Below are 128,167 nucleotides of genomic sequence, written 5' to 3'. Positions count from 1 at the left end.
AACGGAGGCGCCGGAATCAAGCGTGGAGCTGCTCCGCTTCGTGGAGGACGATGAGGATGGCGAGGACATCAGCTCAATGGAATCCCCTTCGAACGGCAGGACAATGGAGGCCAGGAAAATGGGCGACCAGGTGCGTCTGCTGACCAAACAGCTCAGCGCCCTGATGCTGCGTCGCCGCGAGGATTACGAGATGCTGGAGCACAATCTGCGCAAATCCCTGCGGCTCACCACCAATGCGGCCAGCGTGGATGACGACATGCGCAGCGAACTGAGCCAACTGAGGTAAGCGGAATGGGACGCCAAAGGCTAAACACCACTTCTGCCCTAAATCGAATTTGAATTTTTAATTTGTGCGGAGTTCCCTACCATTGGCCAATGTCTCGCTGCCAATTTGTGGGTCTCGCAACTTGGCACAAACTTTCCCACAATCACGTGGAACTTGTCTTCAAACTTTGGCCAACGAATTGATGGCCCTCTAAAGCGGCAACAGTTTCTAACAGGCAGAAAAATACCAAATTAATTGCTCAGCAGTTGGAGGTTTTATTTTTACCAAGAATTTGTTTACACTTAAAAAATAGGTTAATCATTTTCTTTTTATCAGATATATTTTAATTTAAAATATAAAAATAAATTTCGATTTATTATTAAAACATTTATTTATCTCTCTTAAACAAAAAGTTTTTGTTTCTTATTATTGTGAAATTTGGAATGCCTTATGTAAACAAAAAAATACAAGCTTCCTCTTAAATTATTTAAAGGATAAAAATTGAATGTGTTATTAATTTAATATTGCAGACATAAAACCAATTCGATAGATTTATTATTCGAATATTGTTTTAATAATTGCCTTTCAACTATGTAAGAAACTAAATTTTTAAGAAGCGGAACAAGAAGTAGACCTCTTTGCTCCTTGCAAAAGCTGCGTTATCTTTGCTTCTACTATATTCTCGTGGAAGCTTACTATTATTTACGACCCATTGTTCAGTTTTTCTCTCTATTTTCCTAATCCTCCAAGTTCTCAAGTCGAGGTCAGCGCAATGAGGAAAAGAATTCCTATGCGGAACATGATTGTGTCCAACTAATTCAGACAAATATTATATGTGAGGGGGAATCCAGGCAGAAGCAGGATAAGACATCTAATCAGAGCAAAGACACGAGCCAGAAGCCCAGCCCAAGTTTGCGTAGTATTCGTGATTTGTTTTGTTGTCATGGGCTGACTAATAATGATTGTCTCATCGAGCAGAACGCACACATATATCAGTTTCGCCAACTCAAACATCTCTGTGGCAGCGTAAAAAATACGTAAAAATGGCACACTCTTAATTTACTGAACAAATAGCTAAGGTTAGACCGTTGTTGTTGCTGTCGTGGACATCGTAAACTTTGTCAGTGACACCGTAAATAATTCAGCACACGCTCATGTTTATGTACTATACAAACATATCCATATGAGTGTGTTTTGCAGAAAGGACATGTGTGTAGAAGGAAGTCCCAAGGCAAACGCCAGTCAAACGTCATGTCAGTTGTGGTTTATGTGATCCACTATCGCCGCCCACCCAAAAACCGACCACTATACCTTCCATCAACTAGCACGCCCCCTTCCCCGCCCACCTGGATCAGCTTTAGCCCCAGCTGGATAACATCATTATCTGATTGAAACCATGAGTCCACAAACTTTTCGTGCGGTTCGTGTTGTCCAAGTCCATTCTGTTGATTTGAGTATATTTGATAACATTCTCGGTCGAAACTTATTCCGCTGCATCCAATTTGTTAATTAAAATCGTCAAAATCCGATTTGGATTCGGATTTGGATGCGGATGCGGATGTGGATGCCATCAGACGTCATCAAATCAGGCCCGATAAAGTTCGGCATTTGCAGTGTTCATGTTGCGTTTTCAATTTGCTCGCATGTCATTGACAGCATTTTCAATTTTCACTTGAATGACAGCCAGTTTTTTGTTGGAAAAGACTGTGCAGCAGCCAAGCGAAAAATTGCCAGGCGTAGAGGGGATATTCAGTTGGTTTGGCATTACAAAAGTTGCCAACGAGCAGGGCTAGAATTTGTTTTTTGGGATAAAAGATAGAAATGCAGGTTTTTCAGGAACAGTACCAGCAAAAACCTTATTTTATTTTAGTTAACATAGAAAATATTTAGTGATACATGTTTGCCTTGGGCAACAATGTTGGGTCAGTAAACGCTTTTAATACTCCAACTGTAACCCGACCTCACCCCGTTTTAATTAAATATTTAAGTAATTATACCGAAAAAGGGAAACCAAATAAATCCATAACTTTTCATAGTCTGTCTGGCCTGGGCCACAAAAACTTTTGCAAGCAATAAAATTAACAAAAACCGCCCACGCACAATGCAACAATTTGAAATATTACGTATACGCAGGCAAATATAAAAACCTATGGGAATGTAATGTATGTGTGTATGAATGAGACCAAGACAACTTTTCTTTGGCTTAGTTTATTTTTGTGTAGCTGCCGGTTGGGTTTTTCCTTATGAAAATTTCATGTAGCTGTGCTCTTTTGACAGTGAAAAATAAAACAACAACGGCAGCTGCGGCTGCCTCTGCTGCCTCCGAAAACAAAACTTTTTACCTACGCTCCGAATATGTTCAGCTTCTTGTGCTCCGACTGCTGGTGGCTCCGCTTCCGTTTCCGCTTCCTTCCAACTGACTACTTTAATTGTCTGAAATGCCACAAAAATGCGTTTCGTTTGGTTTCGTTGGGTTTCGTTCTACTTATTTTTTGTTAGCTGACAACTGCCACAAGTGCTACAACATTTTCATTTTCAACATTTAAACTACGTTTTTTGCCAGCACTTGTTGTTTGCGGTCTGGGCCTCTCTTGATTTTTATTTTGCGTGTTTTCCGTAAAGTTGTCATCCTTATTTTTTTTTTTGTTTGTTATTTTCTGTTTGTATGACTTCTATGATTTTTGTTTGCTGACAATGTTGGTGGCTGATAAAATTATAACGTGGAGCTTAATTTAAATGGTTCGTGAAAATTTAGCGGTATTGTGGCGATGCTAGCACATGATTGAGTGCAGGTCGAAATCCCATTAGTGGACCGCACGCCGGCCGCGTTGGCAATTAAGTTAGCCGACAGTCTGAAATTGCCAATTTAAATTAGATTTCCTCCCGATCAGAGTATAGCAATTAAAGCGTTACGTTTGGTTTGTTTTGCCTCTCCCCAGTTAATTAACGATTTTATTAAATTTTTAATTCCCAGAGAGGAGGTTGCCCAGCTGCGTTCCTCGCAGAGCGGCAACAAGGAGCGTCTGACCGTCGAATGGCTACAGCAGACGATTTCCGAGATCCGCAAACAACTGGTGGATCTGCAGAGGACCGCCGGCAACGTGGCCAGGGATGTACAGCAGCGCAGCTCCACCTTCGAGGACCTGGCCACCATCCGCAGTGACTACCAGCAGCTGAAGCTCGAGCTGGCCGCCCAGCGCGAACGGCAGCAGCAGACGGAGGTCTATGTCCAGGAGCTCCGTGAGGAGATGCTCCAGCAGGAGCAGGACTTCCAGCACGCCCTCGTCAAGCAGCAGAAAAGGAATCGCAAGGACGGCAGCTCGGCCAGCGTTGAGGAGGAGAGCGGCAGCCAGGAAGCCAGCCAGGAGGTGAGTACCCGCTTTATGCTAATCATCAGATAAGCACGCGAGGGTTAAGGTAGAAGGACTCTGCACTGGCTAAAAATATATGCTTATTTTGACTTAAAATCAATAATTTGTTCCCTCTTTAAAAGTTATCATTTTGTGATGTTATTAAATGCATTTTTTAAATCTTAAATCTTTAAAAAACATAAAATCTTTAACTTGATTGATCAGAAAAGTTTGTTATAGGACTAAGCTTGGGAATAATTATATAGCTAAAATATTTTAAAATTAACTTAATTAATATGATAGCTAAGGGAGACCATTGTCTTGAAGTTAGGCAAAGTATTTGACTTTGATAAGACTTTTGAAAGCAATAACGATAACGAACACAATGTATTATAGCTAGGAATATAAATGGTTATGTTTTTCTCCGTGTGTCCTTTTTATGACCCCCGAAAGAAAGCCGCCGCTTTGTTTTGTTTTCGCTTTAAGTGCGTCCCATAAACCGACCGCCAACCTGGTGGGGCATTATCTGGTCGTTTTATGCCTTACTTTTATACGGCGGGTAAATGGGTCCCTGCCCAGGTGAGGAGCGGTAAAAGTTGAGGGCGGTAAGCGGCACGATGTGCTAACGAGTGGGCCCGACGTCGCCGTCCGCCTTTTGCCTCGCCGTTTTAATGGCCTGCCACACATACGTTGGCCAAATTACTCATACGCACCGCAGGACGTTGTCGTATTTAATATTTAATGGCAAAGCCGGCTCGCCCGTGGCAGCTACTTAGGCCCACGTTCAATGCCTTAATGTCCGGGGCCCCCGCCGAATCATAAAGAGCTTGCTGCAAATGATGAAGCCATGATCGGTGGCATCCTTTCGTCAGAATCCTGGCACACTTAGTAGGGCTCTCATGTCAGGCATACAGTGAAGGATGGGGAAATACGTCAGAGTGAAGGAGTTCTAGAAATCTGAAGCTGAATCTGACGCTGAAGGATTCGGACGTCGGTGCTCCAGCCCTCATGAGCTCGCACATCGTGTGCGATGGGGTGGAAGGACTCGACACCCTTACGCTTTCTTAATTATAATTAATGTCAATAAAGGGCTTGCAGCAGAAGCAGCAGCAGCAGGAGCAGCAGCATCAACATCAACTTCAGCAACAATGGCAGGGAAACTTGGAGCAATAACAAAGGCAGCTGCCAACAGGTAAAGCCACAGCGATGGCGATGGCGTTGGAAAGGCAGCCAGGTAACAAGCTCCAGGTTGCTTCATTAAAAGGATTATGCGCCAGTCCGCTCCAATATGAGAATGCGGTAACACCGTTCGACCATCAACGAAATATGTCAGTGGGGCCCTTTTTGCCCCATCAAACTGGTTTGGCTGCCACCTGTTTTCATCTGGTTGCTGTTGTTTTCTGGCTCCTAGTTGCCGTTCCTGTGGCTGCTCCTCAAGCGTTATTCACTCAGTGCGCTCCACTTTGAAGTTTGGCTTAAGCGAAATTTGCTTGCTTAGAGGAATACAATTTTGTTTTTGCCAGCGAAATTCACTTGGTTTGTTCAAAAATTGTATATGCTGTGTGTTCGCCCACAAAGCAGAGAATTTTCAACGAGCTAAAGCAATTACTTGACAGTCTCAAAGGGCGAAATAGAAATTTAAGAAAAATATAAACGAAATGCAAGAGGTTGAAAGGCAAAATTACGACTATATGATATCCATTGGTAAATATTTGAAATGAATTTATGAAACTCTTTCATGAGCCAGTTAACTTTTCATACTACTGAATATGTTTTTGTTCTATGTTCCTCCCCTATGTTTCTGATTAATATCCTTTTCAACATGAGCTATTTCAATTAATTCTGATGGCCATTGTCTCTATTCCATTGAGATCGATTTACCACGGTTAACCTCTAATTCAGACAGGTTCGATATACCCTTGAGACTCCTTAAGTACAAGGAGGGGATTAAGTGTTCAGCCAGGCAGCTTAAGCGGCTTTCGCCGGACCTCGAAGCACACGCATCACATGCTGTACATATATTCTCTCATCCCCAATGTGTCTGTCTGTGTTTATATATCATTAATGGGCAGGCCGTTGCCAAATATAAAGCGAAATTGCTGAAAATTGCAAAACAAAAAGCAGGAAATCACCTTTTAATCGCCCAGAGTCAAGGGAGGGGGGCGTTTCAGGGAAGGGGATTCACTGGCCAGCTGCTTTGGGAACTGGCTTAGGTTCACTTGATGGACAGACGGAGGGCCGTAGCTGCCTTTTGTCTCTTGTCCCTTGTGTTGCCAAGTTTTTGGCAGCCAACAGCAGGAGTTGGAGTTGTGGCAGTGGAGATGGAGATGGAGATGGAGCTCCGGCAGATGCTCTCAAGTGCTCCGATAATCAGTTCCCCTGCCATACGCCTCACTTCCCTGAACGTCAAACTCACGATGCTTCAGCACAATTTGATCCTTTTCATTATACTTCTTGTTTTTTCTCCTTGCCGGTTTGTTTCTCACCAAAAAAAACGCTGAGTAGGGGGCGCTTTTTGACCAACAAAACCAGTTCTTGAACTTTCTCATCACACAAAACCAAAAGCAATTTTTGAAAATTGTTATTATAGAAGCGCAGGAAAGCAGAAATTAGGTTAAATTAGAACAAAGAGCAAAAAGCAGATAACAAAGGCAAAGGATCAAGAGATGGGGGCCAGATGGCAAAGGTGAAACCAGCTCAAGGAGAACCAGCAACAAAATAAATAAAAATACAAACAATAAAATTGCACAGGTGGCTGCCACGAAAGAAGGGAATTTACAAAAAATAGACAAGAATTTCCGTTGTGTGTGTACGTGTGGCTGGTTAAATTTAATCAACTTTCCTTTATTTGATTAGTCAAGAAAAATGTACAAAGCCAAAGCTGTAAAGTTATGCAAAACCCCGAAAAACCTTTGGGGTTTTAGATAGAAACCAGAGACAGAGAATTCTGGGAAATGGCTGCCAAAAATATTAAACGCAAATAAATAAAAAAAAATGCTACATATACAAGTAGAACCCACGTTTTAAAGGTTACCATAGTGAAGTTGGATTAGATATAAACATTTATTTCGTATGAATTACCACAGAACTTGAACATCACATCTACATAATTTAATAAGCCCCGATAAGTTAAACAGCATAAGCTTAATTTAATGGTTAGAAGTCAAACCTGAGGACATATATTTATTGCTTTGCTCAGAGGTGATAACAATGAAACCCGTAAACATCTGCCGGTGACAGGGGAAAAGCCAAATATAATTTGCCAACTCTAATTGCAAACTTTCTGCAGACTGATGCCTCCGATATAAAGCCATGCATACATATGTGTTCACGCATTCTGTAACAAATTGCTTTGATGAAAGCTGTCACTTGCAACAGTTGTTGTTGGGCCAGATACTCGGCCCGAAAGAGGGAAAAAGCACAAATGTTTATCATTGGTTATTGATGCTAGAATATGTGAGAAGGGGCATACGGTATTGTTCATATGAGAGACTGGCTGTTAAATTAGCAAGGCAAACAAATGCCAGGCACACAACGGCAGTCGAGAGCAAAAGAAATGGAGACGGGCAGGAGCCCCAAGGCTGCCTGACACGGAGAATCCGGTTTCGGTTCTTCTTTGTACTGGTATATCTGCTTTCGTACTCCGACCTACCAACTTCCTCACCATTTTTACCTTATTTATGTTGATATTTGTTTTAGCCTTTGTTTCATGTTACAAACCATCTCTCTACTGGCGCTTCTGTTGCCAGCAATTTGTTTGATTGTTCAAGTGGAGCTGGTTGTTATTGTTACGCATTTGTATCGGTGAAATTCACTTATGTTTTTGATATTTATTTCAGTAGGCGAGATATTTTTATTGAAACATTTGTGAGGTACTCAGATTTCAGGCTTTTCATGCATATTCAACTGAATATTTGTGGGAAAAAATGTTAGTTTCAAATTATGCACACGTCTGCCAGTTTTCGACCAGGGATCAGGTTTACGTTAAAGTTGACTTTGAGGCTGTGCCATTTCCGATGAGGTCGTCCTGGCAACGAGCGTTTCTGGCCCCCAAAATGCGCATTAACTTAATGGCATTTTGCGGCGCCCTACGACTCTTGCAACCCACCAGATCCCTTTCCCTTTTCCCTTTCCTATCTGCCAGTTAGCGTAACTTTTTCAAGCATCGCACAAAAGTCCTATTAAATTTTTACGACAATTCGCCGTGGAGCAGCACTAACAAGAGCAGATTTTTGCTCTTTTTCTATACTCGATGTACCATGCAGCATCCACAGCTACATTCCCAACCCCAACCCCATCTCCATCCCCTTTGGAATCGCTGTCACGCTAATAGCAAATCCTTGTTAGCTTTTACTTAAGTACAGCATGTAAAATTTTCACTTTTAATCCTTGAACCAACCCGGACAGCCCAGGAAATTAATTAGTTCCCCCTGTTTCATGCGCCACCGACGTTGCGATCCTTTTGTTTATGACTTCACACGAAAAACACTTGAAATATTTATGCATCAATTTCGATTTCAATTAACGCGGCCATTGGTCACTGCACACAGAAAAATTAATTTGTTTCAAGCGGGAAATTTGAGCCGCATAAATCACATTTAATTATATTGTTGATGGGCAAAATTTATATGCCAGCGTTGGCACCTTTCTTCCACTTTTGATATATATATATATATATCTATACCAAACACGTTTGCTCGAATATATATTGAGGATTTCTCCGTTTTGATGGCCACTTTCCCGTCTCGGCCAGAGTTCATATAAAACGCGAACGTGTCGTATTAGCCGCGTTCGTGACCTTTCACATAAAACAACGCCAAGGCTTGGAGTCCAACCACCCAACCGCCCAACCACCCACTGAACCACCGCCGAAACGTGCGTGAAGGCAAAGCAAACAAAAGAAACGTTGGAAAAGCGGTGGAAAAGCGGAAAAGCAGTGGCTGCGGCACCAATGAAAACATTTTCACAACGGACCAAAGTGTTCGATGCCGATGAGGCACAAACGCAACTTGGGCATAAATATTCATGAATATTTTCCACATTTTTGTTGCTCTTTTGTTAGCTTTTTTCCCAAGAATAATTGAATTCAAAGGGGGGAAATGTCCAAAAATTTGGGAAAATATGATTTGTTAGTGAGTCTTTAGAAGTAAGTCAAACAGCGAATTTAGGAATTTTCAAAAATATTGAAATTTTTTGAATCCTTTAAAAAAGAACAGTTAAATAAAATATTTATATTAGAAAGAAACTTTTACTTTTTTAGTTATTTACTGAAAAATGTACAATTTTTAAGGTTGACTAAATTGGGTCATAGGAAAAAGAAAGTCAACGACAACACACACAAAAGAAGTATTAAAAGCAGAAACGTATTTGTTTTTATTTTTATTTTGTTATCCTCTTTTTGCAGGATATATTTCATAATTCCTTTTCCCATTCACTCATTGCATTCATTAGCAGGACACTTTCTGCCGTCTTTTGTCCCTGGCAGCATCCTTTATTAGTCAATTACACGGGACATTTCTATGACTGATGGCCACGAACGCAAATGAAAGGAAACCCTGGGGCGGCAAATACATATATAGTATATATAGAACAGTTCCTCCAGCGTTGGGCATATTCATTCATGGCGCCGGCTGAATGTGACCCAAATGGCACTACCTTGGTTTACAGCTGCTCGCTGCTGTCACTCAGCAAAATTATTTCTATGCATATTGTATGTATGTGGAAATTTATGCAGCTTTTACCACCGAGACTTAGGAAGGGCGTGGGCGTGGGCGTGGCGGGAGTGGGCGTTGACGGTTGGAGGATGCAAATCCAACCCAAGCCAGCGGCATCAGCAGCTCCGGGGATTTACACGCTTTTGGGCAAAGCTGCAGCTTGAGCTGGCGGCGAAGCTGCAGCTGACACTATTGTGGCACGCTCTGTCTGCTTGGTTATGAAATGCATTTATAATAAATGGATCTAGCATTCAATTCCCTGCACACATAATCCCAGTCCGCCCAGCGACAAAAGAATCGTAGCTAGCTTACGAGCTTTTGCCTAGCATTATCCATATCATGGGTTTTTATGGCGCAAAGAGAAATTAAAGTATTAATATTACTTTACCAGCTTTGACGTAAAATAAATGTATTACAAAATTTGTTTGAGTACCTCTCACCCACATAATTTATGACCTAAATTTAATAACATAATAATAATAATATAATATAACAAATTATTTTTTTTTAAGCCAACTGGACTAGAACCCACCGCCGATCACAAGCGTCGCCATTGTCGTTTCCAGAGCGAACAGATCCATCAGTTGCAAATGGCCCAGCGCAACCTGCGCCGGCAGGTGAACGGATTGAGGTTCCACCACATTGACGAGCGGGTACGCAGCATCGAGGTGGAGCAGCACCGCATCGCCAACGCCAACTTCAACCTGAGCAGCCAGATCGCCTCGCTGGACAAGTTACACACCTCGATGCTGGAGCTCCTAGAAGACGTGCAGAGTCTGCAGACCAAAATGGACAAGAGCATACCCGAGCTGCGGCACGAGATCTCCAAGCTGGAGTTTGCCAATGCCCAGATCACCTCCGAGCAGAGTCTGATAAGGGAGGAGGGCACCAATGCGGCACGATCCTTGCAGGCCATGGCTGTGAGCGTGAGTGTCCTGCAGGAGGAGCGCGAGGGAATGCGAAAGCTGACTGCCAACGTGGATCAGCTGAGGACTAACGTCGATCGCCTGCAGTCACTGGTCAACGATGAGCTGAAGAATAAGGTGAGATATTTAGATATACTTAAGCTGGTTGTAAACGGCGCTGCGGCTATAATATGTTACAATTTGGTTTAGTCCTTGAGAAAGGACTAATAAAAATGGAATAGTAAACATAAATATCAGACTATTGAATTTAAAACTGTATATTAAATATTAAAATTACATTTGAAATCATAATGTTAAATACAATTAATATTAAATTACAACTCATAAAACTTCTGAATATGTGTCTATCTATTAATATACTTTTATATTACTTAATGATTCAAAAACTTTTTTAAACTTAATTTTGTTTAACCTTTAAAAACAGAAAATTATCTCTATTTTCTCCCTCTTGAAAACTTACATTTTGTACATGAATTTATATTTTATTGCCCTGAGCTTAAGTTCTTTAAACACTACCCCCTGGCTAACACAGATCTCCATTTGATTCCTGCCTCTCCTGCAGCTCTCCCACCTGAACAAGCCCCACAAGCGACCGCATCACCAGAATCTGCAACAGCAGTCGCCGCAGGTGGACGCCCCCAGCGACTCCGTCCTGGCCGAGACCCTGGTCAGCGAACTGGAGAACGTGGAGACGCAGTACGAGGCCATCATCAACAAGCTGCCGCACGACTGCGGCGAGGTGCACACCCAGGCGGACGGACTGCATCTGATTGCGCCCGCCGGCCAGCGGCATCCGCTGATGACGCATTGCACCGCCGACGGCTGGACGACGGTGCAGCGTCGCTTCGACGGCAGCGCCGATTTCAATCGCTCGTGGGCGGACTACGCCAAGGGATTCGGAACGCCGGGCGGTGAATTCTGGATTGGCAACGAGCAGCTGCACCATCTGACACTGGACAACTGCAGCCGGCTGCTGGTGCAGATGCAGGACATCTACGACAACATTTGGGTGGCCGAATACAAGCGATTCTACATCTCGTCGCGGAACGATGGCTATCGGTTGCACATCGCCGAGTACTCGGGCAATGCGTCCGATGCCTTGAACTACCAACAGGGAATGCAATTCTCGGCCATCGATGACGATCGGGACATCTCACAGACGCACTGTGCTGCTAACTATGAGGGTGGCTGGTGGTTCTCTCATTGCCAGCACGCCAATCTCAATGGGCGCTACAATCTGGGCCTGACTTGGTTCGATGCCGCTCGCAATGAATGGATAGCGGTCAAGTCAAGCCGGATGCTGGTTAAGCGCCTGCCCGCTGTCGAGTGTCTGGCGTCCGGTTCAGCTGCTGGTGATGTTGCGCCGTTGAGCAGTGCAAAAATAACAGCAACAACAACAACAGCAACTGCAACTGCAAAAGCAACAGCTACGGCAACAACAGCAACGCCAATAGCAGCAGCGCCGGCGGCGATAGCCAATGATAACAGTGTGGTACAGTTTGTGTCCGCCGGGCAGGCGTAAGTGAGCTGTTCCCGTTAAAAAAAGAAAAGGGAAATACCGCTACAGTGAACCACCATAGCCATGCCTACTATAGTTGGGAGTCCACTGTTTGTCTGTGGGAAGTGGAACTGGGATCATAGATCTTAGATAAGTGTAAAAAAAGAGATGGCAACCGCCACACCCCCACAACCATTGTAAATACTCAGCAGATCAGACCTAAGTTGTAGCATTAATCTTTCGAATGGAGCTTACTCTGGCCTTAGAGTACCTTAGGCGTATGCGTAATTTAGTTGGCAACAACCAGGCCCGTTCTACCCGTATAAATATTCAATTCTTTGGTCTTTCAAGAAGATCTCATAGAGGCTTAAGTTTCGCGGTAGCTCAAACTAAAGCGACAGAGAGAGCATATCACATAAGGAAATGCAGATTTAATGTCTAGGCATAATCGCCACCCCTTCCCCGCCCCCAATCTTAAAACTAAAACTAATCTAGTTGTAATATGTAAGAGGCCTAAACTCGCTTAGGCTCATCTCAGACAAATAATAAATATACAGACAGATGCGGGGAGAAGAGAACTTCTAGCGTAAGGTCACCATATCAGTCATATGAAGTATACATCTACTAGTTATAGCGTTGGTAAATGTACTTGTAATTGTTGTACCATACGATAGTGTCTACGCATTCGTTTTCCTGCTTACTAAACGTCTGCTTCAGTCCAAAACGAAACCCATTCCCCATTCCCGAATCCCCAAACCGATGGAGTCGCATGCCAAAGAGATCAAGTCAGAAATAGATACAGATAATATGCAAGTTTTTACGAAACAAGAAACTGAAAACTATTTTCTGCAGTTTTGCATATACCAAAAATAAACAAACAAACAAACAAACAAAATGAAGTGAGCGAAGGACTAAAACCATAAGAGCTAAATAAATGCATTTAGCACATAAGTTACGAACTATATTATGTATACATTAATTTTATGTCCTCTAAGTTAAGCAATTCAAAGAAATGAAAAACCAGAAAGCTTGGCCCTTAGACCGGCGTATTTTACAATAAATGGATTGATGTGAAAAGAAAAACCCCAAGGAATAAGTCAATCTTTTAATGGCTTTTAAAGCGAGGGAAGAGACAAGTAATACGCACTTAATTAACTACATATAAGTGCCAAGCAAAAACTTAATCAAGACGATTTAAAATCCCCCTGGCAACCCCAAAAAAGTGTGCACGGGTTTATCCCACTCGAGCATAGAGGTGCATGTACAGATAGCCGGAGGAAAATGGGGATATATTTCAATTGAAGGATGTTCGCACCCGAAGTGAAGATGGAATAGTTTTCCCTCTTTTTCGTTTATTTTTTTGGCCCGAGGCCATTTATCAGCACGTGAAAAGTTGCCAACTGCCAGGCAAGAACTTTAATAATGCAAAACTCAAACATTTTTCATCATCTCGTTATATTGAGACCTCTTAGAGGGGGCGTGGCTGCTGCGGCAGTGGGAGTGGGCGTGGCCCTCCCTCCTTGACACGATGATCTCCTTATTTATGCATTTATTTTGTTGACATTCTGCAGTCAAAACTTGCTGAGCTGCAAATGGATAACCGACTCTCTCGGCGACTTGGACTGCGTTCGAAAGTTCAAAGTGCCGGGCCGAAAAATACAAAATCGGAGCAGGATGAGAAATGCATGGCAATTTTTTTATGCAAATGCGCCAGAGAGCACACAAATTGACATCGAATCGAGAGCGTTCGGATGGCCCGCATTGAAATGTAAAACTTGTGACATTTATTTTTAGATATTTATACAACAAACAGGATTTATCCATTCGTCCCTCCACGCAGAAAAATAATTTTGGCATTATATGATAATCTTATACTTTTGAATTTACAATACAATTTAAAATTATCTTTAAAACATGTATTTTCAAGTATAACACCGTTTTCCAATTATTCCAAGTTGAGTTAAAAAAAAATAGAATTTCAAAAGGGCTACATCCTTAAGGTATACATAGAACGAAAACAACAAACTTTGTTTTCATTAGATATGTATTTAGGTGCATTAAAACTTTATATTCCGATAAGTGCTTTCTTTTGGTCCAAGCTTTTACTTTTTTCTGAGGCCAAAAGTGGCTTTTAAATTCATTCCGAGATCCCACTTGGGGTCGGTCAGCCAGTCGGCAAGTCAACAGGAGTTTCTGCACCATTTAACCTGAGAGCGTCTTGCGAATGAAATCAAATTTGGTGTGAAGCCAAAGCGAATTGTTGTCCCACCAAAAAAAAAGGAACAAACGAGGGCCAAAGAAATGAAAATTGCGTACAAAAAGGAAGCTGTTGGCTCACCTCCAAAGTAAATAAATGTTGAAATGGAACGCATTTAAAATGGAAATCATTTATGGTCGACCGAACAGCCGGCCATCCATTCTCCCTTCACCCTCCGTCCATTTGCATTTCCGGCAATTAACAAAGGACTCGGGTAAGGACAATGCATCCTCGAACTGCAAGCCGAGTGAACTCAACAACGAGTTGATGTATATACCGCTCTAGGGGATTTGCAATTTTAAATTTACAAGATTTTTTTTTAATGCAATTTTATGGTCCATTTTTCTGATTTCCTCTTTTTCTGTTTTCTTTTTCGTTGCAATTTATATGAAATGTGCAACATGGCGGATGAGCAATTAAAATACCAACCAGCGCTTACGTATAATTATGATAATTAATTTGATGCTTTGTAATCGACTAAAGCCAGCTCAAACTATAACATATATATGTAAAAATATATTTTACTCCATTTTATTTTATGTCTGACACACATCTGAGCGATTTAATTAAAAGGCATAATGCCTTAAGCTTGCGGGCTCAGACATGGGTGGCCTCAAAAAAAGTTACAATAAATTTTTACGACTCTAATGCGGAGCCAAAGTGACACACAAGCCCTCTGGCAGAGGGGGCGCAACCTGAAAGGGGGCGTGGCACTGTGTTTGGGGGTCAGGACCCATATGTTGCAGGGGCATGATGAACGGGGCAAAGAGCAAACGCCTGTTAGCTTTCGGTTTTAATCAGCTCCGAGCGCGTAGTTTTCTTCGTCTTCTTGCGACTGAGCCAGATAATGGGCTACATATAAATACATACACGCGTATGTCCCCGCAGAAAGGGGACATATATACATATATATGCTAATTTTAATTAGCTTAAAATTTACATATGCCACGCACACTATTCTGCCAGCTCCCTTGCTATTTTTTGAGGCCAGACACTACCCACGAAAATGCCAGAAATTGGATAGACATTTTTAAAACACCCCCCTGGGGAGGCTGCTAATTCAATAGTTAACTGAAGCAAAAAGTTGGCTAATAGATTTATTTAATTAAATGGGATTGCGTTTAACAGAGACTCCAAAATTGAAACTACGGCTTGGGATGTTTTGTTCCTTTAATCTGATATATTTAGATTGAAAACATTTTATTTTATTTTACAATTGGAATGTCAGTTAAAATCTCTTTCAGACAAAATTTATTGAAATTTATGTGCACATCATATGTTGATTTAGTTAGTGTTTGTTTAGCAGGCGAATAATATAGTTGCATATGTTTATCAACTGTCATCTACAGCTATGTGTATTAATATCATATAAAGCCATTTATAAAATTGCTTAATCAACTTCTGCATTTCACTTAATATATATTAGATCAGTATCTTAATTGGTTTTTAAAACATTGAGACTGATGCATTTCTGTGTAGCTTATTGCTTACACTTTTTTTTTGTCAAAACAGAAAAACTAAGTTAAGCCCACACATCAACCTGTTCGCATATTCACAAACCCTTTGTATCCTCTTTATTCTCGTCTCGTCTGGCTAAACAAAATGGAAAAGCAATCACGCCTTTGTCCTATGACTCGAAAGTCTGAAGAGATCCTTTTCCATACAGCCTATTTGCTGCTGTTTGCTCCCTTTTGAGGACCTTTGCTTTTTCGAGGGTAAACGCTGCTAGTGCCTGAGGTGAAGGAGCTGAAGAAGACTGAATAAAAGTCAGCCGAAAGTCTTATTGTTTTCTGGTTTTTATCTAGGGGCTTGCTGCTTCAGTTCTGTCACTGCTTCGCCTGCGACGTTGGCGATTATTGTTGCAAAGTTAGTTGACAACTTGCCTGCTCGTCTTGGCAATTGCACCAGCTCCCAACCACCACCCACCCACCACCACAAGGCCATGCAGATGATGGGCCACCGAGCGTAATAAGGCCGACGCCAGTGAAAGACGAAGTCTAGTGAAAATAAACAGTCGGACAGCCAACTTGGGCATAGTTGAGCATCTCGGCATCACGGCATCTCAGTTTTGCAGTTTCCCAGTTTCCCAGTTCATAGTTTGCTTGTTGTCTCCCCATTTTTGTAGCTCCTCCACTCCGGCTCTATATTATTATTATGTCTTGGCCCGCACTGCCTGAAGTTTGCCATTCTATAACGACTTTGAATTTTTAATAATACCCCGCTGGAGTTGAACAATTTTGCCATCTTTCGGTTGAAGCGGCTTAGCTTTGTTACGAGCTTAATGCATTTCTTGGTCCTCGGAAATTGAATATCCGTTAAGATATATTAACAATTTTTGCCCCCAGATTGCTGGGCGATACGCTACGATACGGATGCGGAATGAAAAGAGCTATGCTTTTTGCATTAAAATTGAAAACGAAACGGAACCAAAACACCCACAGATATCTGCTGGGAGCAGGAGCTGAAGCTGGAGCAAGAGCAGTCATCATCAGGGCCATAATGAGCAAGTCAATAGCCTGGCCAGTAACGGGGAAACGGAAAACGGGAAAACGGGGAAAGATCTGAGGAAAGTGGGAAAAATTCAGGCAATCGATGATGGAGCAAGGAAAATGCCGGCAGCCAGCAGTCATGCAGCGACGTGCGATAAAAAGCAGATTGCAATTTGTTTTACTGATTTCCATGCTTTTGGCTTTATTTGCACGACGGAAACTTTCATTAACATCAAACAGAAACTGAAATTGAAATTGAAGAAGCAGTAATGGCAACGGCAATTCCAAAAGAGAGCCACGGGGGAAAGGCACAGGCGAAAGCCACTTAAATCATGGCAAGAATAAGATCTACAGCATGCCTAAGTGGCAACATCCACGTCATATATGCAACGTGCTTTTCATGATTGAACCACATCATTCATTTACGCAATTTGGCCATTTAATTGATACAGCAAAGGGCCATTGTAATGGTAGGGCACTTGACACCTTCGAAAATTCCAAAATTCTTTGGGCAAACATTTAAGCAACAGAAATGCACAAGTCCTACAACCAATTAGTTCGCAAATAATGGAGAGAAACGACTTTTCATCTCTCGACCGCAAACAAAGTCCTTTTATATTCCACCCAGGCCCCTTTTATTTATGCATGGAGTCCGGTCTGAAAGGATGTCGAATTGAGTGGCGGCAGCTCTTGTTGTGTTCCAAGTAATTTGAACAAATTTGCGAGACATTTTGTGGCCTCCGAGCAAATATTTTAGGCCTGACCTTAGCACCCCCATCATCATCGTAGTCATTTCGCCTGGCTTTTTGCGGACAAAGGCCAATTAACTTAAATAATTAGCCAAAAGTTGGGCCAACGAGATGAATCTCAGCCTACCAGATGTTTAAGTAATTTCAATAAAATGTAATCATTCTGTTGCCATCAAGTTGGTCGTGAAAATCCAATCAATTATTAACAAAAAGGGAGAATTCGTTGCTAAAGTTGAAGTCCTCGGAAAATGGGAAACAAGCCACGCCGCCAGCAAGAAAGAGTTGAAGTCGACGAGGAGGTGCGAACGGAGCGTCCCCAAAAAAGACCTACTTCCTGGCCCTTCTGGCGACTCGTCTACTGGCTGGGAGTCCTGATCCTTGTGGCCGGCATCGGTGTGGGCATGTACTTCACCCTCAAGGCGGACTTCGGCGAGTGCTCCTCCTACGACGTGCGCTGCGATTGACGACTCCCGTCGATAAAATACGAACTTTTAGAGAGATGTCAGAGCTGCTCTTCCAACAAAACTTCTTTAAATTAAGACCATTGTTCTAAAATCAACAACGGTAAGTGTACTATATGACAATATGACCAATTTTCTAGTCTAAACAAACGTTTTGAGATTTTTAAAAATGCAAGATCTTAGTTTAACTTGCTTTGCCTTTACGAAATTAAGCAGACTTTTGATTATAAATAAAATAGTTATAAGAATATGTTTTAGTATGTGTTATTTATTAACTTCTTAAAACATTTCTTGCTGAAAAGATAAATGCAAATTTTAATTGATATCTCCCAAACTTGATATCTGAATTCATTAGTAGTATTACAAAAAATCTGCTTACTCTTTTTTCACAGTTATATAAACCATCGCTGGAAGATTTGACATATTCTTTATAGGATCATTTAAGAAAATCATTATTTAGTGAGTATTATTTTCAAAGTACTTATAATAGTTGTGTATGCCCTTTTTAATCTTTCATAGATGCCAACAAATTTGTATATTCATTGAGTTAACACATTAAGCTTGGTTAAAATGTCGCTATCAATTCATATGCACTCCGTATCCAATGCTGTGTATGGACTCTTCCAGCCAGCTTTTAATTAAATCTCGATATTGAAGCCTACCACAACCCCACCACTTTATTGTTACCAAATAAAAAGGCAAGGACGAAGCCATACTATCTCCTGTTCAACATGCATACACGCTTTGTGCATGTGGAATGTGTGTAAATCTGGTGCTATTCAAACTTATTGGAGCGCTTCCTTTTGATGGCGTCCTGGTTGACTCTTCAATGGCGAAACACGTTTTAGTTGAATGAAGCTAGTGAATGCAGATATTTTGGCGTATATAAAAAACCATGCCTTGCTTTGTCTTTATCTATTTTTGTGTTAATTAATAGTCCTTAATGAAAAAGGTACAACGGTTTAATAACCCTTTTTTTGTAATGTAATAAAAACTGAAATGCTACCTAAAATAGTGGTAAAACTTATTTGTTAATATATTTATGAATTAAATTCGTATTCCCACAATTTAAAGATTTTTTGCAATGTTATACAAACTAAATTACAACATTTAATCTTTATTATTGCTTATAAAACATAATTTTAGTGCACACTTAAGGCAGGCATTACGTTAATTTGTTTCTTTACTACGCTGTTTACTGCTACTTTATTGCATAAAAAATATTTTTGTTGTTTCAGATTTATCCAAATGACTTCTTATGAGAGGCCATCAGTCAAGGTCAAGCTTAAGAAAGATTTGTCCTCAATTCGAGGTTTTATTTCTTTGACACTTGCCAGACTTCCTCCCCTCGCACACACAGCAGGTGAAATATAAATAAACTTTTTAATGAACTTCAAGATTTATTGCCAGCAGCAGCCGGAGCATCAAGTCTGACACTTTGCGGCTTGAAATTTTCGGTTGGCAGTGTGTTGCTTAGATAAATTATATAGAATATAACACAACTTACCCAAAAGACTCCCTTGGCTGAGTGAAATGTTTAAGAGCTCTCCGTTTCCAACTAAATACATATTCTGCAGATAATTGCACTCGACATCGGTTGGATGAAGGAAAACCACAAATAATATCTTAATGCTTGCTCTGCGTTTTACGAGCCTCTATTGGTTGCACACACTGCGTATGCGTAATACCCAGATAATAGCATTAGTATAATTGAACAGTCTTGCTGGCTGGGATTTAGACATCAGAGGTGGAGATCTAAAATTCACAAAGCGAGTGGCTAATAAGCCCCTTACAGCCGGATGTGGATGTGGAAACCAACTTTGAGGATAATTAACAATTCGCAGACATCAATTATCACAATGCTGCAACGTAGCTAAAATTAAACTTGAAAAACTCAAGGACTTGGGTATTATTTTGTGTGATTCTGTATCTTTTGCCGTTTCTATAGCAGTTTCCTCTTCCTGTTAGCAACAAATCCCTGTCTTGAGCACAAACGATTTGGCAGTGTATTGACCCAATTGTGCTTACTTCACTCTCTCTGGGCAGAAACCGAAAAACGAACAGGAAAACTTTGGTTGCAAGTTAAGTCGGACAAAACTTCAGGTTGAAAACGGTCGCCCAAGTGCTTAGCCAGCGATTGTTGAATCGAGTGCTTTCGGCTAGGACCTTGATCCGGGCTTAATTTGTGCTCGATTGGCCAGTAAAAATGCGAACTAAATCCGAGCTGTGGCGCACCAATTCAACAGGCACGTAGTGCTGCCAGGACGAAAACAACGGGCGTTGACATCACTCCTCAACTTTCCCCCCCACCCACAAAGGACTAAAACAAAACATTTGACATAATGTGAGATTTTTTGTGTCGCATATATCTGCTTTATAAATGGTGCCACAAATACAGCCGCACGTGCTGTGGTATGTAAATGTAAATATCATGAATGCGAATGCGAATGTGCCTGTGCGTGTGCGAGTGCGAGTGCGAGTGCTTTGTTTGCGTTTCCGTCTGTCAGGATGTTGCTGCTGTGTTGTTTATGCTCATCGTCCTTGTAATGATTGTCGCCAGCCGCCTGCACGTGTTTCCCTTTCGATATTTGCGCTGGTCGTGCACTGTTACCATGTTGTACCATGGAAATGTGCTTAAAGTCGATCCCCCGGCCAAAGAATGCATGAAAGAGCTCTGTGATTGCAATTCCGATTGTGTGCATTTAAATTCGTTTTTCTGGCGTCGAAATTAATGATGCACATCAGTAAGGAACGTGTATTCTCTTTAATTTTATCCGGTCTAAATCTGGTGAGTAAAAAAAAATAAATCGTTAAATTAACTTACTGACATATGAATTAAAATCAAACACGCCATATTCCATATTTGCAATCACACCTTTATAAAAAATATTGATAATTCTGCAACCACCCAAAACATAGCTTACCGATTAATGAAAATGTATACATAAACTCCATGAGCGCAATTATAATATTGACATAAGTACTGTATACTGAAAAACTGTCAAATATTTATTTTAATTGTTCAAATGATTCTTCTTGCAGCTATATGTACAGCTTTAATGCCAAGCTGAAAGTGAAACTTAGGGGGGAGGGTAAAAATATTTTATTTGTTTTAAAATTATTCGCTTGGATATCTTTTGACAGCTTTCTGAAGTGATGTCAGCTTATAAGTAATTTTTCGTGGCATCCGGTGATTATTTGCCATAAAAAAAGAGTAACTTTTCATTTGCATACTTATATTTTATGGCATTTACATGGGCTAACAAATATATTACCTTAACTGAAGAAAGAGCTTTCGGTGGTTTTTGGGCGCTCGCATAAATCATATTTCACAGCTGGAACAGGAGCTGCAGCTATTTCTTCTATCCATCATCAGCAAGCAGATAGCTTAAAGACCACTCAAGCACTCTGGAGCAGATGATTACCCAAACGAAACCGAAGGAACACATCCTGCTGAGTCTGCTTCTGCTGCTCCTTGTGTTCCTTTTGCTCCTATTGCTCCTTTTGTGTCCCCTGGTCGACCCATTGTGGCCTGCCCATGCATTTGTTGGCCTGCATCGGAAACAAGAAATTGTAAAGTGCATGAATACAAAATGAACTGCGAGTACATTAAAGTCTCCCATCTCTCTCTTTTGCAGCTAAAGGGAATGAATACACTCGAGCGTAGTTCGCAAATACTTCAAATACTTCACATGCAATAAAACGCAAAAAGAAAGCCAAAACGGAAACCGCAGTTACAGATACAGAGATACAGATACAGTACAGGCACAGATACAGCTACAGATACAGATACAGCTACAGAGGTGGAGAGTCCGAGGGCGGCACTTCAACAATTTGCATTGTCTGCTGTTGGCCATTGCGGTTTGTTCGGGATTTCCGTTCGACGCTTTTCCCTGCCTTCTTTTACTTTGTTTTCCCAATTTTTCCCCATTTCGTATGGTGTTACGGGGCGGAATAAGAGATAAAACCATGAATTGAGGCATTAATTGAATTGATTGAAATTGGCATCAGTTTCGTGGACAAAAAGATTGGACAGCTCCAGCACCCTTTTGGCATTATGCAAAGCCCAAAAAAAATGTCCCTTGTTTTTTTAAACAAACGACTGCGCACAGTGGATATGTATCAAAGGGATTTTTCGCATTGAAAATGATTTTAAAAACAAAAAATAACTTAATGTTGTACAGGAAAAAACCGTTACAAAAAGGTTGTCACAAATCGAAAATTACTTTGAATGCCAAGTGGCCAATGTTTAATTTTATACTTATTAATAAATCTCTGGATTATTTAAGAAGTAGAAGAAATCTTCATAAAATTGTCAAACTCTTAATTCCAAAATTAGTTCAAACTTACAAAAAGATTTTTTTCTCTAAACTCTTTAAGGTATGTTTATAAAAACGTCAAACACTTAATGCTATAATTAATTTATAAACATTTTAATAAATACCTAAACTAATAATATTTTCCACTTAAAGGTTCCCTGTTTTGTACTCCACGTTATTCTAGATTTCAAAAAACTTTGGATTTAATATTTGATCAATATTGCCGTACATTGATGGCTTCTGTTCTCTCTCACTCTTTTATGCATCGCCTTCCGGCTCTGCTTAAATTCCCATTTAACATAAAAACTTTTATTCTATTGTCGAAATTTTCACAATCTTGAACTTTTAAGCACTGGAGGGTATATAGCTATGGCCATGGTTATAGTGCTATAGTTTCATTGAAAATGATACCGCAACGTATGCATGGTGGGAAAAGTTTTCGCCAAAGCACTTCAACCGCTTCCCATATTTCGATTATTTACAAAATTGTTTGGATTGTTTAGGCCGCTCTTATTCTGGCCAATTCCTTGGGGCCATAACGAAATCATGACGATTTGGATGGGTGGCAATGATTTCCGGCTGCTATTCAGCATTCAGTGCCTTGTCATACTCATACAGCTCTATTGTTCTCGTGCCAAAGTTAATCGAAGCTAAATTAGTTGCCTTTCCAGTTGGGTTTGTTTTCGGAGGGATTTTGTCCGTTTCTGTGGCTGTCAGCTGGGCGTAGCACAATTGAGTCACTGTTGTTAACTTAAGCAGCATAATGAGTCGAAAAACTGTAGCCAACTCGCAAACAGGAACAGCAGCAAACCAAAGACGCCCAATTAGGAACTGATATTGAGCGGAAGGAAAGTTTTTCCTGTACTTTCTCTCCTTTCGGGCTTAAAGCTTAATTTGTTGCAGGAACAACAAAACATGAAAGAAAGTTAAAGTTTAAGGAAGATGTAGACGTACAAAGCCTCTTGAATTTTAATACTTTTTAAGGGATTTGAAAAAAGTTTGTAAAGTTCATGAAAAAATATTAATGATGGTTTTGCTCTTCAATATTCTTTCACAAAAGACGAAGTGAATGAGTTACCTAATTATACAAAAAATGTACATCAAACAATTTTAAAAACAACAAGAAAATGTCAAGGTAAAGTTATTTTCTTATATTTATTGGCGAGGTTAAATTATTTAGACCAGGAGATTAATGTATACTAAAAACCAACTGAACACTCACTTGTACTTTCCTACGCACATTTGAAATTATTCCTTTTTGTTTCAGCATATATATGTATATATATTATGCATGACTTTGCCTTGTCTTCAGACATAAGGGCGTCTGGAAACGATATATGTAATAGCTTTGCATGTGCATATATAAAAATAGCTGACACGTTTTCGCCACGGAGACAGCTGCACATCGTACAAGACAATGAAATCCTTATATTTGCGCCTTTACTTTAGCCCCAAAAAAGTATGCCATTAAATGTTTAACTCTCTGGGAATTAAGTGAAAATGCTGATCAGATGCCGAGGGGAAAATAAAATGAGAAAATAAAAACAATTAAATGACAATGCCACGACTGATGGGTGACACACATTTTAACATCATTTCGTGCATCATCATTTCATTTTGGACTGTAATTTGCTTACACAAAAAGCAGTCATTAAAAATGACTGAATTTTATGGGGCCCTCTAATGAGGTTACATGCCACACACGCTCTCGTAAATTAGCTTAAATACGTGTGGAATAAATGCTAAAAGTTCTTTCATCTGTTGTTATTGCGCCAGAAATCATCTTACGGACTGTTAATTTTATATTTATTTTTTTCTCTCTCTAGTAATTTCAATTTCACTACCAGTCTTTTTCACATGCATTTAACACTTTAATGGTGTTCATTTAAATAAAATCCCACATATAGAATAAAATGGGAAAATACGAGACGAGCCGAATAAGAAATCAGAAGCAATTTGTTGCCCTCAGTCAACTGGGGGCCATGTGTTAGCCGGCAGGATCTTCTGGTTGAGTTTTTTAATGCGGAAAATGCATTTTATGTTTCACTCCTCAGGGAGGATAAAAGGCAAGGGAGTTGGGCGGTGGAAATAAGGACGAAGCACAGCTGTCGAAAGCAGTAGGAAGCTGCAAACTGCAAACTGGTAACTGGCAGCGGCAGCAACTCAGATGCTCGCTCGACTTGAGCTGAAAGGCAGTCAACAGGACAGTGTACCTAAGGCCAACATCTCTTTTTCCTTTTCATTTTTCCTTTGACTTTTCTGATTTAGTCCGGCAAGCTGACCACACCAGTACTAACCCTAATCATGGCAATCCAATATCACATTCAATTTTTCTCAAATGGTGGACAAGGATTCCATATTTAATTAACAGCAAACAGTGAACCAAATGATGTGTAAATATTCCATTTAATTGCGCTTTCAAATTCGCCTTTTGGCCTTTGAATAGTATTTTGCCGAAAAATCAACAACAACAACATCTAGCAGACAGCAGCAATAATAAACAAATTGTGCATGAGCCAAAAATATTCATGCAATTAGGCAATGAGTAAACAAAGAGCGAACGCCAGACTCCTTTTTCCGACGCAATCACAACAGTAGAGTCGATTGCCAAAAGGCTTGCCAACGCGGCGAATACGCAATGGTGTTAATAAGTATCAAGGGGTATAAAGAAATAAAGACATTTTGTACAAAAATACAATCATACATTTAGAAGACTTTATATATCAGAAATTCAGAATTTTTTTTTAAATATAAATTAAGACTCTTTGCATAACAAAATGAATAAATATCCCGATTGGATCCAAAAAATATAACAGTTTATTTTATAAACATATCCGAAAAGTTTTTAATATTTAAAAAAATTATTTAAACAACAAATTTATAATAAGACTTTTGATGGTGTTTTGATTTTTCGCTATCATCAACTAAAGTCATTACTATTTAACTTTAAACTTAAAACCAAACTTTATATTTCTAGGGTATTTAAATAATGATCCCATATAAATAGCCCTCATCCGATATTCATTTATGCGTGCGCAAATAATGTTGTTGGAATTTGGCTTTGCATAACTAAATTAATCGCTGTTGTTGCGAGAGTCCCGGTTTTTCAGTAGGAAATTGGAGCCTTAATAGGACCCATGCAGTATACACAATCGAAATAAATTAAGCGACAGAAATGATTGCCTCCAGACTGTTGACATAAATACGAGTCAACCAACAGCACCGCCACCCTTTCCTGGCCGGCCCCTGAATATTATTATTATTTTTATTATGTCAAGCAGAAAACTGCACAATAAATGGAGTAAAGGCAGCCAACAGAAAAAACAGCGTACAAATTGAGAAAAAATGAGAGTAAACTCGCGACGCATTGAAAATTCATTCACAGAAAGGACGACGGCGATGGCGGCTGTGGTCGCTTCCGCCAGCTGAAGTACAGGATGCGATTTTCATTTTTATTTCCGGCAATTAGCACTCGAATCAAGGACGCAGCTGCAACTCCTCAAAATGATTTCAAATTGCATATTTCTTCCGTCTGAACTGCATAATTTTTAATGCCTGCGCGATGGCCCTTAAGGCGAGATTTTCCACTTTCCCCAGCGATTTTCCCACTAATTCTGTTCAAAGTTCTGTCTACTAGCCACTTTCTCTCTTCGGGCCAAAACCTGACCGAATTCATGCTGCCAACTGTCTGTCCGGCTGTCTTGCTCACTTCCGCCGGCATTAGTATTTGCCGGAGGAGTGCCGAGCAGAACTTCCGCTCCAATCTGGGGTATAAGCTTTGACCGAAAATTTCAAGTGGCATTTTTGTTGGGTGCACTTAAAGAAAATAAGATCTAAGTATTAAAAATCCATGGTATATAAGGTGACTTTTAAGGGAAACTTAAACCAGGAACATTATACATCTTAAACAAAAGAACAATTTTAAGCTATTTTCTAATGGCTGTAGCTTGAACACGGACTTTTACTGACTTAAAAGCAATTACTTCATTCACTAAAACTAAAATGCTTCAGTTTAAAAACAAGGCTGACTTAAGTTAATTACATTTGTATTATAAAAACATAAACATCTGCCCAGTTCATTAAATTTAATATTCTTCTTGGTCTAAGTCCAAACTATTTGATAAAGTTTAGAATTTCTGTTCTTTAGCAGAGTTCCAAAATAATTTCGTTTGACTTCAGGCACAGCCTGTGACGAAGCCAAAATAATTGTATCTCAGATTTATATATTTTTTCGGAGTTGGTGTGTAAAGTCAGAATAATATATAGTTGAGAAACTTTCTGTACTCCGTGTGGGCATCGTGTGACAAACCGACTGCCGGGGCCAAATTGATGTCCGATGTCGGGAAGGAAGTTTGCCATAATTAAGGCAGCACATATCCCACAGATCCACGGCGAGAACTGAAAGGAGCTGGGAGGAGCTGGGTGGTGGGAACGAGGCATATCAGCACAGTGGGTCTGGCATATTTATCAACTGGCCGCACAGACCGACAATTTGTTGCGCGCCGTGAACTACAAACCAGGCAGACAGCCGCTGATTTATGAAGGAGCCATCGCCAACCATCGCTGGTCTACCGAGCGTATAAAATATTAAAGTGAAAACTTCAAGAATAACTAAAATTAACAGTCTGCTGCTGCCATCGAGTTTTAAATTACTCAAGGAAGACTTCAAGGCAAGCTTACACGACCAAAGCCAGATGTTTCGCCCCGTCCTTGTCGCTCGGTTGTATTTTCCTCTCTTTCTCGTTCTCCGGTTTTCCTTCTGTCTGTCTGTCTGTCTTAATTGAGGCAACATTTTGAGATGAGCTTCACAGTTTGCCACTTCATTCGCCGAACGGCATTTTGAACGGCAATCAAAATGAAAGTAAAGCGTCAAGGATTTTCCCCAGCTTAGAAGATGCTTTTCCGCTCACTTTTTCCTCCTGCTGATGCTGTTGCTGTTGCTTTTGGTGTTGCTGCTGCTGCTGCTGCAGTTGCAAAGAAATTTACAGCTTCAAAGCATTTTACATGGCATTAGTTCTGTATGAGTGTCCTTTGCGACTGAAATCCATTTAAGTGAATGTCGTGACATTGGGGAGCTAGAACCAAAACGAATATGCTTTGCCATCAAACCTTTTCTCAGGGGGTAGACGCCGTTGCCGTTGCCAACGGTGCGTATGTGTAATGCGCTTAGAGTATTGGGCTTTGGACCAGCGAACCAGAACGTATCCAAATGCTGCTTTAACCCAAGGGCAAGGGTTGATATGACTTTCTGGGGCATCTTGCCTTTGAGGGGCTTTTGTTTGGATTATCCAATGCATCTCGTTCTGAGCTTAGATTTATTCCATAACAATCAAAGTGTTTAGTTGACCAAATGTTTCCCTTTTTGCTTGCTGTCCGAAAAGGCTAAATACGTTTGATGGGCTCAGAGGTTCATAGCCCTAGGTTGACTTGGCTGTCAAAAGCATATCTTACCTTAAAATATGTATTATATAAAATTACCATTACCTATATAAACTTAGTTATATTTGGCTTGTTTTTAAATGACAAATGACAGTTTAGTTTTCTTAAAACCAAAGAGACTGAAACACTTAAACATGTAAGAGATATGTTAAACGATTTGTCGCTAAAATGAAGATTATTTTTCATTAAGTCTTCAAGGGATTTTAAAACGTCCATTACTCACAACTCTACCAAGGTCTCTACCCATTTCGTTTGTAAAGTTAAACTGGCTGCTGAAAATCGAGCTTGGTCTTTGACACCACATTGCACGTTGATCATATTTGCATTTAAGACTGGCAATCTGTCATCAGTCTTGGCATTAGCAATAGTTTTTTGCAGCATTCGTCTGTGCCATTTTTCAGCATATTTGCTTCTGCCTGATAAAACTGAGGAGTGAACGAGCTGAGCACACGTGCGCCTGGAAATCCAAGTGACAATTGAATGCAGCAGCAGGTCCTGGGGTGAAAAGTGGTGGTGCAGCAATGGAGTTGCGAGCAGGACTCTCACAAGCCGTTCTGACAGCTGCTTGACAGGATTTTCAAGCTGGCATACCAAAAAAAATATAACTCATGGCTGGACAGTAAGATGTCCTTACTGCGCTGGCACTCACACTCACACACACACACATACACATAATGTATACACTTCCATACTTGTGAGCACGAAGTTGGGCAAAAATCGGAAATACGACAAAATATTGTACGTTCTACGCATTGTCAATCGAAGGGGCTGAAGGGGTTGAATGGGTTGAGGGGTTGAGGGGTTTTGGCCAGAAGATGAGCAGCGGGTGGTGTTGGCTGAACGTGCCTGGCCAACTTATTGACATGACACAAAAATGCTCGTCTATGATTTCTGGCTTATGCACACGAATTGCGATTGCTGAATTTACAATAATTTGACCAATTTCGAGTTTACAATCATAAAAGTATTTTCGTCAAGTTGAAATGAACATGTTTTGGTTATTATTATTATTATCAGCTTTTTCCCCTTCGTCAGAAAGTCATTTTCAATTTGCAGTTCCCAACAGTATTTCACAGGTTTTGCCATTTTCATCATTATTTTTTTGCGGCAGACAGACAGTGACAACAGTCTGTGGAGACACACAAAATATTAAAATTTAAATTTGTTTTCTGATATAAAAACAAAAGCAAGGCCAGAAAATCCCACCCGAGGCGGGAAAGGCGGCAAAGGCGGGAAGGGGGCGGGATTCCGTCCGGGGACAAACGAAATAATATTTACCTAACGTGATTTTGTTTACCTATCTTTTCAAGCCCAACGACGAGCACCTGCAAAAAAGGGCCTTGTATACCAAAACTGGAAGATTTCTGGCAACCGCAAATTGTTTATATTTTGTTATTAGTTTGCCCCTCCCAAAAGAGATGTTTGCATTTTGATGAAGTAAACTAAAGTTAATCCAGTTCCAGCAACGACATTCCGATTCATTTCGTGAGGCGGAAAACGTAGGAGGGTGAACTTAAAGTTAGCCCGACTTCACTTCAAGTTGTAGCAAGTTTTAAGTTGCACAAACGCATTGCTGGCCAAAACTTCTGGGCCAGACTGCTACAAAAAAAATGGGCAGCGACTTTATTTAATTAAAAACTTGCCGCACGCATGCATGCAAAGGGAAAGTTTCCTTTTTAATGCCTCCCGAGTGTTGGATTTTTCATTAGGCGTCCTCGTAATTAGCCCCATCACATGTTGCCAAACTTTTATGGCTCACTTTGATGGACAGCGAGTGGATCTGTCCAAATCCCGGCCAAAACAACTGTCAGAGTTTTCCGGCGATGGAGCCAAGAAGCCAAGGAGCCAAGGACCGTTCGCTTAGCCTTGTAAAAGTATCTGGGGAGCAATCTCTTTTGATGTCATGAGCTGAGCATTGTCAGTCGCTTTATTGTGTGCTCTAAATCTCTATTACAGACCAAGGTGTACTTCGGGGTGTACTAATTTAATGCTGAAAGCATGTAAACGGCACACCAGATGCCGCCTCCAGTGAAGGTGAATTGGGCGTGGCACATTTCCGGGAATTGCCCTAAGTAACTACCATCGCCTTCGGTATAATTCACTGTGAAATCTTGCGGTCAACTTGATTTAAATTGTGTCCGCCAGCCTCGAGCTCCCGTGGGGTCAAAATGACAGCTGGGCAGTTGAACGGGATGCGATGAAATGACTAAAGAATCCAAATGTAATTTTGTCATTGGCATTTAATTACGCGTCACAGGCATTTTATTACTTTTATGCCTGAAAAGTCCATTGAAATGCGGGCATACAGGCATATGATACAGTGATGGAATGTTGGATACCGCTATTGAACTCTGCAAATGATTTAATTGATGGCTTTCCATGTCCCAACGCTTTGCTTGATAACAGGATCCTTTGGACAATTTTAATATTTTTTCCAGATTTATTTTACAGCTGTCATGTAATTGCTTAATGAAATAATTGTGCTTAATTGTATTAATCTTTATTATACTTAAAGTTGGAAAACAAAATGAAAAACACATGAATACTTTAATAAATGTTTTTGCTTTGTAAATTTTTTTTAAACTTGTAATTTAAACTTATTTGTATACAAGTATGACATAAAGACTTTGGTGAATTTTTTAAAAATATTTATAGACCAACAAAAAAAAAACTAGTCATAAGTTGTTAGAAGTTTTTATTTTACAAATCACTCATGTTTCTTAAAACCCTTTTTTTTACATTAATACCTTAATAGGATTATTATGCGCAAATGTATACTTTCTGCAAATGTATACTTTTTGCATTTTCTTAAGAACCCTTGAGGATTCTCAGACATATTTCTATGAAATAAAAAGGGAAAAAGTACTTATGAATTTCTCCAAATTGCTTTTGAATCGTGTACCTTTAAATTTAAAATATATTATTTTCATTGCCATGGATACAAATCACATTTTGCCTTTTCCGTTTTGTTTATCGTATTGCTTTCCGGGGAAAACTCCGCTCCACACTCTCCCATTTTCTGATGACCTAGTCGGAAAACAAACAAACGAACATTTATGTATTTTACAGTATTTGTTTGCAGCTGTTGCTCCGGCAAAGTAAATGTTTTATGATTGCAACAAATGCAAATTGTTGAACTTGGTTATTAAAATTAAAACAAAGTAAAAACGGTTATTAATGTGTATGATTTATGGGCGGCAAATGCGGCGCCATGAAATATGCAATATGAAAATTAATAAAGCGCGAAGCTTAAAGCCTAAATCCTTCTGCACACACACACACACAGAGGTACAGATGCAAGGATAAACAAAATGTGGCACATATGCCTTGGGGAATTTATTACCCAGTCACCTGACCCGAACCGAACTCGAACCCAAATACCCCGCCCCCACAGCTGCCACAATGTTTTCCGTAGATTTGGAAAATTATTCACATTTTATGGCATTAATTATGCGCTTTCAAGTTGCTCACGTTGCTGGTTTGTTGTTGTTGTTGACATTAATAAACGCGCATTTAATGAAATTGCAAACGTGCAGCTACATAATTAATTGTTTGCATAAATTAAATAAATGCTGGCCAAATTACAATCCGCCTGCGAATGGATTGCCACGGCCATGAATTTTAAAATTAACTTTAAATGCGAAAATATTAATTAATTGTTCATTTTTTTTTTTCCTCCTATAATACTAATTATTTTACAATTATGGCTTCGTATTTGATTTTTTTTCTATACACTGACTTAAATCTTTTCCTACGTAATGAACATCTTAAAACATAATAATCTTTTATTATTGCCTTCAACTTAAAGTCGTTGAATTTAATAATATGATTTTAAACTTTCCTTTTTTTTTACTTATATTTTTTTTTAAATATGTACAAATTGTGGCCCTTATTCCTATTTAATTGTATTGTGTTTACTTCACTGTTTTTATCATTCCTTAATATAAAATATTATTAAAAATTAGCGTTTTAATTACATTTGTAAATAATTTAGAAATGCAACATACTTCTTCTGTGCTAAAATTTCGCCAAGAACCCAATTTAAATGCTCACGCCAGAGTGGCGGAAACTCTTGTGAAATTTTTTACCATTCTCATTCGAACAATTAGAACACTTACCTGGCCCTAGACCGGTTAATGAAAACTTTTCTGCGCATCGGGCCTGAATAGAGTCCGGGGCAAACTTGAATAAGTAATAAACCAGTTGGCCTGGTCGACAATGAATAGCCTTCGTGGGTCGAGTTGGCGGCAGTTGCGGTGCGGTGAATTATTTGCAAAATGCTTGACCAACTTCTGAACTTTGAGTAACTCTTGATGCGATTGCAATTGTTGTCGAGTTGAGTTGAGTTGAGCTCGGCCTCGAGACTCGGGCAAAATTTATTGTTGCAATCGCATCGCTTCAGGGCATATATATTTCAGTGATGATTTTGCACTATATATCTAATTTCATAGAGTGTCGTATGTGTGTGGGAGTGCTTACACACAAAACAAAATACTGTTTCAGTTTTAAGCTGCTTTAGACACTTCTAAATACAATAATAAAACTATATATCTCAATGTCTAGTTTTAAAACCTCGAGAGATTTCTGAGTCGCCTCAGGCTGTATATAAGAACTTTTATGTCCTCGCCAATATTTACTGTTCAAGAAAATAAATTTCAGTAACAATTTGTTTTCAAAGCTATATAAGGTTCATTTTTTGATTGTGTATACCCATTCCCCACACATACTCCTTTCGAATAGATTACCTCGGCTTTATGGTCCGGAGCTCAATTGAAAACAGAATGCTCTGGAGTTGACTGCATTATGGCAGTAGTGGCCTTTGTCGACGTATAATCAAAATCCTGCACAATTCACACAAATTCTCCGACTCGACAATAAATAATAACAACTTGATGCCGGACCTGAAGAAGATTGCAATTAATCTTTATTTAAATCTCACAACAGAAGAGCCAAATATGAACTAGGGGAAATTCAATTTGCCGCTTCATAAACCACATGAGCAATTAAATATATGTCATTGTATCCCTTTTTATTTGGCAAGCTAATTGTTTGCAGTGCGGCAATTCTAACTTAAATTAAAAAATAGAAATTGGCTAAAACTGATTGATGTTCGCAATGTTCTCTATCCCTTTATTTTCATATAAACAATGGAAACTGCATAACATTCGTTTTATTCTCACAAGTTCGGTTTGGCATTTGCATAACGTAAACATGCAATTTCCGCTCTATTGCATTCACTCCTGAATTTCGATACGTTCATGTGGGAAAGTTGGGTGTGGGAGTTATAATTATAATTGGCAAATTAACATCAGGTATGTTGCAAGCACATCTGGTTGCCAACAGAATAAGCTATGATTTGCGCTTTGAATGAAATTGTATTCGCATGAAGGGATTTGTTTTACCCAAAACTGGAAACCATAAAACAAAAGTATCAATTAAAATATGTGTCTTCAATGTTGTACTTTAATTCTGGAATTTGGTTTCACATGTATTCTGTTCTGCCAACAGAAAGGCATTTTAAATTGAACTTAAAAACATTTTATGGAGCCCGTTCTGTGCTAAATGGTATTTCGCTTCTTACGTGGTTTGTTGAAATTTACATTTTCTTTACGTTGCTGGAACAGGTATTTATTTAATGCATTTAAATTGAATGAAAATGCCAATTTTCGCTGCTGCCTTTGGTGAGTTGAAACCCCAGAGCTGTCAATCAAAGTCAGTGGCAAGTTTATTGCACTTGTAACGCCAGGGAAAGCGGTGTGGTCTGAGGTACGGCAGGGAGAAAGTGTCTGTAGCCACAGAGTTATTTGTTGGCACATAAAAATAAGCCAGGGCGGAAAGTCCTGAGAGTCCTTGGAGAATCGAGCTGAGGCAACAGCAGACACAGTCATCTTGGCATTCATATATGTACACTTGTGAGGCTCCACGAAAAGTGCTTTCTCCATAACAAATCGGATGCATGTATACCTACATTTTAAATGACACCAAAAAACATAAATATCAAAAACAAATTTTATCACTTAATAGTTTGCTAGGTATACATTTCATACGAAACAATATCAAACACTATTACTGGAAAATTATTATCTTAATTATATTTTTGGGCTTAAAGTTATATTACAAAAAATATGCATAAGCTTTTCCAATAGCTGAAATATATTTTATTACATGACTTTTACTTCATTGTAGCCTAACAATAAATACGTTATACATTAAATTTATTTAAATATTTTATTAAGCATATATATTATTGAAATTTTTAGCTAACTTACTTATTTACCAAACAAACAACAAACTAAACCACATCCTCCTGACAATATTAACAAATAAGTAAGATTTAGGCAAAGAGCAGATGTGAACTTGTAAATAAGAAGGCTTTTGTATGCGCAGCTAATTAAAATTAATTAATGCGTATGCTTTCGGCTGAAGTCATGGCTGATTGCCACGAAAAAATTTCATTTGTTCCAGCTAAACTTGGCTCGAACAATTCTGCACAATCAACACATTTAACCTTTTGCGCTATGCCCTTTCATCTGCTGCGTGGGAAAAAATTGTAGCAATAATTTATTAAAGCCTTGGACCCGAAGTCGCCCCCGACCCTCGTTAGGAATCAAGTTGGTAAACAACTCATCTGGCCGGGGGCTTAATTTTAAAAACTCAACTTTATTGGACGGGCCAGTGACCGAGTTGACACCTTTATATATTTATTTCGCTAGACTTGCGACGACGTGACAATTTTAGCAAACGGGCACCCAAGTAATCCGCCGTCCTGATGAAGGTTCATGTTCAATGCCAGGCAAGCAATTATTATTAACTATGCCCCAGGGTGCAATACCCTCCGGTCAACTGTCCACTGCTCAATCCTCATCCAGCCGGCAGTGCTGCTAAGCTAGTTATTTCTGGATATATTTTTATATTAAAGACTGAGAGTGTATATTATTTTGGTACCAGGCAAAGGTTCAAAAAGAGATTTTGTAAGATTGAAGTTGAGAACATAAGCCAGCTTTGAATTTAGAATAGGTCTTATACCTTTTTTTGGGAAAACAAAAATAAAAAAAAATATCGATTTGCTTTCCTAAAAAGTGTTTACGAATTTCTAGCGACAGTAATTTTGGATCAAAAATATCGATCCAGTTTTAGCACAGAGAAGACATTTTCAGACCTAGACATAACCATTCTTCTGATTTTAATGATTTTAATTATTTTTTTTGGATCTTAAACTACATTAAATCTTTAGCTTTAAGAACACATTTAAAAAGTTTTGATGTTAATATATATATTATTCTGTTTTTTTTTTTTAATTATTTAAATCGTAGCTACTTCCTGCAGCTGTATCCGATAGTTGGCAACTCTAATCCCGTCCAGCTAGTGGCGACTCTGGCATTGACATTGTGAGCAAATATCGGAGATGGGGCAGAAGTACGTGCCTGGAATTAGACATCGCTGTAGGCGCAACTAGTGGACGGGATTTGCAATAAGCCCGGTCCGAGGGATCGAAATGAGCCTGCAGCGAGCACTCTAATTATGCAATTCGAAGCGGCAAGATGGCTACAAATTTGCCGTGTTTGACACACCAGGCTCAGCTCGCATTACGCATACGCCACGTAGGCCGGAAACGAGAACCGGCTGGCAAACGGTAAATGGAAAACGCTAAAATCTAACCAGATTGCCATAGTAATTGGCCATAATGGTTCATTATTGCCGGCCAACCACGAGTGGAGAAAAGAGGAAAAATAGGGGAGAAAAAAAAAATAAAATCAATGGATATAGAAATGGGAAAAGCAATGAAAATGGAAATTCGCTGCAAGCCTCGAAACATGGTTGCCTAGGTGATGATTAGGCCAGCTGCAGTTAAAACGAAAATACCTTCAACATTTCCCAGGCCATTCGAAGCCGTTGGAGCATGAAACTTGCCTGAAACTCATTCAAAAATATTGGACGAAGGGCTCTAGCCAGTGGGATGGTATTAAAGTGCCTTTAAGGTCACCAGCCGGTGAATATTTGCATAAATAATTCAGTCAGCATAAACAGGAAGAGGAAGTCCTGGCCAAAGACCTGGGCGGCCTTTTCAACGTTACTACAACAATTTTTCCATTCCTTCACAATCCTGATTGTGCCCGGACTCGAACTCCTTTCGCTGCAGTTTCCGTCGGCTGGAAAATTGCGGATGAGGAAACCGGGGGCGAAATGTTGCAGAAACTATGCAAATCGGAAGCTAAACGAGGGCCGTGTGTCCCCCTTCTATTTGTTTTATCTGCTGATTAATGTTATTTATTATTATGGAATGCAAGGACCTGTTCCTGTTCCCGTTCCCGTTCCCGTTTCTCTTTGCCATCTCCTCTCCGGCTCCATTCTAATTACATTTTCATGTTTAAGCCCTGACTGTCTGTCCCGGGGTCCGATGGAAATGCTTGCAAAATGTTTTTATTAAATTTTCCACTTGCTCTGCCATTGACGAAGAGCCATCAGCACGAAAGTATACACCCACTTATACACCCAATGCCGCACACCCGCACACCCGCAATACATAAATTAAACGATATATCATGCTGACATCTTAAATATTGTTAAAAACTGTCACGTTTACGGTTTTCTTTGCTTACTCATTCAGTTGCCGCCATCACTGGCTTCACCTTGGCTCCTTTGGCTCCTTTGGCTCCTTTGGCCCACAGGATCTGCTCGTTTTGGCCAGAGGATTTCGGTCCTGACAGTTAATGGACCATAAGAAATTCAATTAGAGACGTTATGCCGCAGCCACTGGCAAAAGCCGTTTTTGTTGCTGCCGCTTTGTACAAGCCCTATTCTTCTTGTGGCATTATTTTTATTAATGATACTCTATGCCGCACCGTATTTGTCTGGCCGCATTACAAAGCCAAGACGAAAAGAGGCCGAACGGACGTCTGTCTGCTCCTCCATCATTCAGATCAACAATGCTCGACTATCTGAATGGAAATTCCATTTCTAAAATAGACAGCCGCGCAGCAAAGTATGCTATGCTATGAATGTGGAACAAATAAATGCAGAGATACGAGTTTCCATGCTAGCGAAACTAATTAACCCAGCAACGCCTAGCCGCGGTGATATCTATGACTGAAAGAAAAACAGTATACTATTTCAAAATGATGGGCTAATTAATCTTCCCAGCTATCCTTTTAAAAATTATTTAAATTAAGTAGCCATTATAAACAATTGTTTTCTATCAGATCTTGATATTAATATTTAAAATTGAGAAACTTATTTTCTTAATCTGTGAAAATGTATTTTGTATTACTCAAAGAAAAGTATTTTAGTATTATGCCTAATTTCTTATTGTAAAATTAAATTTTTTAATTGTTTGTATTTTAGAAATATAATTAAGCATTTTTTTAAAATGTTCTAACGGAAAGTACTGTATTCAAGCAAAGTGAAATAAAAACAATTAAAATCAAATAAAAATGAAACTAAAAATCACATAGGGACATTATATTTACACACAAAAAATTGTCAAATGAATTTTGAACCATTGGATATGAAAAATTTCTCAAAAAGAAATAAAACTTTTAAACTCTTTGGTATAGAAATGAAACTAAAATGTTTAATGATTACATTTTTTTTTATTTTTTACTTTAAAAAAAAAACTTTCCGTTTTTTTCGGGGTATAGGATTTTTTATTTATTTTTTTGAATGTACGTATGTGAAGCATTTGACACTTTCCCCGCAACTGGTCGAGAAATCAAAGCCAGCTGGCAATTGGCGAAACGTCAAGCGCTTTAATTAAGCTAAGCAGCGATAAGCTAAACGGCAAACAAAACTCTCAATCCCCCGAAACACCCTAAACAGTCTGAACACTCTAAGCGAACACCCTGAACACCTGAACATCCCGAAACAGCTGAAAAGGCTGACTCACCTGGCGGCTTGTTTGCTTATTTGCTTTCGTGATTGTGCGATGGCGTTGGCGGTTTCTTCGGTGCCTTCATTAGCACTCCGTCAGCTGCTTTCCCTTTCAGCGCACCTTTCGCCATTGCGTGGGCGCTCATTTGCATAGCTGCCACTTCGGGATATGGGATGTAATCCCATCCACCAGCCAGCGCACACGTTAATCAAGTGCTATCGACTTCAATCTGAGCGTTTGTCTTTCAGCTTTATGCGGTCATAAGTTCGGGCCAAGGAGCTCGCAATGAGACCGGCGGGCAGATGATACGCAAGTGGCCTTATTCCGGGTCAAATAGAGACCGTAATCTCTGCTCTCCGCCTCCCGCCCCCCGTCCCCCACATTATCGCTGCCTATTTACGGCCCGCAATTATATGGCCAATTCAAATGCTGGGCAAACATCAGCACACAACAAATCGATCAATCGGTGCCACTTTGCCCGCTCTACTATATTCGCAGCTTCGATTTGATAGCTGCAAATTGGTTTTTCTACTTGATGCAATTGCAATGCCGTCGGTACAAAAAAAAAAGAAAATTGTAGCAGAAAATGAGAAAGCAGAAAAGGGTGAAAGAAGACAAACCAAGAGACGAGCAAGAAAGCAGAAGAAGCCAACGCAGCGACAATGAATGCAATTTATAATGCAGTCGAGTTCTTAGTATAAATGCATAGCAATACAATACTTTGACTCGACCTTTGCATACCTTTTGATTCCATTTTCTATGCTTTTAATTAGCCGATTTTAGTCCAATTTCTATACCATTTAAATACATTGTAAAATAAATCGTTAAAAAACATTTATAATAATTGTCCCAAAATTGGGAAAAATTAACTTTACTTTTTCATTTTTGTTTTAAAATCTTTTAACAATTAGGTGATTTATCTTATTGATGTTTAATCACAAGGAATTTCCGTGTTTCTATATAAGTAAATCTAATAAAACATTTTTTCTGGCTTAATCGTTAATATTGAAATTCCTTATTCATATTTATCCTTACTAGATCCTGCAAATTCGTATAAAATTTAAATATACCATTCCTTGCCTTGTAGCAATAAAAAATATATGTGAATATTCAATTCTGTCATTCATTTGATTGATTGATGACTTTAGGTAAAGACCTTGTAAGTCAAGAGCACATTTTCCCACCTAGTCACAATCACAATATACCCGCCCCAAATGACGAAGGGAAGTTTCTGAATGCTGCGCACTGGAAGCACTTCACACTTCACGGCATTGGCATTTCAATTATGGCCAAAAGCAAAGTAAACTACTTAACGGAAAGTGGCAAACGAGTAGGAACTCACTGACATTATTTTTTTAAGCTAGTGGGATGGATGAATTTTCATCAATATTTATAGATTTATTGTTACTCCACCAATGACTTCCAATTACTGGGAAGGAAAGCCCGTCAAACTATCCCCACAGCATTTCGCCATTGTTGTGGTCCGACCAACGTCGTTAGATTTGTTCAGTCAACTGTGCCGAATGTCGAATACTTCAATTAAACAAAATATTCGATTCGATAAGCAGGCCAGGACCAGAGTTCACATAATGTGGCTGTCGTGGCCGGAACGCAAAAGGAGCGACTGTAAAAAAGAAACCAATATTTTTGGCTGCCTCGGAGTTTTCGCTTCCTTGGAAATTGCGGTGGGGTAACCATTTCGACACCGTTCACTGAACACGAAGCAACTTTCTTCCCAAAATAATTTCCCTGTTTAAATTCTGAACACAATTAATAAACATCAACAAATGCCAGAACTAAAATATTCCTCTTGCATTCCATATAATGCAGTCAAACTTGCAACCCAAATATACATTGCAATACCCCACTTTTCCCAGCCTGGCCTCCCACATCCATTACATGCTACCACTTAGTATATTTTCGCCAACTATTTCAATTTGCATAGGAAAACATTTAGCAGGCCAAAAGCCTTTGTAAGCTCCTTCAACTTAATTGTGTTTATTTACACTAATGAAAGTTTAATTTTTAACCCGTTTCCATTTGAAAGCGGCAAACAAGTTAGTTAAGACGGCTTTTATTGTTTACTGATTGACCAAAGGTACTCAGGTTTTGTTCTTTTTTTACATGCTATAACTATTCACATTGTTAACGAACATTTTCTGACCACAAAATCACACGAAAGTGCAAAAAGTTAACTTCCCTTCCGAGTAATTGCGCATAACTCTCGTTTATGGGACTATGGGTGAAAAAGTTTCGAGAGCTGACCAAAAAACAAAAAAACAACAAAGCTCCTTTTATATATTGTTGAAAGTGCCACAGTTAGTTTTTTGTTTTATACCCTCATAAAAAAGGGATTGAGTGTGTAAAACATTGGGAAAAGTAGTTCAGTCAGTGGTCTGTACAAATCGTTTTGAAAAGTATTTTTTATATTTATCAGTTATTGTAAAGTACTCAACTAAGACTTTAAATAAAAGGCAAAATTTATTTTAAATGGATAAAAACTAATGGTATTTTTTAAAGGACTTCACATTGTGTTTAAAGATGTTGAGATTTTTTAACAACAACCACTTAAGTTTTGGCCCAGCAAAACAATTTGCAAGCCAAGAGAGAACCAAATACTAAAATATTTTTGATATATTTATAATTGGAAAATTAAAGTCCCTAAATGAATATTATATATTATTACTGTGCCTTAGGGTAACTGTGAAAATTCTTCTCAATAAATAAAATTTGCTGTAATATACTGTGACTCACCCAAGAACTAATAAATATACAAGAAATCCGAAAGCAAGATACAAAATTCAGTGAAGGCAAATAACAAACCCATAATTTGAAAGATAATATTCAATATTTCTAAATTTTTCTTAGCATGAATATTGATGACATTCGCCTGTGGGGCGAGCAGAGAACTTGCAACAGCCAGGAGGTATTGAAAAACATGAAAATGCTGCACTGCCAATGGGCAGAAAGATAAATCGAGAGGGCCAAACAGGGATCAAGTTAAAGGGAAAGTGGACTACAATAGCTAAAACTTTTAATGGCTGCCATTTGAGGCAATTAAAGCAGAAGACCGGCTCAAAGGAGCGTGGCATTTATAATATGCCTTTGTGCCCGGGAGAGAAGATGTCGAAGGACTGGCATGGTTTAACCAAAATTGAAACCAACAAAGCAGACAGCCACAGAGCAAGAATCAATTGAAATCAACATATGGCAAGTGGGCGAGGGCAAAAATCATTGCCTGTGCAATTGCGATGCAGCCACATGCAGACTCTTGTGGTAATTTCGCAATTACCAATGCCCCCAATGGTCGGTTGTTGCTGCTGCAAACGCAACTGCAACTGCAACAGAAAATGCCATAGAAACTGCAACATCAGACCGACCAGCTATCCATATGCAACTGGGGCATGCGGACTTAATGCGCACTTGAATATTTCATTTTGCGACGTTAGAGACTGGTCAACCGACCAGCCATTCAGCTAGTAGCCAATAGCCAGTAGTCCCGGCCATAACAATGACGGCCAACAATGGCAACAAATAAGCCCAAAAATAAACAGGAACCCAGCTAAACAAATAACAGTAAATAACAGCCGCCACATTGCAGTCTCTCTTGGCCAAGAGTGTATGTGTGTGGCTGGCAAAAGCTCATAAAATTACGTTTATGCGAACGAAAAAGGCTTGGATTATGCATAGATTAAAATTAAGCTAATTAAGCTTCTAAAATATTCAGACTTATAAAACGAATTTATTATTTTACTACAAATTTCAAAGTTCGACCTTTGTTTTGTGATGCAGTCTGTATTTTAAAAGATAAAGATATATAAGGTTGATTTTAATTACTTAATTAATTCTTAAGATAAGCCAAAATTAGATTCTAAACTGAGAATGCATGCACTAAAATTAAGTAAATTAAGCTAATAAAATATTCACACTTAAAAAACGGATTTAATTCAATAAAAAACTGGCGTTTGCTTTATCGTTACATTTTTTGGCTTGAAGTTAAATAACGTAACCTAACCATCAGTAAATGTAGCAGTGTAAAGGATAGATTCTGAAAAAACCGTTTAATGATAAGAAGCTTGTTTTCAGACAAATGACAAATGACTGCTCACTACTTTATCACTTATACGCACTGTTTTCTCCTATCGAAAAGCGAAGAATACCCCATTTCAGCAGTACTTTAATTCAGAACTCCCCCACCTTTTATGTTTTATCTCTCAGATAAATCTCAACTTTCCGCGCCGTATAAACAGTCGCTTAGTAAACGCCAGCCAAATGGTGCACTAATCGCCTGTGCATTGGTCGTAGTTTTAGTCCTGGGAACATTGTTGGTTCGCTGGCTGGCAAAAAACTTTGCATGCAAAAGGGTTATTTCCATTTAGGTGAGTGTGTGTGTGTGTGTGTGAGCTTGGCTTTCGGCCTGGCCAGATACTGTGCCGAAATGGGTCAATGGAACTTTATAAAGAGAGCTGCAGACACCAATCTCCATCGCCATCGCCAGTTGTACGTAATCGTTGCAGCAAATAAATTTCAAAGGCTGTCACATAAATTCGAATGTTTTTTTTTTATTTTTGGGAGCACTTGTAGCTAAAATTAAATTTGACTGCACATTGTTAATAGGTCTGCAATGTGGCCATAAATGCCCCATAAATTAGTCTGGTTGGCCGGACCGCTACAAGCGCGATAAGGCTAATGAAATATGGGTAGGAGAACCGGGCTAAAAGAGAAGTAACCTATATCCTTTATCCTGTTTTTTCTTTTATTTTTTTTTTTGGTGTCAGGACGCAGCTGAAAAGTATGCAACGCCTAGGTCAGTTAATTACGGGTCTGCCACATAAACTCGGGCGAAAGCACAAAGAAATCACTTACTGTCATAATCAAATTGGCCAACTCGGGGCAAAGTTTGGCATAACTTGAATGCGCTTATTAAATTTATTTGCCCTCAAAAAGACAAACTTTGACGTGGGCTACGTAGCCTCAAGTGTTTCTAGACTCTTTGGGCCAAAAGTTGTGTTGGCAAATTTAAGGTTATCCACCTGCAAAAATCAATAGGCCAAATGACAGAAGCCCCGGCAACATGAGGCAAATAAGCCCCAGGCCTTTAAATAACAGTTTTCCCCAGTTGACTTTTCCAGGTTCGTGCATACATGGGGGGAGTCTGAAAACGGCAGGAAAATGGGGGAAAATGGGGGAAAACGGAGGAGGAGTGAGTCTAGGCATGGCAAAAGTTTTCCAACTCTATCGTTATTTGTGCAATTTCAGCTTAGTGGGGATGGGATGTTTGCAGAGACGTCGTCTGGCTTGATTTGCCTGGTATTTCTGTTTTAATTATGCCAACTAAACATCCTCAAATGTGCTAAACAGACATACAGAGAAGCCTCGAGGGAGGGACAATTCCCCAGCTAGTTCGTGAAATGCCTTCTAATACCAAGTGAGCGGTTCTGCCTTGAAACACGCCGTAGGTAAATGTAATATTTAAATTTGAAAATAAATTTAAAATATTTTATATGTACTTTGCCTCCGAAAATAATGTATAATATATTTTGTTACCCACTGTATTTATTATCGACTGACAAGCATAGTTGTCGCTCTGTCAGCGCTGAATTTGTAATATTTGTAATAAACTGATTTAATTACTTCACAAACACGTGTCTACATCAGTTGTACACAATTAGACACAATTGACTGCCTGTATTAAATTAGGTTGATTGAAATTCCAAATTTGCATTGACAGAAAATGCAGGAAAGGGTGTAAAGGAGCTGTATTCTATTGTTCTCATTATTAAAAATGATGCTAATAATATGCTTTATTAACACAAATAACTTTGTTTAACTAACAAAAATTAAAAAAAAGTTTTAATTTTTTGAAATTTATTTTTTCGATTATTCCCCGCCCTGATCCGGCTCATTCTGACTTATATACTACCTGCAATAGAAAGACAACTTTTGGGAAAGTTTCATGCAGACAACTTTAAAACTAAACACAATAAAAACTTGTGGAATGTCATACACCGTTGAATTCGTAATAAAATTTCCAATCAAATGGCATTCACAGTTAAATTTTTATCAGATTTTCAAATTTCTGCAAAAAATGATGATGTACCCCCTTACAAAAAAGTCAGAAATTTGGACAAAAATATTTGTTTTAAAAAACGTTTTTCTAAATTCTTTTTTTTGTGTCAAAACAGACTTAATTGTCTTAAATCGATCGGGGACGGATGGTATAGGTTGCTAGCTGTTCAAAATAGCAACTCTTTTGACTTTGGGTCTTATTTTGGCAAAGTTACAACAAAAAGACTCTTCAAAAATTATTTTGTTTGAAAAATCGCCAAAAATCCAAAAAAACACATTAAAAACATGGTTTTTGTATCAAAACTTAGGGAATACAATTTCCAATGGAATTGCATTTATTTGCTATTGCAAAAATTAAATATTCTTGAAAACATTTAAATTATGATTGACTTTACATTGTTTACATTGAAGCTATGATGATTTGCAGCTCAATTATTTGATCGTTCCTATGGCAGCTATATGATATCGTTTTTCGATTTTAATAAAATTAATAGCGTAATTCTGAACTATCAAATTATTAATTAACCAAAACGAATTTCTAAAAAAAAATTACAAAATAAAAAGGTAAAATTTAAAAAAAAATTAAAAAACACCAAAGTTATAATTTTTTTTTATATATGGAAGCTTTATGTTATAGTCGTCCTATCCGGCTTGATCCGACTTATATACTACCTGCAAAGACAACTTTTGGGAAAGTTTCATGCAGATAGCTTTAAAACTGAGAGACTAGTTTGCATAGAAACGGACGGATAGACGGGCATGATCAAGAATATATATACTTTATAGGGTCGGAGATGTATCCTTCACTGCGTTGCAAACCTCTGACAGAAATTATAATACCCTCTGCAAGGGTATACAAATTAAAAGTTTAAATTTGAAATTTTGGTTTCTAATATGAAAACACCTTTTAACATAACCCTTTGCTTCACCTCAAATTCAATTAACTTGCTAATGCTGCATTATTACTCCGGCCAAATGCAATCAAACAGGGCACCTTTATTCGGGCAAACCGAAACAATTTAAATTAATTGTGTGCATATTTGAATATATGGTCAAATAGTAAAAAGCCAAAATAGGTAATAATAAAATTGATTCTTTTTGTGGTTTGTTTTTTTTTTTTTTTGCATGAAACACACCAGGGAGACAAAATCCAATAACAGTAGGAATTAATTATAAATCTACGTTTTTTCATTCGAGTACATTGGTTAGCTGGCATAAGCCATTGGGGTAAATAAATATGTTTTAAAGAGCACTAAATGGATTTTTAACCAGGCTTAACGTAAGCCTTATAATCATAACATATTTTTGCTGCTGGTTTGCTCACCGTAGATAGTAATTTCCCAGTTGATAACACTATTGAGCAAATAAAGCCAATTAATAGCATTTATAGCCATTAATGTTAAAATAAATGTATTCTTTATCTTATTTTACTATTTAAATAATTTATTGGAAATAAATGCTTTCCAATTGTTTTTATTGAATATCAAATGAATGGCATTGCATTAATAGATTAATCACTGAAGATGTGTGGACATCGCATTTGTAAATCATGCTTTTATATGTTTTAATAGCTGTTGCCATAATAACTATGAAACAGAAATCAACAAGTTTGCGAATTATGTATTATTTATTTTATTTTGACACTTTTAATACTTACGGGTTTTTATTGAACATCAAATTGATGGCTTTAATTAATTTATAAGTAAAACTTTTTGTTGTATATATAACATATATATCTAAAAGGTAATTGCCAAAGTAAACATAAGACCGAGATCAACAAGTTTCCCAGGCGTTGAACACAATTTTCAGTTTTCCGAATATGACACGCATTTGCGTCATATTATGAATATTACGTGTATTTTAAATAACAAAGCGCAAACACACAGGCAAACCCGAAATAATGAAACCAGCCAACGAGCGGCGCTTATGCAAATTTTCTAGTTTCGCTTGTTTTCCGAAAACTTACCCTCGAATGAGGGAAGAGTGCAGAGTGAAAGCGAGACTAATGCAAACATTTGCCGCCTTTTAGCAGCATAATTTTCACATATGTATGTAGGGGAGTACAAAAGAAAAGCGTGTGTTTATGTTTCGGATGCGTTGCAAAATGACATCCTGTCACATTTCCCGACCGCTCTTCGCATGAGTGTGTGTGCCAGCATCCGGCGCAGGTTTACACACATATATATATATATATATGTGTATATATATAAATATATATGCGTAACTCTCTGCTTGTGTGGATGCGTGACTCTCAACTGTCAGTCCCGTCGATCCGTCCGTCGTCTTTCGTCCTTTCGCCCCGTCACTCCAACAAAGAACCTCACACGGCAGGGAAACGGCAACAGCTGCTCGACAATCGCACGTTTTATTTAAATTTCACGCACCCACACTCCGCGAAAAGAAAAATCCAGCACAGTGGGCCGAAAACAAAACTAAAATTAAGAAATCTGTTAAGGTGTCAACCCCCTCATATACACTACTTGAGTATTTATTCGACTTTTAATTTTAAGGACAATAAAACATAGATTTGAATCGCATTAAATCATGATTTTTAAACTGTAGATTGCAAAATTGAATTTATTCGATTACAGACAAAACATGCTGTAACATTTTAAATAAATATTTTGTTAGTTGATTTAAGAAAATTAAATTGATTTTATGACCTACTTCTAGGATACACCTTTAATTCAGTTTATCTTCAAGTATATAAGTACTCGTAGATATTTGGTTAAAGTTGGATAAACAATTAAAAACATTTTTAAAAATATTATTAATTCGTGGATAAAGCAACATATTTTTAAATAATTTTAGTTACTTTGTTATACCCACTTAGTTCCACTGTGCCATTGGGGCCATCACGTTAAGGCAGGTTAAATGAACAAATTCCCCGCACTCTCCTTCCGACCATCACGAAATTTCTTTCATCACACACATGCTCACCGGCTGGAGTTTTATACACATTTAATGAGACAATATTGAAATTAACATTATTTTTTATGATTTTGATTTTATAAGTAGGCACTTTGGGCTGTCGTAAAAGGACGGAATACGGAAGCACAGGATGCCGGGATGTGAGCGTGTGTGTATTTATAGCCGGTCTTTTGGAAAATAAGGGAAATAATAAAACGACAAAATGGCCCAGAGAGCTCGAACTAATTCCGAGCAAGATTGTTTTCGGGTTCAAGTGGAAACTCTAAGAATCCAATAAAACGTAAGCTGCGAAATGAATGGTCGCCAGGGCGTATGAGTAATGTACCCATCAATTTGTATCATTCAGATTATAATTCCCCTTATAAAGTCATACATCAATTTAAATCAACTCAGTTCGGGGATCATCTCCGCTGCCTTCACACATTCGACCCAACAGGACATAAATTATTTGCATAAAATTTTAATGTGGACTGCCATGAACAGGACTCTCGGTGGCCAATTTGGCTAAGTAGTGGCAAAGGCCACAGCACGGAGCAATAATCCGACGAGAGCTGGGCATTTGGGCAAAACCGCAAACTGCCAACAATTGGCTGCATATTAACTGTGAAACGTTGCTGTAAACATATATCAAATGTAAATATATTTACATTGGGCTGCGCAAAGGCCAAATTTTGTGAATTAAATTAATTGCTTTGGCTGCAGGTTGTCAATAGTTACTGCTACATTTTCCACCCTCGTAAAACGAGGTCAAAGTGGCTTATGGCATCAAATGCAATTATTACAATTAGGCCGATTCATTGCTAATTAAATTTCTGTTCATAAAATTTGCTGTCACATAAAGTTATCATCGAACTATTTAATTAAATTAAATTAATAAAATCAATTTTTTAGTCTTTAGCTAAAATTATTTTTCAGAAATCAACACCTCTTTATTGAGTTTCTCATTTTTTCCATTATCTCATACTCTGATAAAAGTAGTTATAAAAACACTTTCATTTGTTTTTCTTTTATTTCTGAAGTAAATAACATTACTATTAGGTATAAAATAACCCGTTTAATATTAAAGTATATCAATTGTTTATTTGGCGTACTCTGATGAGACTAATATTTTTGAGTTAAGTACCATTACGATTAGTTTTTAAAAATATCCTTTGATAAAAAGCCGCTTAAAGTTGCTAAATTTTTGTGAGATTATTGCTGTAAAATAAATGGTTTAACATTAAAATACAGATTAGCAAAAAAAAACACACTCCTTGCACATAAGCCATTTAATATTGCTTTCATAACTCTTTTACTAATTCTCTTAAATGGGTTATAGCAGACACATCCAACTGCCGCACATACGATTTCATATACGCACATTTTTGTGGAAAAACTTTCCGCAGCAAGCGGCTTTTGCGGAAAATGCAATGACATTGCTGTCGGGACGCGCCGCACTCACGTTCATAAATGTAATGCAATTTCGAGCTGAACTTTATTTAATTGAGTATTTCAGTGTTAAGGTTGTCCCCAGCACACAAGCCCAAACTCAAACTCAAACTCAAACTCCCGCGCGAACACAGAGATTCCCGGCACATGTCAGTTTTATGAGAATAGTTGGAGCTTTGTCGAACTTTGCGTTTAATTTCCAGCAGTGACTTCCACTCAAAGCTGGCATTTGTGGTTATCCCACACTTTATGTGGAGTGTGTGTAATTTGCTCGAGTTTATCCGATATTTATCTTTATGCAGCACATCCAATTTCCCCGATTGCATCTTCCATTCGATTATTATTTCAATTGGTATTCCGAGGAAGTAAGATGCAAGCGGATTGCAAGTGCATCACTGTATAATGCGGGCCATAAATAGTGGAAGCAACTTGCAGCTTGGCCATAAAAAATGCTCGACAATAAATAAGAAACAAAAAGCGTTGCATACACTGAGGCGCTTACAAGAGTTTATAACACCCATACATAGGGCATTATCTTCACATGGCCTCCTATTTCTGCGTGTGTTTGTGTGCAGCGAAGCATCGTTTTATTTATGCTCATAATGCTGCGCAATGAATAATTATGCAAATGGAGCGGCTTACGGTCAAGCCGCCTCAGTTGTTTCCATGTTGCCTGGGCCATGTAAGCCAACAAATTTGCTAGATTTTGCACAATTTGCTGGACATTCGAGAATGGAAAATCTTGTCATTTTCTGCAAAGAAAATAAGGCTCAACTTCAGTTGCGTTAAGTTGACCCAAATATATGCGGAACAGAATGGGATTTATTTGGCATAGTGGCTATTTGAAACTTATACTTATACTATATGTTCAATTTTTATATTTCTTTCGTATTTTAAACAACTTAATGGTGCTTAAAATAAAAACAAATTGTACCTACTTTTTACATACTTTATAAATATAATAGTTTGAAAATATTAATTAAAAACGAACCACCCGCATTGTTAAACCTATTTTCATTTTCCCATTTATTTTTTGTTCTTTATGCTAGAAAAATTCTTAAACGTCAGTGGCAAGAAAAATAATTATCACTGCGGCAAAAATGCAAAGCGCAAAGAAAAAGTTCAACTTTCTCGCGCCTGACAAAGTTTTGTTGTTTCCCTTGAGATGGAAAGTCTTGCACCCACTTCTACCCTACTGCTACTATTTTTTTTTTTTTTTGTTGCCCCGACCAACTTTTAGCTTATAAAACTTAGCCAAAAGTCTGGGCGGATCAAAGCTTAATCGCTGGCCGCTATATAAATCAAATCTGGGAATCAAAACAGAAAGTTTCGACTTGGACAACAAGTCGTAAGATTTCAAATATGTATTCGAGCTGCATAATATTTATTATCTCACAGCTGTTGACTGGCGAATAAATCAATATCGTATTAACTGCTTAGGCGGGCCGAAAAACTTTTGCCTAAATACCCTCAAAGCACATAAATAACGAGAATGTCAAAAACTTTTCGCCCCTCAGCTGCTCAGCTGCTCACAGTACGGAGTTTGTGTTTTTCCCATTTCGGCGTCAAGTGGACCGGACAACCAAGCCAGCGAGTGAGATTTTTCAGGCGTGCCTGTCAGCAGCACTTCTTGGCCATATTTTTTCGATTCCCTCTCGATTAACTTGAGACATTTGCGGTGCACACTCCTGAAATTAATTAAATAAATCCATCCAACCACCCACCCCGTTCCTTTTGATTAATGAACATTTCTGTGCGCTGCATTCGAGCTTTAATTGAATAACCGCAGTCGTTTAGTTGCCATTTCACTAACGTGGCTCGAACTTCAGCCAAAAGCCATCCTTGGGCTTAAGGCCATGTCCCCTGATGTTTTCCAGCATGTTTCGCGTTGTCTTTGCGGCCGGCAATAATCGGAAATTTAACACCAATTGATAGACAATGCACTTGATCTCCATGAGGGCCATTCGTTTGCCAATGCAATTGCGAGGACCCACTCCGAAGGGCAGGAAGACACTGCTCTCAACCCTACGATCCTCGGAAAAACGCTCAGGATCGAAGGACTCCGGATCCTCAAAGTTCCCGGGATCGCGGTGCAGCGCAAAAATGGGTATCTGCAGGACATCGCCTTTGCGGGCGGCAAACAACTTTTGTCCATTCTCATCGCACAAATCGATATCGGAACAGCACTCACGATCCGTGGACAGAGCTGGTGGCCATTTGCGCAGACCCTCCAGCACCACCATGTCCAGGTACTTCATCTTGGTCAGTTTGTCATAGTTGAGAGGCTGGCCATTAAGCTCCTGGTGTACGGATAGAATCTCCTCGAACAGTCTGTCCTGCACCGCGGGGTTCAAGCAAAGCTCATGGGTGAGGAAACACAAGGACGAGGAGATTATTTCGAAGCCGGCGAAAAAAAACAGCAGGCACTGAGCCAGAAGGTCCTCGTCGGTGAATTCGGCATAATACCGAGCATCCTTCGACTGATCCTGCAGATCGGCAAGCCGCTGCTGCTTGGCCTCCATCAGCAAGTGAATCATGTCCGGCCTTATCACTTTGTGCTCCTGCCGATACCTCATCGTTACGCTCACCAAACTGCTAAAGTAATCAATGTTGGTGGTGTCCAGGACCTGGATGCGAAGTAGCTGAAGTTAAAAAAGGATATATTTAATAGATTAGGATAGGCATTTTTAAAACACATACAAACAACACATAAAGCCATACAATTAGCCAACAAAATTTCATTATGTTAGGATAAGTTCTTTAACAAGGAATGTTATTTAATTAATAAAAAAATGTCTTAAAAATTGCTCAAGGCTATATAGCCTTGAACTTAATACATTTTTCTTATTTTTATTTAAAGCCTTGTTAAACCATTTTGCCTTAAATTTTGGAACAACGAATTTTTGTTTTCTTAGGGAATACATGACAATTTTGCCCATTCTTTTATTTAATAAATATAATAAATTCTTATATAAATCACTTTAAAGGAAAGAGAGCTTGGCATCATTTACTCAAATTTATATTTTCGAAATTAATTTGTTATTCAATAAACTTAGTCAAAATGTATAATATATTTTTGTATTTTGAATTTTTCGTTTTTTCGGTAAAGCATATTTCCGCACCTTAATTTTATAAATTATATATTTTTTTAAACTATAGATAAATATATTTAAAACAATGATCAAATGAAAAGTAAGAAACTTGAATTTCTTCCCATTAACGTAACCAAAAAAATCGATGGCAAACACAAAACTGTCAACAGAATCTATTGAAATTTGTGTGACATCTGGACAATAGATACCTTCATTAGCCTTGGGAACAGGGCGTGGAGTATAGCCTTGACCACCGACCAGGCGCTAATCTTGGACAGGGACTGTCCGATCCGAAAGAACTCGTTATCTTTGCGCCTGAACGAGTTGATGCTGAGCCCGAAGGCCACTGTGGCTATCACATCGTTGGCGAAACGCGTAAAGTAATCCTTCATTTCCAGGTCGATGCCCACCGCGTCCTTCGAATGTCCATCCATCTGCTCCCTGATGTGCAGCACCCCCTCCTCGCTGCAGGTCTGGATCAGGTCGTACATTATCCGCACTTTGCTGCCCGTAAAGGCGGGTGTCAGGATGTTACGCATCTCCCGCCAGCGACCATTCTGTAGGGAAATTAGGCTCTTCGAGAGAACCGATTCCTGGATATTATTCTGCATGCTATTGTGGTTAACAAAGTGGTCAAATTCCTTGATGCCAATTAGTTTGATGAGCTCTGGGTCTCGAATGAAAAAGACGGGATCTCTCAACGCGTAGATCCCATAAACCGGTGATCCAGGTGAATACTTTAAATTCATTTCGATCATATATTTAAGCACCGGAATTCGACCGAAGAAGCCTTTAATGGGTATATTGCCGATTAGGGGCCAGGGCTTTTCATGTGCCACGCCCCTTTCACTGAATACTTCATATTTAGCCACCGACCACTTATAGAACAAAACGAGCAGTATGGTAAACAATGACACCGCTATTATCCACTGATCCATGATGTCATATATTCGCTTAATTGAACCGCAAAAGTCGAGAGCTGGAAAAAGACTGATTTAATAGAGCATGTTGCCCTCCCAAAAAGCTACCAAAAGCTTTTATCAAAGCTATTTCTAAATGGTTATCAAGCGATCATTTGTACTTACTATATTAAACCGATAAGCATTATCTATCGGTAAATATAATATAATTTAGATTATATGCTAATTACACTATCGTTATTTAATGTACCGCCAAAGTGCAGTCAAATTATCAGCAAAACACATTAGGCAAATTGCCAATCGAAAATGGCTTTCAAATTTAATGAAAAATAAATCAAAGTGGCATAGGCTGGTATAACAGACACACAATTCGCTAGCCATCCTCTTCTCATAACTCAAAAAGAAATCAATATGAGGCAAATGAAATGCAGCGAATAAATTCTACAATTCAATGGCAAAAATATTGCAAAATCATCGGCAATTTAGGCAGAAATTGCAACTAAATGAGACCAGCTGGGAGTCCATGCCACCCGTGTGCTTCAACAGGAATTTTATAAAAAAAAATAATGTTTTTTTTTAAATACCCTGAAAGATACATAACTTTATTTTTTCTTAAAAAAATATTTAATTAAATTGGAATAAATTAAACAAGATTGTTGAGCTGCTTATAAACAACAAATGCCGATTCGCTTAATGTTGTAAGTCAAGTGACCAAATTAACAGATACAATTTAACATTAGTTGTTAAATTAAAAGATGGAATTTTGCTTACCCTTCTTATAAGCTAAAATACCCCTTTAAGAGTAAATCAACAAATCAGTTCCCCCCTAAAAAACTCTATAAAAGGTTTAGGCACAAGTATAATAGTTCAGATTTCGATTAGAAACCTTACCAAAGTCAATCGCCATGTTTGAGGACATTCAGTTGATCTACATGAACGTCAGGATACTGCGATTCTGGGCATTATTATACGACAGGAATGCAAAATGTTATGCGTGCATCGGTCTGGCCTCGTTCCACATCTTCACCCAATTGGTCTACATGATGAGCACCAATGAAGGACTCACCGGGATAATCCGAAACTCCTACATGCTCGTCCTTTGGATAAACACGGTGCTGCGTGCCTATCTTTTGTTGGCGGATCACGACAGATATGTGGCCTTAATCCACAATCTGACCGAGGCCTATTACGATCTGTTAAATTTGAATGACACGTATATATCGCGATTGCTGGTCGAGGTGAATCGGGTGGGTCAGTTGATGGCCAGGGGTAATCTCTTCTTTGGCATGCTCACCTCCTTGGGTTTCGGCCTCTATCCCTTATCCTCCAGCGAAAGGGGTAAGTCAGTCTTTTTTTATTTTTTCCAAATATTACGTAATTAGTATGTTTAACGAGCAAGGTTATCACACCCAAAAAAAAATTGTCATAGGAGCTAACCTATTGGATATGACAAATTTCTCAATAAGATGATTATTAAATTAATACTCTTCGGTATATAAATAAAACTAAAAGGAATAGGGATTATATTATTTAGTATTGAAATAATACGTACTTTTTAATACTGTGTGCAGTTTACTTTCAAGACATACTTAAAAAAAGTCTTTCAATTTGTGTTTTTGGGAGTACATATATTCCTATTTATTATGATTATATAACTCCATTCCTATTTGAAATCTTAGTAAAGGTGAATTAATAGATGGAAAATTCAAGGCTTACAAACTTACAAAATTAATTTAATTAATTAATTAATTGACTAACATTTGGAGCTTTTCATTGCATTTTTAAAATGTTTATAAAAAGATAAAAATTTTATTTGTTAAAACTTAAAGAAATTTAAAATTTCTACACAAAATGAAGCACATGAAAATTTTCATTTCTGCATTGAACCTTTCAGTTTGTAAGGTTTTTATTAAAGTGAAAATCAGATAGAATTCATTGGACTTAAAACAGAATTGTTTATTTTATGTCAAGAATCCAGTCCGAGCTTTTTATTAAATATGCCCTTTATTTTTCAAGTGCTACCCTTTGGCAGTAGGATTCCGGGGCTGAACGAATACGAGAGTCCGTACTACGAGATGTGGTACGTCTTTCAGATGCTCATTACCCCGATGGGCTGTTGTATGTACATACCGTACACCAGTCTGATTGTGGGCTTGATTATGTTCGGGATTGTGCGGTGCAAGGCACTGCAGCATCGGCTCCGTCAGGTGGCCATTAGGTATCCGGACGGAGACCGCGATTCCCGCCAACTGAAGGAGGAGATTATCGCCTGCATTCGCTACCAGCAGGGCATAATCGAGTATATGGATCACATCAATGAGCTGACCACCATGGTGTTCCTCTTCGAACTGATGGCCTTTTCAGCCCTACTCTGTGCCCTGCTCTTTATGCTGATTATTGTTAGTATTAATATACTCGTATGTCCATATATGTGAGCCACATCTATTTCCAATATTCCTAGGTGAGCGGCACCAGTCAGCTGATAATTGTTTGCATGTACATAAACATGATTCTGGCCCAAATACTGGCCCTCTACTGGTATGCAAATGAGCTAAGGGAACAGAACCTGGCAGTGGCCACCGCAGCCTATGATATGGAGTGGTACACCTTTGAGGTTCCCGTGCGCAAAAATATTATTTTCATGATGATGAGGGCCCAGCGACCAGCTTCGGTGAGTGATATATAAAATAACATAAATCCTTTTATAAAAACCGTTTAAAATTAAAGTTTCAAAGCATAGTTAAGCATTAGAAGTCCTGGAAATATCTCATTATTAAGCTTTTTCAGCTTTTAACTTTAAAGTACAAAAAATACTTTAATAATATTTCCAAAAATTAATACACAAAAAATGAAAAAAATCAAATTTATATATTCCCCTAGATTATTTTTTCAAACTGTGTATTGCACCAACGAGATTCTTACTAGCCACAATAGCACTTTTTAATCAACTTTTTTATCAATTGAAATTTCCAGATACTTCTGGGCAACATTCGCCCCATTACCTTGGAGCTTTTCCAGAATCTGCTCAATACAACTTATACGTTTTTCACGGTTCTCAAGCGAGTGTATGGTTGATCGAACAAGGACCAAATTGAAATATTTTATTAAATAGCTTAAACACGACATATGCACAAGCTCGCACGGTTCGCTTTTACTATTACCTCTGAACACAATCGAGCACATTTCACAATTGAATAAATCATTATACCAAAAGAAAATAGTTTTTTCGAATTTAGCTAGAAATATTCGCATTTTGTGTCATTTTTTTTTCTTTTTGTTGCGCACCATTTGCGGTTGCTGCGTATTTCACGCTGCGTTGGCCATTTTTTCACATCCTCTGCCAAAGGCAAAAAACTATATAAAACTGAAATCAAATACAAAAAAAAATAAAACGAAGAGGTGTGGCAAGTGCGCGATAAAAAAATTTGTTTGCTGAAGTTGTCAACGAACTTTTTTTTTGCGTCCGCTGACTTTGACTGGCAGTCGCCTAGGTGCGAAAACAGGGATTCTGCAGAATGCAGGATGCAGGATGCAGGATGGAGGATGCAGGATGGAGGAGGCAGGATGTATACCCAGCAGGCAGGTGACGAAAGGAGCGGGGGAAAACACATTTCAATTTGACTGCCACTCGGCAGGTGAGCAGCGGCATGCGAATCAGGTTCATTATAATAATGGTGATGGTATTAAAGCGCAATTCTACCGGCTCAACTTTGATTCTTTGTGTAAAGCAAATAATATGGTGAGAAAACCGCAAGTCAAAAAAAAACTATAATAATAGTGTCATTAATTCGCATTTTAATGAAGCTGCTTTGCTAAAATATGGTAATTAAAATGAAATTTATTGTTATTATTAAAAAAAAAAATGTCTGTTTTATTTATAACAACACTTCTACTCATTGCTTATTCAATTGGAAAATACTTTTAATTGAATCTGCTTTGCTAATCACATTTTTCTAACAAATTAAATTTTATCGATAAACGGATATTTGTACTAAAATTGGTTTAACTAACAAACGCCATTTAACACAGACTAAATTGAAAATACAGAGAATTTGATTTTAAGAAAATACATTTTTGATTTTCCGAAACATACTGAATTTAGATAATATATGAATTGATGGTCAGCAGAGCAAATGCTCGGTTATTTAATTATTTAGGTTGACATTGTGAGTCACAATTTGTGATGCATAACTTTTTAACTTGATAAAATAAATTATTATTAAGATATATTAAGCTACAAAATTACTAATAATTTAAGCTGCAGGTGTATTCTTTTTGTGCTTTAAGAACTACATAATGTTTTTGAAATGGAAAATGGGAAATGTTGTTAGAAAGATTTGAGCCGATGTGAAATCAAGCAAGTTTACAGATTACATTTTTTTTACATGTCTCATTTTCATGAAATGAGCACTCTGAACTTACAGGGACTCATAATGAAGTTCTATTAAAAAAATACTAAAATTGTATCCTTATATGATTTTTATTCCCCCTTTAGTTCCGAATAATAGTTCTTAACCAATATCCGATTGTCAATATTTCCCACTATTTACACCCAGTCTAAGAGAACGCCAACTTCATTTGAATCCTTTCCTTTTTATTAAAATTAGTAATTGGCTGTGGAATGGGAGGATTTGCCACCTCAGAAGAGCAGCGGGAGGGTGGAGGAGTCGTAGATCTCGTTGACGGAGCACAGGTTGATGAAGACCGGATTGCGTCCGCTGCGGCATTCGGTGGCGGAGCGATCGCCGCTCTGATAGACTGGGGCATTCACGTCGACCGCCCGCACAAAGTTGCAGGTCATGTACTGGTGGACACTGGTCAGCCATTGACCCGCCTCGTTGGTGGTGTTCTTCGTCTGCCGCAGGATGCCGCAGCCCACGTGGGTGGTGCTGTCCCGGACGAGCTGTGTGAAGTAGGCAATGCACTTGCTGACACGCAAGCGGAGGATTCTGGTCAGTGGTCAGTGGTCAGCTAAGTGAAGCCACCTATGCTATGGGAGAGGGCGATTCGCCACCACCTACCTGTTGCTGGGCGGACTGAAGGCGATGATGTCCCGCATGCTGCACTCCTTGTACTCGGCGAACATCTGCTCCAGCGTGGCCTTGATCACCTCGTCCTCGGTGTGGTATTCCACGGGGCCAGTGGGCTCCGGATTGGGGCCACCATTGGGATAGCTAGGCGGCATTGGATCCCCCTGCCAGCCGCCCTCGGCCACAACCTGGGCCACATTGCGGAACTGCTCACTATTCCGGCAATGATCGTTGACCAATGCGCACCGCTTCACATTCAGCTCGGCGAAACTGGCCAGCTCCTGATCCCACTGCAAAGTGGCCATCCGGGTGGCCGGACTGAAGCCCAGCAGATCGCCCCTCGCAATCCGATCGCGGTACTCGTTCAGCTCGTTGAGGATCATGGTGCGGCGTGCCGTCGTGATCCGCACCACATGCGCATCCGGACTGCAGGTGTCGGCCAGCTCCTGCAAGGACAGGTGGTCAGGGAAAGTTTTCAAGGCTGTCGTACCTCAACCATCTTACCCCAAAGTTGTTGCACGCTATGTGCCGCTCGGGACCGGGACACAGGGTCGGATCGCAGTAGTCGAAGGCCTGCAGCTGCCGGCCCAGCAGGAGCATCAGGAGCAGCAACAACGGCGGCCACATGGTGTCCAACATCTCGGCGAGACAGCCAGTTTAGCCAGCTCCGGCCACCTGAGGCTGCCTCTTATAGAGTTCGCAGGCAAATCGATTGGAGAGCGAGCGAAGCTATCAACTGCACCCACCGACTGACCACCCACCCAATTAGCCAATTGGACATGGTCACCATTGGACACACTTTCGTGACTTTATTTACGCTCCATCATCAACTCAACTGAACCGTCTGTGTCTTTTTTTTCTCCCTTAGTGCTGAGCGGCATCATGGTGTCCACCACCATACTGTTGGCGTCCACCTTCTCCTCCACGTTGCACAGGTACTTGTACATCTGGCTCGATCCGGTGACGCACTTCTCGCCGGGATGCGTGCCCAATTCGTACGCCGGCAGTTCGTTTACGTTGGCCCGTGAAAAGTGGCACAGCAGGATCACGTTCGACTTGCTCTTGGACCTGTTCTTCAGGCGGACGGCGCAGCCCATCCGGGCGCCGCGATCCTGGATCAAAGGTACAAAGTGGCCCACACAGGCGCTGAAATGGAAGCAAGCGGTGGTTATTATATGCTACAATAAAGTTCTTCAAGGTTATTAGACCCATTACTCATTTTAATGTTTGTTAACATTTTTTTTTCGACAGTGTTTTACCAATATACGTACATAGGTACACTTTTATAGTTTCTTAAATGAGGCTACCACTATTTACCTTTGTAATGATTTTTATTTTTCTGAACCATATGCTATTTAAGGTATTTAGGTACAGAAATATATTTTTTTTCAATATTTAACAGAGGTACTTATTTTTGAAAATACCTTGTACCTCACGTAGATCTAGAAAACTAGTACCTTTCCCAACACTATATATATAAAATTATATTTACTGAGCTAATATAAAATTTAAATTATTTTACAACAAGCCCATAAAATTCTGTTAAACTGGGACGATTCAAATTTAGGTTTTTTTTTTTAGCAAAATATCACTTTTATCAACAAACCGAAAAGCACACACTAATATTTAGACATAAATTCTAATACATTTTACCGGCAGTTGCAAATTTTTAGAGTTAGTTACTATTGAAAGTTTAATTTTTAAGAAATATTTTCATTATTTTTAGACTTTTATTTCCTTTTATGCAAGATTGTATTAATTAAAAAGTAAAAAAAAAAATGTTTTCAGTATTGGTATTTATAAAATTGACTTGAAAACAAATAAAATTTGACCACCAACATTAAGAAATGTGTTTATAATAATAATTTTTTAACTCAATCGACTGAATAATGGACTCACCTCTCGTTGGTGGGTAGAATCTGGACATCCAGGAACATTTCCGGCAGCAGTTTATCCAGGATCTCGTGCTCCAATTTGCTATACCGGCTCATCGTGCTCCGGATTTCGGTGGTGGCCACATAGTGATAGCTATCAGTGTTGGCGCAGTACTTTCCGTTCTCGTCGCACTGGCGCACCTGGCGATCGGCCAGCTTCTGCAGAGTGTAATCCCATCTCATTGTCGGCATGCGAGCGGCCACCGCGTAGTTACCCGCTCCACTGGCCACAAAGTTACGCAACGTGTTGATCCTGTCAAGAATGCCGAGTTTCAAGGCTCCGTTCACGTGCAACACAAGGTTGCCATTGCCGCACTTGTGGGCAAGTTGCTGGAAAAAGCTTTGGTTTAGTACCTCAAAAGGGGGAGATATACACCGCATCCTACCTTGTGATGGAAACAGCCCACATGGACTTCCGAATTAATGCAAAGATCTGGCCTGCACAGGGTGTGATTCGCTGAGGACAGGGCCAACTGGATTACCAAAACAAACAGGTACAAATACCACATCTTCATATCGACCAGCCAGCGTGGCAATTATTTTACAACTCAAGTCTAAAGCTATCTTAACTCCTACGTTTATTAGCCGCGGCATAACCAATTCAATTGAGGGCGCCTAATTGCAGGGCATTGGGATTGATATGCTCGTCGAGCGAACAGAGACCCTGATATATGGAGTGGGTTCCCGAATGGCACCGACTACCCGGATGCACACTCTCCCGGTAGACCAGCTCGTTGGCGATTTTTCCGCGGGAAAAGTGACACAGCAGTCCGTACTGATACAATCCGCCGCTGTGACTCCGTCTCATCATCATGGCACATCCGACGTGTGAGGCCAGATCTTGGACCAATTGCGTAAAGTAGCCACGACATTGGCTAAAAATCAAAGTTCGGGTAAGCATCTACATCAACTCTAAGCCACAAATCTCACCCATCTTTGGGCGGTCGCTCGGCATTGATGTGACTCATGGAGCAAGCCCGAATATCATCCATCCAAAATTGCAGCACAAACTCCACAATGGATCGGGGAGTCTTCTCCTGATGCAGCCACCTGCTGCTGCCGAAGATATAGGACACGTATTTGAACTCATCCGTGTTGCTGCAGTAATCGTCCATGTTTTCGCAACGCCTCAGGGCAAACTTGGCCAATCCGGCCAGCTCATCGTGCCACCGGAGCGTCGCCATCCGGGCAGCCGGACGAAAGGAGGAAAACCTTCCCAAGGCCACTGTATTTCGGAAATCATTCAGGATTCCCACCAACTGGGAACGCAGATGCATTGGGAACTTCATAATAACCGCTCCACTGCCACAGCTTTCGTCAAAATCCTGCAATGTTAGGGCTGCGTTACTATCGGTCTGCTTACAAATCCAAACTTACCCCATAGTTTTGACAAGCAATATGCGATATCTCGGGCTGGCACAAATCTTTGTTGCAGTAATCCGTGGCTAACGCCTTCCGGCTAATAAGGACTATTAAAAAGGGTGCTAGAAGGTAGAACATCTTGTGGCAGTTTCAATTGTACAAATAAATAAGTTTAATGGGGAAAACGACTTTACTTAAGCCGTGGAAAATTTATTTTAAATGCTCGAAAACAGCATGAAAAATGCATCATTTTATTTTCTACATAAACTGTATCTCACAGTATGAATATTTATCTTTCGAATTTCTGAGGGGAAAAACAATTTAAAGACTGATTTTAGTCCATATAATAAATTGAACAATTAGATTTAAGTTCAAAAGTACTATTTTACATCGAATGTGAACACTTAATTCGACTAAAGCTGAACTAAGCTAATAAAAAAGTATAATTCCAGAATATAAAATCTATAAAAAACATTGATTGCAAGCATAAAGCACTGGTAATCTTTAGAAACACGTTTAAGCACTGCACTTTTATTGGCAGCATCACTCGATTTCGTGAATTAATTGAAAACATGTAGGCATTTCAGGTTTTTGTGTGGAAGTGCGCATCGAAACAAACATGCTTCACATGTGATTGATGTGCACTTCGCTTATTTATTACAATTAACACTTCATAATGTTCAGTTTGGTTTTGTTTTTGGAGTTTCTTAATGTATAAATGTATAAATTAAAGTTAGGTTGCACTTAAGTAATATGTACATTTACACATACATCACAAGGAATATAAAAATGGCTCGTTGTGCATTCGCGTTCATTTTCGTTTTCCCCCTGGCCGTTGGGAAATGAATCGTTGACTAATTTGGAATTCATTTTGGAAATACATGATTGTGGAAGGTATAGAAACTAATATATATCCAGCAAAGTATAAAAGCTATGTCGACGCGGAAAAGAAGACTGAAAATCACTGACCAAAGTTGGGATTATAGGGCGCCTGCTTCTCATAGGCGGCGGGCAAGACACTGGGTCCCGGATTTGCCATGGCCATGTCGTACGGCGGAGGATTCATGTTGGAAGCCCCGGCGCCAGGATACGGCGGGTAGGCCACGCCGTGCGTCTGCATGCTGTGTGAAGAATATCAATTAGTATTTGCATTCGATTTCAGTGTTTCAAGGACAACAACTTACCCGGGCATTTGCATCGGCATAGGCATCTGCTGGTGCTGCTGGTGCTGCTGTTGGTGGGGCATTGGCATGGGCATCTGTACGGTCACATTGCTGCGGGTGAAAAGGAGATGTAGCAATAGTTTCCGTGCCAATTTCAAGCCGAACTTACCCGGTGGTCTGGGCTGGATATGGAGCCCCGTAGGCATTGCCCGCCGGATAGCCAGGCGGAGGCAGCTGTGTGACCGGATATCCGCCGGGGGCCGTGTGCGTGGCGGAGGTCACCACCACGGGCGCTGCAAAGAGCAAAGGCAGAAAAGGAAAATTAGAAACGGAAGAGCTGGGCCAATAAATCTGAGTCATCATCCCACTGCCGACCACAACCACGAGCACTCGAGTCGCAGATCCGATAAGCTTTCATATCTGATTAAACTCATCAACTCATATGAAAAAAATTCCCCGTTCAAAACCCTTTAGCACTCAAAAAATGTGTGTACTAATTTGCATTTGTAATCAAAACTTGCTAAAGTATTAACAAATGTGATAAATAAATAGCTTTCTTGTTATGACCTATACAAAATATCTTAAATTAAAATAAATTGTATTAAAATTATCATTTTGCCTTTAACAATTCAATTAAAATTATTTTTTGTAGTGAACGTATCTTGTTTGCGTTGTTAACTAATTTTAGCCTTATCGTTATCTATATATATAGCAACAGTAAATAACCATATTGTTCTTATATGATGTTTTCGAAATCAAATATATAGGGTGTCGCAATCCTAACATTCTATTCTTTCACCAACTAATTGACAAGAAATTAGTTATTACGAAAATTGATTTTTATAAGTGTAGACGTTTTGCCAATATATTCAACGTTCAGTCAATGTAATTACCACCACCTTCGCTGATTGTGTAGCCAACATTTCGCGCTGCCTTCTGCTTGCGCCTTATGTACACCACAATGGAGGTTACGATAAATATGATAAATGCTATAGATAGTGCGATCCAGAATCCCAACATTTTCGATAATATTACGGATTTAAGTTTGAAAACACAAACGCCTTCCAGACGAACACGAAACAGACTGCAAAGCTCACATCTGACAGACCCACTCAATCGGGCCATGTCTAATCAATGGCCGATTATATGGCCAAGTCGATAAGCGCCATAGGTGACAAAGTTAAATAGCACATACACAAGTTTTTCCGTACTCTCACTCTGGTTTTTTTTTATCACATTAATACTTGCAATGCACAATAGCTTTAAAGTTACATTAATGAAAACACTTTTTCTAAATTTGCGTTATTTACCCTGGGTTTGGAACTTCTTGGCTAAGCAATAGAAACTTAGGAGCATTAAAAAAGAAATCGCTACAAAGACTGAGAACGCTATGACGGGAATAAGAAACCCCTCCATGGTGAATATAGTTTTATTCGAATTTAGCAGCTGCTTCGCCAATGAGCTCCCGAATTTAACTGATTACGATGCATTGGTTTTTTGTTAACGACAGCTATTCGTAACCCAATGGCAATGTTATCGCTTTTATTTTTTGGGAGTCCCCGCACACACACACACACACACACCTGCCCCCTTCGTTAATGCCGCTCTTTGCGTTCGACCACGGGTCAAAAACACGGCCGCAGATGACATAGAGAATACGGAGATGGTGAAAAAGAGTATCCAGTAGATGCCCGAATCATCCATGATTTTGATACTGACTGAATAAGCGGCGCACAAAGACTAAACAAGAGCGAAGCAGTAAAGCTGCCGGATTGGCAATCGAAAAATGTGCCAGTAATGACCGAAGAAAAGGGCAATCGCACTCATAAAGATAGCACTTATCAGTGATAACGCCACTCACAACCATTATAACTTATTAGGTGTACAAGTAGAAAACCGCCGTTTTTCTTTTCATAGTTTGAGGCTTTATTGCGTAAAAATAGCTACATACTGATTATTTAAAATAGAGAGCTCCTGTGATGGATTCTTGTCTTGTGTCTGACAAGAATCTTCATCCAACAGAGTATCCAAAGCTGCATTTTCAAACTTTTTCACGGGACCCGGCCGATCCTTGTCTTCTACGTCATAATCACCATTTTTGAATTTCACGAACCATTCTCGGCACGTTCTTTCACTGATAAACGACTCACTATATGTTGCTACAATCATTCGACGCGCTTCGGCGGCAGATTTTTTCGAATGAAACGCGAAAAGCAAAATCTCCCACAAATTACGCTTATTCGGTTCAAATTTCGTCATCTTCGCGCACCAACAAAAAAATGGACAATGAGAATAAACGAGCGAGATGATGTGGAGTTGTTGACCGATACCTAAGCTTGCCATGTGATGCTTCTGATCGGAATTCCCCCACCGATTTCCAAAGGCAGCGCCACCCAGTGGAAAACGGCGGTTTTCTATAGAAGTATATAGTATATAGTGCACCCAATACTTAAATTGCCCAGAGCCTGGCAACGCTTCCAATGTAGTGCAACCAAACCGATCAAAACTAAGATGAATATTTTGCAAGTAATGCGAATTGAACTCTCCTTAGATTCCAGCAGATAACCAATCATATTGCGAATCTCTTTATTTTTGGCTTAGAAAGTGGAAGTCTTCCAAGTCGCGGGCAAGACTTAATGCATATAGCACAACTATGGCAACCAAAACTGTCAGGACTCCCGTCTCAAATGCCAAAAATGTCCAGTTGAAATGGAGACGTTGAAATATATCCTTAAACACATCGAGTATAGTGGCATTCATGCTGAGAGCCTGTGACCCAACTAAATAGGTTCCATAATCATAGCAATTCACAATTTAGGTCACCACATCAACCCTTAATGATCACATAAGCCACTAATATTCACCTATTTATAGAATTTTGTCACATAACAGCTAATTTAATCTAAAACCTTTCACAAAAAGTTGTATCAGTAAATATTGCACAAACATAATAAAAACGCCCAGTCATTAACCACTCCATAACAAGTCCTAAATCAGACCAAGATAGCCGTGATCCGGACTATTTCACCATTGGGCTCTCTAAGCACTTGAAGTTTTACAGCTCAAGATAATTGATAGCAAATAAGTAGTTTTGTTTATTTAAATCCTTGGGCAGTTTCCGACCTTTCTTCTTTTTGATGACTCACTTTAACAACGCTTTAGATTAAGATATATTAAGTAAATAACTACCATGTTTAGCTGATAACTTAAATCATGTTGCCAATAAAAATTTTATTTTTTGGACAATGACTTTAACTGTTCAACCATAAATAAAATTGACTGCAGATAGAAGGCAGAAGTATTATATAGTGGGTAATACCCATAAACGTATTATTATCAATTTCACTACATGGAGTTCATAAATCGGCTACAGAAGCTCTGAATGACGTCATCAGAAGCTTGAATAAATTAAAAAAAAAAAAAAACAAGTTCCCAAGTAAATGAGATGCAGTTATTGCTTTCATGTGGGTAAGCTTTTCCCGTCCGGTATTATCACTACTTAATGTGGCAAATACCCTAGAGTAAAAGTCGTAATTCAATATGCTTTTCCCGGATGTTAGTTCCAGAACGTTATGACTAATTCAAGAGCTCAATGACTGATTAAAACGGTGTTATAACTCATCTTACGGCCTAATCTATTATTTATCTATAGTGCCTTGTAATAGAAATTGAAGACTAGATATAGCATTAAAAAAAAACCAATTTACTCCTTCAGAGTGTCGCAAATGAATGGGTAAAACTATAACTTTTATATGTCTGATATTTGCATAAGATGCTTGCAGAGTTCACAATAGAGAAATTCATGTTGTGTACAATTTTTGGAATTACATATTTTGATGCCAACCACTACGAGTCCTCAAAATCAAAATCCTTTGGTTTTTTTATTATTAAAACAAACCCTCCATTAGCTAAAAACAAATTAGCCATATTCCCGATACCATAATTTTTGACTGGGTTCATAAAAGATTTTAATTTTTGAATAACTTTTTCACGTCTACTTACAGTCTATAGTTTAAATCAAGAGTCCCTACTCCGCGTCATAAGGAACAAAATTTATTTTTGCAATTTTTGACGTCTACTTACAGTGCATAATGACTCCAATTTTCACAAGGCTTCTTTTTTTGAATAATATATGGTATAGACAAAAAAGCCCAATAAAAAAGAGAATGATCAATATCGCTATTACTATAATTCGACCAATCTGAATTTCATGAAAATTTGAATTTTCCACAGAAGAAATATCAACATAGAGATAATTCATGATTGCACTACAAACGTTGCCAACGAACTGAATGATCAGAATGCAGAGCTCTGAATAGAATAAGATAAAAATAAGAGACTTTCGCCTATCTTAGTGATAAGCTTGAACCACTTTTTCTCTTAAGATATCATACCTTCCTCCTTACGTTTACAACAACATCGCCAACAACGCGTACAGCAAAGCCAAAGTATGACTATCGCAACTATAGCAGCCCGATGAAAACTTACTGGTAAGTTATTCGTATGTTTATTATGATCATCGATGTTATAAGGCATTCTGTAGATCTAGCGAACACGTTTGACCGCAACGAACTAAGCAACTAAACTGATTGATCTTTAAAATGCATATGCCTACGCTGAGCACTCTTCAATATCGCTTTTTGAAAAAAATCCAAGCTTTCAGTTGTAGATTGAATGGCAGATGCATTCATTTACATCCGTTACGACAGCAAAACACGTGACAAATTAGATTTATGAAATCATTCCTTAACTTACATACATGATTATTTTATTTTTAATTTAAAACTTAGCTACGGGCCTAAAAGACTTTTGATGCTGTTTGGTTAAAATGATGATTTTCTTGGCTTTGTAAAATCGTGTTATTAGGTTTGGGACGTTATTACGTTTATCAACTTCTTGCTGAAATCAAATCAAACACAAAAGTGATCTTTTTTGCAGTCTGCTTTTGGGCTTTTAGTTAGAATTAAACAAAAGCAAATGAGCAATTTGATTTTCTTTGAAAGCCAGTATTATTTTTTCAACAATCTTTATCATTACCCGCGGTCAAAGAAATAGTGGGGAAATGTGTAAAACAACTTATCTTTTAATTTATTATAATGCTTACTAGCCAACAAACAAAATTAGACTTAAAAACCCTTTATACCTATGACAAGCGTGGATTTTTATACTTGCCCAATTTTTCTTTTATAGTATTAGCAATTATTTTGACCGATTATAACAGTCCGAATTAAAAAACGATGCAAAGCATTGTTGCAGTATATTTTAACAGTCTTTTATCTTGGAGTTGAAGTCATATTTGACCCTATATAGAATATATAATCCTGGTTAACATCACCACACAAATATCGATTCTAGCCTAGTTTTAAATTTATATTTATAAATTGTATGTAGTCTACAACTCTGCACTCTGAGATTGTACTAAGGTTTTAGGGACTACATACCTTTTTTACATATTGAACTAAGTTTGAAGCACAAAAAAACCACTAAGCAAATCCATATGATGATAATTACAATACTGATGGTGAATAAGCTACTAGTAGTAAGAAGAAATGTACGCGACATTGTGCAGTTGCCGAACCGAAAGAGTGTACTGATCTGACTAGCAAATGAAACAGGAGTCTGAAATTAACTTAATCACTTAGTTACTCATTCACTATCAGGCTTACATCCATGAGTAACATCGTGACTATATCGGTAGAAATTCATGCTGCCTAAAAATATAAAATTTATTTCTACTTAAGCATTTTTTAAAGATTTAAATCAAGTTATTGTGTTCGCTTTGCTAAATGTTTAGCCCAATTGAAAATCTTTAATAGGTTTCATTTCATTCTCTGCAACACGATTTCATTTGCTTGTTATCATTTTTACTTGTTATTATACCCTTGCAGAGGGTATTATAATTTCAGTCAGAAGTTTGCAACGCAGTGAAGGAGACATCTCCGACCCTATAAAGTATGTCGGAGAACTAAATTCATCCCCTTGTAAGTCGTCATTGCTGGTGAATTGATCGTTTGGTTCTTGATTGCCTGAACTTAATTCTGGCAAATGCAGCGAGTCTTCGATGCCTTTGTTGCTCATAATTCTCTCTTAAGGACCAAAACACGTGTCTATCTCACGTCACACTACAAACCAGAAGAAAAAGGAGAGACCAGACCTAGCAACGCATACGAAGCCACACTCGGCCTCAGCTCGCAAACTGAGTCCCCATTCTACCAAAACTAATATCTAGTATATCTAGTATACCAGCACAACCCATGGTCATACCTGTCGAAATGCTGCACTACATACTCTCCGACACGGCCATTCTGACATAGACACGTCCTCGTGTCTACAATAAACCTCTTTGTTTCATTCCAACATTATAATACTATTGAATACTTCAGAAAAACTTAACCAAGTAATCTCAATTTCATAGAATATTTCAAATCATTACGTTTTCTTATAAACCATTTCTTTCATTTACATTTCCAGTCAAAAGATCGTTTAAACATTATCAAATTATAAATTAATCATTACAAATCATTAAGTCATAATCCATGAAACATATCTTGTCTTATACTAGCCAACTTTTGAATATTCATCAATCGCCAAACACATTGGCTCACGCATTTTATTATGCTCTCAGCTCGTCCATCGCCCAATACTTGGCTTCACGAATTCATCAACCACATCGCTCGTCCATCGCCCAATACTTGGCTTCACGAATTCATCAACCACATCGCTCGTTCATCGCCCAATACTTGGCTTCACGAATTCATCAACCACATCGCTCGTTCATCGCCCAATACTTGGCTTCAAGAATTCATCAACCACATCGCTCGTTCATCGCCCAATACTTGGCTTCACGAATTCATCAACCACATCGCTCGTTCATCGCCCAATACTTGGCTTCACGAATTCATCAACCACATCGCTCGTTCATCGCCCAATACTTGGCTTCACGAATTCATCAACCACATCGCTCGTTCATCGCCCAATACTTGGCTTCACGAATTCATCAACCACATTTCTAAAGCAACCTTCGATCATCGCCAATCACATGGTTTCACGACACTCTTCTGTTTCAAAAGACTTTTCTAACAGACTTTGTTCTTTAAAATTTGCATCAGGCTCTCTGAAATTTACACATCCTGTAACTTTCTCAAACTTTCGTGTTTGTTTGTTTTTTTTTTTTTAACATGCTGTCTCCCTTCAATGCCTCAACGAAAGAACCTCTAAACTTTGGATCCGATTTCGTTTGCTGTTTCACACTGTTTTCCAGCACAAAGTAACCCATACTGAATCCAATTACCTTAGCCTTGCTTTCGTAAAATTTTGTTTTCTTATATCTTGTCAATTTCAGTTTCAGTATCGCTTCTAGGATTAGCCCCAGAGGCATAGCATTTACACCAATCAAAAGTTCTAATGGACTACATTTTGTACTACGATTCACTGCGAAATCAAGGGCCAGCTGTACCTCCACTAATGCTTCTTGCCACGACATAGAGCTTGTCTCAACAGCCGTCAATAGATTCTTAAGGGTTCTCATAACCCTTTCAACTTGACCGTTGACTCGACTTACACCTGTGGCAATTAAATGTAGATCTATCTATTGATAAGAACAAAATTTCATAAACTTTGAACCAGTCAAGCTTCGCCGCTGATCGGCAATTAGACGTGTTGTCACACCTTAAATGACTGTCGTAGATTTCAGTGGGTTAATACAAGTATAAGCATCAATAGAGAAGGTGCAAAACAAATAAGCAAACTTAGTAAAAGCATTAATTGGAAACTAATGATCAAAAATAATCAACACTGGCTTGTTCGTTAATACAGTGATTATTCTTTTGCTAATTTCTTAGTGCTCTACACTCCAAAACAAGCTATTATTTTCAAATGTGAGAAAATACAAAAGGTTCAAAAATTGTGCAATAACCTCGGAAATTTGCGAAAATACGACATCAAACCGATGAGCTGTCGTAATGTAGCGATTGATCTCGATGTTGCTTTAATTTTTCGCCGCGTTAACCTCATAACCAATGTACCGAACTATTGTTTTCAGAAAGAAACATTTTGAAATGTTAAATAAAAATTCATCTTTCACTAAAATTTCTATAACAATTTCCAACCGTTCTTTGAAACACAGAGAAAGCAATCTTTAATCTAAATGGCATCGATAGAAATTCATTCTTCCGATCAGGTGTAACAAAAGCAGTATTTAATTGTTCCGAGTGCATTGGAATCTAATGATATCCACTAGACATGACAAGAGAAGTGAAATAATTTGCTCCCCAAAGTCTAGCTACTTTATCTGATATCAGAGGTAATGAAATTTTATCAGCTACTGTATTTTTATTTAATTCACGATAATCAACTCAAAGTTTTGCTGAACCATTTATTTTATATTTACTTGGTCTGATAACTTTATACTCAATTAATTCTCTATTTTTACTAGGTCTGATAACTTTATACTCAATTAATTCTCTATTTTTGCCACGAACTAGCGCCCTCTCACTTGAACCAAATCTATATGGTCGCTTTTGAAGAGTCTTAGTTGATTCAACCAGTCAAATGCAAAAAAAATAAAACAAAAACTATACCAAAAACATTGAACCAATATTTGTCTGCCAATGACAATATTTTTTTTTTTGATTCCACAATTTGGTACTATGTGAAACAAAACTACCAAAGAATTTCCACCAACAATTATATAAATCTTGATTTTCGAAGTACTGTAGTACTGTACTTTCTTTAATTAATGAACACTTAGCTTCCGGATCAAATGTTATTGGAAATCTCTCACCATTAACCAGCATACTCAATTTAGGCTCCTCCATAGTGCACAGCTCCACTCTCTTCCGATCTTACTCCTAATCCGGTATTCTGCACTTTTTTTTGACAATTAGTGGCAATGTGTCCCGGCTCCTGGCATCTGTAACAAGTTACAGTTGGCCTTTCCTGATGAGACTTCCCAGAACGCCGCTCCTTTAAAGTTGACGAGAACTGAAATCCTAGTCCAGATCTGCAGTCTTGCTTTTTATGTCCTGGTTTTCCACACTGATAACATTTTAGATCAGCAGTTTTAGCCCGCTTAGTCTCCGGTTCCCAGTTTGGTGCAATAGGACGCTCCTTCAGTGCAGAAAATACTTGCAGCTCCGCTTGCAGCTCACGTCGATTGCTGATATGCGTTGTGTGTATCATTCGTTGTAAACGCCGGTCGAAATTAGCCATATGCCCAAGAATCAAAGCGATGGAAATTTGTTCACAATTTAAATTACGCAATTTTGTGCACAGTGACGTCACGCTGCGGCTCGCAAAAACAGGCAAGCTCTCACCGTTCCTTGGGCGACTATTTAGAAGATTAAAAATAACAGCGGCTGGCGTCTCTGAAGACTCGAAACGCTGCTCAAATAATTGCCGGAACTGTTGCCAAGTTATTCCTGGGTAGCATATTTGTGACAACCACTGGGCCGCTGTGCCTTCCAAGGCCTTACTCAGCGCTAATATAAGAGCGCTGTCACTTAGCGGTTTCGTTCGTAAAATTATGTCGACCGTAGCGCACCACTGCGTGGCATCCACCCCAGCAATGTCCGGATTATATTTCGGCAAGCAAATCTCGCCAGTCTGTTGTACTGTGCTCGCCGGCATCTGTAGTTTCTTAACCAGTTCCAGAAAATTCCGGTTTTGTTGCTCCAACAACGCGAAGACATCCCTTGACAAAGTTTGGTTAGGGCCGAATCCCACTTCTGATGTCGGAGAACTAAATTCATCCCCTTGTAAGTCGTCATTGCTGGTGAATTGATCGTTTGGTTCTTGATTGCCTGAACTTAATTCTGGCAAATGCAGCGAGTCTTCGATGCCTTTGTTGCTCATAATTCTCTCTTAAGGACCAAAACACGTGTCTATCTCACGTCACACTACAAACCAGAAGAAAAAGGAGAGACCAGACCTAGCAACGCATACGAAGCCACACTCGGCCTCAGCTCGCAAACTGAGTCCCCATTCTACCAAAACTAATATCTAGTATATCTAGTATACCAGCACAACCCATGGTCATACCTGTCGAAATGCTGCACTACATACTCTCCGACAAGTATATATATTCTTGATCAGCATCACTAGGCGAGTCGATCTAGCCATGTCCGTCTGTCCGTCCGTCTGTCCGTCTGTCCGTCTGTCCGTCTGTCCGTCTGTCCGTCCGTTTATATGCAAACTAGTCTCTCAGTTTTAAAGCTATCTGCATGAAACTTTCCCAAAAGTTGTCTTTCTATTGCAGGTAGTATATAAGTCGGAACGAGCCGGATCGGACGACTATAGCATATAGCTCCCATAGGAACAATCGGAAAAATAAAGGAAAAAAATTATAACTTTGCTGTTTTTTAATTTTTTGTTTAGTTCTTCGACATTTAGTAATGGTTAAATATTTCCGATTTACGGTTTAAATTTCATCAAAATCGGACGACTATAGCATATAGCTCCCATAGGAACAATCGGAAAAATAAATGAAAAAAAATTATAACTTTTCTGTTTTTTAATGTTTTGTTTAGTTCTTCGACATTTAGTAATGGTTAAATATTTTCGATTTACGGTTTAAATTTCATCAAAGTCGGACGACTATATCATATAGCTCCCATAGGAACAATCGGAGAAATAAATGAAAAAAAATTATAACTTTTCTGTTTTTTAATTTTTTGTTTAGTTCTTCGACATATGGCAATGTTTAATTATTTCAGAATTATGGTTTAAATTTTATCAAAATCGGACGTCTATATCATATAGCTCCCATAGAACTAATAAAAATATATAAAATAACTATCTAATAATTGAGCTGCAAATCATCATAGCTTCACTGTTTTTCAGTATATACTGAAGTAAATCATAATTTAAATGTTTTCAAAAGTATTTAATTCATGCAATAGCTGCAAGGGTATATGAACTTCGGCTTGCCGAAGTTTGCTTTCTTTCTTGTTTATTATTTGTTTTTGGACAATTGAACACAAAATTTTCTTGGATTTAAACAACATTAATACACACGCATGTGCGGCTTGACTTTTATGAATTCCACGAAATATTTCGAAGAGCATTATTACAAGGATAAGCAAACCAAACCAAATTAATAAGGGGGAAATATCCATGGTCGAACTAATCCAAAACTGTATTTAGAAATTGTTATTAGAAACAACGCAAACAATAAACTACAAAAAGGTTTTTTGCAGGAAATGTTTTGAATAAGTCTTTTTCACTATTTGTTCAACTTTCATAGAAATCAGTTGTGACATCTATACAGCCTGCTTTTGGAATTTGCTAAAGATTTCCAAAAAAAAAAACAGATGGAGATCAAGATTTTGTTTAACAAATTACTCTCCAATTAGAATGTATTTAAATTATAAAGTAGTTGTACAAGAATAACACAAAATTCTTAAGCAATAACAAATAATTAAAACGAGTTAAATATTTAGACGTTTCTTAATATTAACTGGATTGTTTTCCAACATTTTGGACAAAACAACACAAAGAAACTTGTAACACAAATCTCAGTCGGCGACAAAATTGGCAAGACAAGAAACAGGAACAAATCAGAGGACTTCGACTTCTCCAGTGGACTATATATACTAACTTGCTTCGACCACGCCCTTGTCGGCCAGCCTTTGGTTCCTTTTGCGGATCGCTGAGCGGATTATGAGCACCAGAACTCCGGAGAGAACCACAGTGAATATGGAGCACAGGACGATCGTGGAGACCTCCAGATCCTTTTCGCCCGGCACATGCGGCATCTTTTCGAAAGCAGTTACTACTATTTTACAACAAGTTACTAACTAAAAGATTCGATTGGTAGGCAGTCTTGAGGGTTCTTCGATGGGTATTGAATCTACGCCACGGTAATGTGAAATTGCGAAGCGTTTCCAGTGTTCATTGCGCAGACGTTCGACGGTGTTTGCGGAATGGATGAGCTTCCTCGCCGACTTTTGTAAGAGTCCAGACGGTCCCCGGATTTTGCACAGACCCGAAGGCAGTTCAAAGCGGTGGGTAAATATACCCGATTAGATAAGCACACAAGTGTTGTATCGGTGGTGACGGTCTGCACGTTTAATCGGCTTAAAGACGCCATATAGTCCTGATACCGGTGTCAAAAGCTAGCATAGAATCGGGGGGAACCATAAAAGTTCTCAAGTGGACATTGTATTTACAGCTTGAAACCTGCGTCAATAGTCCGCATCAATCAAAAGAGAAAATGTGTTTTAGATTTCGAATTTTATTACTTTCTGGGGATTCATCCTGAACTCAGTGCCATTGCCCTCTACAATTCCCACAAATCTGCGGTCGGCACTGACGTCAGTAGTAATCAAATAAGTTAGTTGCGCTTATCGATACAAGCTAGCAATCAATAAAAACGAAAAGGAAAAGCATTGGCCCCAATACTTTTCGAAAACAGAGAAATTTAAAGTCTTACTCCAGTACTAATACAACAATCTCATTGTTGACAATCTGCGCAAAAGTATCTTTTTTCTAAAAAAAGTATCTTTGCTTGAAGTCGGTATATGGTTTAACTAACAAGCAAGTACTGCTTTAATGAAATTCTGTTCTTTTATTATTTTCGATAATATTTAACCACTTCCTACAAATTTTGTAATCAAATTTGTTTTTAATTTTTTTATTTTATCTCTTTAAACCAAACGGCACAAATAAGTAAAAATTAGTTTAGAGTGAAAACTAGATTGGTATAATAAATCTTCTAAGACTAAACTATTTACTACATTGATAACTATAAAGACAAATGCAGCTCAAAAATGTTTCAAGATTTACTTTCTCGAGGTATAGTTTAAACTATTTTAAATAAAATCTTGTTACAAAATTATTTTTAAATCAGTCAGTCATTATAAGTTTCAACAATTATTTTTCGAAATGGGCAATATTAATTTTATTCAACAATTTGAAACTGTACTAAAATTAAAAAACTTAAAATCTTAATAAATAAAGAAACACAAATTAAACTCTTCTGCTGTTAACGCATTGTAAAACACAGAATTTATTGGTTTTCCGCATGACCTCGAAGCAACTATTTGTGGGCATCTAATCAAAACCCTATCGCCTAATTTAAACACCACTAAATATAATTTAATATCATAACACTAGAAGAAAGAAGAACGAAAAAAAAGGCTTTGACGTCAAACGTTTGCTAATACAGATGGTCTCATTCGATTTGATGGAGGAAAACATAAATGATTTGTAAATTAAGGCGATAATCAAAGGCGCTCGATGCAAATGACGCCTTATTCTTCGAGCACTTGTGATTATATTTCGATAGCTCAGCTGCCTTGGACTATAACCAGAATTGGTGATTAGACCACCGATCATCCCAAGATGATTATTTAATAAGCTGCTTTTACCGGCGGTGACCACTGTGGCGTTGCCCATTCGAAGTCGACGGGATCGACGAACCCGAAACAGGATCAGTATCAAAACCACTATAAAGAACACCATACTAATGGGGAACCACACATCGAAGTATATGTAAACCATTATTAAAGAGTTGTTTTTACAGACACGAACGGTTTTAAAGTCGGACGAATACTGGAAAAGGTAATTTTTCTATGCCTTGGATACAATTGTCACTTGCTTATCTCCAAAATAAATATAATTTTGTTATCGACGAGCGCTACTGTATGAGTCATTTAATTTAGTAGAGAAATATATTGAAATTATAAAGAGTACAGAGTGAACCGATTTTGATGGTGAAATGGGAAAATCCTAGACAAAAAGAGACCCCCCATTATGTAGGATTAGATAAGATACAAGTTCGTTTCGATAAATGTATAAATAAACTTAATTATAATTAATTATAATTACTTGGACACATGCTGAAAAAGTGAATTTTTTTTATGGCTGAGCATAATTGATTTTGTTTACGAATCGTCGGAGAAGCAAAACTTCAAGAGAGAGACAAAGAAAAAGCTCGCTCTTCAGTTTTCTAGTCTCTCGGTTTATTATAACTGTATTTTATTATTTATCACGACTCAGCACAAAACAACAATAGAACAATCTCACGCATACAAGCATGAAGAAAACTAAAATTTGTATTTTAAGCCGGACAAACTCCACCCGTTTTTTTTTTTTTCTTGTGGGGAAATGAGTCATCGCGGGTGTTAATTTGATTAATAGCTCAAATTTATACAAATACTCACTGGACAAAACTGCACCCTGGCGTCTGCTGGTACAGCAATATCCGCAGCAACTCATAATGAGGAAAGTTAGCAGAAAAAACATGAATATTCCCCAGAAATCCATTGCGAAGTCCTCTGTATCCTCCAAGTCAATGTAATCCACTGGGCCGAGAGTTCACAATACAAATTATTATTATTATTCATGGTCAATAACCCCTGATGAAATACTCACGTTTGACAAACGATTACTGGTATTCCGTTTTGAAAATGTATAATCGAAAATTCCACTTGTTGCAGTTTAATGCACCAAAAATTCACTGCTTAATTACCAGAATTTCAAAAAGGTTCATCGAAGCACATGTGACACACAACGGAATAATACCTAACCCAATCGGAGGGCCTTTATTGAAGCCTGATCAAATTCGGCTATAATATCTTATCAGCGACTAATCTGCAAATAATAACTTTTTATTTAGCACGATAAGTGCAGTGCTGCAATATGCTGTTTTTCAAAAACGTTTTGCAGCACTGCTTGGTGAAGCTGTGTTTAGTGAGCTCACGAACAGCTGTGTTTGTAAACTATCGATTGTAGTTTAAATTTAAATTTTATATATTATTATTTATTTATTAATATATATATTATAAACATAAATGTTCCTTGTTTCTATATAAATAAGTTTAAATTAGAATGATACATTTTTCATGAGGTGTAAAACTGACAAGTTAAAGTGAATGACAAAAAAACGATTGGTTTTATTTTAAATTTATTTAAATTTATTATTTTATTTTTATTTAATCCTAATGGCAGATTAAAAACTTAATTTACTTTATTTTTCTCTCGTTATCGTTGCTATCGATAGTCAACACTGATTTTTAGTACTGTTTACCAGTACTACTCACATATACATACTGCTTTGCCATTTTTATCATGGCGATTTCTTTTTGACATTTGACTACAACTGGGCGCACGTGTTTTCGGGCAAGGCTCTGTGCTAAATTATAGTAAAATCAAAGTAATTATCAGATTGTGCGCTATTTGATTGGGTCGTTACTGATCGGTGTTTTGTGTGTATTTCGTTGAACAGATGAATCCGGAGAAGCTGAAGAAGTTGCAGGCGCAGGTGCGCATTGGCGGCAAGGGAACCCCCCGCCGCAAGAAGAAGATTGTTCACTCCACGCCCGCCACCGACGACAAGAAGCTGCAGTCGTCGCTGAAGAAGCTGTCGGTGAACACCATTCCCGGCATCGAGGAGGTGAACATCATCAAGAACGATGGCACCGTCATCCACTTCAACAATCCCAAGGCCCAGGCCTCGCTGCCGACGAACACGTTCGCCATCACCGGCCACGGTGAGAACAAGACGATCACCGAGATGGTTCCCGGCATCCTGACGCAACTAGGACCCCAGGACATCAACCAGCTGAAGAAGCTGGCCACGGAGATTGCCAACAAGAGCGCCGCCGGCGGCGCAGCCGGTTCCTCGGCCGTCGATGCCGGCGATGATGATGTGCCCGATCTGGTGGAGAACTTCGAGGAGGTGGCCATTGCTGGCACAAAGGAGGAGAAGTCCGGTGAGGTGGCGGCCTCCGCTTAATAGCCAGGACGAATCACCTAAAAACAACACCACACACACAAAAACACCGAACACAAAAACACATACAAAACATACGGCCAGGGAGCAAACAGAAGGGGCGGCCATACAGGCATACGCACCCCTCCGGCAGTCGGAATTACACCAACCATACCCAGTACCACTACTCGCCGTTCCGTAACCAAATCGGAATCACTCCGGACTGTGGCGGTACGTGCCTGGATGGGCCATCCTTCGGGCTCCCTTTAGCCACTTTTTGGGGGTCATGCTACACACTATACTAAAATACAAAAAATAAAGGCATCCGAGTGAGCGCTGAACAGAACACATAAGCATAATAACTATATTTAACAAACTAAGGGAACCCTTCAATCTTAATCTTATAGTAATAGTTTGGAACCGTCAAATGTATTTTCCAAAGCGATTAAAGCACGTTTCCTTAACCAAAAAAACAAAAAACCGAACAACTACAGTCCAAACAACACACACACACACATTCTAATTTCTGCCGCCCTCCCAAGAAAATACACAAATGTTTCTATAGATATATGCGCTCGTAATACACTCTATATATACTATATACGATTTTCGAAAGAATTGAAACGAGGTGATTAGGGGAATAACGCAGACACTCCAGGAAAAGTCATTGCCAGGTCGCGAAGAAAGAGGAATATATTTTTAGCACTAGCTCTTACGCTTTTACCGATTTTCCCGAATTTCCGACTTCTCGATGTAACCCCTCCCCTGAAAACCCCACGATTCAAAACGTAAACAAGCTGAAACCATAACCATTATTTGATTTCGATTCGAGAACGATGTACCAAAATTGTTGAAAACGTTTTTATAATTTGTAAACTATTGTTTTAGACCATCATACAAGCATTACATTAAAAGAACTGTAAAAAAAAACATACGAAATATTCATATTTCTGGCATTTCATAGTTACTTATTAAATTATTTTTTTTTTTTTTGCTTGCATAATCGACATGTGTGTAAGTGAGCTTGTGTGTGTATGCATAGCAACTCTTTTGTGTGAGGGCTTTATGGTGCGGGAATTGGGGGGCCGGTGAAAAGCACGCGGCAGTCAAAACTTGTTGACATTGGAATTAAAAAAAGTTAAAAATCCAGATGGTACCAAAACCCTCTTTCCAAAAGAACTTTAACCCTTTTGTAACATCATAATTAGCTGGTCAAATCCAAAGGTGAAAAGCCAAAACATGCTTGTATTCATGTGTTTTGTTTTTAAAAATCTTCCAATGGGAATGAGTCACGTTTAAATTGGCTTAAAATTGCGATTAGGCCAGTCCAACCGGAATGTTTCTTGAAGTTTCTATATGTGCATAAACAAGCGATTGCGGTTTCTTATCATTTTTTCTGACGACCCATAATAACGTATTAAGGTTGATGCAAATGTTTGCGTTTCGATCAGTTGGCGAGGTCATATGGAGAACATGGATGCTTTGGGACTGCGAAAATATGGAACTTTAATTGATGTTTATTATGAGCCCAATTGGTTTTCCATTTTGTTTTGATTTTTTATCCAATTAAATTTGCCGGTTGGGCTGCCAACTCGATTTAACGAAATATATACACAATACATGAATAAGAATTATATGGTTTATGTAAAAAAAATATGTTTAATCTTGTAATATAAGTGAAAACAAAAATAAAAAAAAATTATATATTTGAGAAAATCGAATACAACATTTTATTAAATTAATTAAAACTATATTTTCCACAACCACTGTAAAACCAATACAAGCTTATACAAAAAAAGCGTTGCCAGATTGGTAAGCAAAATTGACGACTACAAAAGCAAAACAAATAAATGGTTTGGAACTTACATGTCACTGGTCTATCTATTATATCGTCGTTTTAACCACAATTTAAAAAAAATTTAAATTTCTTTCAATTCACAACCACAGCAAACACCAAAAACATAAAAAACAGTGTTGCCAGATGGCAAGAAATTGAATACCGGCAAAAAATCAAAGCATTTAAATTCTTTCAAACTTTAATGGTATTTTTAATTCAAAACAAACTTTGACTAACTAAAGAGTACGCATTTCCTTATTACATATGCTACAAACGACCTTGCAGGCAGCTCGTCCGGAGACAGGAGTGTCCACGCGATGGAACACCGGGGTTCCGGCCTCCGGGATAGTTTTTTTCTGGGGATTCACTCGAATATTATTGGGTTTGCGCTCGCTTTCCACGCAGCAACAAAGGAGGAAACTTAGGGGCACCGCCTCACCCTCGTCTAAAGTTTGTGGAAGATTCCGGTTCCGGGTTTCCGGTAGAAGGAGACTTGCGAATCCTCCCAGAATCAGTAGAGCACCCATTACAATCAGTGGCAGGACGAGCATTTGCTGGCCCTGCAACGGAAAAAGGGTAAGAAATAATATAATACCCTTCTGTCCACTCACCATATGATTAATCATGGGTATCACTATAGGACCCACCATGGCCACCACCGAACTGAAGCTCATTCCGAGTCCACGAACCACCGTGGGATACAATTCCGATGCCAGCAGTGGCAGGACCACGAAGGACGAACTAATGCCCATCTTGCCCACGCAGTAGAGCAGCAGCGTGATGTCCGGGTAGAGGAAGGTGGCCACACAGGCCACTCCGCCCACCAGCATCGAGATGAACAGGATCCATCGCCTGCCAAAGTAGCTCAATCCCGGCCAGAGCAGCAGATAGGTGGGCAGTTCCACCGCCCCGGCCAGAAAGAAGTTCCAGATCTCGTCGCCTCCAAGGGCTGGAGCATAGTAACTCAATCCCACGTAGACACTAGTGTTGGCAAACCAAATCAGTGTGATGATCAGGGTCTTCCGGCGCATATTGGGTCCCCGGAACAGGTCCAGGATGCCGTAGTGGGTACTCGACGAGGATTGCGCCTCCACAGCCCTTGTGCTGACCAACTTTCGCTGCAGCCGCTCCACAAAATCTCGATTTACGCGCACGCCATTCACTCTGGCCATCACTTTGAGGATTTTCATGGCCCTCCTGGTTTTTCCCACAGCCATCAGCCATCGCGGTGATTCTGGCAGCACGAAAAAGCAGGAGAAGAGCATCAGCAGCGGCATGGACACAGCCAAACTGAGTTCCCTCCAATCCCGGACGACGTAGATGACTCCGGCCAGCACCACCAAGCCCAAGGAATAGGCGATATTCGAGACAATGGTGCAGAAGACTCGCCTCTCCGGACCCACCAGCTCAATGGCCAGGACATAGGGACTGGCCAGGATCGCTGGCACCGTCAATCCCACCACAAATCGCAGTGCCAGCCAGGTGTAATAGTTCCAGGCGAAGGCACTGGCCGCACAGGCCGTGATCTCGAGCAGCAGATAGGCGTAGAACGAGGGTCGCCTGCCCCACAGATCCACCAGATATCCGAACACATAGTTGCCCAGCAGTCCACCCACTCCGAAAACCACCAAAGCCAGAGTGACCAGGAAGCTACGGTCGCAAACCAGGTTCCACTGCAAGATAAATGTAAGGTTATGCTCTAAAAAAAAATATTTTATACTAAATTGTATATGTTAAAAAAAATGGATCAAGTATTTTGCACTCAATCTGAGAATTTTTTTTTTTTTTAAGGTATATAAAAATGTGAATTGAGCCTTTTCAGTTTACTCGTTATGCTATAGTTGTTTCTTTACAATCATAATTCATCATTAATTGTTATATATTTATTTTACGTTTTCATTTTACTAACAAAATGCTCTAATGAAAAAGCCCATGTCTAGACTGAGAATCGAACCCGGAACTTTACCCACATTAGATGTAAGCCTTTACTACTACTATTTTCCTTGAACAGCTCACAGCTAGAATAGCATTAATATACCACAAATAAAATCAAAACGAAGAAAAAAAGTATATACACAACTAGACGTGAACTTAGGACCTTGAAACTTTGGAAGTTCTCAATTTCAGAACGATCACGACGAATTCTCTCTGTATATAAACTTCTCCCGTTCTTGTTATATTTAAAAAAAGTGTACCCACCTCCTGCACCACAGTACTGGAGTAGATGGACTTGTCGTAGTGCCATCCATACACACAAGGCACTATCCGAGCTGTTTGCGGCTGCAACTTAAGCAGATCCTCGGCCTGCTGACGCATCAAATCCGGAGGCGTTCGATATTCCAGATAGCGGACTATATCACTGTAGTTCCTAGCGTACATGGAGCACTCAGCATAGGCTCCATTGCGATTGCGCGGAATGCTCAGATTCTTAACCAGTTGCACGTAATCCTGTGTCCAGGGTTCTAGTTCCGGAACTCGACAAAAGTGCTGCGGAGTGGCCGCTATGAATAACTGGCTGAAAGATCACCATTACATCAGGATTATGATTTTATGATAAGAAAGGTGTCAAATGGGTTACTTCATATCCAAACGACTAACTTAGGCATCTCGATTTGTACATTGTTATACATGCGTATACGCAATATAATCTCTTTGAACTGCTTTAAGTAGGGTAATTTCATAAACTGAATTTCAATAAACTTTAGAATCCTATCGGATCACCCACCTATAGGCGTGGAAGGCGCAGGGCAAGGCCGCCGGCAGCAGCACCGAGCAGATGATGACCTTCTGGTAGAGCCCAAAGGAGCCAACCTCCCGCAGCACCTCGTCGAAATCCATGTCCGTCCGTTAGCCAGCCTGCCGCACAACTGACGATCGTGCCGATCACCTTGCCCACATTGCCCACATCCAATCCGGTCCAGGAACTGGCGGCGCTGCAGGGGCTGATTGGACATAATTACATTACGGCCACTCGTGTGCATTAATTAATTGGACACCGCGGCGATGGACAAGGTTCGAACTAGTTGAGCACCCCCAATCCCAAACGAAATCACAATCTACGCTTAGTTAGTCGCTCTGTATTTCTTCGTGGCTAAGGTGGCAATGGTCACTGGTCACTGGACACTGGGCACATACAATTAAGTTACATATGTATCTCTAAAACTGGCATGAAAACTACGGATCAGTGCGACCTATCTAGCTGCGTGACAATCCAATGATGGTTAGTATGTACATAAAGATGTTGATGATGTCCAGGTAGAGGTTCAGTGCGGCAAAGATATACTCCTCCGGACTGATGGAGTATTTGTGCTTACCGCCCAGCATCAACTGTGTGTCGTACACCAGGTAAACGGAGAAGAGCAGTGCTCCCAGGGAGGCATAGACCAGGCCAATGATCTTGCCCGAAAAGAAGATGGCGAAGATGCCAAAGATGAGGAAGACCACCAGGCAGGCCACCAGCACTCCGCCGCACATCGTAAAGTCGTACTTGGTCTGCAGGGCGAACAGGGTGAGTCCCAGGGACACTGCAGCCGTAATGCCCACTGCCATCAGGACCTCATCCGCCTCGTACTGTGCGGCCACCATTCCCAAGAGGAAGGACTCCGCCACGGTGAACAGGAACAGGAAGATGAAGTTCAGAGGCGTCTTTCGGCGCACACTCTCGCAGCAGGCCATGCAAATCATGGTCACAATGAGAACCGCCTATAAAATTGAGAGTGTGTTAAAATCAAATTTTATTTTATTTATATAATAAGTTCTTGTAAATACTTACCAGTGCTATCCAAAAAAGGGCTGGATTGTGTTGTACCCATTCCTGCGAGGCTTTCGAGAAGGTAAACACACTAACAAAACCGAAAGTGATCAGCAATTGGCACTAAAAATAGAACAAATAATATCATAGATTAAGGGTATGAAAAGAAATTATGAAGCAATAATACGTAAAAGCTTATAATTACTAGTATGTATAAGTATAAGCCAATTTAAGGTAAAATCAAATATTTTTAATTTTGTTAATATAATTTTAAAAATTACTATATAAGTAACAACATGATATAAATTCATTAATATTTTGTAGACAATAAAATGGAACTTTAAAGTATTTATATATATATATAAAAAAAATTATATCATAAAGAATTCTTGTTTTGTGTACTTATGAAATTATTTTATATATATGTAGAAATATTAGAGATCACAATATTTGTATATAAAAAAATGGTAGCGCTGATACCCGAGTTTGAAAATTACTTAAAAACATTTTATTTATTTCCTAAGATTTTGAAAAACTTTTTTAAAAAATTAATTAGTTAATTAAAATTAAATAGCTTATAATTTTCCACTCACCATCAATATCAAGTAGACCTTACGGATAAATCCCTTCCGGATGCTCTGGTCATCGAAGGCGAAGCTCTTGTCGGCCTCCGCATCTGTATATGCACCAGTTTCATCGCCTGCAAGGTTGGAAGACAATTCAAGGAAATAGGAAAGTTAATGCTATGACTAACCGTACTGAAAGTGGTTGTCGCTGCTCATGGTTAAATCAATATGACTAAAGTTATAATGGGTCTCTCTTTTGCTCGACTGCCGGCAACGTGTGCGTACTTCAGCTTAATGAAACCGAATCGCCCTTTCCAGGTGTCCCCATACGGTCGATAGCTGCAGATTAGCCGGCAGTCTACAGTCGACTCTTATCACCAATCACGGACCAGATAAGATTCACATATCGATGTGGGTGAGAGTGAGTAACTGATATTGCCACCATACGAATTTTAGACACTGTTGGGCACTCTCCCTTTTGAACGGATGAATCAGAGTGTTGAGCAAAACCTTTCCTGCTGTCCTACCAGATGCAAGTGCCTCGCGAGAGATACACTTTAATAGGTCTTTCACAGAGAGAGAGAGCATATTGCAGTCAACTATATATATTATAGTCGTACCGATTATCTAATCTAGAAACACTTTTTCCGCACCCAAATTGGTATGGTTTAGCCCAACCCGAAGGGTACTTGCCTTGCTGGTAGTGATACATTTTATGGCTACGCCTTGCTGGAAATCACACGAACTACTGAACAGGTGGCCGGGTCAAACGCATGCTATGGGGCCAACCCGAAAATGAAGACACCTCCACACTTAGCAGTGGTGGTGCAGATAACAAAGTATACTTAAGCAATGATAAAACAAATGTTAGTCGAAAAAGGTCTAGAAGTAATCCAAACGTCGCCGATGCTCTCGCGCTGCAGACTAAAGTTGCATCTGGTGGTGGCTGGCTGGTTGAACTGGATCAACCACTGGACGAAGCCCCACAATGCTGGGCTCTGTGGCGGCTTTAATAAATAGATGCGCTTTATTGTTGACTTTAAACTCAGTGTCGCTGCACGGTTTACAATGTTCGGTACTTGATTCATAGTTGCAAAAATCGGGATTCATTGGTGATTACACTCGGTAAGATGTATTTTTTTTTTTTTTTAACAATTGCAAGCCATGTTGCTTATATATTCTCACATAATTATTTTTATACGTGACTATTTATTGTTTTTGGGTGTATCTGAATGGCATATCATTTGGTATACATATATATATCATATTTTTTGGGGGAATTTTGAAAACATTCACTAGTTTTGGACCTCAACTTAAGCAAGAATAGAAATACATATCATACTTAACGAAAAGCAACAAAGTTCATTTACCCTCAACTGACATTAAGAACTAGAAGGAAACCGGAAATTGGCAAAACACAACGCGAATTAGATAGGTCGTAAGTATTTGAGTAGATCGTTAGTTGAAAATTGCCTCCACTGGGAGAGGGTGTAAATACCGATGAGATTACGCGACAACAACATTCGTATTCCGGTTAAAGCTAAACCCGGCTAAACTGTAAACAATATATGGAAATAGAGCGGAACTTAGTCGCGCGATGCGCCGATTATAGTCAGAATGTACATAAAGATGTTGATGATGTCCAGGTAGAGGTTCAGCGCCGCAAAGATATACTCCTCGGGGCTGATCGAGTACTTGTGCTCGCCGCCCATCATCAACTGGGTGTCGTAGACGAGGTAAACGGAGAACAGAAGAGCTCCGATCGAGGCATACACCAGTGTGATGATCTTTCCCTTCACGAAAATGGCCACAATGCCGAAGATCATGAACACCACCAAGCAGCAGATCAGGATGCCGCCCATCATAGTGAAATCGTACTTGGTCTGCATGGCAAAGATCGTTAGCGCAAGGCAAACAGCTGCCGTTATGCCAACCGCCATGAGAACCTGATAGAGAGATTGAATTTATATTTGGTAAATTACTTTTCTATTCGATCTTAAAGTACTCACCTCAGTTGGTGCATATTTGGTGGCTGAAACCCCCATCAAGAAGGATTGAGCTGCTGTGAATAAGCCCAGGAATATAAAGTTCGTCGGCGTCTGGCGGCGCACACTTTCGCAGCAAGCCATCGACAGCATGGTGACTAACATTACGCCCAGCGCCACCCAGAAGAGCCATTTGTTATTAGCGGCGAAGTCTTTGGTGCCCTGGTGAAACACAAACAGCGCAACAGCTCCAAAGGTGACGATAAGTTGGCCCTAAAACAGAGAAGACCATTTAGTATAAATAAAAAAGGCTTTCTAAAGCACTCACCATCAGAATCAGGTAGACTTTGCGTATAAATCCGCGCCGGATGCTCTGGTCGTCGAAGGAGAAGTTCTTTGGCTGGCTCTCCGGATCATCGTAGGCTCCATAGCCGCCCGCGGATGGCGGTGGTTGGATGAAGCCCGGCTGGGGAGCATAGCCACCGGGCGGAGGGCCCTGTCCGTAGGGCTGTGGATACGGCTGGGCGCCTCCTTGGGCGTAAGGCGGATAGCCCTGCGGCGGACCTTGCGGCGGATAGCCTCCCTGAGGCGGATATCCACCGCCGCCATATCCTCCCTGAGGCGGATAGCCTCCGCCATAGTTGTACTGTTGGTTGGGATCTGTGGAGTAGGACATCTTCTTTTAGTTCGTTATTAAAACAAGGGTTTCCCAAAGTTTTTCGCTACAGCTATCTGTCTAAAGAGAACAGTAAAATCTAAATGAAACGCTTCGCTGTGACGAAGAGATGCGGTTAACCAAGATAAAACTCTCGAGCAAATATGTACATACAACCATGATAAGACTGGACAAATACTATATGGTAGAAGGAAAGTAATGGAAATGAATCAGAATTCAGGGCAGTTCGGGGAAGTACGGGCACTCAAAGAGCCCACAAGCCTCGGGGGACAAACAAAAGCATGCGATCATTAACCGGAAAGCAGAAACACGCGCTTAGAACTCAAATTATTCAACCTTGGTATTGGGGATACTGGGGAACACTTTGCCACGACATTCTCAAGGGCCTTCGCTGTAGGGATTTCTAATTCCGATACCGAATACCGCTGTGGAGTAGACGTAGATCCAAAACTTTCTGTTAGTTCGGCTTGCTCTCCCTTCACTCACCTTGCATTGTTTCGATGGTTTTTTACCTGCAACGATAGTGATGAGAACAAATTATTAGTTAATTAAATTAGTGGCCAGGAAAAGTAAACAGTTTCTGGGTTCACCCGTTGATGGCATGCAACTTTAATTATCAATCAATTTGGCACTTGCGTACTGTGTGGGAAACTTTCGCAAAGTTTGGTTTGTTGTGGCCTTATGACGTGTGCCTTTCAAGCTTTATGGGTGTGGGTTTCGAGCTGCTCTTTAAATGGTAAGCACCTTTAATAATCTTACGTATTCGACGTAAAACGAATACGCTTTAATCTAGTAGTAGCTATTAAAATGGTTCAGCTGGTTCACCACTCTCGCAAACAGTGCATACACAGCGAAATGGTGACTCACTCAATTACCAGCTTCTCGAAATTACCGGGAAAGTACACTATTCGAAATTCGATTGCTTCGACCTATAACCTCACCATTACCGAAAATGAGGCTCTTTGATTGACTAATTACCTCTGTATTTCGCTCTAGTTTGATCTAAACAAACAAATGGATGTTGTTTTTCTGAATAATATAATTGTTTCTGAAAACGAACAGAGATGCGTCTGCTGACTGTTATCGAAACGTAGATGTGACTGTCGATGGAGATGGGGGAATTTTTGTTTTTAAAAGGTAACAAATAAGGGGATGATTTCACAAAAAATGTAAACAAAACCATTGTTAAAAAATTATTAACGCCTACATTGCTTTGGTTATTTTTTAATTATTAAAAAAACCTTTGTTATGATCTTCGCTAGAATTTTGTAATTATAGCTCTCAAATATTCTTAAAAACCCTTCAAAGCCTGTGTAATATTATAAAAGTGAATATATTTTTTTCAAAAGTCACATACAATTTTTAAAAAGCAGTCCAATTTATGTACTTCGGTTTTTTTCTGGTTATGAACATCCAATTTCTGGGGTATGTGACGTCACAAGCACTTACGTGCGTCACCCTACAAACTGGCAAGTACCTATCGATATTTTTCGATAAGTTCCGATGAGAAGTCTCTAGATTGCACCGCCTGGCATGTGCAATAGTACACGACGCTCGTGAAATCTTTTCGTTTGTGTATTAAAAGGGCAAAATCTAGCTGGTAAGCTAAGTGCACTTAAATGCACAAATGAAATAATCAATAAGTGAAGGGGCAGCCAGTGAGTGTCATCATCTATTAAGCGAAACAAGGTCTGCAAGGTTTAGGTTATGTGCGAAGCCGCTTGACAAAGAGCTCCTCGACCCCCGGAATTATTCTACGGACATATGGAATCCGTGGGATGAGATGGGGTGACTGAACTGCAGCCCGGAAGCCAATGTCATTTATTCGCAAATGGGGCACTTCATCCGCCGAGGTCTATTTATAAAACCATGACGCAACGCACAACGTACTCCTCCTTTCGCCTGTTGCTTATCGGAACTCTGTGGTTTACGGTCTAGTTTTGTGGCCCCCTAGTAAAGTATATATGTACCCTCTATTCTTTACAGCCGATTTTCTGCATTCCAAGATGGTCGAAGACAAAGAAAACGTGGAAAACGGGGAGCAGGTCTCCAAAAAGGGAGCCAAAAAGCTGGCCAAGGCCGCCAAGGTGAGAATCTTCGATTTGCGGACGTGGCGAGCGTTTATTTTTGAACCTCTGATAACAACCTCTAATCTCTATCCGAACAGAAAGCCGAGCAGAAGGCGGAGACTGCCTCCGCCGTGGCGGCCAACAATGCAGCCGGAGACTCTGCCGAAGATCACGCAAGTGGACGATATGGTCTCTCCGAGATGATCCAGTCCAAGGACAAGCGCAGCGAACGCAACTTTGTCCCTGTGTCCGAGTTGAGTGGCCAGGTGGGTAAGGGACTCGTCTGGGTGCGAGGACGCGTCCACACGTCGCGAGCAAAGGGAAAACAGTGCTTCCTCATCCTGCGCCAGCAGAGCAGCACGGTGCAGTGCATCCTGGCCGTGGGCGATGTCATATCCAAGCAGATGGTCAAGTTCGCCGGCAAGTAAGTGCTAGCATATCTTTGTTAACGTTTAGATCAAGTACTTAAGCTTTATTTAGTTAACAAATTGCGCTGAAATTGTGATATTTCCAAGCCTTTATTAATATATGATATTATTTTTGAAATTTTGAAGCTTAATCTCAAAGCTTAAATTATAAACAATGTTCCAAACTTGGTATAAACTGAAACTTAAAACATTTTAATTAATTAATACTAAACCCACAAACCTTTTTCTTTTTACAGTATTCCGAAGGAGAGCATCGTCGATATCCAGGCCAAGGCAGTGGCGGTGTCCAGCAAGATTGAGTCCTGCACAGAGCAATCGGTGGAGCTGTCAGTCGAGCAGATATTTGTGATTTCCCAGGCCAAGGCACAACTGCCCCTGCAAATCGAGGACGCGTCGCGGCCCGAGACCGCCGACGATGCCGAAGGTCTCAATATTCGCGTGAATCAGGACACGCGTCTGGACAACCGAGTGCTGGACCTAAGGACCCCGGCGAATCAAGCCATTTTCCGCCTGGAAGCGGGAGTGTGCCGTCTGTTCCGTGACATCCTCACCCAGCAGGGCTTCACTGAAATCCACACGCCCAAGATCATTTCGGCGGCCAGCGAAGGCGGCGCCAACGTCTTCACTGTGAGCTACTTCAAGGATTCGGCCTATCTGGCGCAGTCGCCGCAGCTGTACAAGCAGATGGCCATTGCCGCCGATTTCGACAAGGTTTACACTGTGGGTGCCGTTTTCCGAGCGGAGGATTCGAACACCCATCGTCACTTGACCGAGTTCGTGGGCCTCGATCTGGAGATGGCATTCAAGTACCACTACCACGAGGTGCTGCACACGATTGGTAACACATTCACGGCTATTTTCAAGGGACTGCGCGACAAGTACGCCCGGGAGATTGAGTCTGTGGGCCAGCAGTACAAGGTGGATGCCTTCAAGTTCCTGGAGCCGCCACTGATCCTCCAGTTTGCCGATGGCGTGGCCATGCTGCGGGAAGCCGGTGTGGAGACGGGCGACGAGGAGGATCTGTCGACGCCCAACGAGAAGCTGCTGGGACGCCTGGTCAAAGCCAAGTACGACACCGATTTCTACATCCTGGACAAGTTCCCGTTGGCGATACGACCCTTCTACACAATGCCCGATCCGAACAATCCCATCTACTCCAACTCCTACGACATGTTTATGCGCGGCGAGGAGATCCTGTCCGGCGCGCAGCGCATCCACGATCCCGAGTACTTAATGGAGCGAGCCAAGCACCACGGCATCGGTGAGTTTTCCCTCTATTGGTTTATATCTGGCTTAGATTGCCATATTTGCAATTGCATTCAAAATTATGCCTTAAAATTATGAGTAAGAATCTCTCTCCTTCACATTTTAATTCAAGTTTAAACGTAATAATAGGGCACGTCCTTCACATTTTCATTAGAGTTTAAACGTAATAATAATGCATACATTTGAGAAAAAGTAAAGGTCAGTTAGTCACAAGACTTCTAAATAAACAATGATTAGAGCGTAATGAATAAATAAATAAATTGCTGGTTTACATTATCATTATAGTGCGCCTACGTGATAACAATAGATAGCTCATTGAGACATTTTTGTAAAATACCTTAAAATAATTATAGCCTCTTCCTTTTTCAGATACATCCAAGATTGCAGCGTACATTGAATCCTTCCGGTACGGATGTCCTCCTCATGCTGGCGGTGGAATTGGCATGGAGCGCGTGGTGATGTTGTATCTGGGATTGGACAATATTCGCAAGACCTCCATGTTCCCTCGTGATCCTAAGCGATTAACGCCTTAAACACCCTTAAACTCAAGCAAATCTACTCTTTAGATGTGAATTAAATTCGATGAAACGTTTGTTTTATTTTCCCTGTGACTTTCCAAGCATTCAGTTATTTTTATTTTTACGCCAAAAACCCTTCATGTTTTTTTCCCCTATTTTCCACGACTTACATGCTGAGAAGTTGTTAAACAACGAGAAAACTGTACGAGAAGACTGCCTAGAGTCAAATTTATTTGGAAAGAAAATAAATATTTGCGCGTATGTTTTGTACTTTAATAATTGCATTTTCTTTGGTTGGTAATTTACAACTTTGGTTGAAAAGGTAGGAACAGGTTTAGATACTATACAAATTAAACCCGTTGTATGCAACAGGTAGATGCGTTTCAAATACAATTAAGTATTAATTCATTTCAGATAGAGATATCTCACCATTTGTTCGCAAGTTGAGTAGAAGGTTTTTCATTATGTATTGCATAGGTTTAGGAGCTACATTCTATTTTAGCAGCTAATAAGAACATCAGCTAAAATGAAAGCTGTCAGAACTATTAAAAATTTGTCTTCTGTTTCATTATTAAATTGATGCTAGATTTGACAATAGCTTAGTTAAGTTTCTAGTAAGCTTTGATTAATCTTTAAATTAGGCCTCATAATCTTGTAAATTATCCTGATTTTAAATTAGATAATTTTCGATTCTTCTATTACAAAATATCCAAAAGGTCCAGTTGGGGATTGGAAAAAAAACCCCAGTAAGATAGAATTATGATGAGTTCGAAACCGTTAACTTGAGGTTTACTGGATTTTGATTGCCTTTAAAAGAATAACAAGGCCCATATAAACATTAAGTACCAGATATGTCGTTAGCAAGGGCAACTAGGGCCTGTCTATAACGAATAAGAATTTTCTCGAAGGTACCGTCGGTAATGTTGTGAGTTTGTACAGACAAACTTAAAAAACAAATGGTTTTTAACAAGCCAAGCTCTTAAATTTTATATAAATTTGGAAGAATTTTTTTTTATTTCCAAACGGTTTTAACCTCGCACTGCAATAAAAACTTTTGCTACGTTGTGTTTAGTTAACTACACTTCTTTAAATAATGTAAAGGTTTATTTAATGTGAGTTGCTCACACCAGCGATTGAAAACAGGACTAAGGTTAGTAGTTTAACAGTAGCGAGTTAAAAGGGGTAGTTTTGTAGAAAATACTTTCTTAAAAAGTATGCTACGAAAAAGGTGGTTTTAAAAGCACACTTCATAAACTTACAATATTATAGGTATAATATTTAAAGTACACAAGTACATACACCATCAAAATCGCAATAAATTAGTTGTTGACCATCACTAATAATAAGTTTTCAATTCACCGTATTTTAGCTCAATTTATCTACAAAGTTTTGGGATATTTTCACCAGGTTTTCATATTGTTATCAAAGACCTAAGCTTTTTACCAAATATGGTTATTTTTTTCATAAACAATTCCAATCTACAAATGTAATAGTCGCACTTTAGAGTAGCTGCCATTTTAACATATGCGAAAGGTTTTTCCTCTGGTTCCCACCGCGAATCTAACAATTTAGGGAGTAGCAACTCGTCTCTCACTGCTCCGCATCCGCACCTTGTCAGCTCACTATCCGAGGGAAAATAAAGGCGAATGAACAGCACAATAAATTGTATTCATTTGCAATCAGATTATTATCAATACGGAAACGTCTCGCGGCGGTGAGTTCATCGGGGAGAGGTGGGGGGGGACTGGAAAACAAGGACTGCGGGGGCACTGCAAACACTGTTGACACAGTTGGCGCATACTTTTCGCTGCGGAAAGGAACAAAAGGACGAAGAAGACGGCCCCGGACGAATGTGAATTCCTTTCAATCTGTTTGTCGAACTTTAAAATCAGATGCACACACACACAGAGACGAGGAAACAACAGGAGTTTCGTCTACTTGAGGACACAATTGAGACGCACTCCATTTTATTTTCACACCGATGTGGCATCGTTAACTGGAACTGGAAACAACAACTGCACGCGGCAGCAATCAAGTGGGCGGTACCTTGTGCGCTTCAACACACTGGTCGTCTCGCTCTCGCTGAGGTCACATACGCAGCGTGCGAGGGAGCCAACTTGAGATGGGAAATTGCCATTTTGTTTTCGACGCTGCGCCGACTGCGCTGCCCGCGTTCTGCATTGCATTGCCTTTGGCTTCACCGCTCCTTTCGCAGTTTGTTTTTTCTCTTCCGATTGAGCGGCAGCCGGAGCTCTCCGTGTTTCTCCCTCTCCGTCGCGCGCGATTTTCTCGTTTCAAAGCGAGAATCGCTGAAATTAAAACGAAACGAATTTCGAAAATCCCAGTGAGCGATCGCGACAAGTGCAGTTCATTTGTTTTCCAAGTGCCACCTAGCAAAATATAGAGATTTCTGCGGATGCTGCAATCGCTAAACTAGTGCCGTTCTCCTCCCGCTTCCTCTCATCCGCTCACGCTATACCTCTCTCTCTCGCGCGCTGCCAAGAATTTATGGAATTTGGCATTTTGTGGATTTAGCGAAAATATTTTCATTGAGTGCGCCGGGCAAATGGTTGCTGCTCGTTTTCGGTAAAAATAATCGCAAAAAAGCTGCGCCAAAATCTCAAGTATTCACGTGCAAATTCCCCAGCGCGTATCGTTTTAATTACTATTCAAATTAACGACAACAACAAAACGATTCAACGGAAATAAAGTCAAGTAATGTGAAAATTGTTGAATGTTTTCCAAAAAGTGCACAAATGTTGTGTTGATGTACGTAGGGGAAAGTTGGAAATCTTGTTGGATTACACTAAAAACATTCAAGTGGTAAGTTCACATTTGTGATAAATGGGTCTAATTGGATAAAATAAATGTTCTAATTGGAACTACAAATGTTAGGGAAAAACTAGTAGTCTACAGTTATTTAAAAACTTTAGCTTTGAATTTAAATAATTAAAGGAGTATTTCAAATATTTAAGAAATTATAAATAACATTCATAATTTTGTAATATCATTTTAATATAACCGGCTAAAAATTTTAAAACAATAGATCTTCCTATTGGCATAACTTTTTCCTCTGCCTACACACTTTTTGACTTTAATGGTTTAATAAAATCAGGGCTTATCGACTTAGAACAGAGTGAGACACTTAAGTACGATTTCATTAATTATCTTAACCCAAAATTTGTTATTTAAATGACAATGTAATTTTTTTTACCATAAATAAGTCTTCTTATATTTAGTAGGGCTGGATTTAAACTTGTTTTGTATTTACTTTAAGCTAAATTTGATTAAAAGTTGAAAGAAATCTGTTTTTTAAATCCCGACGGATCTTAATTTAGGCACTATTATTTTTGCCGTCGGATTGATTTGTTTTCGTTATTTGTAGACAGTTTCATACCAAATCCACTTTGCCCTTTAATGTTTAATTTTTGCAAAAAAGTTAATTGACAAATTTTAATTTCATACGTTGTTTTTTCACGGTTGCATTTATTTTCGACAGAGTAAAAAAAAACAATGACATAAACTATTTTGATCTCTAATTTTTTTGTTTTTGTACCGACGGAGTGTTTTTACTATTTAATTTTATTAACTCTTTCCACGAAACCTTTTACAAAACTTTCTATGGATTATAATCAAAAATGGTTGAAAACCAACATTTAGTGGTATTTATTTTGATAATTAAATTACATTTTAATGGAAAAGCTTGCGTTTGTGAATTTGTATGTTTATATATATTCCTTGTTTATTGTTTGTTTACATGCAATTACTTTTCAACACACTTTATGGTTCGAATAATCCCATCATTAAAGTTGGTTTTTACATAAATGCCAGAAATTGGCTCTTCAGCTTTGAATTTCTTTCCACAATTAGCAAATTGTTAATGCCTTCTCCTGCACTTTTCTCCATTTTCTTTGCAGTTGGCAATTCTTCAGCGGAAACGCGGATGAGAAACGAAATTGACGTTCCAACGCCAAAGGGAATGGCCGCATAAAATAGAAAAAAAATAGAAAACAACGACTAACAGCAATCAACAATGTGGAAATGATAATTGCAATTGCCTGCACAAGCACACAAAGAAGAAAGAAACAAGTGAAGAAAGCGCCGAGGGGAAGAAACAAAAACCAAAAGCAAAAGAAAATACCCACGAACGGGAATGGCGAATAAATAGAAAGAAGTTTGCGAACAAAAAAAAGAAAAAATTAAAAAGAAACATAAACAAAAAAGACGAAAAGCAATTATAGCTCTTGATACAAACGCGATGGTGTTTTACAATATGTAAATATAATTAGCCGAGCGGAGTTTTCATTCCAGGAATTTCGCCAGCCAACAAAAGAAATAAATACTACTACGACTGCAACAACAAAAAAAAAAACGCGACTTGAGTTGAGAGCCGGTTTTATAATTACTCCAAGTTTTTAACCGCTCTCTCTCTCTCTCTCTCTCTCCACGTATCTGTCTGTCTCCAGAGAGAATTCCAATTCCGATTCGAACAACGGGTATTGGTATCACAATTCCCCGTTCAAGTGACAATACCAATTTACTTACCATTCATCGCAAAAAACGCAAAAACAGTGATTACACCCCGGTCGCGAGTGTGAGTGAGTGAGTGAGTGAGTGAGTGCGAGTTGCAGTTGCAGTTGCAAGTGCGATTGCCACTGCGACAATGGCAGTGTCCTGCCCCGAAGTTATGTACGGTGCCTACTATCCATATCTGTACGGGCGCGCTGGACCAAGTCGATCGTTCTACCAGTATGAGAGGGTGAGTAAGCCAAAGCGCTTAAAGGCAATTCATACCAGACCAACGTTAGAGAGTCAGGCAAAAAAAGACAAAAACACAAAAGGTATTGTCCTACATCCTTGAAGTTGTCAAAGGCAATCGAGTACAGAGAACTTAGTAATAAAACCAATGATATGCGTTCATATTCCCTTGGATTGGAAAGATAAAAAAAGGTGACACTCTTCTGGGCTTTAATAACATTTGGGAAAGCTCTCTTTTCAAAGCAACAATCATTTGACGTTTTATGGTTTGCAATAAGTTTGTTTTAATAGTTTGCTAAGGGACCTCACTGCAAAATAAACAACATTTTACAACAAATGTAACATAAATGTAGGTACTTCAGTTTGCCGCCTATGTTGACAGCTTGAAAAAAAAATCTGAAAGTATCTTATGAAAAAGCAGTACAATGTTGACTATTTTTTGCTTGTTTAGTTAAATTGAAGAATTCAACCCTTAACGTATTAATTTTAGATTACCACTTATTTTAGCTTACTGTTCTTTTTCTTGTTTATGAGAAGAATGTAATGCTTTAATAGATGAGGACAAAAAATTATGTCACATTATAAATTATTTAAAAGCTCTTGTTTTTTATACCCTTGCAGAGGGTATTATAATTTCAGTCAGAAGTTTGCAACGCAGTGAAGGAGACGTTTCCGACCCTATAAAGTATATATATTCTTGATCAGCATCACTAGTAGAGTCGATCTAGCCATGTCCGTCTGTCCGTCCGTCTGTCCGTCTGTCCGTCTGTCCGTCCGTCTGTCCGTTTATATGCAAACTAGTCTCTCAGTTTTAAAGCTATCTGCATGAAACTTTTCCAAAAGTTGTCTTTCTATTGCAGGTAGTATATAAGTCGGAACGAGCCGGATCGGACGACTATAGCATATAGCTCCCATAGGAACAATCGGAAAAATAAATGAAAAAAAATTATAACTTTGCTGTTTTTTAATTTTTTGTTTAGTTCTTCGACATATAATAATAGTTAAATATTTCCGATTTACGGTTTAAATTTCATTAAAATCGGTCGACTATAGCATATAGCTCCCATAGGAACAATCGGAAAAATAATTGAAAAAAATTATAACTTTGCTGTTTTTTAATTTTTTGTTTTGTTCTTCGACATAAAGCAATGGTTAAATATTTCAGAGTTATGGTTAAAATTTCATCAAAATCGGACGACTATAGCATATAGCTCCCATAGGAACAATCGGAAAAATAATTGAAAAAAAATTATAACTTTGCTGCTTTTTAATTTTTTGTTTAGTTCTTCGACATATAGCAATGGTTAAATATTTCAGAATTATGATTAAAATTTCATCAAAATCGGACGACTATAGCATATAGCTCCCATAGGAACAATCGGAAAAATAATTGAAAAAAATTATAACTTTGCTGTTTTTTAATTTGTTTTTTAGTTCTTCGACATATAGCAATGGTTAAATATTTCAGAATTATGGTTTAAATTTCATCAAAATCGGACGACTATATCATATAGCTCCTATACAAATAATGAAAATATATAAAAGAACAATCAAATAATTAAGCTGCAAATCTTCATAGCTTCAATGTTTTTAAACATATACGCAAGTAAATCATAATTTTAATGTTTTCAAAAATATTTAATTCTTGCGATAGCTGCAAGGGTATATGAACTTCGGCTTGCCGAAGTTTGCTTTCTTTCTTGTTTTTAATTAAAAAAGTTGTAACATTTCTTGCGCATTTAGTTTTTCTCCTGATAGTTGTAGTTCATTTAATGAATACAGTCTAGGCTGATTAGATTAAAAATTTTGTTATGTCAAAATAAAACAATAATTATAATAACAATAATTATAATACGAAATGTATAAGATTAACAGAGGGAATATATATGTTTCTAGATTTTCTATTATACGTTTAGTATTTACTATCTTAATAAAAACTGTCACATCAAAAAACTTTTCGCGGCAACGGACTAAGAAAAGTTTTGGTGTCAAAATTTGTTGTTTGGACATTTTGGGCGAGGTGACTTTAAAGCTTTAGGCGATGTGGTTTTTGTGTTAAATGCACGTAAAAAGGTGTAAAAAATTTCCAAACTTTTAATTCTCTATCCCAAATTAAATTCCAAATGTGCAGCACAAGTTGGTCGCGACAGACCGCGTCTTAGTTTGTGTAGGAGATACAAATAAAAAAAAGAACAAAATTGATTTCTCTAGTTTAGCAAGCAAGTAAACTTTATAGCTGTATTAAATATATTTGAAAACTTTATTTAAATTTAAATTATTCATATCTAATTGTTAGAACTGGTTTTCCTTGCAAGCTTTCAATTATATTGGGTTATAGAAAAATAGACAAGCTTTATCAAACCAATCAAATCTGTTAACCCACAAAAAATAAAAAGTCCTTAAGATTACAGTGTTAAAAGAGTTCAATTAACATACGTTAACTCCTGCTAGTTGCATTACTTGAAACGGACCCGTTTTGCATAAAAACCGAATGGCCTTAAAGGAAAAACCACAAAACGTTTTGTAAAGATTCTTGTTGATTTGCTTTCTTTTAACCAAAAACAAGCGCACTTTTTCAAAACAAGTTCGAGGACAACTTTAAAAAGGGAAAGCACCGATGATGAGTCATGCTGGCGTTTTTGCTAGGACCCACATCCCTGGCTGATTGATGGCTCTTTTCACTCCATGCCAAGGCCAAAAAGCTACTGCCACTGCCACTGCCACTGTGGCTGCGCAGCGCTCTTGCCTCCATCAATTTGTTTCGACCCGGTCCCGACTGAATAATTAGACGCTTCTAACAAATCATAAGAATTCACGCAGAACGCAAATCGATTTGGGAAACCCGAAACAATAAAGAACAACAAGCGGGCGAAAAAAAAAGTTGGCGAAATAAAGGGAAACATTTCAAGGAATTCCGCGAGTCAATGTTGGCTTTGTTCCGTCTTTGCCGTTTTTGCTAACATTGATTTCGAAGATTTCGCTGTGATTTCAGTGACAAGTACAGAAAAGTTCTCACGATCGAGAGGGCTTTTGGTCAGTGTCCAGGGCCCAAAAACTCTGACCGTGGTGTGGCCATGGCCAGAAGGCTACGACTGAGGCTGAAACGGCGGCCAAAACCATGAGGCAGTTGCCGTTGTCGCTGGGGCACAAAGAAATTCTTGTGTCGCAAGTTCCAATTATACAAGGCCGCGGCACCAAATCGAAATTGGCCTTTTATGTAAGTAACCGATACGACACGATTCTGATTCTATGCTTTTGCATGCCCATAAAGAGGGACCGCGATAAACCCTCTCCTGTATTCGGTTTCTGCTGCTCCTCCGCCAAGCCAATCGGAGATTGAGTCAGCAGCTTTAGGCTCAGCTGGATGACCGGTTTATTTCGGCCCCAAAAACGCACAATTTTCATCCGCCCTTTCGACACTTTAGCCAGGCCAGCCGAGCACAAAACAAAAACAAAACAAAAACAAAACAAAATAAAACAAACAAAAACCTTGGACCGTTCGGTTAATTTATTGTGTGTATCGCCATTAGTTCTTGCCGATCTCGCTCTGTTCGGATCCAACGCCATAACATAACCATACCGATTCGATCCTTGGGGCCTTTTGTCAACCGATCGCAGATAAACCAGGGAGCTGGACAAAAAAAAAAGAGCTGTGGGCTCCGAAATTTTGTCGCTGGTTCGTCTGCCGATCCCGGTGATTTATGCCGTGTGATCGGCGGTCTGACTGCTCGGCATAACCGACATATCGCCTGCAGCTAATAATACTGCAGCAATACACCGAGAAAATAACAACAAACAAAGGTTAATCTGATAGAATTTGGTTGCATATTAAATTAGAAATACATAAACCGAAAGTATTACTTTATTGGATTAATTACTATTACCGAATATTTTAATACTTCGGGGTTCGATTAGTAGCCCTACTTCAAGTCAGCGCTTAAATTATGTATTATGAAAGCTTATCTTTCATATTGCGTTCATTGTTTAATCTTAATCTTAAGTAGATCGTTGTAAAGGCTTGAAGGGCCCAAGTGTTCTTTCGTCTTATTAGTATTATTGTCCAAACATAGTAACTAAAGGTAACATCCTTTCTAAATTTTAAAGAACTTATTGGTGTTTACTTTAGATGACAGATGGTTCGATGTATTTATAAGATCCTTTTTTCCGTGTACCAATACGAATACAGATACAGCTGGCAATGCGGTTGCGACTGTGCGTTTTGTATCTGTATCTGCGCATTGTTTCTCCTACGCTACTGCACTTGGCCACGATCCGCCATCCGCGATTCGGGATTCGCGATTCGAGCATACCGCCTCCTACTTGATCTGCCACATATTTGCGGCAAGTGTCTGTGATGCTGCACCTTTCGCCACAGTTGTATCTCAATCAATTTGTATTTGTATCTATTAGCAAGCCTCTTGCTGCTGACTCAGCGCTTTCATCTAATTAAGACGCTTGGGCCCGCTAAACGGGCAGCTGTTGTATCTGCAAGACACTCAACGGCCGCTCGTAAATCAGGGTCGCTGTCAATGCCCAAGATGCACTCTTTCAAATGGTTCGTGCCCGGTTAACCCATTATTAACCCTTAGACACGATCATAATTGGCATGCGCCTTCGAAATGGAGGAAGGGTCGCATCGCATCGCCTCGCTTGGCTGGAAGTTTATACTTAAATTTAGAAAGATTTTCGTCGGCAAATGTGGCGTGGCGGGCAGGGCAGCGATTTCCATGGGGTTATCTATCGGCTAGGGTGCCACTAATGGGCTCATTAGGAGGCGGGGGTGGGGGCATCCAAAAGGGGGCGGTCGAAGGTGTTGCTCGTAAATCGTCGCCAGCGCCGCATTATGTTTGACACTCCGCTAAGCAGGAGATTGCGGCGTGATTATCGTCTTCTGGACGCTCTCCTATTTCCGAACTCCCCCCGTCCCCATTCCCCATTCCCATCCCTTTTTGGAGCAGTCCCATTTGGAGCAGTGCAACCTTGGCCCGAGTCCGTGATAATATGCGCCAAACGCTCGTAAATTTAATGGCCTCACTCGCGTTTTCCATCAACATAAATTTTCTTATTGTGTCATTTTCAATTTGCTGCAACGCGTCTCATAACTCATTACTTGCTCGTTGTCGACCTTTTGAGAATCTGCCGGGGAGATCCACTTATTATAGTTTAAAAGGGGGAACGGGGTCAGAGAAATGTCCCAAGCTATGAAAAACTTAAGTTTTTCCATTTAATTTTAAATCAAGAGAACGAATGGAACAAATTATTACATAAGTAAAGAGAAGCAATTTTAAAACAAATTTCTATTACTACAAATCCATTTACAATGACTTAAAGCTTTTCACGTTGCCTTTTTAACTTATCATAGGTTAAAATATTTAACAGAAAAGTTCCCTTTCTTTGTTTTAAACTTTGAAAAGCACTTGTTATTTAAATGTGAAGTTGAAACAAATCCTATTTAGCAAAATCCAAAGCTAGCTATCTTTTCCTCTTTCAATGTTTAGACTAGTTGAATGATTATGAATATTAAAAACAGAACTGCTAAAAAGAATTTGTGTTTAATTAAACAAACATGATCAATATTATCGGCTCACTTCGGATATCGAGTATACTTGTATAATTAAATCGAATCTCATTTAATGTTTAGACTAGTTGAATGAAATCAAATGGATATTAAAAACAACTGTTAAAAATATTGTTAAAAAAAAACAGGCTCAAAATTATTGGTTTACTTCGGAGATCGAGTAGACTTGTATGATAAATACATTTAGAAAATTAGAATAAATATAGATACCCACTGATTAAAACCTTCAAGTGAAAGATTGAGCGGAATTAACTGAAAACTTGTATATTAAAAATACAGAATTTTAAAGTTTAAGGCGTTTTTTAAAAAATGAAATTAAAATATCGTCAAACATGAATTAAGTTATAAAAAATAAAAATATAGAAATTTTTTTCTTTGATTTTTGCAGTTTAACCAGGATCTGTATTCGTCCTCAGGCGTCAACTTGGCCGCCTCATCGAGCGCCTCTGGCAGCTCCCACTCGCCCTGCAGCCCCATTTTACCGCCCTCGGTGAGCGCGAATGCCGCTGCGGCGGCGGTGGCAGCAGCGGCCCACAACAGTGCAGCGAACCAGGCCAGCTCCTCCGGGCTCCAGCTGGTCAGCGGAGCTGGGATCGGAGGCGGCGGACTGCTCGGCAGCAATGTGGTGCCCGGCAGCAGTAGTGTGGGCAGCGTAGGCCTGGGAATGAGTCCGGTGTTGAGCGGCGCTGCTGGACACTCGCTGCACAATACGCACAGGACGCATGCCCACGCCCATGCCCACTCCCACGCCCACTCCCTCGCCCACGCACACACGCACCCGCATTCGCAGACACAGACACACACGCACCCGCATACGCACCAAACCAAAGAAGAGGATCTCATCGTGCCGCGCAGCGAAGCTGAAGGTGAGTAGATCACAAAAGATCAGGATTATTTATTTAAAACTTATAGAACTCAAGTCACTTCTTAGTCGTATAACTGCATTAAACTATATTTAACAACAAAATACACGTCTGTCGCAAAGCAGACTTTATTCCCGGCAAATAGTTTCTGCCAAAATGAATATTTTAGGAGTCGCTTTAATAGAAAAATGGTTTGAATTTTTTGAAAATTATTAACCTAATGAAACCAAAGCCCAACATTTCAGTGATATTGAAAAAAATCGTTTCATCAGATTTAAAAAGCCAATTTATTTTACCCAATTACCCATTATTGTCATGTTACCATTCTCGGAATTAGAAAAAAAACCAGATAATAGCAAAACTTAGTTAATAATTAATAACACATGTCAAAGTTATTAAGTAATGTGGCCACCAATTTCAACTAATTCCTCTGGCGAAAGTATTAAAGTGGGTAGCAATAAGTTTTATCAAGTTAATTGAAATTAAATTGTTTTAATGACTCACTTAAGTTTAAAGTATGTAACAAGAATGTGATTAGACTTTACGAATTCTCGCTTTAAAGGCCGTAATACAAATTAAAGTAATATGAAGCAAAATTAAAGTATAAACTCTTTAATTAATGATTAATAATTCATTAGCAAAAAAGCTTCGTTGGCACCTGCTTAGTTTAATATTGCTAAACTTTGGGCAATTATTCCTTTTCATGTGCGTGTTCATTGATATTGTCAATGTCAATGTTTGCATAACATTTGTTTTTTTGGCAGCACAATGAAATTCATTCGAGTGAAAGAGCCATAGTGAGGGAGAACCAGATAGCCATCGCACATTCGTAGCTAATTAATTTGAAAATTCTTGAAATTGCTGACGAAGCACTCGCATTCCAAACCAGTTAGCATTCAATAAATTATATCATATTTTCCCCGTTGGGTTCTCGCCGATTATTTCGCGAATATTTTAATAGTTTTGCCTCTCTCTTTGATTTGATTTTCCAGCACGCCTGGTGGGCTCCCAACAGCATCAGCATCATAATGAATCATCCTGCTCCTCCGGTCCGGATTCCCCGCGCCACGCCCACTCGCACAGTCATCCGCTGAATGTGGGCGGCGGAGCGACCGGCGGTCCGTCATCAGCGGGCGGAACGGGTTCGGGTGGCGGCGACGGAGGCGGAACCGGGGCCATACCCAAGAATCTGCCCACCCTGGAGGCGCCGATGGGCAGTGGTGGCGGAGGCGGAGGCGGTGGGCTGGGCAGCAGTGGCCAGGGACAAGCTCAGTATCTATCGGCCTCCTGCGTTGTGTTCACCAACTATTCGGGCGACACGGCCAGCCAGGTGGACGAGCACTTCTCCCGCGCCCTCAACTACAACAATAAGGATGCTAAAGGTGAGTGCATTGATAAAAACATTTCTATAGACAAACCTAAAAAAAGGAAATAGAGAAATGGAAAATTTTCGGCAGTCCCTGCTGGGGCGGCATCTAAAAGTTAGGGTTCTGCTCAATATAGAGGAATAAAATTGCTAGGTTTCCCAGTTGAATATATTTTATACAATTTATTTATTGGTTTTTAAAAGACAAAATAAATGTATAAAGAAAAAAAAAACTTTGGTGCCTGCTCCGTATTTTTAAAGATTTTTTAAGAAAAGTTAAACGTACTAATTGGTTTGCTGCTTATTTTCATACTTTCCCAAACAACAAATAAATATCAATAATTATTCTTATACCAAACCAATTTGTTTCACAACAGGAATCAATTTTTTGTTTGTTGATTTTGTTTACAAAATTTTAGTTATCTGGTTGGATACAAGTATTTGTTTGCTTTAAGCATTTAAAACCGATTTATTTTTTTTTTGTGTCAGTGTAGGAGGATAATCAGCTTGTTTTCCCGGCTACCCTTCCACTTTTCGACTCATTTGTGGCTCCGACGAGTTTTGATCAAAGAACCGCTCGTGTCATGTAGTTGTCCCGGCTGTCAGTTTGCGTGTTTGCCTCGATTTGCGGCGCTGCCTCACTTGTCCCCCAAATGGGGGCATAATTAGGTGAAAAATACGCCAGCAGTTCCAGCAAAGTTATTAAAATGTTCTCGGGAAATTTACAACAGGCAAATTATGCCGTTTTGGAATGTGTTGGAGTGTGTGGGAAAGAATGAGGCGGCTGGATCTAATAGAAAAAATCAAGAATTTTCAGTGGGTTAAGTGGTTCGATGTCTAAACCACTTTTTGCTCTGTTCAATACTTGACTGATGACCTTGTACTGATAAACAAGATGTCGGTTAATGTGTGAAAACTTATGTGCAAAAATATGGTTAAGAAAATATGCTGCTCTATATGGTGAGAATGTAAAAGTTTTCAGAAATAATCGAAGGAAGCCGTTTAATAGAAAACTAAAGCACTTGTTTTGCTTTCGTTTGTTTGTGTTAAGAGCGTCAAATTTGAATTTTAATATAAAGTGCTTTCTTATGGCGCGATTTAACTAACCAACATTTAAGTGTTTTTGAAATTTAAAATCCTATAAAAATGTGCTGTAAATTAAAATGTTCATTAAAATGTAGCTTTTAATCCATCTTTTCTATTGAAAACTATTCGAAATATTTAAATTTCGTTCCACCCATTGTCAACCATACGTTTATAGTCAGTTTATAGTATAGAATCACTTTAAAACGCCACTTTATCCCCATCCCAAGTTTGTGAAATGTCTGTGAATGCGAACACTCACAAGCACACACCAAAAACGGGCGCACAATAAAACAAATAAATCAAGTTGCCACTTGCCACTCGCTTGTTCTTTCGATTTCAAAATTAATTACCTCCTTTAATGAAGATAAACGTTTCGTTTGTTCATGCCTGTCTGTTTTGCCTGTCCGTCTATCTGCTGCATACAATATATACCCGTATGCATGTACATATATATATATATATAAAAAGACACCAACATGTGTATAATTTTTGCGCTTCACTTGATTTTTGTTTTTATTTTTAATTGGTGCAATCCGATGCAATTTCACTCAGGCAGAACGTATTTTGGCTTGTCAAGCGAAGTTTTTCATTATGATCATCGTTTTGCTTCGTTGTTAATTTGCGTCCATTGCTCAATCAATCAATTATCTTCGTATTTGAATGCTGATCAGGTACTGGCAGTCGAAGCGCCGTAATGCTAATGTTCCGTACGTGTCCCGCCCACCGGTAATTTCCCAATTTCCGCCCCCTCGATTGGAGCACTTTGTGGTGTATTCCTTTGCCACACCGCCAATTGCAGTTAAACCTGGGATTTTATTGAGTTTCTGTGGCTGCCATTTCCTCGATTTCCACCCCCCACCCCCCCCAATTTCCTCGATTGCCGTATGCTTTGAGGAAATGCCACCACTTTGATTGTGCGAAAATTCAGTTTCCATTCAATTCCCCATTCGTTATGCGATAATTGGAAATTTTCCGCAGGCTGCTTAACTACGAATTTACGGTGATTGGCTTTCCGAAATTTAAATCAAAATCAGTTTCCTGACTGGCCATTAATAGACCGACAAATAAGCCAATATCCACTTGATCCCAAAAATTGTTTATAATTGTCTTTTTATTTACATAATTTACGATGATTGGATTTTAATTTAATGCTGATGACAACATATTTTGTTGTTCTACAAATAATCAAATAGTTACATATTTAAAGCCTACATATACATACAAATTTTTAGGATTTAAATACCATTTGTAACATTATTTTTTTTAGTGTGACAACAAATAACAGTAACAGAAATGATACATTTACATGATTTTAACCTACGAAGCATTCAAATTCAGATTAGTTATCAATTTAAAATACTACAATATTTTCAAATGACAACTTGATAATCAAATCACTAGAAATGTCATTTAAAGTCTTAACTAAATAATCTAAAGACTTTCGTTGTCACTGAATACAGTAGGGTGCTTCAGTTTTGCGAATTCCAATCTCAGTAGGGTGCTCTGAACACTTAGCTGCTGCACAGTAGTGGCACACATTGCCGATTATAGAACTGTCCCTTAAAATACAATTTGAGTAAAAAGTAAACAACGAATGGGTTTTGTTTAAATTTGTTTACTTTTACGCCTCTTGTTTTTGCCCCTTTTCGATGTCTACTTAATGGTATTTAAAGTTCATTTTGGTCATTTGTCTATTTGAGAGCAGCCGCACACAGTTAAACATTTAAACATTTACGTTTGTGCGCTTAAAACTATTCAGTATTTATATAGATTTTTTTCGTAATGCAATGTGCCGTGTCTATATATGCTATATGCACAGATGTATATATATGTATATATATCGCTAGTTGGAATGTGCTATGAAATGTCGCCGGAATGCGATGCGGTCGATGTTGATGTTGTTGTTTTGTTGTTGTAGTTGTTGTTGCATTTGCTGTTGCTGTTGTCGGACGGTGGCAATGCCGAATGCCGCATAGATTCCTCATTACGATTTTAAAATGCATTTCAATTAACTGCTCCGCACAGAAAAACAAAACGAACCGAAACAGGGCATCGGAGAAGATGATGAGATAGCAACGGCACGCTTGCACTTTTCTCTGTTTTTGTTCCCCGATCCGTTTTCGTTACGTTTCTCGATCAAAAAATACCCGATTCATCAGGCAGCCTTTTCGTTGCGAGGAGCATTTAATTAGATGCCCAAAGAATTCGATTTAAAATTCCTTGGCACCCGCTGCACGCAGGAGAAACCGAAATACAAACAGAAACTCAAACCGAAACAGATAAAGATGCAGATACATTTAAAGATACGTTTATAGATACGGGCACAAGTGCATGGACACACAGAAAAATATTAGGTTTGACGGGATATACACTTAAAATATTTTATATTAGAATACGTTTCATATACTTGGAACATTAAAAATAATAACCCAATGAATATAAGCGAGATATGTAATAGTTTTTCTGATTTATTCATATTTTAATTGATATTGATATGTTTTTCAATTGCTTAAAGGTATCAGCCTGATTGATTTTTGCATGAAAGGATTTTTCTAAACTATCTTCACTTATTATATTGTAGTTTAATTAACTGCTTATGTTGGTTTTCCACAAATATCATTTTACTTGGACTAAGAATGTTCCTCTAGGGTAAAGAACATTTTCAACGTGTAGGATTCTATGTGTCAACGTTGGCGATCGAACCTTATCGGGTCATAAATTGCCACGCTCTCTTCATTAGGGCAAAAGGTGAAAGGTGAGAGGTAAGAGGTGAGACAGGTACTGCGGCTTTCGCTTTTGAAGCCCCTTGGCTGAAAGTGAAATGCTAAGCGAAGGAGCTGCGGAGTAAATATCTTTGGCAGTCTGCTTGTTTGCACATTAATGGGAATTCCACGGCCTCAGCTGAGCGAGTGAGTGAGTGAATGGCAATGGCAATGGCAACGGCAACGGCGATGGCAATGGGATGATGACGACTTCTGGCCGGGATGAAAAAAAGGCACGCGGCATGGCATCCAGTATCTTCAGTATACCCTGTATCCAGTCTCCAGTATATTCGGTATCCCAGCCGCATCATCATCATCATCATCATCGTCATCATCATCGTCATCAGAATGCATGGCACACTCGCCAACGTGCCGGCCAAAGTTGTCGAATCGCGACGGCAGCCAAGCACAAACATTACACATCCCCACAAGCACATCCACATCGAATGGCACATCCTCCAGCTTCGGCTTCAGCATCATCCTCAAACTCCTGCAGTTGTTGTATATTTTTCTCTCGAATCGAGTTTGGAATGTTGTCAACGCAAATGCAAGCCTATGCAAGTTTTTGGTATCTCCTGCCGCTCAATTGCAGTTGCTATTTTTGGGCCCCCGGGTCTCCTGAGGGAGCTCCATTACACATAATGGAGATGTCTTGCCACTGTTTGCTCCTTCCTCGTTGGGTTGGCGGCGTCGCGCGATTTCATAAACGCGTAGATTTACAACCATTTAATACAAGTGATGATCCTGAACAACAGCGCGACAACGAGCACGAACGACAACCGAAAACATTCCGCTCAGTTATTTGCAACAGGCCATGGCGCCGCCACCGAGGCGAAGATGGAGATTCAGTCCGGGACTGAGACTGGAACTGCGACTCCGAGGAGAGTCCCTAACCAATCCCGAAACCGAAACCGAACCCCACAATCCCCCCATGACTCGTACACTCCGGTTTGCCAGTTAATCATTGCCGCAAGTGAATGAAAATTGCCCCTAGAGGCAAAAGCATAACACCTCCTTCAGGCGATTGCTTCTTCAGAACATTTGTAGTGGAAATACGGGATTTTTCAATGAAAAAAACATTTAAGCAAAGAGAAATAAGTCTATAAGAATGTTATTTCACTTTTCTTTTAATAAACGAAGGAAAAACATATGCCTTAAGCTTTAGAATTATTCTTACTTTAATGATGTTTCAAAGATTGTTAGGATGGTACATCGAAGTACGCCATAACAACAATTTTTTCTAAAGCATTTTTAATTAAAACATTATCTACTGTGAAATTCTTTAAAATATATTTAAAGTATCAATCGTGAAATGGTATAAAAATAAGCAATGATTCAAAATTGTATTTTTAATTGGGATAGTAAGAAAAAAATCGTTCTTGTTCCTTACACGGTTGTTTTAAATGTAACCAAAAATTTTCAAATAATAATTTACTAAAGTCGTGCCAGAAAAATGTACTTACTTTCTTTTGGATTCTAATTTCATTCTCTTTGATACAGCATCGTAAATATGTCGCTTAAAGTTAGTTTTTTGAGTTCTATAGGACTTGTATTGTTTTATAAAGTGGCAATCGAAACAGTGTGTTTACACCAAAAATGGTCATATTCTCGCTTGATTGTCTTTATAGCCTCGGTACATTAAGCACGATTGAACAATAATTCGTGCACTATTATCATTTTATGTATACACATGCCTGAAACGATTCCCCCATTTTGTGTTTTTGCAGAGAGCAGCAGCCCGATGTCGAATCGCAATTTCCCACCGTCGTTCTGGAACAGCAATTACGTGCACCCCATACCCGCGCCCACACACCACCAGGTGAGCATAGTCCAATAACCAATAACAATGGCAGTTACCAGTGGTCAGAAGCCGAAAGCCGATTACCGGCAATACGTGAGGCAATTACGACCTGAGGGAGCCACCGATCCTGCTGCTGCTGTTGCCTCCATACCCATGGTAAATAAGTTGTAATCCGATCGGATATCTATCTGCAGGTTAGCGACTTGTATGGCACAGCGACGGACACCGGCTACGCCACCGATCCGTGGGTCCCACATGCGGCAGCGGCCCACTATGGTTCCTATGCCCACGCAGCGCATGCGCACGCCGCCCACGCCCACGCCTACCACCACAACATGGCCCAGTACGGCAGTCTGCTGAGGCTGCCTCAGCAGTACGCCAGCCACGGATCCAGGTGAGTCACTCGATGAACCTCTCTCTGCACTGCGTCCTTACCCCTCGCCCGTTTCTCGTCTCTTACAGGCTGCACCACGACCAGCAGACGGCCCATGCCCTGGAGTACTCCAGCTATCCCACAATGGCAGGTGAGTCCATCCGCAGGATTCGATTTCAAAAGATGATAAATGAAGTCCTTTCTTGATTTCGTTTCGAAAACTAGACATATGTTACATTCAGGAATTTTATTTAATTCTAGATCTAATTTCTTTATAATAGCATCAGTTTGGTTCAATTAAAGAGACCTTGATATCATCGAAATCGTTTAAATTTTTAGACAAATGTTTATAATGTTAGGTTCAAAGTCAGACGTATTCAATATCAACTAAATATATATTTAAACTGCTGAACCAACGTTAGCTATCGAGCATTGGTTTTTCATCATAACGGTCTTAAGTCGATTTCTTCAATTCAATTAAAGGCTACTTAGACTTTTTTTTATCTAAAAAATATTTTAATATTTATATTTTTTTAACGCTTGTTGTTTCCACTCATGAATTATATCGATTGATTAAAATAGATTCGTTTTGATAGAACCACAAATATTTTGAACAGTTCAAATGTCTGCTTTTAACATAACTTAACACATATAGAGTATTACTAGTATTCTTCTAAAATGTTATATTAATCGTCTTTCAGGTCTGGAAGCGCAAGTAGCGCAAGTTCAGGAATCGTCGAAGGATCTTTACTGGTTCTAAGCATCTTGAGGCGATGGGTGGCCAAGAGAACCTTCAGCAAATGTATAAAATCTGTCTGGGATGATCTAAAAATCATTTCTCACGGCAGCCGCGTATACACTGCTCGCCTTTGGGTCGGGCAATTTGAAACCGCTTCTTAAGCAAAACTGCAGTCTGTGTTTCTGTGTGAGCAAAACAATAACAAACGCAAAGGATTTTGAAATTTAATTTAACTTTACGATAATGTTTAATGTTTAAATATAATTCATAAGCTTAAAACACCTTGTAAACAACAAAAATTATCGCGCATTCAAGACCATTTTTTTCAGCGTAATTTGATTTTGTAAGTTTAGCATCCCATATCAGCAATTTAGACACATACAATAATGAATATATACACTATATATATATATATAAATATACACTTACAAATATATTGGTATTCGTAATCAGCGTTGGTAACGTTTAATAATCGACATTTCTTGTATAGTTAACGCAAACTTTGACATACACTTAAAGCAACAACAAAGTTAGAATTTATTTTGTTTAAACTTCGATTTTTGCAAATTTCAACAAACTAGGATAACGAAAATCAAATTGAAAAAAAAGCAAAGCAGAAAATCCAACAAAAAAAGATAAATAAAATAAAAGAAAAACAATTTGAATACAATCAACAAGACGTGTGTGTGTGTGTATTTCTACGGCTTTAAATGGGGCGATAAAGGTAAGAAATGAGTTTCTATATATGATTTAAAATACGTTTTTAATTAGTTTTCATATACTCTTTGCTTAATGATTTTATAACCGATTAACTCCAGTAACACAATCAGATAAGAGCCCAAATTTCATAATCGTCGACTTTGAATGCTTTCCACGCCATTTAGCCAGGCGCCTTATTAATCTTGGGCTATTTATCATCCCGAAAAGAAGGCAAACCAAACCAAACCAAACCAAGACGACCCGAATCAAAACAGAAAACGAAAATGAAACGCAATCCACAAAGGAATCTTGCATAATTAATGAAAACACAAATCTCAGATAGTAGCCAAGTGGTGGCACAAGTCATAAATAAGACGCCAAGCTCCTGTGACTTCTGCGATTGCAACTGCAGTCGTGACTAAGACTGTGACTGGAAACGGTGACTGCTACCCCTTCACTCCACCTACAAACTCCAACCGGATGGACGGGATTGGGGGTCTTTGTGTTGTTTTTTTTTTGCGCTATTATACAATGAAAGTAGGAAGAGTTGAGAATGGGAATGGGAATGGGGAGCACATATTATTGACTTTCAATGACTTAACGCACAGTTGGCCAACGCACCTCACCTTCGCTCGCCGGACCATGAACAGTTGGTCCAAAAGCGATCCTGCTCATGAATTAAAGAAATAAAACAAACGCGCGACATGCTCCCGCTCCATATTCTTTTATTTTGTTTTTTTTTTTTGTTTTTGTTCTGTACCCCCGGTGTACGCAACAAATTTATTACTGATCGATGAGCCACTAACGTGGTGGCTCGAGTTCGGTAGCCGGTTGTGGGTCCATTATTTTAGCATAAGAATTCCATAATTCCCCGGAAGGGTAGCGAAGGGGGGGGGGGACGAACCCTTCCACAAGGTGTTCAACAATTCGCCAAATGCGTTTTGCTCTGGGTTTATCGCTTTTTAATAACTTCCCTCCGCGACTCTTTCAATTCACCTTTTTTTTGTGTTGGCCCTCTTTTTTTAGCTGCTGCTACTGTTGTCACTCAAGTTTCGCAATCGGTGGACAGATGGTTCCGTTTTTGGCGGCTCAACTTCCTTCCTTCCTTTCTTTCTTAACTTTCCACTTCGGTCAGCTCGAGCGGCAGCATTTGTTGTTGTTTATGGCAGCATTGTGTGGTAATGAGCTGAGTTTGGTGGTGCATGATCTGATGGATAAGTTGCACTTGATAGTCGTATATCTAGTGGATTTGCAAATAGAAAAGACTCCTACTAAGCGTGCCTTTATGAGTTTTGTATACAAAGCTAAAAAAAAATAGCAGAAACTAAATAAATACCAACATATATTTTAGGCACAATATGGGACTCCTTAAAGTAACAGAATGACTTATAAATATTTAGACACAGACATTAAGGTCGCCATTCGTGTATAAACTCCATTTTAATTTATATCAGTATTTAAAAGTATTATTTATATACAAAAACTTTCTATTTCTTAAAACGATTTTTATTCAATTTGAATAAAATTGGAATGGAAAACACTGCTGTCTTAAATGTATTATACGAAATACATCTTAAGTGCTTTCTGATTAAATCGAATAAAACCAAAAAGAATTTCAATAATACCATACTTTTTACGAGAAATACGTCTTCAATCAAAAATTCCAGACAATATGATCCTATCCAGACAGCTACATCATATCTCTTCATTCGGACCTCAACAGATGCATCTCTAGCAAATGTATATCCCAAACTCCCCATAGACTATATAGACCAAGTGTCAACAAGACCGTTTGCCACATTAAATGGAAATTAATTTTACCCTAGATAAACAAGAATCGGAGGCCAACAAATTTTCCAATTTGGTATGCGGTTAAATTATGTTAACAAAAGGCGCGCAACCAAAGTTGGATAATAAATAAGATGGGAAAACAATAATAAAAGTGTGGCCACGGGGACGAAGTGTGGCACGTGGATATTTTTGGAGGCCCAGTTGGAACCAATAGGGGAACTTTGACTTGACTCGGCGACACTTTATGGCCAGCGAATGTGCGTGACTGGCCGCAAAATATAAATAAATACATTTTCCCAGCGTCTTTAGGGAGAAAAGATATCTGCCACCTCCGCTGGAAAATGGATGGATGGCTGGATGGTTGAATGGATGGATGGATGGAAGAGCCTTTACGTCACGTTCGCCGGCATCCCGAGTGCAGCTCGTAAATTTGATCAAACCGTATTGGCTGCTAATTGCTGGTCGGAGTGGGGGCTAAAAGAAAACGAGAGATAAGAAAGTTAAGGAATTATATGGAGTATGGCTTCTAAAATTAATTATTTTTTACAGGCTACAATTTAACTTTTACAAATGGAAACCAGAAGGTATCTATTTTTTTAGATATCTGAAGACTAATCGCAACTTATTAATTTTTAACTTAATATAAACATTCTTAAGTTCTTGTAATTTAAACGTGCCATAATAATGGCTTTTGTTGAATTTAAGCCGGATATTACTTTTTACTTGTTTGTTTATAATTTAATTTTGGTTTAATTTATAGTGCAGATTACCTAAGAAAAAAAAACTTTACAAGGCCGAAATCTCAATAACTAGCACTGCAGCTAAAATTCTATTTAAAATCCGAAAATGCTTCATAAAGATTTTTAAGATTATAAAGAATTCATAGCTATAATAAACTATTTAATCAAAGTATCATACTTTTTCATTCAGAATTTCACTTGCTACCGGTTATGAGAATATTACAAAATATTAATAAGCTCATTAACATTATGGTTTAAATAATTATTTTTCTAAATTACAATCACAAAACCGAGAAATTATTCAAATAGTTTTAGAGTTGGAGGATTACTAACCATTTAATTAGCTCAACATGTATGATAGAAATCATTATTTTGCTGGAGTACCATCACGAAATCGAAAAATTGTGATGCAGTGCAGATATTGGTTGGTTTGTATGAGAGCAGAGAAATCAATTTTTATAATTAACGTGGAATCAACACATTTCGAGCACATGTTGGATCCGCTTTCGGGCTAGTCCAATGCTCCCCACATGCGGCGCTGATTACGGTGCTGGCAACCCCGCATTGGCATCGAAATCTGAATCGGAATCGGAATCCTCCTGAAAACCGGGGCTACTGTTCAATGTGATGCGATACGATTGTGGCTCCATGTGGCTCCGGCGATTGCGCAGACAATCAGCGGCGTTAAAAAATCCATACATCATTTTCCTGCCCGCAATCCGGGTTCCTTGATTCCCCCGAATCCGTTCCCCGATGCCCCGGTTTTGGGTTCATTTCGGGCTGCCTGTGGTTGCATGTGCATCTGGTTGGTTTCCTTTCCATTTGACTGGCTGGTAGTCTGGCAGGCTGGTAGGCTGGTAGTCTGGTAGGTTGGTCCGGTCATGTCAGTTTGTGTGGCGTTTATTCTGTGATTTATTTGTCTGTGCCCGGGGCCACGTCATCTGCCTTTGAGTCCTGCGTACCGAGAGTTCCCCAAAAGTCCCGACAAGGTGACATTTCCTGTATATTGGAGACAAAGACAGCGCCCAATGCTCCATTGATATTCTAATTAATGTGTGTAAAATATCTTGTTGCTCGCTTCCCCCCGACTCCACCGACTTCCTTTTGTGAGGTATTTTCTAATTTACACGTTTAAGAAAACAGAATGAAAATTATGAAACAACATTTTGCATACAAACGAAATGCTTCAAAGGGATTCGTCGGGAATTTCAAGTGATACCCCAGCTCCCGACTGCCTGAAGCCTGAAGCGGTTTTACCTTGGCAAACTTTTGAAATTCAGACCGCGTTAAAATACTTTTCCTCCGTTTACCGACCGTTTTTTCCTTCTCCTTCTCCCCCTTCTTTTTTTCCTTTTCAATTTAGTCTCAGCACCAAGGACCTCAAAACAAAGCCGTTTGTGTGTGTTGAAGTGAATTTTCCAGAGCTTCTGCCAAGATGTCGGGTTGATTTCGCACAACCCCAACTCGAAGTAAATGGAAAATCCCCCGCGTTGCCAAGACTCTTTGCTCTGCCAATGGCCGCACAATAAACTTAATCTGCTCATAATGGGAAAATAATTCACAAAAATGCTCGACTTGAAGTTGGTAGCTGCATTTGCACTTGCTTGTCGGTCGATCCACCACCCCACCGTGGCCTTAAACACCAATTATATCTATAAAAGGGGCCCACGGAGTCGAAGACAAAGGCCGCAGACGAGATGAGGTTTCTGTGGGCCCAAGGAAAAGCCAGGAAAAAAGGCAGGCAAAGTTTATTAGTTTGACCTGGCAAAGGATGCTCCGGTTCCGGGCTAGGACTCCCACTCGACTCTAAACCGGTGGCAATAAAGGAGGCAGTCGGTGGATGAACAAACTGTATTAGAAATATTCCGCGCAATCAAATTTAATTTGCTTGCTGAAAGACTGTTGGTTAAGTGCGGTGTAGACTTCACTAACTTAAACCGATTTCTTGAATGTTTAATAAAAACACCTAATTAAGTTTTAAGACTGAGCAAATGGCCTCATATTGAAAAAATGATTTTTATCCTTATATATAAAACTTATTTCCTACTGAAATTCCCTTTGAATTTGGTAAGAATTTAATTAAATTATTAATTAAATAACGTAATTTCACCATGCATATTTTGACTTTAAGCGAATTTGATGATATTGACAGCGTTATCAATGAGATAAACTTTTTCTTTTAATTCAAACTAGTTGTACATGTCGTATGCGTAATTTTTTCGTTATCCAAAATATATCAACATTTTACTTGCTTGGCAATAGGTTTTCTACATAACTGGTATAGGGGTTAGTGTAAGCGTAAAATAATTTCGATTGTAAATTATGGGAAATTAATTTGGTAGTTAATATCTGTGAATATTCAATTATACTTTACCGAAATATGCGACTCCACACTCAATTGTTAAAAACCTCAACGCGGGTTAATTTTTATTGATAATACGTTGTTTTATTTACATTTGCCGGGCAATTATTGCAAATTCACAAAAAGAATGCAACTTATTACCACATCACGTCACATCGTCGGAAAGGATATGAAATATGTGCAGAAAAAAAAGAAGCGTAGAGGAGAAAATGCCATGAAATTGAGTTAATTAAAAGGGAATCCACTGTGCAACGCCCACACACATTCACACAGCCGTACACACACACACACATAGACATGGAAACGGCATGAAAATGCGGTAAAAAAGCAAGAAGCAGAGAGCACAGTAGAGAGATGAATATAAAATATTTGGTTAATAATGCACACACAGAGGCATGTCGTTGCAATTCGCTCACATATGTGTGAGTTTACGATATGTACATGTGTACATAGGTATGTTTGGCCATATGTATGCAGTTCATAACGGCAAATGGACGGGGCATTGTTGAAATTGTTGAAATTTGGTGGAAAAATATGCTCTCTATGCTTCGAGGGGCCTTTAAAATGCATTCAAGTGCAAGTGCCGCAAATGCAGTTCACTTCGCTGAATCGATAGAGCGAGGTGGGTGGTTTTTTGGCCCACCCCAGCCGATAGGCCACCCCCACTCCCATATCCTACTCCTACTACTACTTACTACTCCCATAAACAATTGCAACATTTTGGCAAAAGTCGGAAGAAGTCGGGCCTCCTGCTCGCACTTCACCTTACCTCACTCCTCCGCCTGCGACTGAGCGAGACAACTGTAGTGTACTTCAGACCTGGCGTGATGTATAATTCGCACAAGGCAAACAATTCATTTCAGGCAAGAGCGAGAGGGGAGAGGCGAGGAGTGGAAAGAGAGAGATAAGAGCAAGAGCAAGCTCAAGTCTCCGCCCCAATGCGAAGAGGTTGAACCCCTTGCTCTCAGAAAACCGGTTTGTTTTCAGTGTATGTGTATGAGTGAGCAGCACAGTGGCTGCGGCAGACATCTTGCCAAGGGTTGGACTTTTGCCGCAGGATTTGCCAGCTGACCTTAAGCCCAAAAATGTGCGTGTACTGCTGAAAAGGGGCGTAATTAAAATCAAGGGGGTTGTGGGGGGCCTTGGGTAATGGTGATGGGGCATGCAACCGCCAGGTCGCTCCTAAATACTTTCACCAACTATGCCATGTTGTCATAATTCTTCATCCACCTATAACGCGCGCACACCCGAAAAACCCAAAAAACCACACATAGGCAAAAAGAATAAAGAGAATAACGAAAAGTGCATGAAATATGCGCCCTGTTATTGCTAATACGCATTCCAGCTGCAGTTTTCGGCTCAACAACAGTGGACTCACAATGGAGTGGAATGCCACTGTCGTTGCTGCCGGCATGTCAAAGTGAATAACTCAATAGCCATATTGGGTGTCCACCTGTGCGGGAAAGAGAGAGAAATCTGGAGAGTGGGAGAGCGGGTGAGTGGCAGCTCCATCCATCAGATAGAGTGGGATGGGGAGAACAGAGATAGGGGGCAGCACTTGCAATTCCACGTAAATCCACTCGATGAGAGCACTTACATGAGCTTGCGTTTGTCACACACACACACACATACACACGCGCACACTCACTCAGATGGCCGTTAAAATTCTTGACAACCCGATATGGTAATGATAATTTCGCACATTGAGCCGCAATTTACACTTCTGCGGAATAAAAACAAAAACAAAAGCAAAGTCGAAGGCAATCGCCAATCCACGGCCATTTACAGCGCATTCGATATATACGGGTATCGGGAATCCAGTATCCAGTATCCACTATCGAGTATCCACCATCCAGTATTACCACCCAACTGGTAAGCCAAACCATCAGCCATCCGGGGAATCCCATTTCGATCCGGGGAATGCATCGGGGACACGCGCAGCGCATAATCTTTAATTAGCAATGACCACAAACGCCCAGCTGAGCAATGTGAAATGCCAACTGAAGGAGAAGAAAAACCAACAGCAGCGGCAGCAGCTAACAAACAAATATGCAAAGTGTTATGACACACACAGAGGTGCACAGCAAACAATTAACATTAAAATCTAAATTCCCAAATCATCTTCATCAAAATTCAGTGCCAACAAAACGTGTGCAAGTCAATATTGGTGAGCCCCATTCTCAATTAATGTTTTATTTTAGGAACACAAAAGTTATCAAATTAAATGAAAACTAGAACAAGAAGAGTACATTATACTGTTTTTCGGGGCACAGAAAAAAAATGTAGACAGACTTAAAAATTCCCGTATTCGGAAATTATAAACATTCAGCTGTCAATCAGAATCTTGAGTAACTTCTTTTTAATGCAAATAAAAAATGAGAATTTAAGACAAGGATAGAAAATCCAAAAAGGTCAAATCCAAATCCAAAAAGGTCATCTGAAAAATTTAAAACGGATTAATTATTTGAAAAAGTTCTTTCATATCGGTGACTGAAACCTTACTTCTTGTCCCATAGCTTGCCCTTCTTGTCCCTCAACTTACATTTTAAAGAAGAGTATAACACTAAAATTTTAGTTTTTATCTTTAAGTTAGCTGTTAGCCTTGTCCCACTTTCCAGGAAATTTTGTAAAGAATAGCTCTTAAAGAGCATAATTAAATCTAGTTTTCATTCCATTTTTTTTTACCTTAGGTCCAATTTTTTGGCAAGTTTAATGAAAATTCATTTATTAAAATGTTTTAAAAATAAAAGAAAAGTGGTAACAGCAGTTGCTGCTGACAAATAATATTCAGCGTTTGGTAAATTTAGTTAATTTATGATGATCTTAAGATAGACCTGTAAATGTATTTGTATATTAATAAGAAAACGTAATTAATTAGTAAAAGCTCAGCTTAATCGCCATCAACTGATATCAAAATTGTTCAACATTTGTTATTATTGAGTAACTACAATTGTAATTTAGTTTTCGTCAGTGTAACATACTGGGCGTTCTTCAGTAAACAAGCACTTGAAAAACGCATTTAAAATAACTCGCGGGACCTGAGAAACCTCCGCGTGGATTGGGATTGGAACTGGAGCTGCTGGACTGGGCCATGGGATATGGTATATTGGATATGGGAGCTGGGAACTCGAAACGTTGCGCAGGTCAGTAGCAATTAAGATAAGCCGCTACAAGTGTGTCGATTATGTCCTGTCAACATGTCGTCGATAACTCCAGCCGGCGCTCCCGGTGGCCAGGTAAATCAGGTAGGCACCAGCGGCACCTGGAAACTGGAATATTGGTTATTGGCTTGGAAAGGTGCAGCCTGGATGCAGAGGCACTCAAGCGACGGACATCGGTAGCCGTGCGGTCGCGATAAGCTGTCCAAATGGAGGGAAGACTGTCTCCTTGGCAGGGGCATCCTGCTCATTCCATATGCATAATGCATTCATTTGACAGCGACAGCTTCGAACTCGAGGAGCGGACCACCGATCGTCGGATCAGCATCTGGTTATATAGACCGCTTCTAATGCCGCCTTTTGAGTGTGCCGCACTTCCTTTTTCGAGAGCATTCAGCCCCGTCGCTATTAATTAGAATGTATATGGGTTTGAGCCGTCCCCCTTGGCCATTCCATTCCCTTAATTTTTGGCATTTCAAAAGTTAACAGCACGCGACATTTTAAATATGTATGATGCGATGATGCCCTCGCCCTTGTCCTCTTTCTCCCTCGGACTGTGTGAGTAATTTGGGTGGCATTCCACAAATATTATTGTTCAAATATTTGAAACTTGATTTGCATTTTTCAGCACTCGCCTCGTTTGTCCAAATGGAGTATGGCGATGGCGATGGCGATGGCGGACGAAAGACGAATTGGGACGGCAGGCTGAATGAAAATGGTAATGGGATTGGAATTGGGATTGGGAACGAGAATGGGAATCCCCGGAGCAGCTGTTGAAATTGATGCCTGGTCGCGTTTGGCATTTGTGTCGAATATGCAAGTAGTCCTGGGCATGTTAAGATAATGAACACGATAGCTGGCCAGCACGAACGTGGAATACTCTCTTATCCGGGAATTTGGTAGTTCACTTAATTTATTTTTTTTCTCAAACACAACCCCTCCAAAGCTTTTATTTTTATTTTCATAATACTCCCCAGTTTACAAACTACTTTTATCTGTATATAAAATGTGAAAGCGAGCAAAAATGTTTTTTTTACAAAAATTTAAATTTTCGACTTACGTGTTAAATTGTTCTGCAAGTTTACTTAACATATGCTGCTTTTGTTCTACACATGATTACTTTGATTTAAAAAATCGTTAATATATTTTTTTAATTAAACTCTCAGGATACTTTACTCTTGAAATGCAAAAAATGAAGTTTTTACAGAAAAATATTTTACAAAGTCATAGAGCTATATAAAGTTGTAACAAATAAATGTTATAAAGATTGTTTATGGTAAAAAATGTATTAATAATATTATAAATGACTTAGGTATTTATGAAACTTAGTTGCCAATAAATATCTCTTTGAATACCTTTTCTATCGTAGTAAATTCAAACCATTTTATGGTAACTTTGCTTTTTTTTGAGTTTTGAGATTTATTTATTAGGGCCCAAGGACACAATAGGTACCTTTCAAATTCCCAGAGAAAATGGCACTCAATAAATTGCAGGCTGCAGGTGAAAAAGCCCCTTTCCCAGTTTTTCCTGTCGCTTTGTTCGCTCTTTTTAACCTGACCCCCGTGTGGGTGTGTGTGTGTGTGGGTGCCAAAAACATCAATTTTGCACCAATAAACTCTATTTTGTGGCATTCCGTTCGACACTATACTATACTCTTTTTTTTTTTTGCATATTCCGCAAGGTCAAATGCCCGCCCAGCCGAAGAGCTTGACAAACTTTCGATTGCACATCCGAGCAAATTAAATGCACAAAAAGTGGTGAAAGGTGCCGGCGGCAAACGGTATGATGAACTGCCGGGATTTGGTGGAAAGCCTTTGCCATGGCAACGACGGGTAATTTCGGGCTCATTACCCGGGTAAACACAGTGCCCTCGCCCCCACCTATTTATTTACCTCCCCCCCCTGCCCATATGGCCGCGTGCCGCCTGCGATTTTCCGCTTTCCACAGGCCGCCGTGAAAGTTATGAATGGCGGACGACGGGACAATCAAATCAGCCAACGAGCCAGACACCCGCCAAGCAGCCAAGATGACGACGACAAATTGGAGTAATGAAAATGTTTTCGAAGTATTTGCTTTGAGGTAGACGCGAATGCGCACAGAAGTATGCTAGCTGGGTCTTCTCAAGCCCGAAAATCCCCATCTCCGGTCCAATTCTCATGGCACTCTCACCTCAAGAGTCTACTTAAGAAGAGGTATTTTTGCACAGGGCGAAAATGCCTCACAACATCGATTGTGTATTGAATTCATAGCGGAAGTTCCGTTTGATTCTATTAGAAATGTCATATATTTTTTCAAATTCAAAAGTTCAAATGTCTATTAGCCCCAATTATATTTTTAAACTGTCTTTGTAACTCAAACTGTTTTAACTTAAAGTTTTCAAAAAAACTGATTTATCACTTGCCTTATTAAACATTCTTAAATCGAACATCGATCTAAGATGAGTTATAGAAGTTTATTATGGAATAGTTAATCTTTTGTACTTAAAATGTAGTGCATAGAACAGTGCATAAGTGATTGACTTTATCGAATTTAGCTACTCTAATCATTTTCTGCATTTCAAAACATTTTTTCAGAATTTTTTTTTAAAATTAAATAGTTTTGAAGAGACTATTTGTGTTGCTTGCCAAAGCTTTATCTCAACTTTATTTTCTATTTAACAGTTCTTAGGGACTTTTACGTAATAATCTGATGTATTTGTAATTCCCCAGGGTCTAGCTTAAATCAGAAAGTTTTATGATTTAAGAAGATATACTCCCCGAGTTAACTATCTAATGGATATTCAATACTTACTCAAGCATGGCAGTACCTCTTTGTTCCGCGTGTAACACTTAAACCACTCCCCCCTTTTGCACAACTTCTTATCGCCAGCAATGCCAAATGTTTCAATATGTTTTTATGTTGGTTCAAACAGCGTGTTGAATGCTTCCAAATCGCTGATAAACAGCGAACAACTCGAGAGGTGAGCGACGGTCGGTGGGGCGGGGTTTCTTATAGTTGGGGGATGGGGATGGGGCTGGATCTGGATTCTGGGGTTGGGGGTCCCAAACCGGAGCTACAAATACAATACAAAACGAGGCAGACGGAAGAGACAAACCCACGAACGGGCTGGGCAACAGCAACAACAGCAGAAACAACAGCAGAAACAACAACAGAAACAGCAACAACAACAGAAACAGCAACAACAACAGAAACAGCAACAACAACAGCAACGGCAAAAGCAACAAAAGCTACATGGAGCGAAGATGGAGACGATGAATTTCGGTGTCTTTGAACAGCGCCTTGTCCCAGGGAGATGGAGTCATGGGAACCAACTTTTCACATTCCGGGCGCGCTTCTGTTTTGCAGTCTCCGCTTTGGCCCTGATATTCGGTGCGTTTTTGCCGCTCTCCACTGCCAAGCGGCCAACCCGTGCAGCGTCCAAGTTTCTTAGGCGGCACAAAGACAAAGCCATCCGATGGCCAATCTCAGGGGTACCGGGATGCGAAGCAGGACGAGGATGAGAATGGGGATGAGGTCGAGCGGCAGGACGAGAATCCTAAGGCCCCGTATCGGACACGATCCGGCAGCGACTGCCCGGACTCCAGCGCACTGATAAGGCGCTCTTCCTAACCTGCGAGTTCTCGAGAAGAACCACAACATGTAGAAGAATCAGCCGCACTTTCAGCACAGCAAAAAAATATTCATAGAATCTCTCGAGTTGATCACAAATATTTCATAGCAATATAATGTTGCCAAAACTGCATTGCAAAGCATATGACCAAATAGAGGTTTTAGGAAGTGACTAAATATAGTTTATGTTGCTTATTTACCAAGCGATTGTTTGAACTTATGCTTCATATTCATATGATCTACACTTGGATCTTATTTTATTTGTTTACCTTCTACTATACCCAAAAAAAACTAAAATTTTAATTTTAATTAACTACAGACAGTATTAAAGTACATGTATTAATACAATACTATAATAAATAACATAAGCGCTTTACTTTTTAGTTTCATTTCTATGCCGAAGAGTCTAAAACTTTAGTCTAAGGCCTTTTCTTAAACGACATAAGTCTTATTTTAATATTTTCATGGTATTAATCCAAGACTCATCTTTTAGAGAAATTGTTCGTATCCAATAGCTAAAAATTTAAGTATCAATAGCTTAGTTTCTAGGACAATTTTTTTGGGTGTAATTTTAACGTTATTTTATTTAAGAAAACTTAAAAAGACTTTATGCAATTCTACAAAAATGTTAAAGAAAAGTGGTTTTACCGGCCTTAATCAATTTACTTTAAAATCTTCTTACTCAAAAGGTAAAGTAATTATTATAATTACTAATGCTTGTAGCTCCCTTTTTTTCTCTATGTGGGTAATCAAATTGTTGCTTTTCTAGTTTTTCCCAATTGCCAAGCAAATCGCGAAATTTCTTATCTCCCTGCGTCGGCAAAATGGCCAAACGAGCCGGGGAGCAAACCACTGCGATCGTCAGCATTAAATTGTTGACCCCCCCTCCTCCGGACCTCGGCAGCCCACCTCTTGGCCCCTCCTAAACCCTCCTATCCCCTCCTTACCCCCCACCCTATTTTCCAGCTACAAAGATGATGAAGTCTTGCGTCGGCTCGACTGCAAAATGCTTTTAAGTTGGTTTTTTGTCTCTTTCTGGTGCTTTTCAACTTGCATCGAATGCAGTTGTTAGCAGTTGTGTCTCTGCCTCGGAAGCCCCTTTGAACCCCAACCCATCCCCCATTCCCCATGCACCATACTTTTCCAGATCCTGCTCCCAAATCGAACGATCGAACGGACGAGATCGAGAACGAGTAGCCACCAAATTTGTTTCTTGACAACGGACGAGGAGCTGCAGAGAACACGAGGCATTCATATGACGCACGATCGTTTCGATCCTCGATCGCAGGCCTGGGAAACGTTTACCCCCAAGCCCCTCTCTTCATGCTCCACGCTTAAGAGGTACACAGAGCGAAATAAAATGTAGTTTTTAACATATACTGCTAATACAAAATGTACTCATAAATTTGGACTTTTATTGAAAAGATCGAACATCTAGTTACGACTCTTCCCCTTTAAATCTCAAAATCTTATCGATCAAAAGGTTACGCATACAAAATTGTTCATATATTTTATCCTTAGTTGACTAATCATCTAAGATCCAAATAAATAAATAAAAACATATATATTAACGAACGAATCTTGACCAACCTCCTGAATCCATTTTCACATCTTAATTTATAACAACATAAACCACTTGTCATCTTGTCAATCATTTGTTAAAAAATAGCTTAAATCACCTGAATCAAATCCAATAAAAATCAACAATTTTGTACCGTGTAAAGGGGGCGGGGGCAGGGAATGCCTTCTGTGTACGCCGGGGTATGCAACTGCAAGATGCTGATGTCGATGTGGTTGCTCCTGCCTTTGCGTTTGCGGCAAGTTGCAAAACGCTTTGGACGTCGCGCATTTTTGATGATCAGTTTCGTCTATTCGGAGAATAAGAGGGAAACGATGCTAGAAAGAGAGAGGAAACTCAAATTAGAGGTGGAGAACACATTCAAATTTTTATGATCATTAGAAAAAATATTTATTTCGAAGTATTCAAAAAAGCACTAACATTCCATTCCCTCGTGTCAATATGGTGTAGCATACTTTTTTTAAAACTACACCCTCTATAACATTTCATTCTAATGGATTTTTTTAGTTTAAAACTATTTAATTTTTATTTTCAAAATTAGAAACTCTTTTAAAGGTCTCCTTGATCTGCGGATATTTTTCAATGCCTCGACTAAAAGATACATTTATTTCGTACATAAAATCCTCATGACTTCGTAGGCTTCGAAATAAGTAATTTCCGCGACAATAATCATAAAATCGAAAGATTTCACGATCTATTTGCTGTACAACTCTATCAAGCCGTTCGGTAGCTGCCCCTTTGAACCGCGATCTTCCGAAACAAAAAAAACGATGCATTTGTGCAACCTTGGGCCCCATCATCCATTTTGTCAACGCCATTGCACTTTTTGCTCGCTTGCCACTTCGCTTATCGACTGCCGCCATCTGTGTCTTCTTGGCCAGTTCTTTCTCCAGAAAGGAAAGGCGAGGACGAGGACGCGGACGCGGACGAGGAGGATCAGGTGGATGAGGAGAAGGATGGCCAGGAGGGCCAGTGGCAGGATGGAGTGGACTGAGTGGACTGAGTGGCGATGGAGTAGCAACGTCAATGAGTAGATCAATCAAAAACGCCGTCCGTCGAAGACGAGGCCAACATTAAATGCCAGACATTTCATGTTGTCTCACAGTCCGACTTCTTTATAAAAAAAAAAAACATTTTGTGTAAGATGAAAAAAAAACAAGTTTTCCGATCAACTTAATTTTGACACTCATTATTTTTCATTTCTTGAAATGAAAATTTTAAACAAATTTTCCCATAGATTAAAATGAAAAAAATATGATTTGGTGTTTGTCTTAAATATATTAAATTAAACTCAAATCAAATCATTTAAATTCTTTTAAAAATAAACTAGGTAAAATTTTAAAACTACAAAATAATTATATTTTAAAAACAAACTTCCTTATATAACTTTAAGTCAATCAAATATAAATCTATTTAATTTTTTGAAAATAGTAAACAGTGCCTTCAACCTAAAAAGAAAATATTTGTATGCATTTTAATGGTCCCACTTGGGGAGATGCTACTGTATTGGCCTGGATTTCTGTCAAACTTGTCATTCTATCAGTTCCCCTATTGATTGCCTCGTTTTACGCGAAAAGCGAAGATTATTTGCTGGCCATAAATAGAGGTAATTGGTCATTGCAGCCATATTTCATAACGCACCAGACATTTGCGGTGCTCAATCAATATCGAACGCTTGATCCCCCGTGTCGCCCCATTCGGGATGTGTTTGTTTGGCTAAATTTAATTAAAATTTCATTGCTGCCCCCCCCTCCACCGAACTTTGCGCCACCCCTTGTTTGTTGAGGGTGTCCATGAGCTCCTGATGCCATGACGATTAGATTTTATTAAAAAGCCAAATATGCACAATTATTATGCTACGCCAACCACTTGACAGTCCGCAAGCACGGAATATATATATGTATATATGCGAGGGGTGAAGAAATGAGCCCGATGTTGAGGGTGAGGGTGAGGCATCTAGCTCATCTAGGACATGCGGCCACTACCACCACTACCACCATCGTAGTCATCATCATCATCCACATCATCCGACTGTTAACAATGCCTCAGACGCATTGCTCTCTGCTGTCTGCGGTGGTCCTTTTCCTTTTCCTTTGCCGTTAACCCCCTCACCCCCTAGCCCAGGACCTCCCCTCCCGCTTATTTGCTTTTTAATAAAACAGGTGCTCGACCTTCAGCCATCAGTGGGTGGTGGTGGTGTGAGTGGGCCCCTGTGCGTGTGTCACTGCTATCTTTTATCATTTAATTTCGCATTCAAACGTTTCGCACCCTCGGCATCAAAAGGATATGCAGTGAAAGGATCACCGGGACAGCACACACAGAGTCCTGATTCCGCTCCTGCTGCCAAAAGTGCGTGCGGTCTTCACTCCACTCGACATTTGGACGAAGGACGACGGACGAGGGACGATAAAGCGACGGACGACGGACGACCCTGCGTTGTCATTTTTCATTTCGCTCACAACCCCCCGTTCGCATAGCCGAAATTTGTATATGTCGAAAAGTCCAACATTCCATGCCGGCAAAGGGACGTGGCGATGGAGGTGGAGGGGTAAGGACGGGGAAGGAGGTCCTGGACGGGGGAAAAAGCCAGGCAGCTTCATCCGGATCCGGCAATTAGGCCAAGCGTAAAGCGTGCTGAAACTATTGAAAAGGACAAGAGAGATATATAGAGTCAGCGCCCGACACTGCGAATTTGGTGAGTTTCGGGGGGAATTGCGGGGTCTGTGCGTGTATGCCAAATCGTTTTGTGATTGCCGAAAGCTGTCTTCGGACTTTATTGGTTTTTTGGAGCGAGATTTCATCAGCACTGTCAGAAAAAAGTATGGAACTAAGTCAAATATAATCCAATATAATAATCAAAAGTGTTTCACTAAGATGCTAAAATAGAATTATAAGTGGTAATTTAGGCATATTAAACATTGTTATTTTATAATTTTGAGTACCGATACTAGAAACTGCTACAATCAAAACGATGAAACTAATGCTTAAAAACCTGATTTAGTAAATAATGTTCTCATGAAAATAAGTTTATTAAAAAAATGTTAACCATAAATGTTATTCTACAAAATAAAAATGTATTAAAATCTCATAAAATCATTTTAATTTTATTTATATCATACAAAAGTAAATACTTTGTGGAGGAATATTTTTTTAAACTTAAAGTTTGTTGATTTTGTAATTTAATTATTATTTTTTTTTTAAATAGAACATTCATTTAAGTATCTTATCTCACAAACATATAAAATAGTGGTTATAAGTTTCCTGGCAAAGCATTCGCTGACTAATATCCTGTAGCAAAACTATTGTACCATCTTTCTCGCAGTGCACTCGCATTGAATATTGTTTGAGCATATTTGGACAATCATTGCTATTATCAAAAGTCATTGACACCCTTTTATTTATTTTTACATTTATTGTTTTTCCTCGCATCGCCCCCTTAGATATCCTTGCGATAATCGCTTACATGCCACTTGTCCTTGTGCGAGGGGATGCTCAAAGATGCAGGACCGAGAGGGGGAAGGGCGAGAAGGGGGGTGGTGAGGGACAATGCCGTGAAATAAGGATTAATGGTGTACACGATTATTTGTGCCGGGTGACTGAGAGACAGACAGACGGTCGGTGGGACGAACAAACATATTAAAAAATACAATACGAAAACTGTCGCGAGGGCGGCAAAACAGGATATTCATGGGCTGTGGCGCGCAAGGATATATTCATGGGGTGGCGTAGGTCGAATTTAATAAAACGCTCCTTCCGCCGGCAACATCTCGAGTGTTTATCCTGCGGATGCGAGGGGATGCTGGTTGCGATTTCGCCACGCTTCTGGTTGGCTGGCCGAGTTCACTTTACCATCATCCTGTCGGCTTTTCTTCTTCCGCCGAGGGGTGCAAACTGCTCACTGCTCACTGCTCACTGCTTAGTGCCTGACAATTGTTTGCCCTGCCCGGGATTTTCCTTTTGCCCTTTTCTCGTGTATGATGAAGAATTTATTTGAAAATTAAGAAGACAAATTATTTAATTTCGACTTTATGAGCTTTTTTCACCGCCCCCTCTGCGAGTGCTCGAACTTTAAATGCGAAACGGACGCGAGCGATTTCCAGGAAAAGGGTTCGCTGGCGGCCATTTTGAGCGCGGAAAAGGCGCTTTGCATTTTATGCCCGACGCGGTAATAAACACGCAGCTAGCGCTTAGAAAACGAACTGGATTGGAGTGGAGTGGAGAGGATGGGGGGCTGTGGAGGCAGTGAAGGCAGTGGACTTGGCACGAGCACGCCACAAACTTAATTTCATTTAGTTTTATGTACATTTCATTAAGCAAAAAATGTCCAGGCTTCGCGACGGCGACCAACATTGAAGTGTCCGGAACTCGGACTAGGTCCTGCATACAAACCGACTATACAACTATACGACTATGTGACTATGCGACTATGCGACCATGCGACTATTCCTATAGCGGTGGCGATGGCGATGGCGACTTGGGGACAATCAAGATAAATAGCAAACGGAATTTTTATTGCCGAAAGGATACGACGAAGGACGAAACAAAAGGCAGCCCAAAGAGTTGAAAGTGTTGACGTGACTGCTGTGTCCTGTGGCCTTTGTCCTGGATGTGTGCAGCCAGGATGGTCTCACAGTAGCACAGTCTCAAACAAACCGACCCGACGACACACACACAGAAACACACACACATAAACACACACGGCCACGGAAAATTGTCAGAATGTTTTGTATTTTCCAAATTTATTGCCGGTGGCCGCATTTTGTTGTCGCTGCGACCATAGATTATCTCATCGTTTAGGAGGGCCTAATATGCGCCGGAGGCAGTCGCAATA

General features: G+C 39.3%; 14 protein-coding genes across 25 annotated transcripts in view; 6 read left to right on the top strand and 8 right to left on the bottom strand.

Annotated features, from left to right (window-relative positions):
* LOC108145037 (protein scabrous) overlaps positions 1-12,838 on the top strand; it is a 13,383-nt gene extending 545 nt beyond the window's left edge. The window contains exons 1-4 of the mRNA XM_017270222.2: positions 1-282; positions 3,240-3,633; positions 9,842-10,372; positions 10,818-12,838. The exon at positions 1-282 is cut by the window's left edge and continues 545 nt beyond it. Coding sequence (XP_017125711.2) covers positions 1-282; positions 3,240-3,633; positions 9,842-10,372; positions 10,818-11,777 — 2,167 coding nt within the window. The 3' untranslated portion in view covers positions 11,778-12,838. The remainder of the gene's footprint in view (positions 283-3,239; positions 3,634-9,841; positions 10,373-10,817) is intronic.
* A 4,581-nt stretch (positions 12,839-17,419) lies between these two features.
* LOC108144961 lies at positions 17,420-18,721 on the top strand. 2 transcript variants are annotated; one of them, XM_017270107.2, is made up of 3 exons: positions 17,420-17,812; positions 18,102-18,168; positions 18,229-18,721. In XM_017270107.2, the coding sequence occupies exon 1, from the start codon at positions 17,497-17,499 to the stop codon at positions 17,710-17,712; it is 216 nt and encodes a 71-aa protein (XP_017125596.1). In that variant the 5' UTR covers positions 17,420-17,496; the 3' UTR covers positions 17,713-17,812; positions 18,102-18,168; positions 18,229-18,721. The 2 variants fall into 2 exon arrangements, with proteins under 2 accessions (XP_017125596.1, XP_017125597.1); XM_017270108.2 differs by lacking the exon at positions 18,102-18,168.
* A 30,796-nt stretch (positions 18,722-49,517) lies between these two features.
* On the bottom strand, positions 49,518-51,826 carry LOC108145036 (probable cytochrome P450 9h1). The gene is made up of 2 exons (XM_017270220.1): positions 51,065-51,826; positions 49,518-50,405 (listed from the first exon to the last, which is right to left on the bottom strand). Exons 1-2 carry the CDS (start codon positions 51,791-51,793, stop codon positions 49,572-49,574), a joined length of 1,563 nt encoding a protein of 520 aa, XP_017125709.1. The 5' UTR covers positions 51,794-51,826; the 3' UTR covers positions 49,518-49,571.
* Positions 51,827-52,680: 854 nt separating this feature from the next.
* Positions 52,681-54,850, top strand: LOC108144967 (odorant receptor 49b). Its single transcript, XM_017270115.1, has 4 exons — positions 52,681-53,113; positions 53,792-54,174; positions 54,237-54,446; positions 54,749-54,850. Exons 1-4 carry the CDS (start codon positions 52,681-52,683, stop codon positions 54,848-54,850), a joined length of 1,128 nt encoding a protein of 375 aa, XP_017125604.1.
* Positions 54,851-56,348: 1,498 nt separating this feature from the next.
* LOC108145014 (antigen 5 like allergen Cul n 1) lies at positions 56,349-57,540 on the bottom strand. 2 transcript variants are annotated; one of them, XM_017270179.2, is made up of 3 exons: positions 57,310-57,540; positions 56,797-57,251; positions 56,349-56,724 (listed from the first exon to the last, which is right to left on the bottom strand). In XM_017270179.2, exons 1-3 carry the CDS (start codon positions 57,442-57,444, stop codon positions 56,415-56,417), a joined length of 900 nt encoding a protein of 299 aa, XP_017125668.1. In that variant the 5' UTR covers positions 57,445-57,540; the 3' UTR covers positions 56,349-56,414. The 2 variants fall into 2 exon arrangements, with proteins under 2 accessions (XP_017125668.1, XP_017125669.1); XM_017270180.2 differs by having other exon boundaries at positions 56,349-56,703.
* Positions 57,541-57,588: 48 nt separating this feature from the next.
* LOC108145015 (antigen 5 like allergen Cul n 1) lies at positions 57,589-59,336 on the bottom strand. Its single transcript, XM_017270181.2, has 3 exons — positions 59,126-59,336; positions 58,705-59,069; positions 57,589-57,951 (listed from the first exon to the last, which is right to left on the bottom strand). Exons 1-3 carry the CDS (start codon positions 59,252-59,254, stop codon positions 57,615-57,617), a joined length of 831 nt encoding a protein of 276 aa, XP_017125670.1. The 5' UTR covers positions 59,255-59,336; the 3' UTR covers positions 57,589-57,614.
* A 4-nt stretch (positions 59,337-59,340) lies between these two features.
* On the bottom strand, positions 59,341-60,603 carry LOC108145016 (antigen 5 like allergen Cul n 1). Its single transcript, XM_017270183.2, has 3 exons — positions 60,117-60,603; positions 59,670-60,064; positions 59,341-59,614 (listed from the first exon to the last, which is right to left on the bottom strand). Exons 1-3 carry the CDS (start codon positions 60,237-60,239, stop codon positions 59,341-59,343), a joined length of 792 nt encoding a protein of 263 aa, XP_017125672.1. The 5' UTR covers positions 60,240-60,603.
* Positions 60,604-60,682: 79 nt separating this feature from the next.
* LOC108145017 (protein shisa-5) lies at positions 60,683-75,898 on the bottom strand. Of its 8 annotated transcripts, XM_017270190.2 has the most exons (5): positions 75,638-75,898; positions 75,427-75,567; positions 61,434-61,557; positions 61,286-61,375; positions 60,683-61,222 (listed from the first exon to the last, which is right to left on the bottom strand). In XM_017270190.2, the coding sequence occupies exons 2-5, from the start codon at positions 75,527-75,529 to the stop codon at positions 61,063-61,065; spliced, it is 477 nt and encodes a 158-aa protein (XP_017125679.1). In that variant the 5' UTR covers positions 75,530-75,567; positions 75,638-75,898; the 3' UTR covers positions 60,683-61,062. The 8 variants fall into 8 exon arrangements, with proteins under 8 accessions (XP_017125679.1, XP_017125676.1, XP_017125675.1 ...); XM_017270187.2 differs by lacking the exons at positions 75,427-75,567; positions 75,638-75,898 and adding an exon at positions 74,632-74,779; XM_017270186.2 differs by lacking the exons at positions 75,427-75,567; positions 75,638-75,898 and adding an exon at positions 65,659-65,815.
* Positions 75,899-76,300: 402 nt separating this feature from the next.
* LOC108145032 (transcription factor BTF3 homolog 4) lies at positions 76,301-77,322 on the top strand. The gene is made up of 2 exons (XM_017270215.2): positions 76,301-76,418; positions 76,491-77,322. The coding sequence occupies exon 2, from the start codon at positions 76,491-76,493 to the stop codon at positions 76,998-77,000; it is 510 nt and encodes a 169-aa protein (XP_017125704.1). The 5' UTR covers positions 76,301-76,418; the 3' UTR covers positions 77,001-77,322.
* A 1,672-nt stretch (positions 77,323-78,994) lies between these two features.
* On the bottom strand, positions 78,995-81,791 carry LOC108144991 (beta-alanine transporter). The gene is made up of 4 exons (XM_017270150.2): positions 81,539-81,791; positions 81,013-81,328; positions 79,425-80,486; positions 78,995-79,373 (listed from the first exon to the last, which is right to left on the bottom strand). Exons 1-4 carry the CDS (start codon positions 81,649-81,651, stop codon positions 79,050-79,052), a joined length of 1,815 nt encoding a protein of 604 aa, XP_017125639.1. The 5' UTR covers positions 81,652-81,791; the 3' UTR covers positions 78,995-79,049.
* Positions 81,792-81,870: 79 nt separating this feature from the next.
* Positions 81,871-83,937, bottom strand: LOC108144997 (protein lifeguard 1). 2 transcript variants are annotated; one of them, XM_017270157.1, is made up of 4 exons: positions 83,824-83,937; positions 83,158-83,264; positions 82,586-82,687; positions 81,871-82,515 (listed from the first exon to the last, which is right to left on the bottom strand). In XM_017270157.1, exons 1-4 carry the CDS (start codon positions 83,840-83,842, stop codon positions 82,009-82,011), a joined length of 735 nt encoding a protein of 244 aa, XP_017125646.1. In that variant the 5' UTR covers positions 83,843-83,937; the 3' UTR covers positions 81,871-82,008. The 2 variants fall into 2 exon arrangements, with proteins under 2 accessions (XP_017125646.1, XP_017125647.1); XM_017270158.2 differs by lacking the exon at positions 83,824-83,937 and adding an exon at positions 83,319-83,453 and having other exon boundaries at positions 83,158-83,240.
* A 201-nt stretch (positions 83,938-84,138) lies between these two features.
* On the bottom strand, positions 84,139-86,892 carry LOC108144996 (protein lifeguard 1). Of its 2 annotated transcripts, none has more exons than XM_017270155.2 (5): positions 86,770-86,892; positions 86,128-86,216; positions 85,444-85,775; positions 85,140-85,388; positions 84,139-85,076 (listed from the first exon to the last, which is right to left on the bottom strand). In XM_017270155.2, the coding sequence occupies exons 2-5, from the start codon at positions 86,165-86,167 to the stop codon at positions 84,717-84,719; spliced, it is 981 nt and encodes a 326-aa protein (XP_017125644.1). In that variant the 5' UTR covers positions 86,168-86,216; positions 86,770-86,892; the 3' UTR covers positions 84,139-84,716. The 2 variants fall into 2 exon arrangements, with proteins under 2 accessions (XP_017125644.1, XP_017125645.1); XM_017270156.2 differs by lacking the exon at positions 86,128-86,216 and adding an exon at positions 86,278-86,303 and having other exon boundaries at positions 86,770-86,888.
* Positions 86,893-87,296: 404 nt separating this feature from the next.
* On the top strand, positions 87,297-90,348 carry LOC108144993 (aspartate--tRNA ligase, cytoplasmic). Its single transcript, XM_017270151.2, has 5 exons — positions 87,297-87,391; positions 87,778-87,878; positions 87,959-88,284; positions 88,525-89,549; positions 89,924-90,348. The coding sequence occupies exons 2-5, from the start codon at positions 87,798-87,800 to the stop codon at positions 90,085-90,087; spliced, it is 1,596 nt and encodes a 531-aa protein (XP_017125640.1). The 5' UTR covers positions 87,297-87,391; positions 87,778-87,797; the 3' UTR covers positions 90,088-90,348.
* A 2,399-nt stretch (positions 90,349-92,747) lies between these two features.
* LOC108144994 (protein vestigial) lies at positions 92,748-109,970 on the top strand. Its single transcript, XM_017270152.2, has 8 exons — positions 92,748-92,895; positions 93,990-94,831; positions 100,797-101,274; positions 102,264-102,653; positions 108,213-108,304; positions 108,481-108,680; positions 108,749-108,810; positions 109,361-109,970. Exons 2-8 carry the CDS (start codon positions 94,736-94,738, stop codon positions 109,417-109,419), a joined length of 1,377 nt encoding a protein of 458 aa, XP_017125641.1. The 5' UTR covers positions 92,748-92,895; positions 93,990-94,735; the 3' UTR covers positions 109,420-109,970.
* The last annotated feature ends 18,197 nt before the right edge of the window (positions 109,971-128,167 follow it).

Source organism: Drosophila elegans, unplaced genomic scaffold (genome assembly GCF_018152505.1).
Source record: "Drosophila elegans isolate 14027-0461.03 unplaced genomic scaffold, ASM1815250v1 contig_183, whole genome shotgun sequence".
Taxonomy (NCBI): domain Eukaryota; kingdom Metazoa; phylum Arthropoda; class Insecta; order Diptera; family Drosophilidae; genus Drosophila; species Drosophila elegans.
Note: the sequence above shows the minus strand (reverse complement) of the source record. Positions and strands in the feature narration are given on the sequence as shown.

Coding starts and splice junctions, on each gene's coding strand:
- LOC108145015 (XM_017270181.2), bottom strand. CDS start 59,254: ATGAAGATGTGGTATTTGTACCTGTTTGTTTTGGTAATCCAGTTGGCC. Junction 59,070..59,125: donor TGGGCTGTTTCCATCACAAG/GTAGGATGCGGT, acceptor AGCTTTTTCCAG/CAACTTGCCCACAAGTGCGG. Junction 57,952..58,704: donor ATTCTACCCACCAACGAGAG/GTGAGTCCATTA, acceptor CTTCCATTTCAG/CGCCTGTGTGGGCCACTTTG.
- LOC108144967 (XM_017270115.1), top strand. CDS start 52,681: ATGTTTGAGGACATTCAGTTGATCTACATGAACGTCAGGATACTGCGA. Junction 54,175..54,236: donor TGCTCTTTATGCTGATTATT/GTTAGTATTAAT, acceptor CAATATTCCTAG/GTGAGCGGCACCAGTCAGCT. Junction 54,447..54,748: donor GGGCCCAGCGACCAGCTTCG/GTGAGTGATATA, acceptor TGAAATTTCCAG/ATACTTCTGGGCAACATTCG.
- LOC108144996 (XM_017270155.2), bottom strand. CDS start 86,167: ATGTCGTGGCAAAGTGTTCCCCAGTATCCCCAATACCAAG. Junction 85,776..86,127: donor CCAGTATCCCCAATACCAAG/GTTGAATAATTT, acceptor CCTACTCCACAG/ATCCCAACCAACAGTACAAC. Junction 85,389..85,443: donor AAGTCTACCTGATTCTGATG/GTGAGTGCTTTA, acceptor TCTCTGTTTTAG/GGCCAACTTATCGTCACCTT.
- LOC108145014 (XM_017270179.2), bottom strand. CDS start 57,444: ATGTTGGACACCATGTGGCCGCCGTTGTTGCTGCTCCTGATGCTCCTG. Junction 57,252..57,309: donor TAGCGTGCAACAACTTTGGG/GTAAGATGGTTG, acceptor CTGTCCTTGCAG/GAGCTGGCCGACACCTGCAG. Junction 56,725..56,796: donor TTCAGTCCGCCCAGCAACAG/GTAGGTGGTGGC, acceptor ACCACTGACCAG/AATCCTCCGCTTGCGTGTCA.
- LOC108144991 (XM_017270150.2), bottom strand. CDS start 81,651: ATGGATTTCGACGAGGTGCTGCGGGAGGTTGGCTCCTTTGGGCTCTAC. Junction 80,487..81,012: donor CCAGTACTGTGGTGCAGGAG/GTGGGTACACTT, acceptor TTTATCTTGCAG/TGGAACCTGGTTTGCGACCG. Junction 79,374..79,424: donor TACCCATGATTAATCATATG/GTGAGTGGACAG, acceptor TTTCCGTTGCAG/GGCCAGCAAATGCTCGTCCT.
- LOC108144993 (XM_017270151.2), top strand. CDS start 87,798: ATGGTCGAAGACAAAGAAAACGTGGAAAACGGGGAGCAGGTCTCCAAA. Junction 87,879..87,958: donor AGCTGGCCAAGGCCGCCAAG/GTGAGAATCTTC, acceptor CTATCCGAACAG/AAAGCCGAGCAGAAGGCGGA. Junction 89,550..89,923: donor AGCCAAGCACCACGGCATCG/GTGAGTTTTCCC, acceptor TTCCTTTTTCAG/ATACATCCAAGATTGCAGCG.
- LOC108144997 (XM_017270157.1), bottom strand. Junction 82,688..83,157: donor AGGTCTACTTGATATTGATG/GTGAGTGGAAAA, acceptor TTCTATTTTTAG/TGCCAATTGCTGATCACTTT. Junction 82,516..82,585: donor CCCTTTTTTGGATAGCACTG/GTAAGTATTTAC, acceptor TCAATTTTATAG/GCGGTTCTCATTGTGACCAT.
- LOC108144961 (XM_017270108.2), top strand. CDS start 17,497: ATGGGAAACAAGCCACGCCGCCAGCAAGAAAGAGTTGAAGTCGACGAG.
- LOC108145036 (XM_017270220.1), bottom strand. CDS start 51,793: ATGGATCAGTGGATAATAGCGGTGTCATTGTTTACCATACTGCTCGTT. Junction 50,406..51,064: donor TGTTCCCAAGGCTAATGAAG/GTATCTATTGTC, acceptor TTTTAACTTCAG/CTACTTCGCATCCAGGTCCT.
- LOC108144994 (XM_017270152.2), top strand. CDS start 94,736: ATGGCAGTGTCCTGCCCCGAAGTTATGTACGGTGCCTACTATCCATAT. Junction 101,275..102,263: donor GCCGCGCAGCGAAGCTGAAG/GTGAGTAGATCA, acceptor TTGATTTTCCAG/CACGCCTGGTGGGCTCCCAA. Junction 108,811..109,360: donor CAGCTATCCCACAATGGCAG/GTGAGTCCATCC, acceptor ATCGTCTTTCAG/GTCTGGAAGCGCAAGTAGCG.
- LOC108145016 (XM_017270183.2), bottom strand. CDS start 60,239: ATGTTCTACCTTCTAGCACCCTTTTTAATAGTCCTTATTAGCCGGAAG. Junction 60,065..60,116: donor TTGCTTGTCAAAACTATGGG/GTAAGTTTGGAT, acceptor CTAACATTGCAG/GATTTTGACGAAAGCTGTGG. Junction 59,615..59,669: donor GAGCGACCGCCCAAAGATGG/GTGAGATTTGTG, acceptor TTTGATTTTTAG/CCAATGTCGTGGCTACTTTA.
- LOC108145017 (XM_041707319.1), bottom strand. CDS start 63,523: ATGACGAAATTTGAACCGAATAAGCGTAATTTGTGGGAGATTTTGCTT. Junction 61,558..63,215: donor CTCTCTATTTTAAATAATCA/GTATGTAGCTAT, acceptor TGCTCTTTGCAG/CGCCCGTGGTGGTGACCTCC. Junction 61,223..61,285: donor ATGCCGATGCAAATGCCCGG/GTAAGTTGTTGT, acceptor TTCTTCACACAG/CATGCAGACGCACGGCGTGG.
- LOC108145032 (XM_017270215.2), top strand. CDS start 76,491: ATGAATCCGGAGAAGCTGAAGAAGTTGCAGGCGCAGGTGCGCATTGGC.